Genomic DNA, 142,000 nt, shown 5'->3' on the forward strand with positions numbered 1-142,000 from the left:
TGTAGCCACCCTGACCGTGTCATCTTCCATAACAACAGTACTTCTTACCTCCTCTAGCTCTGCCCCGTCGACCATGAGCTTGGTCGCCACAAGATCGTGCTCCTCCACCGCGCCCACGCCCTCGAGAAGCTCGATCGCCGCTCGCGCTCAATCCCGACCATCGCGAGACATTGATCTCGACGGAGGATGTGAAAATCAGGGAGATGGGGGACTCCTCATAGGACCGCACGCGTGGTGGTGAGGAAGAGCGGGATGAGGCACGACTGTGTGAGAATGTGAGGGCGGAAGCAGATCTGCGGTGAGGCAGACATGAGTTCGATTTTGTTGGTGGGGGTAGGAAGCTCTCGGCCTGCCTGTCGTGTCCTCCACCGCCGCTTTTGCTAACTCGATGGGTACCAATCAGGTTTCGAGTTCCTGATAGGTTCGGACATGGGGGCAATTTTTAACCCGATTAGTAATTCGGGTGCGGGTCGGATTTTGATTTTTGGGTTTCATGACGGGGGTTTGGCTGAAACCGCACCTGACCCGACCCGTTGTCATTGCTAAGAAGGCGAGCATTGTAAGATTCCCCTACCGAATCAACCGGATCAAATGATTCATGCTCTTTTTCTCCCTTTCTTTTACTCGGACCGGTTCAGTTGACTCGGCCATGTGATTAATCATCGTTTCAGTTGTTTTTCTTGTTTGGATGATTTAAGCTTGAATAGTGGTAACTGGATGCATCTTGGTCTGTCTCATACTCTCATTTGTATATGCTATATTACACAGGTAAAAAATAACAAAGAATAATTCATTGGTTATTTATAGAATCTGCTCTTTGATAAATGGTTATTTGCGGGATTTGATGTCTATGTGGTTGTGTCCTCTATGCCATTCCAAAAATGAAACCCTGACTTGCTTTTCGACTCATGCTTGCAAGTTGCAACTTGAGAACAAATTGTCGCATATGAGGAGGTCACCTACCTGAATTAGCACCCTAATTTCATCAACCAAGAGAACAAGCAGGCTGTTAAGATAGGTTACAGGCTCATAGATGAAATTGAGATTGGCTAAGAGAACAAGCAGGTTCTAAGATACTCCGAAGCGATGTTACAAGTTCTATTTATAAAGTGAACACTAATGTTTCTATTTCTTTAAAGGGAAAATAAAGTTGCAAGTGAATCTGTGATGTGCTAACATCATGTTTTTTCTTCTTGGAAAACAAATCAGTCTCAGCTGTATAATTTGGTCTGAGCTATATAATTTGGCTGGTGGGTAAACGGGTATACCCACATGCGATAAATTTGGTGTCGCTCTTTGTCCGAGGGCGTTCGTGGGTATATCTATAGACGGGTAAAAATTGATAGGTACAAGTGAGCACTACCCGTACATGTCACATCGATTGCCATTCCTAGACCTACCCATCAACAATCTCATCGCAAAGGCATATATTGAATACTCTTTATACTTTAGGACTTTGTCACGATTATCTAACCCGCCTAACTAATTATACATACCATTACCACTACCACAAGTTTTACCACTGTCAACATGCATGTGTTATTAAGACCCCTTCTCTCCCTAATACTCCCAACACCTCTATATTAACTCATCGGCCCGTCCAAACCCTTCCCATCCTCACTCCCCTGTAGTCTCCTACTCCTCTCATGATCACCCCACCTCCCCTCCAGATGGCCCTTCTCCTCATTGCCTTGATGGCACATGCCCCTCTACCGCTACTGCAAACCTTGTCCCCACCGTCCTCCTCCCGCTCAATAGGCTGCCAGTAGATTTGTCATTGCCGACGCCACAATTCGATATGCGATCATCGTCGCTCATCATCACCTCTTCCACATCATATCTGTCACTCATCGAGCCAATCTCCACCATCGCCAACTGACCTCTTACAATCCTAGCGGTGGGCCACCTTCCCCCTTGTGTTTAGGTCCCATGGGCGAACGACAAATCATAAGCCACCGATATCCGAGGGTAGGGTGACAAGCAGCAAGAGGCCTATGGATACAAGATCAGTAATGCTTCCACTCGGGTGTCTGAATCCAATGGAGAAATCAGAGGCATCGCTCTCGCCGCTTGCTAGTACTTCCCTTTGGCCCATCGCTCATCCAAATGAATTGTTTATTTCAGTGTGGCAATGTGGCTCATCCTCCTCCATACACAACTAACACTACTCATCTTTATCCTGCCCAAGCTGCTACCGTCCAAACATCTCTGCCATTGCCTCCCAAGCTCCCAGATCCCCTTCCTCCGCCTAGCTCCTAACCTTGCCTAGCTCCCACATGCAAAACATTGTTCCCATGTACAGGCCAGCCGTGGGAGGTGCCACATGAAGCAGCTCGTCCAGATTAGACCACTTGCTGCCACATGTAGCACCGGTGACCTCACCTTGGGAGGCTACCCCAACGAAGAAGTAGCGGGTCGTGTCGCCCTTCTTCCCCTAGTGCACCACCTCTTTGGATCCTCTGCGACGTCCCCACACAAGTGCGTCACCTTGGACGTGTTTTTCACGCCCATCACCCCGACCAACAACCGAGGCATGAGCTAGAAGTCACCAGCTTGTGACTCATCTGTTCGTGTGTGTTCATCGCAGAGATTTATTGCAGGAGACGTTGATTTGAGTCCAAGCTCATCGGTTGGAGCACAATAGATCTGTCACTGCCATAAGTAAAGTTTATTGGCTGAAGAGGAAATGAGTGGTGAAAGTTGCATGTGATTTTGGAGATGTTGCATTTTTTGATGTTGCATCAACCTATTTAAGATGTTATGATTAATGTTTTTTATGTTGCAATATGTGATTTGGGATATTTTTTTTTGCGAGGGAGTGATTTGGGATGTTGCAATTGATTATTTCGGATGTTGCACCATGTGATTTAAGATGCTGCAATAGATAATTGGAGATGTTGCTACATATGATTTGGTTGGAATGATGTTGCATTATATGCTTCGTGACATTACAATATGTATTTTGAGATATTGTAATAGTAACTTTTAGATGTTACAATTGTTTAGAGTGACTTATGTTGTATTTAGAGGTGAGAAACTCGATTTTATAGATTTATGATCTTTTTTATGCTATTTTTATAGTGAGATTAGTCAAGAAGTGATTTTATTTAAGATCTGCACATGCTTAAGGTCGAGTGATCTTATAGGGCTTTACTGAAAATATTGTGTGCAATATGGTATGATGCTACGATAAAAATTTTCTCAAAAATCGAATACATATAACCTATTTTGGTGTATGTTTTTTTAATGTTGTAAACATTGACATTTGATATTATAGATATTATTTTTTAATGTGACACCAGACCGCTAGAGCGTCTGATAAATCAGAGCTCACATACAAGATCGGCTAAAAACTCGTTATTCCAGTTTATTGAAAACTATTAGCAATTCCGGAAAACAAAACATACCATCTCTAGCTCGTGAGACAAACTTACTAGCAAAACATACCGACAAGCTCTGGCTAAGCGAAGTCGCAGCTCGCAATCGATCCTGAATTCCTGACGGGGTCCGCTTTTTTTTTCCCGTGACCTCAAGGGGGCAGAGCAGAGAGGCGGGCTCATTTCCACCTCCATCACGAGCAAATCGTGGTGCCCACAGTAAAAAAAAGATCAAAAAGAAAAGGGGGCCGAAAACAAGCCCACCTATACCCTCTCACTCCTGCAGAACTGATTGCTTGCTCGCTCTCCCATCTCTCACACCAGCTCACTCCCCTCCTCCCTGATCTGCTCTCACTCCTCTCCCCAACCCCGCCTCTCATCACCGGAGCCTACTACCCTCTCGCATTCCCTCCCGGCCCCGTCCTCCCGAGGTACGCAGAGGCTTCTCCCCTCGCTGCTTCGATTTCTGCGGTTTGTCGCCGCCTCCTTGCGGTTCTTGTTCGATGGTTCCATTTTCGTTTTCTTGCGGGGGTAACGAGGGATCTATGGCTTCTAGGGGTGGCGGCGCTTCTCCCCTCGAGATTCCGTCGGAAATTTTAGCATTACGCGCGCTTGATCTGTGTGGTTAGAGCCGGTTTGGGGAGTGGGAAGGGGGATCTTGGAGGTTGTGGCATTTGAGCTGAAGCATTTTCCCCCTTACTAAATACTTGCATCTTTTTGTCCTCTTGAGTAGCATGGTTTTCCCAATAAATTATGTGCTAATTCCTGATTTTTAGCTGCTCTGTACATCTTTACTCTTCACTCTTGTCTTCTCTCTTTGGAGCTTACCCTTGCGGATTCTATTTAACCCTGCACTTTTTTTCTTGAGATCTTCTCCCGTTCCGTACTGCAATTTACTATTTGGATCCTGACGGTTCGTAGTGTCCTATCCAGGAACTCAGGTGGGATCCTAGGATCCGCGAGAGGAATCTTGCCCGGACTACGGGGTATGTGATCGTGACCAACCGTGGGTTCAGTCAGAAATGGCTTCAGCTGGGAGCAGCAGTGGCGGTGCAGGTGGCGGTGGCAGCACCAGGGCGGCGAATGGCGCAGCTGCCATCAGTGCTGCGGCGACGGCAGTAGGCTCGTCCGACGCCAGATTCCACTCCCACCCACCACCGCAGGACAGGGTATATACACTAAACGACTTCTTGTTCGACGGGTGCATGCAATCGTCCATGCTTTAGCTGCAGCTTTTCCCTTGCATGCTTTATATACTTGGATGGGTACGGGCAATTTCTAGTATGCCTTGACGACCTAGATTGGCACAACCTTTGCGTACTTAGTACGAATTGTACTGCCCAGTAGTGGTTGCAGCTTGCAACTGGGGCATCTGTACCCCCAATAATTAGTTTAGGCTTCAGTACTATCTACTTGCTTGCTTCTATCGAATAATTCGTTCAATTGACTTTTCTTTTTGCTGTTGATGTTGAATTGCACACATTTTGCACTCCTGTAATTTTTCCAGGATTCCAGAACACTGTCTTGCTCATGCAATAGCATTCCTCTAGAGATCCTATATACCATATTACTGGAGATTTGACCCTGGATACACTAGCACACATAGTTTAAGGTTGAAGTCGGGAGCAGTAGCTTTTACACTTGGGACAATCCTTGTTGTATGATAAATTCTTTTTTCCCATATGTTGTGACTGATGTCAACACATTTCTTGTGTTCTATTGCCCCACTGCCTTTTGTGCTTACTTATTGTTATATTAAGTTTGGTCTAATTTCCCTTTCTATAATTAATCAAGAATGATTCTTCCTATTTGTACGGTGTATAGTTTACTACTCCCAGGAAATTTCATCGTTGAGCAACTAGCCATACATTTTATTTCTCTTTCTACCAACAGCTCATCGTTGAGCAACTAGCCATACATGTTATTTCTCTTTCTACCAACAGCTAAGTTATGTACTTGGACTAACATGCGCTTCTCCACTCTAATCAGCAGAATAGATGGGCTGGCTGCTTTTCGGGCCTATCATGTTTCGGATCGCAGAAGGGTGGGAAGAGAATTGTTCCTGCAGCACGTACTCCTGATGAGAATGGATCAACTGCTCGTGGAAATGGTCAATCTGGTGCCAGTTCGAACCAAAATGTGCCTTTGAATTTATCTCTTCTGGCTCCACCATCATCACCAGCGTCCTTCTCGAACTCAGCACTTCCTTCGACCGCTCAATCACCAAATTGCTTTCTGTCAATATCTGCAAACTCTCCTGGTGGTCCAACGTCTAATATGTTTGCTGTTGGGCCATATGCTAATGAACCTCAGCTTGTCTCGCCTCCTGTCTTCTCAACTTACACAACTGAGCCTTCCACAGCACCATTGACCCCTCCACCTGAACTAGCTCATGCAACTACTCCCTCATCTCCAGATGTTCCATATGCTCGTTTTCTTTCTTCTTCTATGGATATCAAAACTGCCAGCAGGGAACATCACATGCGTTTCTTATCAACAACATATTCTGGTGGTTCAGGACTCCAGGCATCTTATCCTCTTTACCCTGAGAGCCCTTGTAGCAGCCTCATATCACCTGCTTCAGCAACACCAAGGACTGGTTTTTCCTCTCCTATACCTGAGCAAGAGGTTCCTACTGCCCATTGGAAGACTTCTAGATCTGCATGCGACACACCGTATTCCAGGGCTTCACCCATTCCTGAGCAACAATCCACTGCACAGTGGAAGACTAGATCTGCTTGTGATACACCGTATTCCAGGGCCTCTCCGTCCAACATTTTTGGCCTGGATTCATCTGCCCCTAGGAACTATATGTTGGATGGCAACTTCTTCCGGCCAGCTGCATCTGCTCAATTCTACCTGGACCAGGCTCAGCAGACATTTTCATATAATAGTGGGAGGCTTAGTGTCTCACGGGACAAGCAAGATGCCGATGAAGTTGAAGCTTACAGAGCTTCGTTTGGGTTCAGTGCAGATGAAATCCTTCAAACTCAATCTTATGTGGAGATACCAGATGCACTTGATGAGTCGTTCAGTATATCACCATTCGGAAATAGTGCTCCTGCTAATGATCAGCCTGGTGAGGTTCAGAAGGTGGAGAAATCATTCCTCAATGTAAAAGATGCCACAAGTCCAAAGAAATCAGTAGACCAGCTTTCAAATGACTCTCCGCATAAAGTGCTGCACTTGGACATATTCAAAGGTATATATCCTGACTTTTTGCCTCAACTGTTCAGTTGTATCTGGGCATAGTAGAATCAGTCCTTTGGTTTTCCTTGCTAGATACCACGCCAAACAATTCTTTGCAAACTTTCAATACTAATAACATGAACGCATATTTTGATCAGAACTATTTGTAATGCCCCTATTGGTGTTGTGTTCCTGCTTCTGCAAATGCTTATTATGTTTCTATCCTTGCATTGCAGGAACAAAAGGTGGTCATCAGTCGGCGGATGAGGGGATTGCGAAAGATGGTCATCCTTTCATAAAGGCAAGGGATGAAATATCTCTAAAACCCATAGAAGTAAGGAAGAAATCTCCACCTGGCCATTCCTGCTCAGATGCTGAAATCGAGTACAGAAGGGCAAGGAGCTTGAGGGAAGCCAACGTTGTCTTGTCACGGCGCAGCACATTGGCAAGACAACTACATTAATGATTCGCTAATATGCAGGATGATTCCAGAGTTCCTGTAGCCTAGTGTGCATCAATTCGAGATGTTGTTAGAAGTACTCCATAGGCTTTTCGTTCAAATAAAAAAGAATTTATCTGTAGGCGACGAGTAGCCTTTATAATATCTGGGGATTCTACTGTCAGATTGTGCTACGGGATATGTGATGAACAGCCTGTACTCTGTTTAAGCTCCAAGATCCTCTTTTGTAGACACTCTAATCATTAGCAGGAGCAATGAAATGAATGGGCATTGGCGTGTTACAAGAGGAGGGCACCCAGTATGCTCCATAACTGTCTGATGCAATATATTGTTTTGGTTTCCTGATGTGGCTTGTCTTTGAAATTTGGGACCTGCTCGTTGGAAATCTTTGTGCTGTTGCTGGAGCTTCTCGTGTTCTTCTATCACACTTGTTTTTTCATATTGTTGTTTGGGGATGCTGTCGCTGATAACAATGAGGTCGCGGCGCTGGGCGGTCACCTGGCAGCTGAGCATTGAGGTCGCCAACATGTGCTATCTGGTTGCGATATAGTTGGAAGGGGAACTTTTATTTTATCATAGTTTGTGTAATAACAGTTTGCTCAGATTTGATTGCTTCCGCAGTAATTTGTATTTGCTCCCGTTTCTTCTTGGAGCTAGTTCCCATTCGAATGTTTCTGCAGATAGTGTTGATCAGCAAGACAGCACTGGAGTTGCATTGTGCACGGCTCTGTAACATCGTGGAAGTTCGACGCTGAAATTACTGCTGATGATTGGCAGGCTGTAACTGTGCCATAATCATTCTAGACCATGTCAAGAACAGGTTGCGCCAAATGCCAATGCTTTATTAGATCATGTCAAGAATGGCTAATGACTTAAGCTAGACAAGCCATTCAAAGGGACAGAGTCCCATCCATCAGACCATCGCTTGAAACCGATCGAGATCGAGAGGGTTGCCATATACACAGACCAAGCTACAGATGTGCAGAGGCAGAAGAGATCACGATGAGGTGGCAGCAGTCGAACACTAGGAGCGCGCGCGGACGCGTCGCGCGTGCATGCGAGCGTACGCCGTCGGCGCGGCGGCTTCTGTCATCGCGTGCATGCGAGCGTACGCCGTCGGGCGCGTCTGGGCGGGCCTGGCCTGGATTAGGCAGGCGCCCTCCTCATTGCTGCGTGTTGCGCACCTCCACCGCGCACTGCGACTGGAAGAAGGGCACGAAGGACGCCGGCTCCGCCACCGGCGTCGGCAGCGCCGGGTGCCGCCACCCCGCGCCCGGCACGGGAGGCGCCTTGGGGGGCGCATCGTGCGCCTGGCGCTTCCCGTTCCCGCCGTGCCGGGTGGCGACACGCTGCTGCTGTTCCCCACCGCTCCCCCCCTCGGCCTGGTCCCCTCCTCCCTCCCTCCTTGCCCCCGCCTGGTCCACCTCCCCCACCGTCGTTGGCGACATGAAGAGCGGCGACAAGAGTGGTATCGGCGCCCTCCCATCGCCCCACGCGCTGGGCCCCGCCTCGGCGGCCTGCTCCAGCGGCAGCGACGCGGGCGCGTGCTTCTGGAGCCGGCTCGGCGTCCGCTTCTTGCATCCAGCGCCGGCGCCGAAGCACGCGCCTGAGCCCGGCAGCACGGCGCCGGAGTTGGACGGCTTCGTCTCCATCAATCGGCGAAGGGATTTGACTCACTGGTTCGCCGCGATCCTCTCCTCAACGGATCGTGGCGACTTCCTCTGGTCGGTTGCGGTCCGACTCGCTTATGCGGGAGACCTGCGTGCATGCGGGGTGTGTGGAGGGCTGTATAGAGCGACGCGTGGCGAGGGGGTGGTCGGGTTTGGAGGACACGTGGGCGGCGTGGACGGTGGGGAGGGATCGGTGCGGCGGTTTGTTTGGCGTAATTGTAACATTTGCTCGTTGCCTCGCTTTCCCGCAACCGCTGCAGAGCTCTGGGCCTGCGGTGCAACGGGCGGGCGCGGTTGGTTAGTCTCCACTCTCCAGGCTCTGAATCTGATCGGTTTGGGATTGGGTCCTCTTTGTTAGAAAAATTAGAGTTTTACGGTTAAACGTGGATCCATATCGATTTTTTAAAGAGTTGATTCTATCTCTTAAAGGTTTTAACACTATATATATATGGAGCAGAACTCCTTATTATAACACACAGACGAATAAAGAATAGACATTTTTTCTCATACTCTTGTGTTTCCTTTTACAACTGTTCTCTCAAAGGATCGCTGGACTACATCTAGCAGCAGCGGTTTCTCAACATGTTATCAGTACGAAGCTCTGCCGAAGACTAGGGAATCGGATTGTCTCGCTTGCAAGGATTGAAAGTATGATCGATTTGGTACATATATTCGCTGCTATTGTTTATTAATAGCGCTATATGTGATACATTGATGAAGTCAATGCATGTATGAAACTTGATCCTAGTTTACATGTAGTTTACATGTAGTTTTGTGCCTTTATAAAACCGGGTGCAACAAAGATGGTACCAGAGTCGTGTTGACCATAGGACGTGAGCCTAGTTAGAATGGTCGAGTTTAAGGATTAATTTGATAAAGAAAACTATTTTTGAAAACTTCGTCTTGCCTTTTTTATGTTTTCCTTGGCTTATTTTATTTGAACCTTGTTATTGACTTCTTCTTTCCATTTCAAAATGTTGTAGATGGTTTGTACTCGTCTGGCTGCACGCAAGAGCACATGTGGTCGTCTCCCTGCTCGACTGTTGACCCTGACTCGTGCTATGGCTTTTGCAATATCATAACCGCCCATGTTTTGCGATGGAGCTGTGTCTACCACTCCAATAGACACCGAGTAGGATGGTTCCCCACCAAGCTTTGGGAGATACTTCACAGTTTGGGATTCGAGAAGGCACCTTAATACGCATGAGTAAAGACTGAGCACGTTGATGCTCCTCCTGATTGGAAAGTCAGAGTGGTGATCTACGATTTGCTACCAGAGCGTGGAGCCTATGAAGTGACGAGCATCCACTACGCCATCTCACCAAGAGCTACCTTTGAGGCTGAAATCCACAATGCTGCATGCCAAGCCCTTCTGGTCCTCTTCCACTGCCACAATGACGACCTGATCTTCACTCAATTCATCCACTACCCTTAGCGCATCATTGGCTTCACCGACATCACCGCTCATCCCGTCATCGTAGAAGGCTCTACCCAGCTTGGAGAGTAGACTGCCGTGGGTTTGGAGCTGAGTCATGAGCTGGACCATACCGTCGAGGAGTTGCAGTATGTTAGAGGCAAGCTAGCTCAGGCACAGAGTGAGCTACGCAACAAGAAGTGCCACCACCTGGACTGTTGGGAATCTTCTTCTTCTGACGCCGAGTCTGAGGAAGAGACTCAATGTTCTCCGCCTCGCCTCCAGACCTGTCATTTCCCAGCTCCAGCACCTTGAGGCTTCTATAGAGTTAAGAGTTCGTTTAGGAGGTTTCCCCTTTAGATGTGATGAGTCGTTAGAATCGTGTGTTAGTTAGTGAGTTAGTTGAGTTAGTTGAGTTTGGTGGTGTGCTATGTAATGATTTAGATCTTTGGTTGAGTGTGTGATGTATTGTGAAGAGATTCTTCATGAATGCATCTTTATAATAATAGTAATATATTAGTTAGTTTGGGTATATATCTCTGTTCGTTCTTGCTGCTGTTATTCTGCCTTCTTCCCCTTCTCCTCATCTTCTCGTCTCTATGTCAGATGGTGGACCTAAGAAACCATGCCAACGCTAGTGACAATGCTTGTGATGGAAAAGGCAATGACAATCCGCCTCCACCACCGTAGCCTTCCCTTGAGCAGCTTCTGGCGGTGCAAACATAGATTCTACAAGGAGTTGCCCAGACAATGGCCCATATGGAGCATAATCTCCTCATCACCGCCCCTGCACCGCCATAGCAGCCTTGTGATAAGCTCGGAGAATTCCAAAGGACTAAGCTGCCTGCCTTCTCTTATGCTATTGAATCTATGGACGTCGATGACTGGCTCAAGGTCATCGAGAAGAAGGATCCCTTGGATGCTGCGAATACAAGAAGGATCCTAATGGCTTCTAGTCTAGCTACGGGTGCAAAGATTTCTCCAAAGCCTATCTCCTTAACCTAAGTGAAACCTTGAGCCACTAGTCTAGCCTTGTTTCTCACTACAAACCCATCCTCCCACTGTTTGTTTTTGAAAATCCATTTTGTGTCTATGGTGTAAAAATTAGGGGGTGGATCTACAAGGATCCAAACTGGTTTCTTTCAAAGTTTTCAAGGTCTTCATACATACCATTGATCCAACTCGAATCAGATAAAGCATTTCCAACATCAAGGGGCTCAAAAGAAGCAACGAATGTAGAATCAGTAAAATGAGCATGAGAAGCAGATTTGGATCTCGTTACCTTCTCATTGATATCACCGATCATTGTTGGTGCAGGCTCGAAAGCAACTAAAGTGGAAGTAGAGGCTAAAGGACCCTCTGCTAGAGTAGAAGAAGTAGGAGCCAACTCTGGAGCAGGTGTGGTAGAGGGAAGTAGTGGATCATCCTCGTCATTAATAAGAGCTGGAAGGTCGCTATCTACAAAGATGCTGTCGAGGGTAAATCCCTAACAGTGATTCCGGAGTATGCTAGACAGTGGACGCGTGGACGATGTTTCAGGAAACGGGTGTGTGTGTGTTCGGTGGACTAAGGGACACAAAGAGTTATACAGGTTTGGGCCTCTCAGCGGATAATAGCCCTACGTCCTGTGTATGTTATGAAGGATTTCAGTGGATTATAGATGATGTTTTTTCCTAGTCTCCTGCCTCTACTTTGGAACGAGGCCCTCGTCCCTTTATATAGTAGGGAGGAGGAGTATTTACATGTGGATCCGAACAGAAAGGTCTCTACTCATCCTAATATCTAATCCAGACCATCATTACGGAGGAACAGGCATGCCCACTTGCTCTGGTGGCACCATACATCTAGTTGTCGTGCGTCTAATGCCACAGGACGGGATAAGGTCCTTTTGTGCCTACTCCACCCACTTGCCTGGTCTGGCTCATCCACTTTCCTGGTCAGGTTGTCGATGACATCCCATCCGCTGTGCGCCACCGTGCCGGTCCTGCAAAGTTCTATCCAACAACATTTAATGCTACAGGATGGGACGGTGCCCTTTGGCGCCGACCCCGTCCACTTGCCTGGTCGGGCTGCTAAGAATGTCTCATCCGTCATGCGCCGTCGTGCCGGTCTGTAAAGTTTTATCCCGCAGCATTTAATGTTACGGGATAGGACAGGACCATTCGGCGCCGACCCCGTCCACTTGCCTGGTTGGACTGCTGACAACGTCCCGTCCACCGTGTGCCACCGCATTTAATGCCACGAGATGGGATAATGCCTAACTGCGCTGCCCATGACTTCATCCTCTGGTGCTGATGCCTGGGGAAAGAAAAATACTTGAGTGGATATTAGCGACTGCACTCTAAACAAGTTGCGTCAAATCTAGCCCTGCGATTAGTGGGGTTGGTCGCGGGTGTAAGCGATGGTATTGGGAGACTGGTCGGGTGGGCACTTAGACTGGTCTCTGTGGTCGCATGATCGACCAAATTTTGGGGAGTACGCGACTTTAGTTGTTAGGTCTTCTGTGGAGTCCGTTTAGTCAGGGTACCCCTTTACTCAATATACTGACAGTAGACCCCAAGCCTCCCTATGACCATGGTCTGACCTGGTTGTGCCACTCGGGTCCCGGGTAGACGTAGTCCGCCCCGGGAGTGGTCGTTTGATGTCGTCAGTTCCTAAAGCTTGACTTCGAATTTCGTGTCATGTGGGGAGGCTTAAGTGTCCTGAGAAAGAGAAAAAAACAAGGAGGGTGAGAGGAGAGACATTGGTCATAGCTGGACCTAACGGACTCTTGACTCCATCAGCGCGCCCCCTCGGGTTTCGAGCGTTTTGAATGCCATGCCAGTGTGGGTTTTAAAAGATGAGTGTTTAATGGCCTTCCGATCAACCTCCTTGCCTCACCTCCTCCCATCAGGTCTTTCAGTGTCTAGAGCCCATCCGTTTCTATCCTGTCTTGTACCCCGCTTCATAGTATAGGCAGACCCTCAGGCCATGGCGTGCTCCCTTCCTTCATCGCTGGAGGGGTCGATGATCTTAGATGACTTGGTGGAGGTGGAGTTACCTCCACCTTCAGATCTGCCTGCCAAGGCGTCTCCAGAGGCGGCTTTCATTGCAGATGCGCCCGCGAGGTTGGGGTTAACGCTTGTGAGACTGGAGCCGACGACCATCATGCTTCCGCTCCTCCAAAGGATGGTGCCTTCTACTGGTCCTTCTTGTTCTCCCGCTCGGGTGGATCCCTCGGCCGAGGTCATCGATATTTCTGGTGACGAGGAGTGGATCAATTGGGACCTTATGGAGAAGGAGATCGATGACGAGGAAGAGTTGGAGATGAAGAGTAAGAGAGGTCTTCAGGGCACATCGGGGTCGGTCCTTAGCTCCAGCAGGGCCTTTGCCTCGGCCTCCCTCCCTGGCCCATACACAGGTCATCGCTCGATCCCTGGAGCAGTGAGCTGCCGCCTAAGGGAGGAGTACAAGAGGTTTTTTGACTCGTTTAGAGGTAGGTAGAGATGAGAGTCTAGCGGATTCTTTCTGTCAACTTCGCTTTAGTTACTTGAGCTAGGGAGGATAGGGCAGGCCAGTGCCAGGATAGTTGGTCCAATTGGATGTAACAAATCGGCTTGTACTCCTTCCTTTTTATGAACGGAAAATGTTTGAGGCTTCATGTCACCCGTCCTTGTCCCCTTCCGCTTGCTAGCCAGGTTCTTAGGGTGTAGAACAGATCATAGCTCGATAAAAACCCGTCGGTGGCGACCAGTGCTCGGGCTGAGTGAGGGTGTGTGGCTTTGTTTATTTGGCAGATCCTGTAATGGCTGTTTAAGTGTGGTTGCATATTGTTGTCGGAAAATTAACCTGTTTGGAGCCCGTTGCTGGTCGGGGAGTCCTGCAAAATAGGGAATCCGGTTTTTTGAATTTTAGAACTTACAGGTCGTATTCCACGCTCGTCCGGAAGGCCCTGCAAAAATAGAGAAATAGGCTCGTCTTCAAGCGACCCTACACATAGAACTTGCACTACATGGCGATTTTTCAGGAGTTGTGTAATTCCCAAAAAATCGCCTTGTAGTGACATCGACCACCTTGTAGGGCTCTTCCCACTTAGGGGAGACCTTGTTCTAACCTGCCTTATTTTGAATTTGTCTAAGGACGAGGTCACTTATATCCAGTGTTCGTTCTTGTCCCTTCCGGTTGTGGTAGCGTCTGAGGCTCAGCTGATATCGAGCGGCTCGAATTAGAGCACGATCGCGGAACTCTTCGATCAGGTTTATGTCATCCTCTCATCACGCCACTTGGTCGTCATCCAAGTAATTGCTGACTCAAGGAGATTGGAGGGCGACTTCTGAGGGGAGCATAGCCTCCACGCCAAAGACCAAGAAGAAAGGGGTTTGATCGTAGCCCAGCTGGGGGTTGTCTGCAGGGACCAGAGTACTGTGGGGAGTTCATCTGCCCAACGCCTCGAATAACATTTAAGCCGATCAAAGGCTTGGGTTTTGATCCCTTGTAGTACCATCCCATTCACCCTTTCGACATGTCTGTTGCTTTGGGGGTGTGCCACAGACGCATAGCAAACCTTGGTCCCGATCTCATCGCAGTAGTCTCGAAAAGCACTACTGGTGAACTGAGTTCTGTTGTCTATAATTATGCGGTTTGGACTGTCAAACCGCACTATTAGTCATCGTATGAACTTAATTGTTGTTGTGGCGGTGATCTTCCTGATGGGTTTGGCCTCGATCCACTTAGTGAATTTGTCGATGGTCACGAACAGAAATTAAAAACTGCTCGGGGCTTTAGAGAATGGTCCCACGATATCGAGCCCCCCAGACAGCAAAAGGCCAAGAGAGTGGTATGGTTTACAGTGTCTGGGCTGGTAGGTTTGTATTTTGGCCATGATACTAACACGACTCTCACCGTTTCACCAGTCTCAGGCATCCTAGAGGGCAGTGGGCCAATAAAATCCTTGTCAGAATGCTTTTTTGACTAGGGTGCGGTACGAAGCGTGGCTACCACATATGTCTCAGTGGATATCAGAGAGTACTGTGCTCCCCTCTTCCTGAGTGATGCATTTCAGTAAAAGGCCATTGTTCCCTCGGCGGTAGAGGCGTCTCTCTACCAGGGAGTATCTACAGGCTTGCCATGGGATCCTTTCTGTTGACGCATCATCGTTAGGGGCAGCTCGATTCTGAAGGTAGTTCGAGATCTGATCCATCCAGGTCGTACCCGAATTGAGCAGGGCGACCATATGATGGCTGGCTGAGGCCGATGGCACCGAGGGAGGCGTTGCCTCTAAAGGTGTTGCCTCGAGTGCTCCATTTTTTAGCGCAGCATCCCCTTCACCTTGGCCTGAGACCGCGGTGGATGGTTGTGAGAGTCTTTCTTCAAAGACTTTGATCGGGACAGATTGATCAGAAGAAGTTAGATGAGTCAGCTCATCAACTAGGAAGTTGTCCTTGCGAGGGACGTGTTTGACCTCAAAGCCGATGAAGCGTTGTTCTAGTCTCCTCACTTCGGCGAGGTATGCCGCCATCGTCGGGTCAGATTACTGAAACTCCTTTTGTACCTTGTTCATGACTAGAAGCGAGTCCCCTATCACCAATAGTCGCTTAATCCCAAGTATGGAGGCTGCTCGCATTTCGTACAAGAGGCCCTCATATTCGGCAGTGTTATTAGTTGCTGGAAAATATAATTGAATTACATACCTGAGGATGTTGCCGGTGGGTGACGTCAGAATCACTCCTGTCTCGGCTCCCTTTAGTGTGAATGACCCGTCAAAATGCATGGTCTAGTGCTTGTCTGCCTCTAGTCGCGGTACCTGCTCGGACTCAACGAACGACCACTCGGCTACAAAATCGGCCAGCACCTGAGACTTGATAGAAGTTCGAGGGGTGAACTGGAGGTCGAATACCCCGAGCTCTACAACCCATTTTGCCATTATTCCTGTCACATCTTTGTTATTGAGGATTTCCCTAATTGGAAACGAGGAAATCACCTTGATTTTGTGAGCATGGAAGTAGTGTATGAGCTTGCGAGAGGCTATTAGGATGGCATATAGCAGTTTTTGAGCCTGTGGGTACCGAGCCTTCGCGTCGTGCAGGACCTTGTTGACGTAATATAATGGTCACTGGAGGTCATCCCGTTCGACGACCAGGACCGCGCTTGCAACCTGTGGTGTTGAGGCAACATAGAGCAAGAGCTCCTCGTCAGGCCGAGGCGCGGTTAGTATGAGAGGGGAGGAGAGGTACCTTTTGAGTTCTTGGAATGCCATTTCTGCCTCTGGTGTCCACATGAAGATGTCATTTTTCTTCAGGAGTTTGAAGAGTGGCAATCCCCTTCTCCTAGCCTTGAGATGAACCTCCTTAGAGCAGCAATGCATCATGTTAGCTTCTGAACCTCTTTAAACCTGGTCGGGGATCGCATCTGGTCGATTGCCTTGATCTTGTCGGGGTTTGGCTTTATCCCCCACTAGGATACGAGGAATCCGAGCAACTTTCCTGACGGAACTAAGAATGTGCACTTCTTTGGGTTCAGCTTTATGCGATATTTTCGGAGATTGTCAAATGTTTCTTAGAGATCTACGATTAGGTCTGTCTTGGTTTTGCTTTTGACAACCAGATCATCTACGTACGCCTTGACATTTCTTCTGAGCTGGGGTCGGAGGACGAGTTGAATACACCGTTGGTAAGTGGCACTGGTGCTTTTTAAACCTAAAGGCATTTTTACATAGCAAAAGACCCCAAAGGATGTAACAAAAACTATTTTTGTCCTCATCTTCCCTATACATATTAATTTGATGGTACCTCGATCGTGCATCTAAGAAACATAATAGATCACTGCCGGCAGTTGAGTCAACTAGCTGATCGATTCAAGGAAGTGGGAAAAGATCCTTCAGGCATGCCTTGTTGAGGTTGGTGAAGTCGACGCACATTCTCCACCCACCATTGTGCTTCCGGACCATGATTGGGTTAGCCATCCATTCTGGGTACTGCACCTCCCGTATGAAGTCTGCTTCGAGGAGCTTGTCGATCTCCTAACAAAGTGCTTCCTTTCGGTCGGCTGCGAACCAATGCGCTTTTTGCTTGTGCTTGATCACACCCCTGGGGACTCCATGCATATCAAATGGACTCCATGAAAACACGTCCGTGTTCGCCCGGAGGAAGGTGATGAGCACGGGTTCCTATTTGAGGTCCAGGGTGGCCCCTATCTGGACTGACCTGGTTGGGTTGGTGTCGTCCAGACTCACAACCTTGAGCCGATCGTCGGGGTAGGTGACTATATGGACCTTCTCCGGCCGCCCGCTGGGTTCCGTGGTCAAGGGATGCAACCCATGAGTTAGTTCAACCATGTCAAGGCTCCTCTTATTGCAATTGTCGGTGATATGGGAACCAGGGGTCCCCGAGTCTAGAGGCCAGGACAGCAGAATGCCACGTGGCGTCATCCCTCGGGGACTATCTCCCCGAGGTCCGAGAAGACCCAGTTTTGGGAGGGGTGCTCGAGGCCATGAACAGTGGTCCTCGAGTACCCGAGTTCCCCGAGGACCCGAGAAGGCAGTTCCGGGAGAGGGCGCTTGGGGCCATGAACAGTGGTCCCTAAGTACCCAAGTTTCCCGAGGACCCGAGGCGCCAGTTCCGGGAGAGGGCACTCGGGGTCATGAACAGTGGTCCCCGAGTACCCGAGTTCCCCGAGGGACCGAGAAGACACAGTTCTGGGAGAGGGCGCTCGAGGCCATGAACAGTGGTCCCCGAGTACCCGAGTTCCCCGAGGACCTGAGAAGCCCCTTGCTGGTGGACCCCACAAGGGCTCAGCGGCGAGGTGTCAACTGGTGAGAGGCCCGATGCTGCATTTAAGAGGGAGCATGGCCTGTCACTTCCAACCACTCCCCCACGCCTGCTGTCAGTCCCTGCCACCGCCTGGTAGGGAGGCGTGGGGACATTTAATGCGATGGGTCCCATCGCGCGTCATCCGGCACGGCTTGGAGATATCGTCATTAGGCTCGAGGCATATCACCTGCCGCCCTGCTGTGTCAGGCCTGCTCTGACCGGGCGGGCACGCGGGGTTGCTCGGTGGCTGCCCGGTGGGCCCCCCTGCTGCACCCGCCAAAAGGTGGCATGATAGGCGACATGACCGGTCGGGGACACATTTTCAACCCTCTGTAACATCAAACTGCAGCCCCATGATGGTTGCTTTCCATTTATGGCTCATGGGGACTCGTGTCCTCCTTTTTGGGCACGCCAAGCCTCCCCGACGGGATATAAAAGGGGGAGCGCACCCCAGAGAAGCCGAGACTCAAACAGGTTCGACAGTCAACAAGACGGGACTCAGACAAGTTCAACGGACGTCTTAGAAGACCGAAGCTGAAGTTCAAGCACAAGTCTGAGAAGCCGAGCAGAGGTTCACCCAGACCGAAGCTCTAGACTTAGACAGAAAACCTTGTAACACAAGAGATCCAGAGAAAGGCATTCCCAGAGCATTTATAGCATACACACAGGAGTAGGGTATTACGCTCCGTGCGGCCCGAACCTGTCTAAAACCCCTCGAGCATTTATTCCCACTAGCATCTGATCATCCGTCCCGCCTGCATCTCCCATATACTCGCATTAATTTCACGTATGAGGTAGATTCAGAATCATCCCCCCGGCTGAATCTCAAAGGGGGTCCCTCAAGATCCCCACTTGAGGAGTTCATCCTTCGACAGCAGTGCAGGGCTGTCTTGGCACTGCTAGTAATGGTGATGGCCCCTATTGGCCCAGGGATTTTGATCGCCTGGTATGCGTAGTGGGTAATGGCCATAAACTGGGCTATCACTGGTCGGCCTAGGATCACGTTATACGCAGTCCCGAAGTCAGCCACATCGAAAAGGGCTCTTTCGATCTTGAAGTTGTCTGGCGAGCCGAAGGTGACGGGCAACTCGATTTGCCCCAGTGGCTTGGCCGAGGAGACCGGAGTGATCCTGAAGAAAGGTGGCGACAGCCTCAACGAGCTTCTCAAAATCTGTAGGGTGTCTAGTGCGTCGGCGAAAAGGAGGTTCATTGAGCTTCCGCCGTTGATGAGCACGCGGCCTAGGCAGATGTTCTGCATCGTGGGTTCAACCACGATGGGGTAGCAACTAGGGCATCGGACGCACACGAGTTGCCTGGCTGAAAGTGAGCAGGACCTCTGACCACTTTAGGCGCGGGCTTGGGTCTAACGTGGTCGCCCACACCTCTCGGACCACCGACTTATATTCCCTATTAGATGAATACGTCGCGGTGCCTCTGAAGATGTGATGGACCATATGATCGGCCTGCTGGTACCCTAGTGCCGACTAGTCGGGGGTGGCCCCATCCTTATCTTCATCGTTGTGTTTGTATTTGCGCCCTCCGAGCTCCTTGTTGATGATGCCTCGCACGACCTTGCATTTGGTTAGGTCGTGGACACCCATACGGTGGATCAGGCAGTAGCCCTGACCCTTTTTCCTGTTTTTCTTTTTGAAGTGCCGGCGTGTTAGGCTAGTTTGCTTGACCACCAAGACCTCAGGAGGTCCGCCCTTGAGCTTGCTTTTTTTTGTCCTTCTGGTTGACCCCTTTGGCAGGGGCGGACCGTTCGGATGCTAGTCGCGACATGGTGCCGATCTGTCGCTCCTGGGCCTCGGCGGCCTGTGCGCACTTATCCGCGAGCTCGAAGAGCTCAGTTGTGCTTCGGATTACCCGGTGGCCAGCTTCTCAACCATTTTCTGGTCTTTGACCCACCGTTTAAACGCTAGATCACGGATTCTCCTGTGATTCTTGAAATGGTATTCCAGCGTTCAGTGAAATGCCAGATGAAGTCTCTAAACGACTCTCCTTGTCACTACCGGACCTGATATAGGTCGTCCTAGATCCCTGGTCAGGCGTATGTCCCCTGGAAGTTAACGACGAACTGGTCGCATAGACCCTCCCATGAGTGAACTGAACAGCGGGGGGGGAGGGGGGGGGTTCATCAACCAAGACCGGGTGGAACCGGTCATGGCAGTAGGGAAATAGTTGACCATGACCTTCCCATGGCCTCCCATAGCTTGCACCACGGTGGTGTAGATCTATAAGAATTCTTCCGGGTTGGTCGAGCTATCATACTTCTCGGCTAGGACCGACCGAAACTTGTTCGACCAGCGCACTTCACATAACCTGACAGACAGGGCGTTACACCCTGTCCCGTAACGGGGAGCCACTCGTTGTTGGGCGGCGGCACGCACCCGGGGAGAGAGAGACTGTGGTCTCGGGGTCCTAGTGAAGGGTGGAGCCGTCCGATGCCTCCCTGCAAGGGGAAGGCATGCGGTAGGGCTGCTTACCCTTTTCCTGCTCGCGCCGAGCCCTATGCTCCTGCTCTCTAGTGGCCACCTGACCCTGGATCATGCCCCAGAGGTCACATTGGCGCAGAGAGTTACGCAGATCGGAGGGTTGGCTGTCCTGACATGGAGGTCGATCGCGAGTACTCCCTGTGGTTGGGGGAGAACGGGACCTATTCTGTCGTGGGTTCTGTTGTGACCCTTGGCGACCGAGACCCTAACCGGCCCTTGCGATAAGCGCTGTGCAAATTGACGTGGTTTGGCGCCGGGCGGTCTCGACCAAGAGGGTATGATCACGTAGCCATGGTGCCACAGGCGAGCCCTCCGGTACAGGTACCAGTGGGTGGCTGAGGAGGATCCACAAGGTCTGCATGTTCTGCGCTGGCATCATGGTCTCGTAATCGAGACGATGGGCGCGGAGCGGCGATAAATCGCGAGGTGGGGAGCCCCCGGCGTTTAGGTGGTACGATGGCCTAGGTGATGACACCATCGTGGATTGTGCTCTGTGTAGGGGCTCCTCAGAACAATGCTGGGGATGTGGAGGTTGTCTTGAAGCACCCGCCTGACCAGCGCCAGGCTGGTTTCCCTTTGGGTGTAAAGCCAGGGGTTCGCCACCGGCGTTTGAGCCTTCAGGGCCTCCCACTGTATGGTCTGCCATGTAGACCTTGCATTGGGTCTCGGAGCTCTTGGACTCCGGCTCGGTGTCCTATTCCTGGAGCACTCTGGGTTCTTCCGGGTGATACCCTATGACGAACACCTCGCGGTAGCCGGAGTCCTCGAAAGGGACTCAGTAGTTGCCATGGATTCAGCCATGGGTTGTGTGCTCAAGTTTTTTTTTCAAACTTGCTAAAATGATGAAACGCGGCCCCTACCTGGCGTACCAAATGTCGTGGGTAAATCTCAGACAGTGACTCCGAGGTATGCTGGACAGTGGGCGCGTAGACGGTGTTTCAGCAAACGGGTGTGTGTGTGTTCGGTGGACTAAGGGACACAATGAGTTATACAGGTTCGGACCTCCTGAAGGATAATAGCCCTACATCCTGTGTATGTTATTAAGGATCTCAGTGGATTACAGATGATGTTTTTCCTAGTCTCCTGTCTTTACTTTGGAACGAGGCCCCTCATCCTTTTAAATAGTAGGGAGGATGAGTATTTACATGTGGGTCCAAATAGAAAGGCCTCTACTCATCCTAATATCTAATCCATACCACCATTACGGAGGACCAGGTGTGCCCACATGCTCTGGGGGCACCATGTGTCTAGTTGTCATGCGTCTAATGCCACAGGACGGGATAAGGTCCTTCTGTGCCGACTCCATCCACTTGCCTGGTCAGGCTGCTGATGACGTCCTATCTGCTGTGTGCCGCTATGTCGGTCCTATAAAGTTTTATCCCACAACATTTAATGCTACCGAACGGAACAATGCCCTTTGGCACCGACCCCGTTCACTTGTCTCGTCGGGCTGTTGACAACGTCTCATCCGTCATGCGCTGTCGTACCAGTCTGCAAAGTTCTATCCCGCAGTAACTCATAAGAAGTCAAATTCAAGATCGAGCGCAAGAAAATCCGATTTGAGATGTAGCATATTGTGCTAATGGCCCCAGCCCAAAACTTTCTAGGAGTCCTATGCTCATCGAACATCGTCCTAGCCATCTCAACCAAAGTCTTGTTCTTTCTTTCAACCACGTCATTCTATTGAGAAATACGTGGGATAGAAAACTAATGCTCAATGCCATGCTCAAGACAGAAAGCATCAAAGAGATAGTTCTTGAACTTGGTGCCATTATCACTGTGAATTGCTTTTAATGCACTAGGGAGTTCTTTAAACAATCTCAAGGCTAAGCTCTGAAAGTGTGAGAACACTTCATCCTTTCTCACAAGAAAGAAGAAACAAGAGTAGTGAGAGAAATCATCAATAATTACAAGAACATGCCACTTCCCACCCATTGAACGAATCCGAGAAGGACTAACAGTGTCCATATGGAGAACTTCTCCTGGCTGTTCAGTCATCACTAGATTGACTGATGGGTGGGAGGCAAAAATCATCTTGCCATGTCGACAAGGAGCACAAACAAGATTTTTCTCAAACTTGATCTTGGGAAATTCTCGGATCAAGCCTAGGGCACTCAAACGAGTAAGTAAATCAGAACTCATATGTCTTAGTATCCTATGCCACATCCAAAGCTCAGAAGAAGGTTGAACAATCAAACAATAAGAAGAACCAAGAGACTCAGAAAAATTAGCTCCAAAAACTCTCCTAACTCGAGAAATCTTGCAAATCAAAGCGCCAGAAGAATTGAGAACTCAAGAAGTATCACGTTTGAAATGCACTTCCATGTCGTCATCCAATAACTGAAATACAAAGAGAATGTTGTATCCCAGATGCTTCACCAAAACTACATCCTTGAGAGTGAAACTCTTATTCACTCTTACCATACCTTTAGCTTTCACCCTTCCTTTTCGATCATCATCGATTGTGATGTACTCGTGTCGCTTCACGGGAGTGAGGCTGGAGAACCATGATGAATCTCCGGTCATGTGGCGCGAACAACCGAAGTCAATAAGTCACTTGTTCTCTAGGCCTTCGCCTACTACCTACATATGAGAAGAATAATAGGTGGATGGCTCAGTAATGGGGTTAGTCAAAAACCTCTAGGGAATTCAGTACTGGGTCATTCGCCCTGAAGTGGTAAAAGCAGGTGCAGGTAAAACAGGTCTAGTATGTTGAGGGCGAGTAGCACGATGAAGAAAATGTGGTCCGCCAAAGTGCTGAGACTCAAAGCATCTTACACGTGAACCAAAATCATATGAATTATGTCAAAATCCACCCTAGGCAACACCTCTAGGAAGAGACTAAAAAGCGTTATGGACTCATGAGTGGAAACGAAAAAAGGCTCATGTACACTAACAGAGAGGTGATACATGTCCCGGGTGCTCCACTCCCACTCATGTCACTCATCTCTCCTACGGCGAAAGCAAAAACCAATCAAGTGACCCTCTCTCTGGTAGTAAGCGCAGTAGTAGCATCTCTCGGGAACTCGACTGCCGATCACTCGGGGCTCTCTCACAGGCTCTTTTATCTTAGACTGTAGAGCTCTCTTGGGTTGTGACACGGGTTTCTTCTTTGTGGGTTGAGGAATGAGTTTCTTGATGGGTTATGTTGTGGCATTGATTTTGTATTTCTCAACTTCTATGGTAGTAGGTGTGGTGAACACAGTCTTACTCTCCCCACTGTAAGCCACCCTCTTAAAACCCAATCCAAGAGCCAAACCTGTCTTGTCAGCACATATCTTGGTCTTGACCAAGATCAAATTCATTTTCCCTTTGCCCTCTTAGCACTTCTCCACCAGAGAAAAGAGGTACTTATTCTCAATCAAATTTTTTTGAACTTCTCTCTAACCTAGCCGAGTTTGTCCTGAAAGGTGGTACATGTGGAATAATTTGGTTGCACATTATTTTAACTCACAGCACTCTCCAATCGAGACTCTAGCTCCTTCAGACGCTTATCTTTCTGATCAACATCCTTTGCAAGCAAAAGATAATTCTTCCAAGCGCCTAAGAGAGTAGACCTAGACTCCTCCTCAAGGAGCTTTTTCTCGACACTCTTAAGCTGACTAGCGACTTGAGTATGCACATTACGAAGCTTGGCAACTTCAGCCATAACAATTAGGCAACTCTCACACTCCTCAACATCGGGTCTAGACATAAACAATACAAGTTCAGTAGAGAGAGACTCATACTTAGGCAACTCCCTCGTGGTTGGAATAGGGCAAAACACTAGTTGATCAAAGATTGCTAACAATCCTAGCAAAATGAGCAAGCATCACATTCAAAGACTCTCCAGGGCCTTGCACAAATATTTGGTATTCTTGGTTGTATATGCTTTAGTGTCTGGCCTTAATCTGATTAGTACCTTCATAAAAGACACTTAGAGTATTCTAGATCTCCCGGATAGTACAGAGGTGCTGAACCCTATCAAACTCATTCTGACTCAGACTAGTGAATAAAATATTTCTAGTCTTGTTGTTGGCATCATACTATTCGATTTGAAACTAAGTCGTGCGAGCAGTAGGAATCTCGTAGTTGGAATCAACTACTTCATATGTTGTATTTCTTTAGCTTAGAAGATAAGTCTCCATACGCACCTTCCAGTACGAAAAATCACAACCATAAAACAGTGGAATCTTCTTATTTCTCTCCATATCACCTACAGATCACAAAGCCGGTTAAGATCAACAAGTAATCAAACCGGCTCTGATACCAATTGTAGGAACAAGATTGACGACTAGACAGTGAGTGAATCGGCGCATCAACAAATTTCTTGCTAAATCCATGGCCTTCCCCTATTTGGATCATCCAACGCACCTCAAAACTCAAGAGGAAGCAAAAATTGAGAGAAGTTTTAACAAAAGAAAATTGAGGCAACACGACTCCACATATGGTATATAAACCATAGGTTCCATTTAAAATCAATCCGTGTGTCTTAGCACTCGAAAGATCATAACTAGTAAAGAAACAAGAAAAGATGAATACCGAGCAACAAAACTCTCCAAGTTGATTGTCTAGAGGCAAGAGAATTCAAGACCCCATCACGTAAGCATGTGTATGCGAATTTTATGCCTCTAGCAATAAGAAAAATAATCTCACAAGATGTAGAAATTTTAGCCTAAAAACAAAAACAAAAAATCAAAACCCGAAAGGAAAACTTGTACATAAGGTAAAGGAACCAAGAGAGGGAAATTAGAAGGAGAGGAATTCAAGCATATAAAACAAATAAACTTCATAACTCAAAGAGATCAACCTTATTTTAGGCGGATTACAAAGATTTTCTTCTCAAAACTCTCATATATTACATAGGCTAAGCACTCATCCTCATCTCCACCAAAACCATAGCACAATGCGCTCATATGAGTGGCACAAGAGGCTCAAATAGCTGGTTCATTCTCTCCCATAACCCTACCATCTATTTATAGGCCTAGAAAACTTGACCCCAAGTTTTCTAACTTTTTTCTAAAATAACTCTCTCTTGTAGTACACTTCTACCTACCACCGAGAGTATTTTAGTTAATTTTTTTCTCTATTCATCGGACGTCCGCAACGTCTTTATAACTTAGCATCACTATGATGCAAGCTTCGTGATGGTGCCACGTACTCCTCTAGTCCTCCCACAGTTTTGAGGCTAAACTGTGGAACTATAGCACGCTTCTCAAAGTATGACTAGCTGCCACTTGCTTCCACCTGAAGCAAGCGCTCCGATGATGACGTGTGTACTCCGTCTTATGATCTTGACCGCCGGTAAGTCTCTCCCACTCCCGATCCTTCAGGCCATCTTGTCACTTGCACCGGCATCCCTTTTGCTTGACTTTATCAACACGTCATCTCCATCCTCCGTTTCATGCTTTGTTTAACCTTTATGTGTACAGCTAGGATCATATTTGACTCCTCCTGGCCCTCTTTGATCATCCGGCACCAAGCATCCGCTTAGCCCCGATCATCCGTCGTCGACTGCCAAGTTGCATCCATCACTTGCACACCTTAAAACAAGCAAACACATTTCTCCACACTCCAAAAATCTCCAGTTTAGCACAAAATCAAAAACTTCAACTCAGAGCATATCCTACAGAAAACGTGAACATCGGATGTTCCGGTGTTTTCTGCTCCTGAACACCGGACCATCTGATGAGTGTAACACTATCTGTTCTAGAAAATTTTGCTCTCTGCAAGAAAAGGTATGGTGAAAGCTTTCGGTGCTTTTATATCTATCACCGGATAATCCGGTGTGTACCAATCCACTGAACCACCCTTCTACAATCTCTCTGCAACAAAAGGTCCGGTGTATTATCTGATGTTCAAATCTTAGCACCGGATTATCCGGCGTACATAATCAAACTTGACGCCAAAAATCTCCTCTATGTAGAAAATGCTCTGGCGCTTTCAAAGTCCATCACCGGACTATCCGGTGTTTACTTTCATTTCTGTTTCAACACTGAAAATGCTCCGGTGATACCCTCCGGTGTAGCCACCACACTCACCGAACCTTTTGGTGCATTGATCTTCAATTTCGTCTGAAAAATTACTCTCTGCAAGAAATAGTCTGACGAATATAAACCACCCACATCGAAACATCTGGTGAACACCGGAACATCCGATGTTCACACCGGAACTTCCAGTGTGTATAATTTTTCTATGTACAGAGAAAAATTCACTAATTCCAAACACCGCCAACTCAAGTTAGATATAAAACAAAACAAGCATCCACAAGCACATACTAATCATATTTAAGACATATCAACTGTTATCAATTCTTCATCACATACAAACCAAGATACTTCTCCACTTGGTTTCTTAGGCTATCTTCTCACAAAACTACCGTTTTGTTGCACTCCCCGTTCTTGATCTTGTGAAACCCACTTGTCAACATCATGAAGAAGAAATCCCAATTATTCCTATCGACATGTCATCGTAGACACGCACCACGCAAGAAAGCCAACATGGTTGTTTAGACTATTTGCAGTAGACCTTTAGAATCCATATTTTATCTATGTATCTAATCAGAAAATAAAGCACGAACTAGTTCAGTCCAGACAAACATGTTTGCTTGCTTGCGTGGTGCGCGCCCAAGATGATATGGTGACAAAAATAGTTAGAATTTCTTCTTCATGACAATAACAATTAAATCCCACTATGTTACCAACAGAGAGTGCTTTCACGAGAAAGAAACCTAAGTTATTAATAGGTTTATGATACAATACAAGATTATTGTGGTTTCTAACTATTAGGCTAAGAAAGTTGTGGGTTGTGGAATTAACTCAAAAATCCCTGTACTCGCGCTGCGACTACATGGTTGACAGGAGATCACGCCGGACACCAGCGCAGAGACGGCCGAGGAGGTGCTGCACCGGTGGTTCATGAAGAGGGACGTGGACAGGGCGCTGGACAGCCTGAGCCCGCGCGAGAAGCAGGTGATCCAGTACAGGTTCGGGATGGAGGGCGGCCGGCCGAGGACGCTGCATGACATTGGGCAGCTGATGGGGGTGAGCCGGGAGTGGATCCGGCAGATCGAGATGGGCGCGTTCCGGAAGCTGAGGAGAGAGAAGAAGGTGCAGTCGCTGCAGCACTACCTGCAGCCGGCGGAGAGCTGGTAGCCGCGTTGGGCGTTGCCACTTGCCACGATTTGCACGCGGCCTTTCTTGACAGCTAGTATACGTCTTTTTGAAGGATCTAACCTATACATTCGAATCGATCCAATTTGATGTTCATGTATAGTACGTGTACAAAGAATATGAAACATTTCTTTTACGGCAAAAATGCAAGAACTCTATTCCCAGAAGTAAAGAACACAGTATATATTCGGAAAAGCTTCTCTCTATGAAGAAGGGAAACGAGTCTTTATTTCTGAATTACATCAGATTAGCTCACAATATTCTGGTACAATTTCTGATAGGAGGGGATTTTAACTTAGTTAGATATCAAAAGATAAAAACAATGGTGTCGTGGATTTTAAGTGGCGTAATATGTTTAATGATTGGATTGATGGTGGAGATCTTTTAGAGATAAATTTGTTAGGAAGGAACTTCACGTGGGCTAACAATCAGGAAAATTTGGTTATGTCTAATATAGATAGAATTGTTTGTAGTACAGAGATAGATCATCAGTTCCCTCTAGCTACTGCTAGAGCTTTTCCGAGGATTGGTTGTAATACTGAATTGTTTGAAAAAAAAAAAGAGAGTTGACCAAATTTTGACTTTTTGATCCGAGGCTCGTACCGACGATCGGAGACCGTGGTTGCGTTCATCTCGTCGAGATGAACCCATTTTGCTATTCATATGTCCGTTCCGGGCACTTTGAGACCCGTAGCGAGCCCAATAAATTTAGACCGTTCGTTTTTTAAAAAAAAATAAAAAAAAAGAGATAAAGCCGGATGGATCGGTCATCACCCCGACCCATCCAGAGCTTTCGAGCGTGCCGTCGCTCTCTCTCTCTCTCGCGTCTCTCTCTCCTGCGTCTGCGCCGAGCCTGTCGTCGGTCTGCTCCTGCCGCTGCTGTGCGGTGCTGCGCCGCCGGCCGCCGTCTCCTCCACCGGGCCAGCACAACGCCGCCGCTGCGCCGCGCTCGCCGTGCTGCTGCTGCGCGCGCTGCTGCCGTGCGCAGTCGCCGCACCTGCCTGCGCCGTGCGCCTGCTCCGGCCACCGCGGGCTCTCCCTCTCTCTGTGGCCTGGCCGAAGAAGCAGCAGCAGCCGCCGGCCAGCCGGCCGAAGCAGCGCCGAGCGGAGAGCCAGGAAGAGAAGCCAGGAAGAAAAGGAAGAAAGAGAAGAAAAAAAAAGGAGAAAAAGAGAAGAAAAGAGAAGAAAAAAAGGGAAGAAGAAGAAAAAGGGAAAAAGAAGAAAAAGGGAAAAGTTGGAAATTTCGGAATTTCGTCAGATTCGTCGTCAATCTTTCGAAGGCAATTTTTCGGTAATTTCTGGACGATTGTGGTTTGATTAAATCAAATCAATCAATTCATGTCGTATTATTTCATGTGATTAATAGTCTGTTTCGTTTCGATAATCATTATTGATTCGAAGATACGACATCCGAGTCGAAGTATTCTTTTCGTTCATCGAAGCGAAGTCTAATTAGTGAGATTTTAGTTCGACTCTGGATTGAAAATAGTGTATCATTTCATGTGATACAATTGTTTGTTCAGTTTTTCGGAATGTAGGCGTATACGTGACGTTTTCAGACGTAGAATTGACGCTTCATATTTTATGTGTTTTAAATGTGTTTTAGTTGTGATAGTATGCCTGTACAGGTGGTACTATTTCCGGACGTTCTTGATCAAATTTTCTTCACCGTCGGTAAAGGCAAGTGAATGTATTGTATGACTATGCTTTAACCTAATATTGGGTTGCCTACATTCTTTAATTACAGTGCATTCATCTAATCTGAATGACTGATTCTGAGCTGGGTACTATGTTGTTTACGTTTCCAGAAGTTTACTCGATGATTGATTTATAAAGTGCAGTAGGCACGATATGCCATTCTGCAGTTGTTCTTTAGTGTTGTATGCAATGTTTTTTTGAAGTCTCAAGCATATTCCGGAAGTTATGTTGGTTATGCTTGAAGCACGTCATACATATACATCTCATGCATTGGAAGTTTATCGTCGTCTTCTGACCGCGACCGTACCGGTACAGTACCGTATGTCACCCGAGGAGGGGTACGGTGCACACCCTTACGTTACCCGAGGAGGGGTAAGGGTGAGGAGAGCATATCATGTGCATGGTTATGTCTTTTTATGAAATTCAATGAATCATTCGCATCAAATCTTATTTCCTTTAGTTAGCTTGTATATAGATATATATGCGGCTCTGAAGGCTTATACCAACCGAATGTTAAAATTTTAATGTTATCGTTGGACTTGCTTAGTCATAATTGTTTCTCCTAGTGTTGGCGGTCTGTTTCATTACTAGTTTCTATTTAGAATTGTTAGCACATTTAACTGTGGCTAAATAGCTTTTTGTTAAAGTACCTTTCACTTGCTGAGATTTTTGAATCTCACCCGTGTTTTCTTTACAGGTATGTTTAGATGTTGACGTGCATTTTGGGAATGGATCTCAGTAGCTGCACACACTAACTTATCACGATGTCGATAGCTCAACTGGTGTATACAAGTGGTGTGTCTGATGGTCCGTCGTTTGTTTTTGTTTATGTTGTGGTGCGACGTTGGTAGCGTCGCGGCGGACTCTATATATATACTGGTTATATCTGTCATATACTGTCTGCATGTGATCTCTTTTGGTCAGTTATACCGTCCTATAGAGGAAATGCTGTCAAAATTTTCTGTTTTCGTATAATTAGGCTTAGTGGTAAAGTAGGGTGTTACAGCTTGGTATCAGAGCCTAGGCTTTAGGTCCTAGGTAATTGAATGATGAACCTGACACACTTGCACAAATAGAATGGGTATGGGATGCATTGCATTGCATACGTCTTGCTTATCTTTGTTTGCTTATGTTCACTATCTCAAATAAGTATTGTTGAAGTTACTTGTTTGATAATCCACATATTCTTTAGTGTTTTATCATTGATCTATATTGTTAAGTTGTTGGAGTCAGTTTCGTTGGAACGGTGGAATTGTCAGGGCGTTAAAATGGTTACCTTGGTCATTAGAACCTGAGAAGCTTCAGAGTATCAATAGCATAACTATTGTATGGCACTGCAGATGGGTTAAGTGGAGGGCCCCCATGATGCCTTTTCTGCATTGTCCGGTGAGGTTGACCAAGAGTTAGGTTTGCGATCCAACTGTCCACATACAGAGCGAATATTTTGGGTACGAGATGGACTGGCCCTCATGTCGTTGACCCTAACTATTCGTTCTCGAAATGTCGGAGAAATGGATCGATGGGTGCCTTACCATATAAGATAAGGTGATAATGTTTTCAACCTAACCATTAGAATGGTGTAGGATTTCTTTTCCCCATGAAGTCGGTGCAATCTTTTTGCCGATTGTGTGAAAATATGTTGATAGTGAGATCCTAATAGGGTTCTGGGAGTTTTTCTAATCTTTTGCTAGACTTGTACCCTAGTTGTTGATGTTTTGAGGATTAGTTAACACCTCGTGTTTAAGTTGAAATGTTTACATAACTTATGTGTCAGTTTCTTTAATATCTGAGAATAATCTTTTATGGTTGAAATATCTATGCATGTTTTGAAATGATTATTTGAGGTAGTTATTTTGTTAAGTTAGCCTTTGTGGAAGAGTCCACTGGCTATGGGAGTTGGAGTCATCGATTGCGTTGCAGCGACTGATTCGCGTCATAGTGACGCTAGTGGAGTGATGCCTAGGGCGTTGGTGTTGTTTAGAGGTTGTCGGAAAAATTGTGGCCTATAACATCATTATGAGGTGCTATGTTGGCGTGTCGTTATGGGAGTTGGTAGTTGAGTCTGATAAATTCTACTCGCCGAGTAGATTCCGAAGATAAGGGTTATTTGAATCTTTCCTGGCTAAGTAATCGGAGGTATCACTAGAGCCTGTTGTAGCAATTCTTCGAGTGGTTCTTGGTATGTGGTTTGCCTTGAGATTTTCTTTCTTAGATTTCATGAATTTAGTGGATCTGAAGAAGTGGCTAGATCCTGGCTTAAGATTTTCCCGCAATGGAGCAGGTTTGTGTTTGTTGCTCCAGTTTATTCTCTAAGCTGAAGTTTTAGCCAGGAAGTGTCTGGGTAGGTTTGCATACTGAAAGTTTGTTCCTATTGGGAGTAAATATCTGCTGTTACATAAAGCGATACTCTACGTACTTGGTCGCTAAGATGTCAATACGTGTTTTGAGAATAGCTTAAGATCGGTTTTATCTAAACTCTGGTTTGAGGGAAGAGCATTGTAAATAGTGGAGTTTATTCTAGAATTTAAGTGCTGAGATTAAAGTTATGTTTGGAAGCTAAGGGTTGCTCTCCTGTTTAAAGGAGTGTTGTGAAAGAGGATGAACTATTGGGGTGTATCTCCGTAGTTTTGTTGCTGTTCAGGAGAGGGTATGCCTTCTAAGGACCCGGAGAGAAGCATTGTATACTAACGCTCAACCCGTTGACGGTAAACTGGTGTTGCAAATGGTGTTTTCTAAACTAAATTGGAGTTGGATTAACAAGGTTGAGTTTGTAGAAGTCATATTTTCAACCCTCTCCATGAGCATTCCGCAGTGATCATCTTGTCGGTTAGATTAACCGAGGTCTTTCCAACTTTTGAGGAGAATGTGTTTTTGCATGCAATTTTACTTTGAAGAAGTTGTGGTGTGGTTACCGATAATATGACTGTCCTGGGAATGTGAGCAAGATGTAAAGTTCTTTAGTATGCCAGTTGGGCATGTTTCTGAACGTACCGGTCAACACAATTTATCTTTTGGTCCAACTGCCCTTGGATGGAAGTGTTCTGGTATTCAAGTTGGAAAGTGCAAGTCTAAACTTGTACCATGAAGGACGAGTTGTTAGATGTTTGGAAGGATCGAATTAGTCAAGTGGTTGTAATCTCCTGATCACCCCTTCTAGACTTGGTAATACATCAGGATGAGAGTGACCAACTGGAGGTTTATATCTTAACGTTGTGACTGTCTCTTGCGTAGGTCTACCCGCACTTGTTTTTTTTTTTGGGAGTTAGTGATGTTGGTAGAAGAGGTGAAGTGTTGATGTTTCTTTAATCTGGAACCATAAAGGTTTTAAATTGATCCTTCCTGTGAAGGAGTTGAAGTTGAAGCGAAGAAGGTTTATATTCTTATTGGGGGTTTTGGCCTAAGTTTGTGGAGTTAGCCAAACAATATTTTTGGTGTGATTGCATCCACTAAGATGTTTCTAGACAACTAATGCCTTGGTTTTAGAACTAGTCGAAGAGAGTGTCTCATAATTGGCTGGTATAGTATTAACAGAAATGTTGTGTGTTCTTGAATTCATTTTCCCTTCTAAAAGTGAGAAGGCAATGAAATGATAAAGACCGTTCAATGTAACAGAGATTCAGGGTTTTCTTGGATTCGCTGGCCAGTATCGACATTTTATACAAGGTTTTCTTTTATTGCAAAGCCTATGATTAGACTTACCGAGAAGTGTGTTCCATTTGTATGGACTGATGAATGTGAGGTCAGTTTCCAAACATTAAAGAATAAGTTGGTGAACGCTCCTATTTTGGCTTTGCGGACTTGGCTGTATCCTTATGCAAGAAGGTCGGGTAATTGCATATGCTTCTAGACAATTGAAAACTCATGAACAGAATTATCCCACTCATGATTTAGAATTGGCTGTAGTGGTTTTTGCCTTGAAGAGTTGGAGGCATTACCTGTATGGTAAGTCATGTGATATTTTCACTGATCATAAGAGTCTCAAGTACATTTTCACTCAAAGAGATCTGAATTTGAGACAACGAAGATGGTTAGAATTAATCAAAGACTATGATCTGACGATTCAGTATCATCCCAGAAAGGCAAATGTGGTAGCTGACGCCCTTAGTAGAACAGGTGTACCTAAAGCAATAATGTCTTTATATTCAGACTTGGATCGAATGGGGATATCTTATGTTTTGCTGGCACTGTGCAGATAGAAACTCAAATGATCATCCAATCTGCTATACCTGAACGTGTACGTGAAGCTCAACAGCATGATCATCTTCTTTTAGAAGTTCGAAAGAAAATTTCAGCAGGAGGATCAAAAGAGTTTAGTGTGGATGAGCATGGTGCAATACGTTTTAGAGGACGTCTCTGTGCACCACAGAAGACAGATGTGAAAATGGATATATTGAGAAAAGCTCACCGGACTCCTTATACAATTCATCCGGGGGGAACCAAAATGTATCGAGATCTAAAGCAAAATTTTCGGTGGAAAAGGATGAAAGTGGATATTGCTAAGTATGTTGCGGCTTGTGGTTTCTGCCAACAGGTAAAGGTTGAGCATAAAAGACCTGCGGGATTAATGCAATCCTTAGAAATTCCAGAATGAAAATAGGAACATATCACTATGGACTTTGTTGTTGGGTTGCCTTGTTCACCTCGAGGCAGAGATGCTATTTGGGTTGTCGTGGATAGGCTTACAAAAATCTACACATTTCATTCCAATGAAGACAACCAGTTCGGCACATGATTTGGCTCCCTTGTATATCAGGGAAATAGTGAGGTTGCATGGTGTGCCAAATTCGATCATTTCAGATCGGGATTCCAAATTTGTATCCCAGTTTTAGCAGAGTTTGCTTATAATAATAGCTATTAAGCTAGTATTCGGATGGCTCCTTTTGAGGCCCTGTATGGCCGAAGGTGTGTTTCCCCTTTGTGTTGGGACTCTGTCGGAGAGAGATCACTACTTGGTCCAAATTTGGTCCAGCAAACCTCAGAGAAGGTATACCAAATACGTCAGAACCTGTTGGCTGCTCAAAGTCAACAGAAGAGTTATGCAGATATCCGGAGACGAGACCTAGAATTTACAGTTGGTGACTATGGTCTTCACAGAGTGTCGCCAACCAAAGGTGTTGTACGTTTTGGTATCTCTGGGAAGCTTAACCCGAGATACATTGGTCCTTTTCTAATCACAGACCGAGTAGGCAGTTTGGAATACCGTCTTGAGTTACCAGACTCAATGAGTGGAGTACATAATGTCTTCTATGTTTCTATGCTAAGAAAATATCTGAGAATCAATCATGATAGAGAAAGATCTGACCGTAAAGTACCACCCGATACGTATTCTGGATTCCTCAGAGCGAGTTATGAGGGGGAGGACTATCAAGTTTGTGAGAGTCCTTTGGACAAATCAAACAGAACGAGAAGCAACTTGGGAACTCGAAGAACAAATGCGCAAGGAGTATCCTGAGCTCTTTGAGACTGGTGAGTCATAAGTTTTGAAGTATTTTACCTCTGTTCCATAGTGCCATGGAAGCGGCAGAATTCGGGGACGAATTCCTTTAAGGGGGGAAGAATGTAATACTGAATTGATTGAAAAAAAAAGAGAGTTGACCAAATTTTGACTTTTTGATCCGAGGCTCGTACCGACGATCGGAGACCGTGGTTGCGTTCATCTCGTCGAGATGAACCCATTTTGCTATTCATATGTCCGTTCCGGGCACTTTGAGACCCGTAGCGAGCCTAATAAATTTAGACCGTTCGTTTTTTTAAAAAAAATAAAAAAAAGAGATAAAGCCGGATGGATCGGTCATCACCCCGACCCATCCAGAGCTTTCGAGCGTGCCGTCGCTCTCTCTCTCTCGCGTCTCTCTCTCCTGCGTCTGCGCCGAGCCTGTCGTCGGTCTGCTCCTGCCGCTGCTGTGCGGTGCTGCGCCGCCAGCCGCCGTCTCCTCCACCGGGCCAGCACAACGCCGCCGCTGCGCCGCGCTCGCCGTGCTGCTGCTGCGCGCGCTGCTGCCGTGCGCAGTCGCCGCACCGCTGCGCCGTTCCCGCCGCCGGCGCCGCCGCCTGCCTGCGCCGTGCGCCTGCTCCGGCCACCGCGGGCTCTCCCTCTCTCTGTGGCCTGGCCGAAGAAGCAGCAGTAGCCGCCGGCCAGCCGGCCGAAGCAGCGCCGAGCGGAGAGCCAGGAAGAGAAGCCAGGAAGAAAAGGAAGAAAGAGAAGAAAAAAAAAGGAGAAAAAGAGAAGAAAAGAGAAGAAAAAAAGGGAAGAAGAAGAAAAAGGGAAAAAGAAGAAAAAGGGAAAAGTTGGAAATTTCGGAATTTCGTCAGATTCGTCGTCAATCTTTCGAAGGCGATTTTTCGGTAATTTCTGGACGATTGTGGTTTGATTAAATCAAATCAATCAATTCATGTCGTATTATTTCATGTGATTAATAGTCTGTTTCGTTTCGATAATCATTATTGATTCGAAGATACGACATCCGAGTCGAAGTATTCTTTTTGTTCATCGAAACAAAGTCTAATTAGTGAGATTTTAGTTCGACTCTGGATTGAAAATAGTGTATCATTTCATGTGATACAATTGTCTGTTCAGTTTTTCGGAATGTAGGCGTATACGTGACGTTTTTAGACGTAGAATTGACGCTTCATATTTTATGTGTTTTAAATGTGTTTTAGTTCTGATAGTATGCCTGTACAGGTGGTACTATTTCCGGACGTTCTTGATCAAATTTTCTTCACCGTCGGTAAAGGCAAGTGAATGTATTGTATGACTATGCTTTAACCTAATATTGGGTTGCCTACATTCTTTAATTACAGTGCATTCATCTAATCTGAATGACTGATTCTGAGCTGGGTACTATGTTGTTTACGTTTCCAGAAGTTTACTCGATGATTGATTTATAAAGTGCAGTAGGCACGATATGCCATTCTGCAGTTGTTCTTTAGTGTTGTATGCAATGTTTTTTTTGAAGTCTCAAGCATATTCCGGAAGTTATGTTGGTTATGCTTGAAGCACGTCATACATATACATCTCATGCATTGGAAGTTTGTCGTCGTCTTCTGACCACGACCGTACCGGTACAGTACCGTATGTCACCCGAGGAGGGGTACGGTGCACACCCTTACGTTACCCGAGGAGGGGTAAGGGTGAGGAGAGCATATCATGTGCATGGTTATGTCTTTTTATGAAATTCAATGAATCATTCGCATCAAATCTTATTTCCTTTAGTTAGCTTGTATATAGATATATATGCGGCTCTGAAGGCTTATACCAACCGAATGTTAAAATTTTAATGTTATCGTTGGACTTGCTTAGTCATAATTGTTTCTCCTAGTGTTGGCGGTCTGTTTCATTACTAGTTTCTATTTAGAATTGTTAGCACATTCAACTGTGGCTAAATAGCTTTTTGTTAAAGTACCTTTCACTTGCTGAGATTTTTGAATCTCACCCATGTTTTCTTTACAGGTATGTTTAGATGTTGACGTGCATTTTGGGAATGGATCTCAGTAGCTGCACACACTAACTTATCACGATGTCGATAGCTCAACCGGTGTATACAAGTGGTGTGTCTGATGGTCCGTCGTTTGTTTTTGTTTATGTTGTGGTGCGACGTTGGTAGCGTCGCGGCGGACTCTATATATATACTGGTTATATCTGTCATATACTGTCTGCCTGTGATCTCTTTTGGTCAGTTATACCGTCCTATAGAGGAAATGCTGTCAAAATTTTCTGTTTTCGTATAATTAGGCTTAGTGGTAAAGTAGGGTGTTACATTGGTAGTGACCATGTCCCAATTCTGTGGGAATCTGGGACTGGCCATAAAATGAAAACATCTAAATTCAGATTTGAAAAATGGTGGTTACAGAGGGAAGACTTTAAGAATGTGGTTCTTAAAGTGTGGAACTCTGAGGTGTCTGGTGAGTGTGTTATTGAGAAGTGGCAAAACAAAGGGCTGGAATGCTAATGCAGAGGCTGAACTTAGGAGAGTAAAAAATAGGCTGGTTACTGAGTATGATATGCTTGATATTATGTCTGAAACACAAGAATTGACACCTCAGCAGAGGGCTAGAATGGAGGAAATTTTATTTGAGTTAAATAAAATTTGGATTATGGAAGAAACTAAAGCAAGACAGAGAGCTAGGGAGAGGAATGTAAAATAAGAGGATAGGAATACTAGTTACTTTGAAACAGTAGCAAATCAAAGGAGAAGGAAGACTATAATACAATGTCTGGCAGGCCCTGATGGGGTTGCTTCAGAAACTAATAAAATGCTTGATATTGCTACTCATTTTTATAAAGATTTGTTCAAGTTTGAATCTAGGCCTGATATTTCTTTAAAGACAGATTTCTTCTCTGATGTAGATAAAGTGACTAGGGGGAAAATAGCATTTTAGAAGCACCTTTTACTGAATATGAAGTTAGGAAAGCAGTTTCTGAATCTTATTCTGATGGGCCCCCGGGGCCTGATGGCATTTCTTTCATGTTCTATCATTGGGATGTGGTTAAGTTTGATTTACTAAAACTTTTCGAAGATACACACATATATATATATACATATATATATGTATGTATATATATATATATATATATATATATTTATGTATGTATATACATATATATATATATGTATATATATGTATATATATTTAGAGGGAGAGACATTCTTGAAAGTGTGGTTACTGCACATGAGGTGCTGCATAGTGTGCATAGTGGTAAACAGGAAGGGGTAGTCTTGAAGTTAGATTGTGAAAAAACATATGACAAAATTAATTAGGATTTTCTTAATGAAATCTTAGAAAAAAGAGGGTTTGGAAAAATATGGCAAACTTGGATTAACATAATTCTGTATCAAGGCTTTGTTGTAGTCAGAATCAATGATGTGGAGTGTGAGTTCTTTCTTACAGGAAAAGGCTTGAGGCAGGGTGATTCTCTGTCTCCCATTCTCTTTAATCTAGTTGTAGATTTCTTTACTAAAATGCTTCAAAAAGCTGCTGATGCAGAGCTCATTACTGGTTTATGCCCTGAGTTAATCCCACAAGGTGTCATCAGTTTGTATGCTGATGATACCATCCTTTTCCTTGAAAATTCTGTAGAATGTGCCAATAACATGAAGTGGATTCTCACCTGTTTTGAGCAGATCTCTGGTATGAGGATAATTATCATAAGAGTGAGATTATTGGTATTAATATATCTGATTATGAAACAAATGATATTGCTGAAATTTTTAATTGTAAAGTTGCTTCTTTTCCTATTAAGTATCTTGGTGCGAACGGGCATGGTGCCTGGTGGTAAGGCACCAAGGGGGTGTCGAACCGGCGAGGGCTCGAGGCCCCCGTCTCGCACACTCCCAAATTGGCCGTATTTGGTGAGTATGGTTATCTTGCACCTAAGTAAGGGTGTGATTACCTCCTCAGCCTATATAGCTGAGAAGCTTGGCACCTCCTTTTCAGTAACTGGACAACCACAATGCCGACAGATACAGTTTCTGCTTTTACAGCTGCCATAAATCCAGAAGAAGCGCAACTGAAGTGAATGGCACACTTTTTAGGTTTGGAGTTAAGATCTGATGATCCATCACCACCTCATTTCTCAAACCAAACACACCGTACGTTTGTTTAATTTCTTGCAGTTTGCACGTTCTAGTGCATATACTTTCTCATCCAGTAAGTGCTTCGAAACACACTTACGGTGCTAGAAAACCAGAGAAATCCGGACATCAACCTCTCAAGTCAATTTTAACGCTCAAAACGAGTCTATGAGAAGTTAATAGTGAAGGGGCAATCAACACATCACAGGTTGATGCAGAAAGTATGAAACCTTGTACTTGTTATCAATTAACCGAAACCCACATAGGGGTCTAGATGCACTTTCAATCTCCCCTTTTTGATGATTGATAACAACATGATTTACATCATGTCGTTTCTGTATCTTGGTATACCTTTACATCATGATAAGTTTAGAAGAGAGGATTCGCAACCACTAGTGGATAAAATTTTAAGGGTTAATTAGATTCATGCCATTATGATTTTGCCGATTTTAAATATGCCATTACTATTCGCGTATTTGGAAATATGCCACTACTCTTTTGTGGGAATTGTATCCATGCCATTATAAATAATTTTTGACCAAATTACCCCTCTCTTCTTCCTCCTCCCTTTCTCCCCTTTTCCTTCTTCCTTTCTTTTAGTTCACCTTGCCGGATCCCATGCCAAATCTGCCACCGTAGAGCCAAATCCATCGCCACCCCTGAGCTAACAAACTTCATGGAGAGCTCCTCCACTGGCTCCCCGTGCTTCCCCTCCACTTTCTCACCGATCGAGCTCAGACGCGAGCTTTTCTTCTCCGAGGCCAACCACCACATCACGCTCAAACTCTCGTGCTCCTCCCTCGACCAAACTGACCACCATAGCTTGGTCTGGTGAGGATTTCGAGCTGGCCATGGAGAGAAAAGCCTCCCAAGAGCTTCCTTCGTGCTCCTGGGTGCTTTGCTTGGGCGGGTCTGCACTTGGCTCATCGGATTTGGGGTGGAGGCAGTCATAGGAGGGGGTGAAAAGGGGAGATGAAAGGAAGAAGACAAGGGCAGGGTTGAAGGTGAGGGCAATTTTGTCAAATACATGCAAAATATGTATGCCAATGGTACCGTTACAATTACAAACAACGAGCAGTGACATGTTTCCAAATATGCGAATAGTAATGGTATATTTCAAAATTGGGCAAAATTATAATGGCATTAATCTAATTAACCCAAATTTTAAAGAGGATTGCTAGTTGGAGAGGCAAATTGCTGTCCTATGCTGGTAGGTTAGTGCTTATAAAGGCCTACTTAGCTAGCATTCCTATATATTTTATGTCTTTCTTTAAGTTTCCAAAGTGGGCTACAGATATGATTAATTGTCAAATGGCCAACTGTCTTTGGAATGACTATGAGGGTCATCATAAAGTGCATTTGGCTAATTGGGATATGTTTTGCATGAAAATAGATTTTGGTGGGCTGGGGGTCCCTAATATTAGAGATCTTAACCTGCCTGTTGGGTTCGTGGGTTAAGAGATATATACATGCAGAAAAAAACTGTGGAAACAGATAATTGATACAAAATACTGTCAGAGGGGTGTTAATATCTTCTGCCTTCCTGCTGACCATATTTCTGGTTTTTGGAAACGGGTGCTTTGGGCTGCAAAAGCGCTAAAATTTGGGTACAGATGTAAGGTAGGGAAAGGGGATAAGGTGAGATTTTGGGAGGACATGTGGTTTGGTAATTCTCCTTTGGCTGTCCAATTTTGGGATTTGTATTGCATTGTTCATGAGAAAGGTAAAAGCATTTCTCAAATCTGGGTTGACAATGAGATTAAATATACCTTTAGAAGGAACTTTTGCTGATAGTATGATACAAGGCTGGTATGAATTGCTGGGGGTGGTGTCTGACCTTAGTGTCAACAATGAGGTAGATGATCTGATTTGACAATATGAATCAAATAGAATATACTCTAGCCAGCTCTTATATGCAGTTATCAACTTTTGAGGGATCACACCTGTGTATGTTCCTGCTATTTGGAATCTGAACGTGCCTCCTCGGGTTCAGGTGTTTCTGTTGCTTTTATCCCATAATAAACTCAGGACTAAGGACAACTTGATTCGAAGAAACATGAACAAACCTCCAGAGTGTAGTTTTTTTCTAGAAAATGAAAGCATTGTTCATTCATTTTTTTGAATGCACAGTAGCAAAATGTATATGGAATGAGTTATCTGTTTTCTTTCAGTGCAAGCTTGGTGAAAACTATGAGTCTTTAGGTAAGTTTTGGCTTAGCAATAAAAAGCATGATGTGCTGAATTATGTGTGTGCTGCCGCTTTACGGAGTTTGCAGAAAAACCGTGAAGGTTTGATTTTTCAGAATTCACTTTGGAGGAGTATAAAGCAAGTCTGGAGGACTTTGTTGGACCTCTTAAAGAATTGGCTGCCAATATTCAAGGTCCCAAGGGTACTATGTTGCTCGAGATGGATCTCTGCATCAGATTCCTGGAGCATTTGGTGTCAAGTCCTCTGAAGATTACATGGTGCTGAGAGATGGTGCAACTTCCAGAACATTGAAGAGATGTGCAAGTGAAGCGGACTTTGGCGAGTGGGCCTAGAAGAGAAGACAACTATGATGATTATCTACGAACTTGTATGTGATGAGCAATCGATGTCGCCTGTGATAAACATATTGTGTAGGAGTTTAACGATTTCCCAGATTGGTCGCTGATCTGATGTAAAATCAGTAATGATGAGCTGACAAGAGCTGTAACGTTTTAACAGTCTCGTTAATAAAATGGGACAATGCTGAAGCCTTTTCATCTAAAAAAATCTGAAAAGCTAACTCTTGATCGAGCATATTGGCCTCGTTCAACACTCAATTTTGTAGCCACGGCATCAACGCCACGATTCCCAAGGGCGCTTTGTCTCCAACTCCGTCGAGTCTCTGGCGAGTTTAGGGTTATGGTTTTGAAATTCGGGTGGGGTTCATTTGGGAGAGTGACAGGCTTAGGGAAAGGGGTGGTGCGATGATGGTGGCAGGCATAGTGGCTAGACAGCAGTGACATCACTGGCTAGGCGGTTGGGGATGGTCAGTGGGTAGGGTCGGGGTGATGATAATAGTAAAGGTGGTGATGGACGAGAGCGGTGGAAAGTGACAGTAAGAAGATAACTACAGTAAAAATATGTGAGATGAAAGGAAGAAGAATATAAGAAGATTGATTAATAGCACGTAAACCGAGCGCCAGTATCTGAGAATTTTTCTTTAAGGTATGTATGCGTAAGCCACCAAATTTTGCTTTTCTCTTCGTGCTTATACGTGCACCATAATGTAGAGTTTAATCTGTGCACCGCACACTGAATATCTCTTCCAAGTCATGGATTCAGAAAAAGAGAGCAAGATTTGGAGATCAATCTAAAGCACCAAATTCGCTCCTCCTTTTTCTTTAAAAAAATCAAAAGCAGCTCTCAAAAAAGAAAAGAGAAAAAAAAAGACCCCTCAGATCTTAAGGCGTTTCACAAATCGCAACACGGGCCGCCGGGGGCGGAACGCGACGCAGCTAAGCCTTCAACAAAATACTCGAAACGAGAATTTTTTATTTTTTTATTTTTCAATATTTATAAAAATACATACCTATTTTAAAATACTACACATCTAAGTATTAAAGTGTCACCCTTTCAACAGAAAACACATTTGAAAAAAAAATAAAGGTATCACACTTTCAATTGGTGACAACTTAAAAAATAAAAAACATTATGTTTCATTGCTCTTAAAATTCAAAACACTATCAAAATAGTTATGAAATTTTTTGAAAAAAAATATTGTAAATATACTATAATCTATTCCTCCATAAAATTTCAACAAACCAATACTTTTACAAAGAGAAAAAAAGACAATTTTATTTTACACAGTCTGCAATGAATTTGTCTTTTCTTCTCATTGTACAATTTATATTTTTATTTGAAATATTTATGAGAGCTAGAACATAGTATTCTCTATAATATATGTATTTTAGATTTTTCTAATAACTATTTTGATAGTATTTTAAATTTTAAAAACAATAGAATGCAGTGTTTTTTGCTTTTTATTTGTTTAAAGGTGTCGTCCGTCCTTACTGTCGCAAAAAAGCTAATAATAATAGCTGAGATGAGTAATATTTTAAAATGAATATATACCTTTGTAAAGATTAAAAAGTAAAAATAAAAAAGATCCCTCGAAACGGGGGGCAAAAGATAAGGGAGGCCCAAACATACCCAGGCAGGCGAGGCGAGGAAGCCCCCATTCCTCCTCCCCCTCCTCGGCTCCTCCGCCTCACCACATCCGCGGCCGCAATGCCATTGACATCGCAGGGCATCTCCTTGCGCTCCCCGCCCAAGGCCACTCGCGGCCTGGGAGGTCAGCGCTCCTCCTCCTCCTCCAGGCCCGTCGCCACCGCGGCTTCACGCAGCTGGGGGCAGACCCACGGCCGGCGACCCTTATCCATCTCGTCCGCCAGGTACGAATCCGCTGCTCATCCACCACCTAGAGGCCTCAGCAGCGGGAGCTCCTCCTCGGCCATACGCGCCGCCGCATCGAGCGGCTCGCAGCCTGACAGCGCCCCCGTCCCTGCCGAGCCCAGAATCGAACTCCCCGCGATATTTACCCTCTTCTCAGAGGCCGCAGCGAAGACCGGCGCCGCCTTCTTCATTGCCTCATCTGGCGCGGTCTTCCTCCTCGGTTCGTTCGGGGGATTTGGAGGCGGCGCAGGGGGTCTCTTTGGCGGTGGTGGCGGAGGAGGTGGATGGGGCGCAGGAGGTGGGGGTGCCGGCGGCGGGGGCGGGGGCGGGGGCTTCTGGTCTCGGTTCTTCTCAGCCGGCGCGGCGCACGCGGACGACAAGTCGTCGGGGGATTGGGACGCGCACGGGCTCCCGGTCAACATGTCGGTGCCGCTCACGAAGCTCAGCGGGCTGAAGAGGTACAAGCTATCTGAGCTCAAGTTCTTTGACCGCGCTGCCGGTGGTGGTGGCTCCTACACAGGCCCGGAGGATTCCTTCTTCGAAATGGTGACACTGCAGCCCGGTGGTGTGTACACCAAGTCACAGCTGCTGAAGGAACTCGAGACACTCGTTTCCTGTGGCATGTTTGAGCGAGTTGATCTCGAGGTGAAGCCCAAGCCGGATAACACAATTGGTCTCACCGTCTCCTTTGTGGAAAGTGTCTGGAGTGCCGCAAAGCAGTTCAAGTGCATCAATGTGGGGCTTATGTCGCAGTCTGGGCAGGTTGATTTCGACCAGGACATGACAGAGAGGGAGAAGATGGACTACCTCCGTAAACAGGAACGTGATTACCAGCAGCGCGTCCGAGGTGCCAAGCCTTGTATCTTACCGGAAAACGTGCGGGGGGAGGTACTGGGAATGATGAAGAAGCAAGAGAAGGTGAGCGCCAGGATGCTGCAGAAGATCAGGGACCATGTTCAGAAGTGGTACCACATTGAGGGTTTCGTATGCGCCCAGGTGGTTAACTTTGGAAACCTTAACACTAGTGAGGTTGTGTGTGAGGTGGTTGAGGGCGACATCACCAAGGTGGAGTACCAGTTCCAGGATAAGCTTGGAAATATTGTTGAGGGGAATACCCAACTTCCAATCATAGACCGAGAGCTGCCCCAACAGGTATATCTAAATCAAGATAGGAGGATAATTTTCTTTGCATTACTACAGAGTTCTTTAAAGAACATGTCAAAATGATTAGCTTATGGTGATGCTTGCAATGTTCTATTTTTACTGATGTAACTCATTTACGGGCAGTCTTTTAGGAAGGTTTAAGTGGATTAATAATTCAAACATCATGTAGCATTCAAACATGCTTGCTGTCGCTTGTTAGTTATTAGGTGTTTGGTGCTGGTCTTCAAGAAAAAAGGTGTTTGATGCTGGTATTCAAGAAAAAAGGAAGATGCTCTTGTTCTGTGCTATGGTCCTAGGATCACTAGGGGGATAAACATCAACTGGGAGGATAGTCGGGCGGCGTCGGCTGCTAGGGGAGAGATTAGACTATAGATTGGGGAGACTTAGAATATCGGGAGAGACTTAGATTAATTCCTCTCTTGCTTACAAGGATGTGCCGGCCGGCCCTTTGTATAGAGAGGGGAAATTACAATCCTAATTCAATTCCAACTCCTAACTTATCTCCTATCAAACTTATCTCTAAACAAATTAATTCGAATCCTAACATACAAATAGATATACTAACTAATCTATCCTAATCCTGACAGTAATTCCATCTCTGGACATGACATGCTGACTATGATGTTGTTGTTTAATCTGCTACAAAATACTTGGTTCTACATATTTGATTATGTTTCACCAATGCTCATTGTGGTGACTTGAATGTTTTGCATAGGATTTTCTGATGGCGTTTTTGCGACTTCAGTATTTAACTTGTAACTCCACTAATCTTTTATAGCTTCGACCTGGACATATCTTCAACATTGGAGCAGGGAAACAAGCTCTGAAGAATATAAATTCACTTGCTTTGTTTTCCAATATAGAAGTGAATCCACGCCCTGATGAGACAAAAGAAGGGGGTATAGTAGTTGAAATTAAGCTTAAGGAACTGGAACCAAAGTCAGCTGAAGTAAGTACGGAATGGAGTATTGTGCCTGGGCGTGAGGGCCGACCAACTTTGGTAATGTACCTATTGATTTGCTATCATCAGTTCTTTCTAGAATCTGTATATATAATTGCTAGACAGCACTATGAATAAAGTACCTGATATTGTAATCCTGTCGTGAACCTCATAGCTTATGTACCTTCTTTTAGGCATCCATTCAACCTGGAGGAACTGTGTCATTTGAGCACCGGAACATCTATGGTCTGAACAGATCTATTGTTGGTTCTGTTACATCCAGCAACCTGCTAAACCCTCAGGTTAGTCTGTAACGAGTGTTCTTTGGTAGCTTTACTGTTTTATGCTTTTGGTTATTGTTACCTTGATCACTTGATTTTCTACACGTAAGAGGAATAATGTTTAATGATGATTCACTCTGTGAGTTCAGCGTGGCATTCCTGATCTTATATTACTCTGTCTATTTCATTACACTAGCATATTGAAAGTGTACATTTGTAACTGTTGACAGATTCATTTGTAAAATCTTTTTAAAAAAATTAGATTCATGGCCCTACTTTAATATCCTAAAAGAACTATGTTTATTTAATACTCTTGTTATGCACAAAAAATTGAACTTGATAATTTTTCTGTTGTTCTATCGAAACATATTAAAAAATTATGGGCATTAATTACCATTCTGCTATGAACAAAAATTAGCACATGATGAGTTTCTCAGACAAAAATGCAGTCATGCGATTTGTAAAATATTTGTGTTTTCCATTGTTGCTGATCTACTATGTGTATTTATTATAGGCTAACATTGGTCTAATATTTCCTTTTTAGGCATTTCTCTAACTTTACTTGGCAGCAATGCCACCTATGACTTTTTACATATCATATTGTGCACTTATCCATGTTTTTTTCCTGGGATCTTTAGGATGATCTTTCATTCAAGCTTGAGTATGTCCATCCTTATTTGGATGGTGTGGATGACCGTAGTAAAAACCGCACCTTCAAAACTAGCTGCTTCAACACCAGGAAATTGAGTCCTGTCTTTGTTGCTGGCCCCAACATGGATGAAGCTCCACCTGTCTGGATTGATAGAGTTGGATTTAAAGCCAACATAACAGAGGTTTGTACAAATGATATTCCTTTCTGCCTTTTCCATTTTCGTGAACAGTATTGTTCAAGAAATATCTGTAACATGATGAAAATACACTTCTGGATTCTCAGAGCTTCACACGGCAGAGCAAATTCACATATGGCCTCGTGGTGGAAGAGATTACAACACGTGATGAAACTAATAGTATCTGTACACATGGCTCTCGAGCAATGCCGAGCGGTGGCTTGAGCATGGATGGACCTCCTACAACCCTCAGTGGTACCGGAGTTGATCGAATGGCATTCCTACAGGCTAATATCACTCGAGACAATACAGAGTTTGTAAATGGTGCAATTATCGGAGACAGATATATTTTCCAGGTTAGCTATCTGTACCATTGTGGTCCAAGGACACATAGTAAAGTAGCCTTCAAGCATTTGCCAGGTAGCTTTAGATAAGACTCGATGTTAAGCTTCATTTTGTGAAAAGGGCCAAGGCGGATTCTTGTTAGGATTGATCTTTTGATTAAGTGTTGTTTTCAATTCAAGGTTTCAGGCAAGCCTAAAAGTAGACGTGCTTTAGTAAATGCATGCACTATATGTTTTATGTTACAGTAGTTATCTTTTGCTCAATGTTCTAATTGTTTGCAAACCTCTTTTCTGGACTGATCTTGTTCTTGTTTGATAGCACCATGCTTTTTTATAGACTTTCCAATGGTAAAATACATCCTCTGAAGAAAATTTCCTTGTTGGCTGCAGTTGGACCAAGGTCTTGGCATCGGAAGCAAAAACCCATTCTTCAACCGTCATCAGCTTAGCCTGACAAAGTTCATCAATTTAAATAAGCAAGAGAAAGGTGCTGGCAAGCCACTCCCAGCTGTTTTGGTTCTTCATGGTCATTATGCAGGTTGTGTAGGAGATCTGCCAAGCTATGATGCATTCACACTTGGAGGACCTTACTCCGTTAGGGGCTTTAGCAACGGTGAACTGGGTGCTTCTAGGAATATTCTTGAGGTATGCATTACTAGGGTATTTTGGAATGTCATTGATACTTCATTTTCATGATGACTAATCATATTATCGGCATAGATATGTTTTTTAGTCACTGCTTTCATTCTGGTTTATTTCATTGAAAAAGTACATAAAATTGACATCGCCCATCACACAATGTGGTGTAACATGGGGTGTTTGTTGGTAACTAATATTTATGTGCCTGTTAATCTATGCAGCTTGCTACTGAGTTGCGCATCCCTGTGAGAAACACACATGTGTATGGATTCGTTGAACATGGCACTGACCTTGGGAGTTCTAAGGATGTGAAAGGGAACCCTACAGAGTTCTTCAGACGTGTTGGTCATGGATCTTCGTATGGTGTTGGCGTCAAGCTTGGCTTGGTAAGGGGAGAGTACATTGTAGATCACAATGCTGGTACTGGGACCATTTTCTTTAGATTTGGTGAGAGATTTTGAGCGCACTTGATTCCACCACTGAGGAAGTCACAGATCTTCGAGGCATGCTGCTTAACACAGCTGAATCTTGAATGAGCTATGTTTGTGATTCTACCGGCATTGAATTTCTGCTGACATAATTGAATCTTGAATTAGCGTCAGGATGAGCTTTTCTTTTTCTGTAGGATGCAAGCTTTGTGTTTCAGAGCTTGTAGCTCACTAGGCGAATGTTAAGTAATATTTGCTCCGATTTACCTTGAATTGTGTTGACAACGCCTCTGTCAAATTGTCAACTTGTTTCACCATGAGCGGTTGGTTAGCTCAACTGTCCATACAGTTTTGTTCCATTCCCGGATTATGCATTCTAGAGTCGTACATGAACTATAAATTTCTTGTGATGATAATGCCTTGTGTTGGCTCATAGTGTCGGCCATTTAGCTGCCACTAGTATGTCTTTTGTTCTTTTGAAGCCGGGAATGGATCCTCCATGTTGCGCCGCTGACTTTCAAAATCCAGAGTCGACAAGGCTTGTGTTAGTAGTTTTACTATTACTTTATGATTTTGATAAGCTAGCTGTCAAGCTAATGGTATTAGTTCTGATCGTTTGGTTCTCTCGAGTCCGTGACAGGAGAATTTAGAAAAAATGAATTGCTTTTAATTGTTGTATTGGATTGCATTAATCGGGGAAATCAGTTTTTTAGTATGTGCAGGGTGGACCTAGGATTAAAAACGAGAATCGTGAGATTCTGCTTATGTCTTACTCGCATTTTGACAGTAAAAACCTACCCGCGACTGTAAAATCATATTGAATCACCCCGCAGTGACAAGGTCCGTGACCGTAAAAAGAGATAAATTTTTGCCTTTATGGGATAATGTTTATCTGTGACGGAGACATATCTCAGTTAAACGAGGAAATATATACCCTAAAAAAATATCATTGGGATCACCTGTAGTAGAAACTAGAGCTGTTACCTGTTTTCAAAATGTCGCTCGCTATCGATAGCCAGAATGTAGAAGTCACTAGCGAGTAGCGGCAGCGTTAGAGATAAATCATTTCGATCGGATTTAGCCTCACGCCTATTAAATTTCAGATATCTGAAGTTTAATAGATGAGATCAAACAATGAAGGATGGTGACCGTCAACAGAGTTAGGATTAGGGTTATTAGGATTCAAGTTTTTTTTTTTTGAAATAGTACTATTTTATTAAAAAAATTATAAAAATAATATTTAAAATTTGATATTTGCATAAATATGTACTTATTAGCAAGCGGAGTGCCGGCTACATGCTATGTGTCAGTGGGCCTAGGCTTTAGGGCCTATCAGTACTTCGGTCTTTTATCTCGTAGATGATATTAAAAAAATTCATAATTTTTCATATGATCTCAGATGCAGATGATTTTTATATAAAAATTATACCTATCGATACTATCTATAATTTCATAATTGATTATTTTTTCATTTGAATCTATTTAGATATCCAAAAAGTGGCTAGAAATTTCAACTCTAGTTTTTTAATCTAAAATGTATAAATATTTTTTGGCATCTAAACGGATTCAAATGGAAAAATATTTAATTACAAAGTTATAGATATAGACGATATGTATAATTTTCATATAAAAATAATCTACATCAGAGATCATATAAAAAAGTTATGAATTTTTTTTTCGAATATTAGACATACGACATGTCGATAGGTCCCTAATCGGTACTCTGCGTACCAACAGGTACCTATTTCTACAAATATTAGATTTTAAATATTATTTTTGTAATATTTTAATAAAATAATATTATTAAAAATATATAAGGATTTAGGGGTACTCTATGGCTATCAAACTTAGAAGAGACGCAGGGGAGAAAGATAGGTCAAACATAGGAGGTGGGCGTGAGGGTGGAGTGATGACGCTACGAGCGACGACGAATAACCAGTGGGTAGTACCAGCAGTGGGGAGACAAAGATGTGACCCGATGGAGCTATATTAGCATGATAATATTGATGGACACGGATGTGATACAGAAGAGCCGTTAGAAACAACCAAATATGGACAGGACAGAGGAGCGTTGCGAGAATTAGAGTTGTTGCGCCGCGGACCGAGATGGATAACCATCATATCTTTATCGAATGACTTACATTTATCGTTCGAAGAAAAAGAAAAATACAATCATCTGACAAATTGCATCACTCTTTTTAGTTAACATGGATTATGACTTATAGATCGAGTGGTGTTACGTCCCAGTCTAATGCAACCTTCGCTATCTTCCCTGCAAGCTCATGGATGACCCGACTTAGCTGCTCATGTGCGCAACAACGAGCTCATGGATGAAGCAGCTGACGAGCGCTTGTCGGGGACGCCGCCTCCGGCCGTGCCCTCCACCTCTTCTTCGCCCGCCTCCGCCTCCGACCAGGCGGCCGCGGCACGGTGGACCCTCACCCGGCGGCCGTCCCCTCGGCCCTCCGCGCCTGCGCGCGCCTCGGGGACGCCGCCTCCGGCCGCTTCATCTACGCGCTTGTCCTCACCCGCCTGGCGCTCGCCTCCGATGCCGTCGCCGCCGCCGCGCTCCTCGACATGTACGCCAAGTGTGGCCTCGTGGCCAGCGCCCGGGGGGTGTTCGACGAAATGCTGCGCAGGGACGACCTCGTCGCCTGGAACGCGCTGCTCGCGGGCTACGCGCGCCACGGCTTCCCGGAGCGCGCGCTTGCGCTGGCCGTCAAGCTGCGGGGGCAAGGGTTGCGTCCCGATCTTGTCACCTGGAACGCCGCCGTGTCGGGTTTCGCGCTGTCGGCGACGACCGGATGGCCGGGGACTTGGTCCGCGCCATGCAAGAGGACGGGTTCCAGCCGGACGTGGTCACCTGGACGTCGCTTGTCTCCGTGTCGGTGCTGGAACTTTCAGTACGACAAGGCGCGCACGCTGTTCCGGAGAATGGTGGCCAGCGGCACTTGCTAGCATCCTGCCTGCTTTCGCCAATGTCGCCGACATGAAGCGTGGCAAGGAAGTCCATGCCCACTCCGTCGTGACCGGTGTCGAGCAGGATCTCACTGTAAGCAGCGCTCTGGTAAGTGCGGTCTCGTGCTTGAGGCGTACCGGCTGTTCGACAAGATGGCGGAGAGAAGCACGGTGACATGGAACTCCATGATCTTCGGGCTGGTGAATTCCGGTCATTGCCAAGAAGCCATGACTCTCTTCGACCAGATGCTGTCCGACGGAGCAAAACCGGACCACCTGACTTTCACCGCCGTCCTGATGGCCTGCAGCTACGGTGGCATGGTGGAGCTCGGGAAGGGCCTGTGCCGAGCCATGCAGGAAGAGCACGGCATCGAGCCGAGGTTGGAGCACTACGCCTGCATGGTGCATTTGCTTGGCCGAGCCGGGAGGCTCGACGAGGCGTATGATTTCATCACAGCGATGCCCCTGGAGCCCGACTGCTTCGTCTGGGGGTCGTTGCTGGGAGCCTGCCGGGGCCATGGGAACGTCGAGCTCGCAGAGGTGGTGGCGTCTCGCCTGCTGAGCGTCGAACCGGCTAACGCGGCGAATTGCCTGTTGCTCTCGGGCGCGCTGGCGAGTGCAGTCAGGCAATGTCCTCAGGATCAAGAAGCTGGGGAAGAGACGGCGGATGAAGAAGCTCGACGGCTTCTGCTGGTTATAGACTAGTATCAGTGAAGGGCATTATCATCCATCTGCCATCAGAAACTAACGTAATGGATTGATCACGGGTAGCTCAGAATAGCATGAGCAAATGCTAGCGAGTTCAGGACTTCAGGTTACACCTGAAAAGCGATTCAACGTTACAAACTTGCGCTATTATCTCTCCATATATACACGCACTGATGTACAGGGTGCTACCATTAAACAAAAACATCTGTGCAGATACTGAGATTAGTAGATGAAACTTTTGGGTAATAGCTTTCACACTATTTACTCTCGAGGTTTAGATAACACGTTATAACTACATAATGAAGCATAGCGTGATCTGGGAGTTGCTACATAACCGTAAAGGTATTATAGTATGTACTTCTGAAACTGAATGTTATTTATTTACTAGTATCTAATTACACAACACTCGATTGAGCCAGCCTGTAATCTATGGTACAAGGCAGCAGCACGTTCCCAGCTTCCATTTTCACATATAGTCTCCCGTTCCAGAATGATCAGTTACTCTTAGCGTTGGATCGACCGCTTGGTGCTGGACCTAAAAGCAGTATCATTCCTCCCCCAGTTTCATCTCCTGGATCTGATCTCTCATTAGGGGGTGCCCTCCTAGCAGAAGCTCGACGCATTGGCTCGAAGAATCTACCAGTCACATCTGGAGGTTGTTCGAAAGATTCCTCCCCAGGCAGAACAAGGAGCCCTTCGTTGTGGAGTATGGATGGTTCGTGGTAGCATGCAATCCACAATGAATCGACGAGTTGTCTCTCTTCTCGTGCAGCATCCAAGTCTTCAGGAGCCATCGTCCTTATGCTTTCTATACGTCCCCAGAGAAGCCGTCGCAACCTGTCATGGTCTGTTAGTAAACTACTATTTCCCAATGTTGTGTCCCTTGCAAACTCAAGCAAGCCCCTTAATGCTGCTTCTCGAACACCTGAGTCATCGCTGGATACCAAACGCATCATAAGGTGGGGGAAAACCTAACTGTGCAAATACTGAGCAATCTGAATGGCTTTCACTGAGCAGATAGTGAGTCAGACTAAATGCTTTCCTGGCAAAAAGAACAAACATCTCAGTTAAAAACATGTTAGCAAGGCATTAGCCAAAAATCATCCCACAGAATCTCAGATCCATTATGTTACCTCTGAAACCTTGCACTCTCTGAATTCAATGCATCTCTTAGTCCTGCATAACCATTGGCTAAACGAAATGCAGCAACTCCTGGTTTGTTGTTTCGTATCAAGGCTGAAAATCAAATGAGGACATCATCAGACACGGCAATTTAAGATATATAGGATTGCTACCATCTAAAAAGGTGGACACAATACTTACAAGATAGTGCACCAAGAGCCTTTATGCGGGCAGTAAGGTCAGGGTCTGATCTAAAGTTTGATAAGAGGGGTTCAAAACCACTAGCTTCCATGACCAACTGCTGACTAGTCGGATTGTTCTGAACAACTGTTGTTACCACATCAGCTGCTTCGGCTCGGATATGAGCGTTAGAATTTCTGAGGTACTTGATAACTGGAACCAACCCACCTACAGAATGCAAATCTAGAGCAAAACAGAGAGGAAAAGAAATAAAATAAGTCACTCAATAACAAAATATTAGCATAACAGGAAAATTCACATTTTCACATAAAGAAGATTTCCAATTAGGTGGTGTCACATGTCCCTGATCCTAGAATTTTAAGCTTGGTTATTGCCTCATTAACTGGAAATAGTTACGTTAGAATTTCTGAGGTACTTGATAACTGGAACCAACCCACCTACAGAATGCAAATCTAGAGCAAAACAGAGAGGAAAAGAAATAAAATAAGTCACTCAATAACAAAATATTAGCATAACAGGAAAATTCACATTTTCACATAAAGAATATTTCCAATTAGGTGGTGTCACATGTCCCTGATCCCAGAATTTTAAGCTTGGTTATTGCCTCATTAACTGGAAATAGTTAGTTCATCATCCAGTCAATGGTTTTTATCCTAACATATCAGCTCCCCTTGGAAAGTTGTATGGTAGCACAGTGAAAGGGGAAGCTGAGAATTCACCTGAATAGCAATGTTTTATTGCCAAAAACCACTACAGTTGCCTCCATCCATTCATTTAGCCATGTCAACAGATACTACTAATGTCATTGAATCATCAAATGATGTGAATGCATTCAGTTTGACACTAGTAATGCATGCCTCCAAGTGCTACCATTGTCTCCTACATATGGAATTGTAGATTTAACTCAAAAGCAGATAAATTGAGTTCACGTACGTAAAAGTGCAACAATCATAAATCTTGATGCATGCAGCAAATATTAACTCACACTAGTGGAGTCTAATGGTAATGCAAAAATACAATCATAAATCTTGATGCATGCAGCAAATATTAACTCACACTAGTGGAGTCTAATGGTAATGCAAAAATTACACATGTCAGGGTAGTTCTAAAGGATTTTCGGCCATATGAGTGGTGGAATATTGTGTTGGAATGTGGCCCATTTAAAACCCATTCATGAGAATGCAAAGCAAGAAGTTTTAGTCCTGTATTGCCAGGCAAGGGGATGTAGATCAACTTAAATACTTGAGTTCTCTGATCTCTTTGAAATAGAGAAAATGAGAAAGAGAGAGTATACTTTGCTATATTCACACGCACGCACACGTGGCGTGGCGTGGCAGCAGAACACACAAGCCTTTTTGCTGCTCTCCCTTTTTAATTGTGATCAATGCCATAATCAGCCGTTTTAATCGCGATCAATGCCTTAATTCTGAGGGTTATTGGTCTGTTATGGAGGCTGCAATTGTGGAAATTTAATGAGAGAAAACGGCTCCAAGAGGGCAGCCATTTCCCTATAAATCCTGGAGACGTCCAGGTTTTTGGGGACACATCTCTCTGCTCCACATTTTCTTCACCACCCATCCAGATCACTGTCTTGTGTGCTGTGCTGCCGGATCTCGCCGGCCCTTCTCCTTGCTGTGCACAAGGTTGGAGGGTGAGCGGTATCTCCGAGCCTCTGCCGTTGTGAAGCCCGCACGAGGGACGGCAATAAGGTTTCTGGGCAGCGCACCTGCGCGACCGCTCTACACTGCTTCATCTACGATCTGCAGGGCAGCGAATCGATACATCGTTAACTTTATCCCTTCATCAACCCGACTATGAGTTCTTGATGAAACTGATGGATTTTTTGTACTGTTGTTTGCTGCTAGGGTTAGAAGTATGTTCATCTGTTATAGATTGTGAAATATGCCTTTGTTTAGAATCTGGAATTAGATTTTTGCACATATTACCAACATATTGTGCAAAGGTGTGGCCCCTATGAGAGCCATCCACATCAGGGACCCTCAAGGATCTCCAAAAGGAGGCACCATGGCATGCATCTCTGGTGGAGGTCAGTTGTATTATGCAATGATGCACCACAGTTGGAGCCATGTTTAGGTCAGGGTGGGGTTATGCAAATCATTATAACCATAAAACCATAAGCCAATTGCAAATAGACAAGAAACATGTGGCTTTCTGCAATTATAACCATTAAACATGCGGTTTTATGAAATTTACTCTAAATAATAACAAAACATGGAAACAAATTAAACATGCCCTGAGACATACAATTTGCCATGTCCATAGACTCGACATGTACCTGCAGCTCACTCAGCAAACCTGCAATGTTCAAAAGCACGTTGATTAGCATCAATCAGGTACAAAGAAGGCATGGTACATGTTATCAGGTACTAAATCAGTAATACTACTAAACATGCCTATAAACCTTAGACAGATATCAGTTCCTCAAACAATCAGAACCGCGCAGAACACATAGGATTGTAACCTTACCGACTTTTTTTAATAAAGAAAATCCTTACCGACTTATTTAAGTAATAAGATTTCACAAGCATCACGGAAAGGCGTGTAGTGATATCTCTGACCTAAAAAAAGGTAAAAATTAGGAATAGCAGTGGCACTGCAATAGAACCACAGAATATTAAAACCATCTAGAACAAATGGGAAGACACGTAGGAACATTCCTTAGTCCTAATTCTGCGCCTCCGTAAAGGAAGTTTGCCTATTCCATACTGTAATTCCAATTTAGGATTTGAAACGTTCATAAGTGAGAATAATCTCTATTACCCCTTACTATAAGTGAGCAAGCTCCCTAAACGAAATTTGCCTGCCCGATTCCACATTCATCACCCTTAATTCGCCATCAAAACTTAAATTTGATCGCTCAAATTAACTCGTGCTACAGCGAATTCTATGAGAAGACATAAGACAAGCCACGGAAAATGGGTTACCACTACATTTACCTTCGATATCTTCGTGGGTGATGCACTGCGCCTCCAAGATGGTGGGCGGCGTGCTCATGAGCAGCGCGATCTTCCTCATCCAACTCACCACGTCCACCATCATGTGCCGCTCCACCGCCTCCGCCAGCCACCTCCGCTCCTCCTCGCTGCACACCGGCACCACCAAAAACCACACGCACTTCAGCCACGACCTGAAAAAAGGGAACAACAGACGCACAACCTCCCCACCAGCAATCGAACTCCCCGAAAAATCGTGTTAACCGCAATAATCGTTCAAAATTCGATGAGAATTCACTTAAAATTTACTCGATCAAATTTAAAATTTAACGAAATTTAGATCGAATTGACCGAACGGTACCTAGTCAGTTTACACTGGTTAACGAGCGATTTTGCAGATTTATCAAGCGTATTTTCTGAATGTTTCATATTGCCGATAAACATTTGGTTTTATCGGTAACCGTTTGGTTTTGTTAATTTATCGAACTGTTTTCTCAAATTTAAGTGAATTTTAAAATAATAATTCAATCTTGTAAAATCAATAGCTAATTTATTTGAGCTTTAAATCAAGTGAAACAAATTTTATTGGTTTTCTCGTAACATGAGCTACATGATAAAAATATTTATACTCATAAAAAAGTTGAATATTTTTTTAGAAAATATATTTGCTAAATCAAGTTAAATGCATAGTTTACTCTTTGCTAATCCAAAAATCATGAAACCAATTTTTTAGTCTTCTTACATGATATTATGTCTTTTAAAATACATAATCTCATGAAATAGTTATTTTAACATACATGATTGTGTAAATGTGTTGCAACTAGATTAATTCATAACTAACTCATCACACCTTCAAAATTAGTAAAGTCACTTTATTAGTTTACTTATACTATGTTTTATGCAGAAAAAATAATAGTAGATATGAAAATTTTAATTACAGTGTTGTTTCTTAAAATATTCACTTTATGTTTTTGAACTTTGTAAAAATTATAGAAAAATTAATAAAACTCTAAATGAAGTGAAACGCCTTACGAAGAAAAATATGTATTTACATGTTAAGTTTTTTCTTAACATGAGTTAATAAATAAGTTGCGCACTTCAAGTTTTTTCTTTTCTTTTTCAAACTTCCTCCTTATAGAATATGATACAAACGATATTATTTTAAATTTTTTTTACAGAAATTCTTAGAATTGGCTCTAGTTTTTTTTTGGATTTTTTCTGATTTTTTTTTAAATTTTTAAATTTAAATTTGATAGCTAATCGATTTATATTATCAGAGCGGAACGCTAAAATCGGTTACCACGAATTTCAAATGGTAACAGATGAATTTGTTAACCCTGTCTTCCATTTGACGGCCCCGCCCCGTCGGTGTAGGAGAGGCTCCATTTGAGCAATCCCGCCCAGCTCAGCCGATCCCCCGCCATCCTGAGATCGTTTCCTCCTCCCTCTCTCATTCCTGAACCACTGCGCGACCGGTGCGGTTGCCCTCTTCGGTTCCTAAAGCCGGTTATGGGTGCGCGCGTTCGTTCGCAGCGACGCCAGATGTTTCTAGAAAGCCAGAATGCCAGATCACTCGCCAAATGCGAACGCGGTTACGTCACGATGACGGTGGTGGTAGGAAGGTTGGGGATAGGCGATAGGGACGGATCTCTCTCGAATTTACTCGGCCACTCGTGCCCACGCACGGCGGCTCCGTGGGCCGGACCGGCCCATGTAGCGCTGCGTCATGTTTGGCACAGCCTTTTTTCTTTTACTCTCTCGCGGTTCGTTTCGACCGTTCATTCGCTTCGGCGGGCGCGAGGGACGGGATAATGGCGGCAGCGAGCTCGCTCTCCTTCCTCCCCCTCGCGCCGCGGAGGCCTCTCCTACTGAGGCATGCTGCTCGCCACGGGCGTAGGAATGTTGGAGGAGCCATGGGACCCTTGCGGCTCGCGAGGTTGCGGTTGCCCCGCGGCCGTGCAGCCGCCACCGTCGCCGGCGAGGCGGAGTTGCCCATGGAGGAGGCGGAGGCTGCTCTGAGGGTGGCGGCCGACGACGACAGCATCACTGCCACAGTGGTATCCGTGCTGCTCACCCTCGCGTTCGTCGGCCTCTCCCTCCTCACAATCGGGGTGCGTGCGTAGGCCTCGGGGAGTGGCGAATTCGCGAATTGTGTAGCGAGGTGGTGTGATTTTGGATGGTCTGTGCTGATCTTGCCTGGCTGTGTTCTTGGCTCTCGGTGTTTTCGCAATGCAGGTGATCTACTTGTCCGTGCAGGACTTCTTGCAGAAGAGGGAGAGGGAGAAGTTTGAGAAGGAGGAGGCTGAGAGGCAGAAAGAGGAGGCGAGGAAAAAGAGGGCCAAGGCGAGAAAGAAGAGAAGAAATTATTGATTTCTGGTTCATATGGCACCCCAATGTGAGCATCTATTCCCTTTTCCACCTTAGCTTCTTGAAATGGCAGTTACATTGTATGCATAATTTACAATTTAGTATCACATGAGTTTTCGCTTCCTTTCCTACTTTAGGTTAGATGAAGTGTATGCGATTCAATTCAGCTGAGAGACATGCTAAACTATGCTACCCTGCAACTAATTTGTTTTAGGAATGCTCCATTAATGAAACTGGAATGTTTACAAACCAAATGTTTAGCCACCTCAACAGAAATGTCTAGCAGTACTTCATGATAGTGCTGGCCAAGTGGGCCTGATGGGCTGGCTTGGCATGGGCACGCCTAGGTACGGCCCGGTTAGGGGACCTGTCAGGCTTAGCTATATAATCGGGTTGTGTCGTGCCGGTCTATGGCACAACCCATGAGGTATCGTGTCGGGCCAGGTTAGCTCGGGCACGGCAGCAGGGCGGGGCGGCAGTATGGCGGCGCGGCTCGGGCACGGCAGCAGGGGGGGCAGTATGGCGGTGCGGCAAGGTGGGGCGGCGGCCGGGTGGGGCGGGGCCGTGCCAAGGCGTCGTCCCAGACACAACTCGACTTGTCGTGCCGTGACGTGCCTGGGCTGTTCCAAAATCGTCGTGCTTCGTGCCAGCCCATTTGGCTTGACCTAGTTGGGTAGCTTTACTTCGTGAACACTTCCTTTTTGACCTAGTTGGCCTTGCATGTTCGATATATTGAGTCAAGAATTCTCTCAGAACTTTCATATATATATAGTCTTTACTTAGTTGTTAGAATAGTTGTCACATCCCTTTGTTAGGGTGTGTTTGGTTGGAGAGATATCCCTAGAATGAGAGATAGCCATCTAGTTTTTTGAGGTATTTGGTTAGAGGGCAAGCTGGATAAGATAGCTATCTAAATGGAATATTCTTCTCAGATGTTGCATGAGCCAATCCGCCAAAATTGCTGGATGGAGCCATCCATGTTCTGATGAGCTTTATCCCTACTGATATGGCATTTGGTTGGTGAGATTAAACATACTTTTTTTTTGTTAGCATGTTTTAAATGATATTATCTCCGAAACGGTTTATCTGATTTATGATCCGACTGTATAATTGTATTCATTTCAATTAAATCAATAAAACAAGATCTCGTATTATTATGTTTTGATAAAAAAAAACTAAATATATGGCAAGTAGGTCCTACAGAATTTTGGCTAACCTCATCCAAATTCTATCCGTTCAACCAAATAATAAATTGGATCGCCCTATCCATACTACCAAATAAGAAATTGGATCGACCCATCCAACACAACGTGGATGATCATATCCTATTCAACCTTGTCCTCTAACCAAACGTATCCTTAGTGAACATACTTCCTCCATAAGAGTCGCAATTGTCCTGTTCTTGTTCATCTTATGAAGCCTGAGCATACAGCCCTCTGTTATATCAAACATTAATACCTGCCATATTTATATTATATGGCGTACTTGAGTAATTCTTGACTCCTCTATCCATTGTAATTACTTCCATACAGGTTATGTGTGCTGCGTTCGCTAACCGTGCTCTTCAGATGCAGATCAGTCCTCAGCATGCGCTTTTTGCAGGTTTTATGTCACTGTGAAGACTGATTAGCTCCTTGCTTGTGTTAGCTCTGTTCGAATTAGCCCCATTTGTCTTCACTTATTCAGGTTGTGATTAAAAGCTATTGTACCACAGTTAATTCATAAATTCTATATCTCACTTGAATTGCCTTGTCAACATGTTATGCTTCAATGTGAATCCATAAGTACTAACATGGTTTGATCAGTTTGAGTTTTACTGAGGTCTTCATATACGATTACTTTCGTGTGGAAAGGTGCTAGTGTTGTTACTGGTGTTGGGGACCTTGGGGTTAATCAACAGTTTGTAATGTTCTCGCTAAAAATCCCTCAAATTGTGTCTCACTTTGGTTGAAGTTAGGATCGAAGCATTAAGCATCAAATCCATCTGAATTGTTGAAATACACTAGTAAGCATCAAATCTGCCTGAATTGTTGAATTATAAACTACTACCTTTGAAACTGAATACTCTTTTTTCTTTGTTGCTTTCGTGTTGAGGTAGGTTGGATTTGGACTGGTTAGGCATTGACTTCTGTTGATGAACCTTGGAAACAGCTAGCCAGCTGCTACATCCACATCTATACTTTGTTGTTTGATGTCCATCTAGAAGAGCAAAAAAACTTGATCTTTCCTTCGCAAAATGTGCCATATGATTTACTTTAAAAAAAGTGCATATGAGCTGTGAGGTCTATATGGCAAAAGGTAGGAATGGACTGGCTACCCGGTGCTGGATTATGGACATTTGCAGCCTCGGCATAGCCTGGAAAGGGGTTGCAGTGTATGGTGATGGATATGTTGTGCGCAGCACAACTCTACATGTTTGATCTTTGATGTTGGATCTAGGCAATAATTTTTCTCTGGTGTGATGTCTGATAGCATTTCTTTTTTCGAAACGGAATTTGGTAGCATTCCTAAACACATTATTCTCAACTAAACATCAAAGTCATCTACATATATTTAGTGGCCAATGCAAAATACGTTAAATTTCTTTGTTGGTGTTGAATTGTTGTGTTAATGGACTGGCAGTGGCTGTGCCAAGACCACAAGGGATGGGGAGGAAGCTTCTCATCGGCTCTCTCTTCAGCAGCAGACGTGTAGTGTAGCACGTCTGACTGAACATTACAGCATATGGACTTTCTTGGCTGGTTCTGTGGATCTGATCTACATCTACTTTCCCTCCCTGACATGGACTTGGGCACATGTCAAACACTACTGACATTTGGCATCTGGCTATTTTGTGCCCGTAGATGTAGGCACGTGTGAAGGTCAATTTGGACTAATTGATACATACAAGGGGCCATCATTCCCTGATGTGAAACAGCTATTGTCTGTGGTTATTTCCTTGTCCAGGAAGCACTGCGAATCATACCGAGACCTTTGAGTTTGACCCCTGTATTCACCTGGGAGGCTGGGACTGGAAAGTGGATGAAAGATAAGTTGTTGCAGCAACGGCGACCATTCGTCCAGCCATAAGTTAACTGCACAAGTAAAAGTTGGTCTACGATCTCTTTTCTTACTAATCATCGTTTCACCGAGAGACAAAACCAAATAAAATAAGGCCTTACGGTTATAAGAAAAAATTTCACAAGTCAAAACAGAATCCTACGAAAGGTGAGTTGAGGAAAAAGAGGGAGAACATATATATGCCTCCTTTCCTATGGCTTTCCAAAAAATATTTATATATGTCCACTTCTGTTAGTGTCATATGGATATTAATATTTCATATTTTAAGAAAATTCAATGTGTGTATATTACAGATTTACAAATTTTATAGGAGACTAGAGTTAGAATATGTATTTTTGTTTGAAACTGGGGACCGCCGTCAAACCAAAACCGCACTAAATTTAAATTTATTCTTTTTTACCGCGCAAGTCAAAACCACCTCCCTTCTTCCACCCACGTGGCGGTTGTAAAACCCGCCCGGAGCCCCGGACACCGCTAATGCATCCATCCCCGCTTCCCCTTTGACTACCCCTGGCCGGCTACCGGTCAACGTCACCACGTCCGCTAACTGACGCCGTGAGGCGACCCAACCGCCGCGCTCCACGTGCCGGCGCCGTCACCGCCCCGGCGGACGGCGTCCAACATAAAACCGCCCACGCACTCACCCACTCCGCAATTCCCCTCCCCCTCCTCCTGCTCCCCGAAACCCCCCGATTCGAATCCGGCGAGTTCGATTTGGGGATTTCGGCTCCTCGCTCCCGGAAATTTCTTGGATCTGAGGTCGGCTGCCGTCTTCGATTTGCGGCTGGAGTTGGAGTTTGGGAGTTTTCCGGCTCGATTTGGTCGGGGGGTTGAGAGTTTCGCTTGCGGGGATGGCGTCGTCTCCGGTGTCGTACTGGTGCTACCGCTGCAGCCGCTCCGTGAGCGTGTCCCCAGCCACCGTTGTCTGCCCGGAGTGCGATGGCGGCTTCCTGGAGCAGTTCTCGCAGCAGCCGCCCCGGGGCGGCGGCGGTAGCGGCCGGCGCGGATCGATGAACCCGGTCATCGTGCTCCGGGGCGGATCGCTGTCCGGGTTCGACCTCTACTACGACGACGGCGCGGGCGACGGGCTGCGGCCGCTGCCCGGCGAAGTCTCGCACCTCCTTATGGGCTCCGGGTTCCACCGCCTGCTCGATCAGTTCTCGCGTCTGGAGGCGGCGGCGCCGCGACCGCCGGCGTCGAAGGCTGCGGTGGAGTCCATGCCGTCGGTGACGGTCGCTGGGGGCGGGGCCCACTGCGCGGTGTGCCAGGAGGCCTTTGAGCCCGGCGCCGCCGGGAGGGAGATGCCATGCAAGCACGTCTACCACCAAGACTGCATCCTGCCCTGGCTCTCCCTCCGCAACTCCTGCCCCGTCTGCCGCCGTGAGCTTCCGGCTGCAGCCACCCCAGATGCGGAAGCGGATGCAGGGCTCACCATCTGGCGACTTCCCCGCGGTGGATTTGCCGTTGGGAGGTTCGCCGGCGGGCCCAGGGAGCAGCTCCCAGTTGTCTACACTGAGCTGGATGGAGGCTTCAGTAACGGGGTCGGACCTAGGCGGGTGACATGGCCAGAGGGAGATGGGCAAGTGGACGGCGGTGAAGGCCGGATTCGCCGTGTATTTAGGAGTCTATTTGGCTGTTTCGGTCAGGGCAGCCGCCAAGGAAGTTCGTCGCAATCCCGTAGTGGTTGAGCACAGTTTTCCTTGGTAACTCATTTTCGATTCATAGTGGTGAAAAACTAGTGTTAGTATAAGAAGGGAACCCAGCTTATAATTTCTTGGGACTTTTGGTGTAAATGAAGGCCTTGCATTTTCCCCTCCTTTGTCTCATGTATCATTTAAGGATTATAAGATATGGCTATGAGCAAACAGTTTGGAATGAGCTTGGACAGCAAATTAGGTCCAACAGAAGGGGAAAAGCAGTCAATTTATTGAGGAAATCAATCGTTGCCAAGATTGTAGGTATAGCGAACAGTTGTTGTATTCACATCTCTACTATTTGTGTATATAGCAGATTGGTTCAAGATGAATTCCCATTTTTGCTATATCTTATATTGATATTTAAAATCCCCATTTCTCTGTCATTACTTTAATTCCTATGGCCAGACCCATTATTTTGTTTCAACAAGAGATTATGTGTGTCACAGATCAGTCATAACAATGTCCACCTTCGAACTTACTAAGATTTGATGGTCATACATTAGCCTAGCTTGTGGATATTGCTAATTAGTGGCTGGGCAGTTCTGCTCTCTTAAATCTTGTCGTTTCCCCCTGCGATTGTGATGTTTTTGTTTCCGATGCTAAATAAGGAAACCTCAAGTCCTATATTCTTTTTTTAATGCTCTTACCAACTCAAATATTGTCTGTGGCTCTAAAATATTGTGATATTAAATTGGTTTTTCAATGAGTTCAACTAGTGTTTGGTCTTGTTTTGGGTGGTGCGCAATGAGTAAAGGTGATTAAAGAAGATATTAGCAGTATCTGAATATAGCATTGTTATGTGTCTAAAAAGACATTTTAAATTACCACATGTCCAAGTATGGATGGTTAGATGGAGTTTCCTTGGATACAACACAATTCCATATGAATCCCACGAATCTCGGATGTAACTTTGTTCTAGTGGTACTAACTGTGCTATTTTTGTTGGATTCCTTACCATTTGTCTTCAATTATTATTTCTTGCTTTCACAGTTGTATACTTATTATGTATTATTCATATAGGAAATTAAGAATAAAATGTGAATTCAACACAGTTGCAGATGGCTCCTACGAATCCCGGCTGTAACTTTGTTCTAGTGGTACTGACTGTGCTATTTTTGTGGAACTTCCTACCAATTGTCTTCAAATATTATTTTTTGCTTTAACGATTTTATAGTTGTTAATTTGTTATGTGTTATTCATATATAATTAAAACAGCTGGTGATGTTGTGTTATGTTTCTATGTTCATTTTTGGCAGGGTTGATGAACAACACTACAACAGTGCTATCTTGCAATATACATGTTGATGCTTTGTATATGTTTATCCCTTGTAGCTCCTTTTATCTTGTTTGAGAGTCATACAGGTTAATGCATGGTGATTGGTGCAACTGTGAAACTGTTCCTTATCATTTTCTTCTGCATGTTCTTCAAAATAGCAGCAGACTAAATTTTCTAATGATGATATGAGTTATGCAAAGTGACAAATTGCCAGAACTATTGTCATTTTCATCTATTTGGGTTTCGGTAATCATGTGTGTCTAGTGTTTCTTTGATCCAGTTGTGATTCAACCCTACATGTTCATGGCATCATGTTGTACTTGTGAAGGAAAAAAAGGCTTTATTTGTTGTCTTCAGTGCTTCATCCCTGCCTTATTGTTTTGTACCCCTAATTTGGTATGAATGTGTGGCTACTTTTAGGAGTTACATGAAAGCAGAAGGATATCTAAACTGCATAAAATTCTCTATACTGTAGTAATTACTTTGTTCTTGACTACCTTGAGTACCATTTGGCCAAAGAAAACCTGCTTTGGCATGCAGTTGCATGTCTTTGTCATCTGCTTCTGCTTCTGCTTACATCTTTTGTAGTAACAACATGAATGCTGAAACAGCATCTGTGGACATCAATTGAATATCTTTACAGTGAGGGGAAGAAATCATTTTTATCTCTTAAGTTTGGGTTATAGTCCATGACTACTTGCAGTTAGTGAAGTTTGTTGATGTTTAGTTCAGTGCGTCATTATTCATCTACTTCTCTTTGTGGTTATCATGTATTATTCATGGATTGTAGCTGTAATCCGTTACTGCTCATGCACCAATTGTTTGGTCATTATATGTTACAAAAGGTTCCTATGTATTGGCTAATAACTGACGATGGATGCTAACTAGTTATTTAACTTTTCCTGTTTTAATTGCTGCCTGTAAATAGTCATCCAGCAACCAACATTTTTTTTTAACTTTTTAGTTAGTTGATTTTCCCTTTACATTATCGCTCTTTGTCTTACTGCTTTCTTCTAGCTAAATTGTTCCAGAAATCTTTTCCGTCTATATTCTGTACTTCTGTTGCTAATGGTATCTTTTTTGGCTTCCAGAGGCTAAAATGCAAAAATAGACAATATACGTCAGCTTATTTACGAAAATAGATAACATATCGGTGTATTTGTAAATCTAGCACCTGTATTCGACACCTTAAAATCCGAAAACTCAATTTCGGTACTTCAAACTTCGAAAATACGTCGGGCCCACTGATTTCAGCCATTGAGATGCCGAATACGACACTGTTCACTGTATTCGACACCTCAAATGCCAAAAATGCTCTGTATTCGATAACTGAGATGTCAAAAGCCGTATTCGGTACCTCAGTTGCCGAATACAGTTGCGGAATACGGCTCTACGGTGCGCGCGCTCCAGAGAAAGCTAGCAAGCTACAGTAGAAGAAAGAAAGTAGTCTAAAAATTCATATTTTTTATTTAACTCACGATTTTATTTGGGAGTAAAAAATAGTCTAAAAATTATAAACGTTTTCATGAGCAAAATAGAGGTCACTAGCAATCCGTTTTAATTGGTTTGATCCAAAAACATGAGCCAATATTTAATTAAAATTCTCTAAATAAGCCAACTTTTATAAATTCTAGCAATTTTTAATGCCTCAAATAAATTCTCAAAAATCTAGAAAAAATCACTAATATTCTTCTAATGTGATGTACTAATTTATAAAAATGTTTCCAATCCTATGTTATTTGGTGAAAAAATAAGTTCCTTTGTAATGATCCATTTATATGCATTTTTATCATTTCATGTGATATTCTCTTTTTAATTCAATTTGAATAAAAATAAACGCATACATTCTCTTTTAATTCATTTCATGTGACATTCTCTTTTTAATTTATTTCATGTACTAATATTTTATCATTTCAAGTTCACCTAGCACATTTGATGATGAGATGTGCTAATATCCCATCTGTTTCACATCCTTATTTATATGCATTCTTATCATTTCATGTGATATTCTCTTTTTAATTCAATTTTAATAAAAATAAATGCATACATTCTCTTTTAATTCATTTCATGTGATATTCTCTTTTATCATTTCAAGCTCACCCAGCACATTTGACGATGAGATGTGCTAATATTCTTCTCATGTGATGTAGTCAACATGAACATATTGAGATTATTTTTTCATGCACCTTTGTTGTTTGCACTAAGGAAACAAAATGTACCCAACCAAACCTTGTCACTCCTCGGTAGATCGAAACACCTTAGCAAGTGCACAACATACTCTTACCTTGTTATGCTTTTCATCTCTTCAGCCGTGTATCTTCACACCACTCCAACCATAACAACAAGGGCGGTCATCCTCCACAAAAGAGAATATCACATGAAATGAATTAAAAGAGAATGTATGCGTTTATTTTTATTCAAATTGAATTAAAAAAGAGAATATCATATGAAATAATAAGAATGCATATAAATAGATCATTATAAAGGAACTCATTTTTTTCACCAAATAACATAGGGTTGGAAACATTTTTATAAATTAGTACATCACATTAGAATAATATTAGTGATTTTTTCTAGATTTTTGAGAATTTATTTGAGGCATTAAAAATTTCTAGAATTTATAAAAGTTGGTTTATTTGGAGAATTTTAATTAAATATTGGCTCATACTTTTTGAATCAAACCAATTAAAATGGATTGCTAGTGAGCTCTATTTTGCTTATGAAAACGTTTAGAATTTTTAGACTATTTTTTACTCTAAATAAAATTGTGAGTTAAATAAAAAACATGAATTTTCAGACTACTTTCTTTCTTCTACTGTAGCTTTCTAGCTTTCTCTGGAGCGCGCACGGCAGAGCCGTATTCGGCAAGTGAGGTGCCGAAAATACGGCAAGTGAGGTGCGGAATACGGTTTTCGGTATTTCAGTTGTTAAATACAGAGCATTTTCGGTATTTGAGGTATCGAATATGGTGAATAGTATCGTATTTCGTATCTCAGTTGCTGAAATTAGTAGGCCCGATGTAGTTTCGGAGTTTGAAGTACCGAAATTAAGTTTTCAGATTTTAAGATCTCGAATACAAGTGCTAGATTTGTAAATACGCTGACATATATTATCTATTTTTGTATTTTTGCCCACTTCCAGATGGAAATGTGGCATACTTTTCATGATAATTCTATCTCATCCTTCTCATGGCTGCAGGTTGACATGAAGGATTTCAGTGGTCCATGTGACATGTGTACCTTCTACGAGGTTCTCCAGCTGACGGCGGCTGTGATGGTCATTTATTTGAGGTTCTCACAGTACAACAGTACAGTATATGAGCCGGCTTCTTGTTGTGTCATTACTGGCAATGTGGGGGCATGCGGCGGCAGGGATTTTACCTTATCAGATATTATATCATTATTAACCGTCCATCTATTAGCATCGTAGAGCAGACTCACAACCTTACCAAACAGTTTTATGATTTATATCTAGATGAAATATTTCTCTTATTTGTTGGGCAATCAGCATCATTGAATGTCGGTTGATTCAGCAAACTGAGCAATAGCTTAGTTGGTAGAGCCTCAACTTGAGAGGTCATCCACCCAGACTCGAACTCAGGTGCTCCACACAGGCTCGAACTCAGGTGCTCTCAGATTGTGTAAGTACCTCCTTAAAGGATTCATTACTCCTATCTCTTAAGATAAAATTAAGAGGATATCTTCTTTCCGTGGTGGAGGTTTTTTTTTATGATCATCAAACATTGGGTCTCTGGTTGTAGAATGAAAGCTTCTGACCAAGATTGGAAGACAGCTGTCTGGTCAAGCAGGACTTGACCCATCTCAGGCCATTTGTAATGAGCAAATCGTCTTAATAGCAATCAGGGAAATGTTTGGCAGGATGGTTCAATGCATTGGAATCTATTGGTGGTGGACCTGGAGGACTTTAAGCGTTCTGGCGCATCACTTAATGCATTTGAGTGTTTGGCGCAAAGGACTGCTGCCGAATGAACATCCTAACTGCTCACTGTGCAAAATCTGTATCGCAGGGAGTGCTGGAGCCGGACTATTCAAATGTTCTGCGTACCAGATGGGCCATCTTTTGGTCCCGGGAAAAAATTGCCATCTTTTGGTCTATGTGCCAAATCTGTATCGCAGGGAGTGCTGGAGCTGGACTATACAGATGTTCTGCGTACCTTCCCTGCAACAAGGAGAAGAATTTTGACAAGGGAAGAGATTATCTTTCTTCCAGCTCCATGTTCTGTGCAGTAGACTCGTTTTTGGCAGCAAGGCAGAAGTTGGCTGTGGAGCGGTGGGATCATCCAGTGCTTTCTGAGATGAATGGAATTCGATGGTTGTTAATTCGCATAATATAGTGCGTACCTTTTAGTGGTATTATAATGGTTGCTTCAGAAGCAATGGTCCTGTGGTGTCCTTGGAATGCTTTGGTGAGGCTCCATGTTTTATGAAAGGTTACTCCACTTTGTTGGTTCCTCGCTCTTCAATGTGCAGACATTGCGGTGCAGCATCCAAAATTGAGTACTTCATTGCGTAGTTGTCTCCGGACAACGCTGCAGGATCCAACAATTAGAATATAAATGATGAGTGCGAGTACGCAGTAAGTGTGCTTACTGTGCAAATCAATGCGTGCTTTGTGCAGCGGAAGGGGATTGAATGATTTGTTCAAGTGGTGGTACCTTATTTTCCCTGGCAGCCTGGCACCAGCCTTCAGTTGTGCACATGATTGATGTGTCGTGTGTGTGTGATATCAGTCTTATTGAAAAGAAGCGGAATTGTCATTTGTATCGGGTCAACACATGTCTCCAGCAACAGCAGCTAATCATTTGTGAAGGCAAACCTGGATACCACGAATTCCAGTTTACTCATTTTCTCATTTTTTTCGTTATTGGGATTGGTCTCGATGTCTCGTGCATAGATTCTAATGATAACGCAAGCGTTTTGACTGGATGCAATGTTATTGGCTGAAATGAGGAATGTGTGAGTTCGTCTTGCTACTTGGAACCTGCCCTATCATTTTGGTTTGGTTTGAGTCATGTGCGAGTTCATCTTGCCAAATTTCAGAAGTAGCGGCGATGAAAGCATTATGAAGTTGTGTAAATTTCTCTTTGCACGGCATTCTGCACTGATCATGATACCACTACTTTTTCGTGTTGTTACGTCAGAACTCTCAGCGCCCCGACATGCTGAGAACGTACCAGATGGCTCCGTGCCGTAATGCCTGTTGCTTTATTTTTTTCACGCACGGGAATATGTGCTTCTCAACCACTGGAGTTCGGAAATGTTAGTGTCAGGTTCGTATGTTACGGAACGGCCTGTCATTCTCGCATGATGCCGGTGGTGGGATCAGCGGCCGACCACCGGCCGAGCCAGGCAGAGCACGTCACATGCGGTGCAGATCATAGGAGTAGGACCGGCCATCACCGTCTGATCGCCGTGGCCTTTGGAATCATGCCGCTGCCTTCAGTGCCAGATGAGAGCTGTTCCCGCGTTTGGTTGGGCGTTAGATTCAGACCGTCCTGTGTGAACAGTACTTGATTTTTCTATTTAAAATATTAGTCTTTTGTTATTCCAAAAATTCTAATTTTTTAAGTGTTTCATAATTTATGTGTAAGCTATTTTAATTTGATTAACTCAAAAAGCACTTAAATTAAATATAAAAAAGCTATTTTTATATAACTTCTAACAATTGTTAGAGCCTCAAATAAATTCCTAAAATTTTGGAAAAATTTACTAATATTTTTCTTATGTGATGTACTAATTTAAAATTATTTTCAATCCTAAATTATATAGTAAAAAAGTGAGTTCTTTTATAGTACTCTATTTATATGTATTTTTATCATCCTATAGCTCATTCAAGATGAATCCATTCAAGTAAGCAAACATAATCTCATATTTTATACAACCAACTAAACACATTTATGTACTATTTTATATATATCTAATTAAACAATCTACTTGTATTATTTTACCCAGAATCATCCCGTCTAATTTCATCCCATCCAAAACAATAACATTATATTCAACTTCCTTCAATCAACAAAGCTACCTTAGCTACAAGATGAAGAGCGAAGGATCACAATAACAGCAGCACAGGAGGAGGGCCTGTGGACTGGTTGCATTGCAGGTCTCCAGCTGTCGACCACTGGGTTAAACCACAGGCATGATGAACTGGCGCTACACCGAATAAGAGGAGTCCTTTCGACAAATCTAACAGGAGATCGTGGCAAACTGGCAATGCCATGCCGGGAACAGCTGCACTGGAAGCTACTCTCCACCGAAAGTCCTCACTCGTGGACGCCAAATCTGCTACCCAGGTCCAGGAGCTTGTCTCTAGCTCCATCGGCGCCACCTGGCCGGACAACCGAAGTGTTACACGTATTAATGAGCTCGCCGACCACTTCACTTCACCCCTGCGTTCTCAAAGGAAACGAAGAGCCCACGGTGTAAAAGAAGAGTGATGCGATGCAACCTGACGCAGTGTAAAAAGGGCTAAAATAAATAAAAAAATTCCCCTGCACCTAAGGCTACGACCTAACACATGCTACGTACGAATGCCGGGTGAAAGAGACGCTGAACGCTGACATTAGTAGGGAGGAGGACGAGCGTGACGCAGCAGTCAGCGGGGAGCCATCGCGCGCGGAGTTACATGTGCGCCATGGAGCCGGTTCTTCTTCTCCTCTGCCTCTCTCTTCTTGCCAACGGGGCGGAGGCGAAGGTGCTGGGAAGAGAGGCGAGGTTCGGGGGGACAGTGCTCCCGCTGCGGGTGCAGGAGGTGCCGAAGGCGCCTACGCAAGCGCCGGCGAACAGGATACGGTTCCGCCACGATGTGAGCCTGACCGTGACGGTGGCCGTGGGCACGCCGCCGCAGAACGTGACGATGGTCCTCGACACCGGCAGCGAGCTCTCCTGGTTGCTCTGCAACGGGAGCTGTGTGCCGTCCCCGCCTCCGCCGGCCGCGGCGGTGTTCAACTCGTCGGCGTCGTCGACGTACGGCGCCGTCCTGTGCTCGTCGCCGGAATGCCAGTGGCGCGGGCGGGACCTCCCCGCCCCTCCGTACTGCGACGTGCCGCCGGCGCCATCGAACGCCTGCCGCGTGTCGCTCTCCTACGCGGACGCCTCCTCGGCCGACGGGCTCCTTGCTACCGACACCTTCCTCCTCGGCGGAGCACCGCCTGTGCACGTCCTCTTCGGCTGCATCACCTCTTACTCGTCCACCTCCGACAACGGCAACAACGCTACCAACTCCTCGGAGGCGGCGACGGGCCTCCTCGGCATGAACCGGGGCAGCCTGTCTTTCGTGACTCAGACGGACACCCGCCGCTTCGCCTACTGCATCGCCCCCGGGGACGGACCCGGCCTCCTCGTCCTCGGCGGCGACGGCGCTGCGGCGCCGCCGCTGAACTACACGCCGCTGGTCGAGATCTCGCAGCCGCTCCCGTACTTCGACCGAGTGGCCTACTCCGTGCAGCTGGATGGCATCCGCGTCGGCCGCGCCCTGCTTCCCATCCCCAAGTCTGTGCTCACACCGGACCACACGGGCGCCGGGCAGACAATGGTCGACTCCGGCACGCAGTTCACCTTCCTCCTCGCCGACGCCTACGTGGCGCTCAAGGGTGAGTTCCTGAACCAGACGCGCGCGCTCCTCGCCCCTCTCGGCGAGCCGGACTTCGTGTTCCAGGGCGCGTTCGACGCGTGCTTCCGCGCGCCAGAGGCCCGGATGGACGCGGCGAGCCGGCTGCTCCCGGAGGTGGGCCTCGTCCTCCGCGGCGCGGAGGTGGCGGTGGCCGGGGAGAAGCTCCTGTACAGGGTGCCCGGCGAGCGGCGCGGGGAGGCGGGCGCGGAGGCGGTGTGGTGCCTGACGTTCGGGAACTCGGACATGGCGGGGATGTCCGCGTATGTGATCGGGCACCACCACCAGCAGAACGTGTGGGTGGAGTACGACCTCCAGAACGGCCGCGTCGGCTTCGCGCCTGCCCGCTGCGACCGCGCCACCCAGCTCCTGGGCGCCGTAGCCTAAGCTTCGACGCGTGCATTCACTGCACCTGTCGTCTTTAGCTTTCGACATGGATAACAGCAGCACAGCAGCAGGGCGCGAAATCGTTGGCAGAGGTCAGGTATTAAAGATGGTCTCTCCGATCACCTGCTGCTGTGGTAACTGGGGTGATGGTCGTTATATTGTGCGATCAAGTATACATGTTTAATGACAAAGTGATATAAGTTTTGGATTCATTGTGCCTTTCTTAGAGAAGTTTGTCACTTTTCAGAGCCTCCCTTTTTCTTCCTGCCGCTACACAGAGATTGGTTCCGCGGCGGCACCCGCCACCCCTTCCTCCTTTCCCTGTCCCCCTCCTTTTTTTCTCTCTTTTTCCTCTGATCTGGTGCTCTTGTGCCGTGCATTTTCATGTTGTGGTTGTGGCTGGCCGGCATCGCCGTGCTCCTCTCCACTACTCGTAGATTCGCTGCTCCCTCCTCTCTATGCCCATGTTTTAGATCCGGATCTGGCGTTGGCTGCAGGAGATGGGGTGGAACGCATCCCGCGCGCGAGGACGAGGGGTTTAATCTCCCGTGGCCTCTCCGGTCGGCGGTCAACCGGGGGCTATCGGAATACGGTGGCGGGTCAACGTCTCAACTCCTGGTTGGTCAGACTTCGCCATTATGCAAGAACAGTACACATCGTGCTTTCGTTCATCGGCAGCGGTGGCGGCGACCAAGGGCTTATAGTTTTAAGGCATGTTTAGTTTTTATGCTAACTTTGTTATTATTTGATATAATTTTTTATCACACTCGTCTAAGCTTAATTGATTAAAATCTTTGCTACACTTTAATACAATTAAGAAAATTTTGCCATATTTTTTTAGTCACCAACTCACGAAACCATAGCAGTAGGAAGAGAATCTCACCATAATTATAGCTACGAAACAAATAGATACCCAAAATGGTTAAACCTGACTAACTTTGAACATAGCAAACCGTGGCAAGTTTTGCCTATAAACGAAACATGCCCTTATTCCGCCTTCTCTCCTCATTCTCTACCAGGTGCGTGCATCTGACGATGTGGCATTTGAGGTAATCGGCTAGGAGGTTGGGGCCTTGGTGATTGTTGACAAGGTTGGCGGCAGCAGCTGGAGGTGGCAATGTTGTGGTCGTGGGCTTTGTGATGGATTTGTCGTCTTGTCGTGTGCAGTTGAGGTGTGATGTGGAAGAATCAAGCTGCGATGGCATTTCTAATGTCGATTCCCTCCTTGGACGCGTAATTGCGGATTCGTGGATCTCTCGACCTCTTCATTGCAATATGGCTAAAGGAGTAGAGCTTTGGATTCTTGTGAGGTGTCTTAACCAGGGTTCAAAAATGCGATGATAACCGACGAAAAATCGTGGTTACCGACCTTCTCAGTGCGGATCGGTTTCAAAAGTCGAGCGGTTATCGAATTTGAATTCAAAAAATTCAAACCAATTTTGAAAAAAAATCCAAAAATCCAATAAAAAACTAGAGATAATTTCAAGAGTATCTGTGAAAACGAAACTTTAAACAAATATCGTTTGGACATCCAAATTGACGGGCAAACTTCGGATATATTTTAAATGGGTTGTTTTGTGTACTGGGCCGAATATACAGTAGAGGTCGGCCCGTTTTCAGCCCACGGCCAGTGGATAAGATTACGTCGGTTTGGAGCTATCTGTGCACTGCACACTTTCCCCACCTCACCTCCCGCAGCTCCACACGCGGCGCCGGCGACCGCCCGACCAAATCCGGTGAGCTCCGGCGCAAATCCGGCGAGTATGCTTTGGTTATCGAGCGCAGGTGGGCGGTTACCGACCGCATTGGAGCGGTAACCGAAGGTCTGCCCCAATGTGTTGCCAACAATCATCGCAGCTCGGTAACCGTCAGCCAAGTTTCGGTAACCGCTTCAACGACTTTGATTTTTAATGCTTATCGGTCGGTAATCGATGTTATATGGTCAGTAGTGACAGATTGCGTGGTATTTCGATGATGCACTGCGTGATGAGTTCGGTTGTGGACTGTTTAATAGCTTTTTTGTGTAAAATGCTCGCTAAGCGGTGTAGCGGTTGATTTGTTGGGTTATGAACCTTATTACATTGAATTGTCCATGTACATGCGAATGATGGTAATATTCGTGCTAGACAATCAGCCATTTACTATTGATTTTAGGTGCAAATGGTGCTAATATTCGTTCAAATAAGTTTATTAGTTGGGTAACCATTGATAATTTTTGTTTAGTTGAGTTGACTAGCGATTTGAACATGTGTGGAGATATGTATTAGTAGGCTAACCATCGAGATTTCTTCTTCCAACAAAGAAATTGCAAACTAAGTGATGACAGATAAAGATGTGGTGTGGTAGCATGGGGACAATTTGGCCCCAGGTTTTAGGTGCAATTATTGCAATAAGGAAAAGAAAGGCTGTGGTGCCACAAGGTTGAAAGAACATTTGGCAGGGCACGGATCGAATGTTGTACATTGTGATAGGGTGCCTCCAAATGTACGTGATTATTTCAGACGTGAGCTGGATAGGGCAAGAGATAAGAGGAAGGGAAAGGCTGACGAGAGGGTTCGGAGGCAAGAATCAGCTAGAGTTCAAGTAGATTTGACAAGCGACAATGAGGACACGGAAGAGGAATAGGTGCAGCGTGCCATGACTCAATCGAGGGACGAGGAAGAGTTCAGGAGGAGGGCAGGCGAGTCCTACGAGCATGGAGGTGATAGTGGTAGTGACAAAGGGGGCTATGTGTTAAAGAGGATACTTAGGAGAGCATCGTCAACAAGGGAGCCACCACCAAGTATCAGGGATTACAATGTTGCTTTAGCAAAAGCCCCTGTGTAGCCGAGGATTAACACCGGGTCGTGGAGTGCTAAGGGAAAGAAAGCGAAGGAAGCTATTGGTGTGGCATGGTCCAAATTTTTCCACACTTCAGGCATTCCTGGCAAAAGAGCGGATGATGCATTCTTTGTTGCTGCAGTGAAAGAAACACAGAAATGGGGTGAGTGATTAAGTTTGTAATGAATTTATTGTTGTTATATTCTTTCTTTTTGACGCCTGATCATTTATTCCATAACAGGCGAGGGTGTACCATCTCCAACAGGCCGGGATATAGATGGTAAGTATCTGGACGAGAACAAAAATGCCTTGAAGAAAATATTTGATAAGTGGAAGCTAGAATGGCCAGAGTATGATTTTACCATAATGTGCAATTTGTGGACGGGACCGATGCACATGAGTATTATTAATTTCCTCTTATATTGCAATGGTCATATGTTTTTTCACAAGTCTGTAGATGCGACCGGCTATAGTCAAGATGCAAAATATTTGAACAAGGTACATTATTTTCTTAAGTTGCTAACATAGTATTTCAATTGTTGCATATTTATTTGGTTCATTATTTTATGCAGGAGATAAGAGCAGTGGTAACTGATTTGGACCCACAAAATATTATACAAATTGTGACTGATAACGGGTCCAACTACAAGAAGGCATGTCAGGTTCTGAGAAGGGAATATCATGCTATCGCATGACAGCCTTGTGTGGCACACACGATAAATTTAATGTTAAAATCGGTTGGTAATTTTAGAGAACACGACATTGTCATCCAAAGTGCAAGGGCCATATCGCGATAGCTGTACAATCATTCAAAACTACATGAAATGACGAAGGCCACGATTGGTGGAGAGTTGGTGAGGTGGAATGCCACAAAACTTTTACATATCTATCTGATGCATCATTTTATCTACTTTTTCAAGCCTCATATCACTTTACCTACTTGCAGTGCAATGGTGGTCTATATTTGGTTCGTCTACACCTATACTATCAATGCTTGTCAGACGTCTAGTGTCACAGTACGCTTCATCTAGTGGGTGTGAGAGGAACTGGAGTACATTTACTTTCATCCACACCAAAGTTTGCAACCGATTAAGCTCATCATGACACACGCACCAGGAGTCTAGTCAAAAAGTGTCTTCGCATGTACATGAACATAGACACGGCTATTCGAATAGGTTTACACTCTATAGAGGTTGTACACTGTACCCACACGATATGCTCAGCTTCCAGCCATTGCAAAGCAGAGGAGCGAATCATACAGAAATACTTCAATCACCTTTTCTGCTGGGCTTTTCTATGAGACACCCCAAGTACTAGAGGCCTTTTACTAAATACCAGGTTCTATTTTTAAGCACTTACCAATCTATGCACATTCAAATAGAGGGACCGATAGTCACTTGACTTCTCGTTTCTTTCGGCCTCCTAGTATGATGCACAACCCAGTCCGATAATAGAAAAGTCAAATTCTACCCATACATGATACATAGCTGCACCAAGGTGGCTTAAGCATAGCGGCGAAATGACTCGATCCTTAAGCGGTCAGGGCAGACATTTTCTAGCAATGAATACCACAAATGTAACTCAAACCCCCAAGAACATCCTCGTCCAAAGTACTACTCTACTGCCCCCGCCAAAATAATTTTCACCTATTTTTACATACCACCTATCATATCCTACATGACATCAAGGATCTCACCACCATCATGAAATTCACAACCATCAAGGATTCATGGTATATGAGTTAACAGTGATAACGATCATGCGATATCTTCGAAATGACGTATTTTGAAAGCGACGTCTCCAGGGAGGCATATTCAATCATAAGCATTCTAGATATCAACACATTGTCCGATGTTAATATAGATAACGATAGGTAAATCCTATAGTGATATGTATTCTGGATGATAACATTTAAGGCATGCCAATTATTTGATAGGATTAACTACTTTAAGTAGTTGTAAGTATAATATGTAATATATGCGATAATAATTCCAGCTTTAAGTTGATCATGTAGATTATTTAAGGAGATAGGAATTTCCTTCATGAAGGTTAATTCTTGATTGGTCTTGTCATTTGAGTTTACAGGGTTCTTCATCATTGGGCATCACCCTCAATTCCTTCCTCATGTCCTGGCTTAGACTCTTGACTTCTTGACTTCAAGCCTACGCATATGAATGACGAAAAGCACAGCGACTAAGCAAATGAACACCAGAACAAAGCCAAAGAAAACGCTAAAGCGAGGAACAATGACTGGGAAAACGACGAAAGCTAACCTAGCGAGAAGACGATCAATAACTCTTAGCTAAGCGGAGCAATCATACAAAGTCTAGCGAAGTTATCTAGCAAGGCTAGGTCAAGTTGTTAACCTAGTTATTTTATTAACCTAAGAGAAAACCTAATCAAGTCATCAATAACTAGGTGCGCGTCTATTAACTTAATTGCCGGAAGGCGACAGTTAGGGTTTCTATGTGTAGGTGAGAGTGCACGTGTACAGATATTAACGTATGAGTGATATTTACGTTTATATGTATGTGAGCATGTATACATATATACGTAAGGATAATCCTAGGTGATTATATGTGCTTAAATGTCATATTAATTATTCTAATCTATAATACTAAACCAAGGTTATTTAGTAATTAAACTTAATTACTTAGTTACTTAATGGCCACTCTAATTAAGCTATACACTATTGCTATGGTAAAAGTGTGCATGCAATTAATTTAACTAGGTTAAATTACTACATAATCTAATTAATTAATTATTAAAAAGGATAAATAATTAATTACTAATGTTAAATTATTCTATTATATTCTAATAACTAATATTTATTTATTTATCAGCTATGCTTGATAACCTATTACATTAATAAAATTAAGATTAAATCTATAGGCTATAGCATGAAATAACAATCTATTTCTAAATATTTAATTAAAAGATTAATTCTTTAGTTTATTCTAAAAACTATTCTTTAATTAACATGATGATTAAATCTATACTTATGCTAGGTTATCATAGGTGACTAAGCTACGATTACAACCTAAACATGGTTATTGAATTATCTAAACTTAACTTTAATTAAAAGACAAAACTAATTCTAGTTAAACACCATGACAAAAAATAAATACTAGACAAGAAAATAAACGAACTCCAAAAATTACAAGACTTGGCAGGGAGATAGATTATGATTTTATAGGAATATCGATGAAAGAATAGCTGAAATAGAAGTTGAAACAAGGAGTTATGGCTGTCAAAAGATTTGCGTGAATAGAAATCCTGAAAAAAGAAAAGAGAGCACTATTCCATGGACTTGGTCTATGGGCTATGAATCTAAGGGAGCTGTGAGGGAGTCCATGGTGCACTAGATTTGGTGGACCTAGTCTGTGGCCTGGTAGACTGATGGGAGTTTGAGTGCGTGGACCACCGTGGACCATGCCCGGTGGATAGGGGTTGGTTTGGCCAGCTAGTGGGCCCACCTGTTGGTGTGGCCAGAGGATAAGGTCGGCCATGCCTTTTTGCCTGTGTGTGCAGTGTAGAGAGGAAGCAGGGGAGAGGGAGGGGCGACCAGAGAGAAGAGGGGTGCCAGAGAGAGAGAGGAGCCGGTCAGGGCAAGTCGGTGAGGCTTGCTAGCGGCGGGACGGTCAGCACGGGCTGACCACACAGGGTAGTGACAACGCAGAGGAGTTACGGGCTGGATGAAGCAAGAGGACGTGCCGAGAGAGAGAGGTGTGCCGAAGGGGAGATGGTCGAAGAGCGGTCAATGAAGAGAGCTCAGGAAGAACAGGAGGCTGGGGAGGATACTCAGTGGTGGGAAGAGAGAGATGGCCATCCAGGGCTTCTCGATCGAGCGACGGGCGGTACCAGACTGCACATGACCGAGTGGGAGATAGTACGATGGCGAGACTGAGCGGGCCTCGGCCCTGCGGCGTGTGCTAGTGATGTGAGCTGGTGGTGTGAGCCGACAGCACAACAGGAGGCGGCCCTAGCGGTGAGAGGAGGTGGGGGAGAGTGCGGCTGAGCACAGAGGAAGGAGAAAGGGGCTCACCATGAGGATTTGGGTGGCACGCGGATGGTGACAGCATGACGCGTGTGGCGTGGCGCACTGGAGTGCAGCAGAGCGGCTGGCGACACGGGCCGACGCGATGGAGTGCGCACGCGGCTGCTTGCGTAGCGTCGGTGTTGAGGAAGAGCAAGAGCTTAGCGGAGAGGGAGAGTTCTGGGAGTTCGTGGGCGATGGCTCAGAATCGGGAGGGCTCGGTGGCAACATGCCGGTGCGGGACGGGCCGAGCTCGCCGACGGCGGGAGCAAGACCGGGGTGGCCGAGCACGATGCGTGCGGGCAGGCTAGCCAAGCAGCGCAGTTGCACGCCCATTGGCGGGCACGGAGGCAGTAGGACGCATAGGTGGCTGCACGCAATGGCTGCGGGATGGGGAGAGGGCGGCGTGGTGCGCTAGCTTGAGATGGGAGCCTAGGCTCGTCAGCGAGAAAGCAGGGGCATGGAGAGGACCAAAAGATGGTGCCAGTGCCATTGTTGCTACTGCTGTGCTTGTGCTGCTACGGTGTATGGTGTGAAGGAAGTCTTATGCAGGTGGAGTAAGAGAGGAGAAGGATAAGTTAGTTTTGTCGACCGGTGAAAAGATCAGCGGGGGAGTGATGGCCAGTGTGAAAGGTTCCTCTGACGTAGCTCGTTTTACGTCAGAGGAGCACAGTAATTTGTGTCTGGTGCTACAGTTCTCTGACGTAGCAGACCATCTGATCCGTCGGTTCCAGATCGGACGTCCAAAATTGATTGGACTGCTCTCTGACGTTACGTCAGGGGATCCCATTCCGATCGGTTTAGGCTGCTCGGATGAGGAGATCAGGGAGAGAGGAGAGATGGACAGTGAGCTGAGTGAGGACTTTTGGGCTAGTGAATAGTGACCATCAATGAAAAGTAGTGTTAGATCCGTCCAAATTACACCCGGCTTTAAGTCGATTAAAACAGAAGTAATTCCGATAGTCCTGATATATGCTCAACAAAGCCCAAGACTACAGCATATACCGTTTACAATATAGTTTCATTACAAGATATGAATAGAGTACAAAAGTTTTAACTTTTATTACAGACTTTGCTCCATGTTCCAGTTTCTACTTAGATCAGAGGTTTCATAACGCAGCGGAAAGATATTAATAAAAGAAAAGACCAGTGACATCATTACCCATAAGGCACCACTGGGACTAACTCAGTCATTCGATCTCTACTCCTGGCCATCTCCAGTACCAGCGGAATAAAAGTAACTGTAAACCAATTCTTCATTACCTACATCAACTTAAGGGAAACACCCTGAGTACGAAGGTACTCGCAAGACTTACACAATATAGGTATATACTATACCGACTCCATGGATAATGCATTGAGTTGAATAGAAAGGAAATGACCACAAAGTTAAGTTGACTCAGAGGGAAAGCAATTTAACCAGTATACTAGTATGAACAACTAGCTTTTACTGATAATAAATATAACACTCAATAAAGTACCAGCACATGCTTCTCCCAGAAACCCACATATTTTCCATTTTTCAAACTGAACGAAACTCTATGATGTTGCCTAATGGACATAAGCATGCTCATAACCGAGAGCGCGGTAATTCAAATTTTTTTTACACCCTGTAGAGGTACATCTTTACCCACACAACTTGAGTCCATCCTCTTGGCCCCGAGACAACCTTTCCCATACCCGAAACTACCCACTTGCACTTGCTCCTATGGCACTGGGGTTACCGCGAGCGTGTCCTGGACACCTCCGGCTTCCCGCCACCTTGCATCTCCTCGTACTTTTTCTACACATCATAGGGATACAATAATCGGCTTAGCTTACCATTAGATCGACATGTGGAAGTACGAAAAGTGTTTAAGCCAAATGACACCAAGGACGGTACTTAAACAATGAAAATGGTCTATGACACCTGGGTCTCCTCTCTCGGACTGTCCCTAGCACTCGCTCACATCTCGTCTCAATTTTTCCAACTCATCAACCCAACATATCATTTCTTTGTAACTGTAGTTGAAATTCCTGCAACTCACGAACGACGGTGACATCCATCGCTTGACTTTTACCGATGACCTATGCAAGGCCAAGCAAGTACCACATCACTTTTAAGTTGAACCATGTCATGAAAATACTCAGGTTACAAGGATCAGGATTAACAACTTCATCAAGGTAGGTATGATGCAAAAAATAGATTTTACCCGATTCCCAACATCGACTCCTTATCACATGCATCTACGACATATAGCAAAATCTAACAGGTTGATCAACTATTCACTAAAACATATGAGATGTAAGATAGATGCTTGCCTGGTGCTTCCCTGATGCTTCCTGCGTAACATTCATAGAACTGCACTATCACGTCTCAAATCCTTAATTACGCAATTAAGCATAATCATGCTTTTTAAGCATTATATTTAATTTTACGTAATTGTAATTTAGAATACTAATGCACTTCGTTAAAAGTCAATTGGATGAGAGAAAAGAAATTCGGGAGAGAAAAGAATGAAATTCGCAGTCAAAACGGACCCTTTTCTCTAAAACATGGGCCCCACATATGGGCCAACCACCCCTCCCTCTCCCTCACGTGCAGCCACCTGCTCCCACCCCCTCTCTCCCGGGACCTCACTCCCACCGTGCAGCACAGCTGTTGCCGCCCCCTTTCTCCCTCTCAAGCTCTCTCTCTTCGTCCCTCAAATCTGAGCTCAAGAGAAGGAGTGGAGGTAAGCATGTGGTACCATTACGATCACGAGCTCATAAGCTATCCATTCCTCCAATTCATTTTCGTTTTCCCGAAGAATTCGAGCCGATTTTGTTATCTTTTGGTGTTCTTGGTTGAAGCTCAAGGAACACCAGAGTTCTTCGATTTCCCACCGTTTCCTGCTTCTCCCGACGCTCCCCAACCTCGTCAAAGCACCTTGGGTAAGTCCTCTAGGCTTCTCATGGCTTGGATACGCATTTGGTTGGTCAAAATCCGAATTTGGAGTTAGGTGGTGAAGTTTGGGTATTTTTTATGCTTTAGATCTAATTTGAGGATTTGGATGAATTTGAGTTAGGAATTGGGTTTCTAGATTGGGTAGTGAGTTATATGACCCTTGAATTAGCTCTAAGATGTTTCCTTTTGGTATAGAGAAGTTCGTAAATCATTTTGGCCAAGTTTCCCCCTCTCAAACGGGCTGTTCCGGAGCCACCTAGAGAATCCGGGTTAACCCAGAGGGTCCGGGCGACTCCCAGCCGAAAAATAGCAGGGGACCCCTCACGGAGGGTCATCCGGAGACTCCGGGTCAAAAAAATTTTCTTTTGTGCTGATAACTTGTAAAATTAATAGTAAATTCTTCGTAGCTCCAAAAATTATGAAACTATTTTTTTTGGTTTCATAATAATCTCCTCTAGACACTAAAAATATCCCTAGCCATGAAATAGTTAATTAAATTTATGAGATGAATTAATTAGGTTAAAGCTTCTTTAATTCACCACTAATTCTTTACAAGTCCAAAATGAATGAAACCAATTTTGCTAGTCTGCTTCGAATCATTGCTATTTGACTCGGACCTGTTCTGAAAAAGTCGAGGCTAATTTTGACTGATAGACTTCAAAAGAAAAATCCTTCGAATTTTTTTGATCTTTTCTTCTGCTCTTAAGTCTCTAAATTGCTTATGACTTGTTCTATCTAGAAAAATTGTTTATCTGCATTATGTGATATATTTTGGGGCATTTCATCATATGCGTCTTGTGGCATGCATTGTTGCATTTCATTCATACTTATCATTGCACACGTTATCTTTCATAGAGCACGCCGATCCATCAATCTCGGAGCTTGAGGTCGATCCCGATGCACCCCACCTATTTGAGCCAGTGCATCAAGGTAAGCATCTATCATATTGCACCTTTATCGAATTAAATGAAATCTAAATATTGATAAACTATGCTTATATATAGGTTTGCATATATAGGGAGTCGATGTCAGATTTTTATGGGTAAAACCTATGTTGATTGCATAATCCCTACCTTAAATTTTTTATCTATATCCTTGTAGCCTTGGTAACGTGGTAAATGTCTAAGAGTCGATCGAAATGCTTAGCAATGCATAGGTCATCGGTAGAAGACGAGCAATAGTTCGACCATCGTTTACGAGCTTAGAACTTACTACTTGTTCACGTATATGGTTATGTGGATGTTGATTAGATGAGTGGTGAGTATGGGATGAGATGTGGGCGGTGTTAGGGGTGACATCTGCCTCGAATAAAAGTCCTGGGGGCAGTTCGAGAGAGGAAACCGAGCACCATAGACCGCTTGCATAGTTTAAGGCCAATCATCGGGGTAGTTAGCTTTAACACTTACCTTACTCACCACATACCGATCTAATAGTAAGGTGAGCCGCATACCTTCGCAGCTGAGGTTTTGTGGGCCTGAACATCGACGGTGTGAACGGGCGGGCTTGTAAGTGGTACTAGTTTGCTCCGGGAGTAGTTCTAGTACCGCCGCACCGAGCGATGCACGATCCACACAGTTGGGGCTGGTTGGGAAAGGTTGTCAAGAGTACCCCTTGTGTGCACTTTAGCGGGTGGCACAAGCCGTATGGTCCTCGTGTCGTATGGGTCCAGGAATATCCCCCTGCAGGGTGTATAAACAGTTTGAACTATCGCGCTCTCGGTCATGAGCATGATATTGTTTCATTTACACCCGGTCGTAGAGTTCTCGTTTGTGGGTGATGGTTCGGATATATGGTTGATGGTTCGGTTATTATGATGATTGATGAGTTGGTTCAGTTTTCTTATATGTTCAAATACTTATGTTACATTTATGTTATAGTTTGATTTATATTCAGTTGGTTATTGCAAGGTAGAATGACATATTTGGTTAAGTATAGGTGCTCACACATATTTGTCTAGGTTGCTTACTGCATATGTTTTACTTAACCTTATGGCATGTCCTTGCTAATAGCTCAATGCATAATCATTGGAGTCGGAATATTATATATCCATAATGTGTAAGTCTTGTGAGTACCTTCGTACTCAGGGTGCTACCCTTAAGTTGATGCAGATATTGTTGCTACCAAGGAAGAGGCAATCTTTGGCTACTTCGTGCTTGCCGATCAGGGTGGTGGGCAAGAGTAGTTCATTCTACTCTAGGAGGTCGTGCTTTTGGGACGGTGCCTAAGGGCATGTGGCACCGCTCTCTCTTTTGTTGTATAGGTTTCTTCCGCTACGTAGTTGTTGTTTCCCTTTTGCTGTAAATTGTTGGAAACCGTTGCATGTTTAAAGAACTTGTAATATACTGCTAATTACTCGCTCTTTATTAAGCTATGTTGTGATGTATTATGTTGGAAGGCATGTGTTCCGATCTTGGGCACAAAACACGTGCCAGGACTACCGGAGCGGTATTCGGGTTAATTGTTGAAGTCGTGATTAAGTAAATGATCGACTTAATGATTAATTCAAATACTATTTGGACGGTTCCTCACATCCACTAGTTAACCTTCGTGTTCAAACTCGCGACTCTTCGAAACGTCGTTTGCTAATAAAATAACAATGATTCACATTGAGTATGGATGATATGCAATGAGAGATGCTCCATAGTGTATGACCAAAGTGGAGATGCAATGCATCATGGAACGAGTGTTAAAACATTAATAATTCCTTAAGTGAGATCAGTGTTAATCATTTACTAATTTCCTAAGTTAATTAAGCTTAAATAAAGCTTAAACCTAGTTAGAAAGTTAATTAAGCTTAGCATGAGGGTAAATATTTTTATTGAACAGGACATAAAACACGAAGATTAACAAAATTCATTTCATCAATTTTGAGTTACCAATAATTAATTATGAATTAATAAAGCTTAAGCACATTTCCTTAATTAAAGAAATCTCAGCACATATTTCATGGCTCCTAGTATTTTTAACAAGTAGAGCATGATAATACAAAGCTAAAAAAATTGGTCTCATAATTTTTGAAGGTATATTTGATTTTCTATGCATTTTACAAGTTTCAGCCATATTACTAGTGCGACAATAAATCAATTTTGCCATTTTCTAAATAACCGGATTATTAAATGACCCTAATCATTTTCGTACTGGCAGCCACCTAGCAAAAGAGGCTGACCACGGGCCCAACGGGTATGACCGGGTCAAAATTGACCCACGCTGGAGGCACACAGTACCGGGCGGCATTGGCGAGCCCACTGGCGGTGAATGGCGGCACAATCAACCCGGCCGAGGACACTTATAGCTACTACGTGGGCATATGAACTCAATGGTGTGACTCTTAGATGACGGGCTCGGTCGAAACTAAGCCAGCAGCGAGCGTGGCAGCACGATGGTGCATGTCGCACGAGGAGAGGCGCGCCGGCCACAGGCTAAGCCCAAATTGACACATGCAAAAGGTAGCGGATAGCACGGGGAGGCTCACCACGATGTGGATTTGGGAGGAGGAGCAGTGACATGGTGGCTCAACGGTGAGGGGCAGAAGCAAGCCGTTGGAAACAAGGAAAACGACGGTGCGAGCTCAATCTGGTGGGGGAAAGCGTCGAATCGGCTAGGGAGAGCTCGGTGAAGGTCCTAGCGCCACCCTTCAGTGCTCTGGGGAGCTTAGCGCAGGCGGATTTGAGCTCAACTAGATGGATTTTGGTCGGTAGCATGTGTGGCTCTGAGCTCCACTCTCTGTGCTTGTGCTCGGCTGGGAGAGAGAAGTGAGGGAGAGACTGAGCAGAGAGCGCGAGAGAGAGGGATAAGGAGAGAGAGTTGTGTGGTGATTGAGGACGATGGTCGATCCCACTCGAAGCAGTGTAGTGACCGGCGATGTGGCTTGGTGGTTGACCCACGAATTCAACAAAACCGGCGGCACAGGGTAGAGACAAAAGAGGGGATGACCAAAGGGGCTGAGATGAATAGTGGCCAACATTGGAAAAGATCTCCCTCCTCTCTAATTCCAAAAGCATATCTTATTGTGGCCCAAAAATTATGGGACAAATTTATGTGAAACTATAATTCATGTGCAACCTATTTTGATTAGTTTGACCCATAAAACCTGAGTCAATTTCAAATTAAAATTCTCAAAATTTGTAACCTTTTACAACTTGCATAGATTTTTAAGGCTCCAATTTAATTCCCAAAAATTGGGAAAATTCGCTAATATTCTTTAAATTGCTTGGAATAATTTCTAAAATTACTTTAAACCCTATGTTGCATAGTAAATTTGTGAGTTCCTTCACAATGCATCATTTAATATTAAATTTAACCATTCTTGTTTGAGTTAAATGCACTCAATTCCTTATTCAAAACATTAATTATGATGCAAATGATGCTCATGAATGCTTAATGATTGGTTTAAGTATTTTTGGTTGTCACAAGTTGCGGACAACAGAAAGATCTGAGAGGGAGGGAGAACAGAGTGTCACGTCCCAAAGCCATAATTACGTAATTAAGCTTAATCATACTTCTTAAGTAGTATGTTTAATTTTGTGTAATCTTATTTTGAAATGCTAGAGCACTTGGTTTTAAATCAATTAGATTAGAGAAAGAAATTCAGGAGAGAAAGAAATGAATTCACTGTTGAAACATGCTTCTTTCTCTAACATGTGGGGCCTACATAGGTGGCCAACCACCCCATTTCCTCTTGAGGCAGCAGCCCCCACCAACTCCCTTTCTCTCCCTCACTCTCCCAGCTCTCTCTCACCCCCACCGTGTAGCTCGAGCTCTCCCACGACAGCAAGAATGCGTGAATTGGTGGGTCAATTTCGAGTTTGGATCTAAGGTTGCGGAGTTCTTGAGCATTGGATAGTCTGGGTAGCACAGTGAAAATCCCGATGAATTGTGCTAAAAAATTGTTAGCGTTTAGGGTGCAAATTGAGTCTAGAATCCTTTGTATAGTGTGTATATATATATATATATGTTTATGTAGGATAGATTTAACATATGAGTGGAATCGATCGAGGAAGATTATCGAGAAGTGCAAGTCTTTCCAACTCAGATAGTCCGAGTTAAACCCGGAGGATCCGGGTTAATTCGATTTAAATTTAACCGAGCACCCTTGCTTAGAGCCTCACTCGGATAATCCACCCAACCCGGATAGTCCGGGTTAAACCCAGAGGGTCCGGGTTAATTCGATTTAGATTTAACCGAGCACCCTCACTCAGAGCCTCACCCGCATAATTCGCCCAACCCGGATAGTCTGGGTTAAACCTGGAGGGTCCGGGTTAATTCGATTTAGATTTAGCAGAGAACCTCTGTCTCGAGTACAACCCGGAGGTTCCGCATCCTGGAGGTTCTGAGTTCAACCCAGAGTCTCTGACCTCATGTTAGCTTTCTGAAGTCATTTAAATTGCAAAGTTTGCTATTATTTTGTATGTCCTGCACTTTTAGCTTGTTGTTATACATATTATAGCATATATTTTTGCACTGCATTCATGTTCATCATTACACACGAGGATCCGGAGCGTGACATGGGTATGGTTGAAGGTGATACTGAGCCACACGGGTTCTGCGAATTTTGTGTGGATAGCATCAGGCAGCCACATGAGCAACAAGGTAAGCATCTAAGCATATTTCTTACATTAATTTATATCATATGTGTCTAATATGATAACATATGCTTTATGTATGTTTGCATGTTATTGAATCGACGTCAATTTTTTATATGTGTAGAACCTATAATTGATGTATTACATCTCCTATCTTGAGATATTGATGATTTATACCCTTGTAACTGGCTCAACTTGATGCACCAATCATTGTTACAGTTGGCTCTAATACTTACCGTACTTACCACATATTGATCTAATGGTAAGATAAGCCAAATGCCTCTATAGCTGTGATCATTTGAACTTGCACATCGACGATGTGAGCGAGCGGGCTTGTAAGAGACACTTGAGGTTGCTATAGGAGTTAACCTAAGTGGGCTTTGCATTGAGCGATGCCTGATTCAAATGGTTAGGGCTTATTTGGAAAAGTTGACATGAGTACCCCATTGGGTGGACCTGTGTGGTCACTCAAGTCGTATGGTCCTCGAGCCATATAGGTAAAGTTGTACCCTCTATAGGGTGTAAAAATATTTTGAAATGTCGTGCTCTTGGTCATGAGCATACTTTTGTCCATTTGCAGTAGTCGTAGAGTTACGAGTTTGGTTTAAGGTGGTTGTTGGGTTGAGGTGGTTCTTTACAGATATTATTACTATAGTTTCTTTTACATATATGTTCAGTCGTGGGTTAGATAGTTATATTGGTTAAGTCTAGATGCGCACACATGTTTTTGTTAAATTTTGCTTTCGCATATAAATTTACTTAACCATGTGGTTGTATTCTTGCTAACATCTCAATTCATAATCCTTGGAGTCGGGTTATCTATAAGTATCAAATATGGATTAAATCTTGCAAGTACCTTCGTACTCATGCTGCTCTTTCAGGTGCAACCGACCAGGAGGAGATAGTCTTTGGCTACTTCACACCTGTCGAGGGTGGCGGCGGGCACGAGTAGTCAACTACTCAGATGTCGTGCTTTTGTGATAGAGCCTAAGGATGTATGGCTCTATCTTCCTTTTATTATTTATAGTTTTAGCTTTGCTGCATAGTTCTCTTCTGTCTAGGAGTTGGTTAGTTTAAGTCTTCTCCTAGCTCTCTTTTGTTGTAAATTGTAAGAAATTGTGGATGCTTAGGAACTTGTAATATAATTAAATTACTCGCTCTTTGTTAAGTTTTGTTGTGATGTGATATGCTGGAAACGCATATGTTTCGATCTTGGGCACAAAACACATACCGAGACTATGGAACGATATTCTAATTAATCATTGAAGTCATAATTAAGTAAATGAATGATTTAATGATTAATTAAAATATTATTTAGACGTTTTCTTACAGTATGGTATCAGAGCTTGCTTTAATGAAGTAGCCTAAAAATACTTAGGACGTAGATTAGCAAATGTGTTAAACCCACTAAGCAACCCACTAAAGTTTCTTTTTGTACCTCTTCAAGTTAATATGTACAAACTTTCTATAATATACCCTTAAGTATAACGTGTGCTTGATTGTTGCATTTCGAGTGTTTATTTATGCATTGATTGTTTTCTATAATGATGCATTCGTTAATCATGTTGCATTGACGCATCCCGATGGCGGCAAATATCGGGGGCTCAACCAGTGCGAGGTAGGAGGATGGTTTGTTCTGTACGGTGATGGTACGAAAAGTGAATACGTTAGTAATAACGTATAAACATCCACCATACGATAGTAGATATAGTCGTCTACCTATGCGAAGATTATATGGGGTGTCTCGTAAGGCGATGGTATGGGACGTGAATATGTTAGCAACAACGTATGAGATGTTGCTTGTGCGGTGAGTTGCACAAGCACCGTTCGCATGAATACTTATTCTTTTCGTGCGAAGGGTGATGAATATGATTGTGATAATTGTTTGGTAGAGATGCACTCGAGAAAAAAACGTATAGATAAGGATCGATCATATTATGATTGTGATAATTGTTTGGTAAATATATACTCGAGAAAGAAACATATAGATAAGGATCAATCATATTTTCATACTCTATTATTTATTTTGTACCATACCTTTGAGCATGCATTATCATCAACAAATAGTATATGGGTCTAAGCAAGCGATTTTTGATATAGTAAAAACAGTACTTGCTTGATATATGTCGGAGTTTGACTTTTACCTCTTTTTATCTTATCATCACAACAGAATGAGGACTCATGGTAGTGATCTTCTTGAGGGTTCTAATAAGAACAACCCCATACCGCCTCCATCGCCAAGCATGGTGGATGTCCTAATGCAGATAGAACAGAACCGCCAAGCTCAGACTGCTCTCCTTGAGGCCCTCGTGTGTAACACGGACCCTCATGAAGGAGGTGGGGCCGAGCACCAAGACAATTTCTCATATTTTCTCCAAACTCAGCCACCCACCTTCACGCGGGCTGAGCATCCTCTTGATGCCAACCATTGGCTTCGCAACATCGAGCAAAAGCTGACTTTCCTTTGGTGCGAGGACCATGAGAAGGCTCTATACGCCGCCCATCAACTCCAAGGCATGACCGGTGCATGGTGGATCAACTACTTTGCTATGCACGCCGCCGGTCATCATGTCTCGGGTGGAATTCCACCAAGCATTCTGTGATTTTCATATTCCCAAGGAGCTAATGGAGATCAAGAGGCGGGAGTTCCTAGACCTCCAGCAGAGGGGAAAGTCAGTAATAGAGTACGTGCAAGTTTTCAATCACTTGGCACAATATGCTCTGAAAGCGGTCAGCATCGATGAGAAGAAACAATATCACTTCATGAACAACCTCAGGTCAAAGATGCAAGACCATCTCTCGACACACGAGTTCGCCAACTTTAACAAGTTGGTGAGCACCTCCCTCATGGCGAAGTTCAATATGAAGAACCACCAATAAGAGAAGAAGTGCAAAAGGACTCAGTCATCTTCTGTGGGCGGGAGCTCTCAACGCCCACGTGCGGAGAGTCAACCTTCCCAATCCCACATGACGACTTTGGCTGCTCCGTGGCCAATGTGGATAGTGCGGCATCTAACTTCCTCCGCTCCGCAAGGACAACCTCCATGACCTATGGGATCTCAAGGGAGTGTTGCAGGTGGCCTCAGCGACCCATGTTACAACTGCGGGTGCGTCACTCACTTTGTGCGGGAATGCCCTTTCCCGAAGCTTGGAGCCACGATGAATGCTCTAAGGCCACCACCACTTGTGCAATCCTCTCATCAAGCCTCGAAGACTGTGCAAGTCCCTAAGTGCGGTCGTGTCAACTACACCACCACTGAAGAAGCTCATGAGGGTGCCAATGTGTTGATGGGTACGTTGTTTGTGAATTCTAATTCTGTCGTCATTCCTGCAATAGTTTTTTATTCGGGAGCTTCCCATTCTTTTATAATGAGGAGTTACACTCGGCGTCATGAGCTGAAGATTAGCACTCCTCATGCACCTTATATTATAGAAGCACCCATAACCAACATCCTTACCAATAAATATGTGTCTAATGCATCAATTATCATCAATGAGATGCCCTTTTTCGTAAATCTGTTAGTGATCGACTCTAAAGGAATAGACATCATTCTATGAATGAATTGGTTCACCAAGAATAAGGCTATCATTGATTGTGCTTAGAGGACTATAACTCTCAATTATTTATCTAGCACTCAAGTCCATCTAAAGCTTAAGGATGTTGATCCTTGTCTTTATGCCCTGAAGGTTGTGACCACCATGGATCTTCTAGATATTCCTGTGGAATGCAAGTTTTCGGATGTCTTCCCTGAAGAACTACCAGGAATGCCACCCGACCGAGCGGTGAAATTCTCTATTTGATCTTTTGTCTGGTACAGCCCCAATTTCAAAAGGTCTTATCGGATGCCGCCAAATGAATTGGCAGAGTTGAAGAAGCAAATTCAGGAGCTGCTTGCAAAGGGTTTCATTCACCCGAGCTCCTCATCTTGGGATGTCCGACACTCTTTGTGAAGAAGGACGACACTTTGCGAATGTGTATTGATTATCGTCTGCTCAATACTGTCACGATCAAGAACAAGTATCCACTCCCTCTGATTGATATTTTGTTTGATCAATTGATCAGTTCCCGGGTTTTCTCTAAGATTGACTTGAGGCTAGGCTATCACCAGATAAAAATCCGACCGAAAGATATTCCAAGGACGATATTCTCCACCCGTTATGGGCTTTATTAGTTTACTGTCATGTCTTTCGGTTTGACAAATACACTGGCATTCTTCATTTACTTGATGAACACGGTCTTCATGGAGGAGCTCAACATGTTTGTCCTGGTTTTCATCAATGACATTCTCATTTACTCCAAGACCAAAGAAAAACATTCTGAGCATCTTCGTGTTGTTATTGGCTGACTTTGAGATCATAAACTCTACGCCAAGTTCAGCAAATGTGAATTCTGTTTCAAAGAAGTCACCTTCCTGGGTCATGTCTTATTGGAGAACAGAGTCATTGTTGACCCGAGCAAGGTGCATGATGTGCTTAATTGGGCTCAACCCAAGAATGTCATCGACATTTGGAGTTTTCTTGAACTCGCGAGTTATTGCTGTCGATTCATCGATAGTTCTAAGATTGCCAAGCCCATGACTGATCTATTGAAACAGGGGGCTATATTCGAATGGTCAAGTGAATGTGAGTCAACCTTACAGACCTTGAAGAGACTACTCACGACTACTCCCGTTCTGGCTCAACCTGAGGTGGACAAGGGTTTCGACGTCTATTGCGATGCTTTCCGCATGGACCTCAGATATGTCCTCATGCAAGAAGGTACGGTTGTCGCGTATGCCTCACACCAATTGAAGCGGCATGAAGAGAATTGCCCAACTCATGATTTAGAACTTGTGGTAGTGGTACATGCCTTGAAGATTTGACGACATTATCTGCTGGGAAATCCTTGCCGTATTTATACGGATCATAAGAGCATCAAATACATTTTAGCTTGGGATGATCTGAACATGAGACAACGAAGATGGATCGAGCTAATCAAAGATTATGAGTTGGAAGTTCATTATCATCCCAGCAAAGCAAACTTTGTCGTTAATGCATTGAGTCGAAAGGCTCGATGCAATTGTCTCTCGCTCCAGCCTAGAGTCACCACGCTTTATGATGATTTCAGGAGGCTTGAACTCGAGGTGGTTGCAGAGGGATTTCTTACCAATTTGAAGATCAAATCCACCCTCTTAGACCAAATTAAGGGCACTTAAAGATAGATAAAGGCATGGAGAAGATCCGTGACAAGATTAGGGAGGGGCAAGCCAATTGCTTCACCCTAGACGATGAAGGTCTCTTGTGGTTCAAGAAAATGCTAGGTTTCAGAGTTATAAAGGAAGATTCTGGAGGAAGCTCATGATTCCTAGTTGTTTATCCATCCCGGGAGTACTAAGATGTACCAAAACCTCAAGCCAAGATTCTGGTGGACTCGCATGAAGTGAGAAATCGCTCGATATGTTGCTGAATGCGATGTTTGTCGGAGAGTGAAGGCCGAACACCTCAAGCTGGCCGGTACGCTTTAGCCTTTACCTATCCCCTCCTGGAAGTGGAAGGAGATCGGTATGGATTTCATTACCGGTCTACCAAAGACCTCTAAGGGGTATGACTCGATTTGGGTCATTGTAGACCGACTCACAAAGTTTGCATATTTCCTTTCGGTGAAGACTTGATACAATGCTAAGGACTATGCAGAGTTGTACCTCACCAGAATTATTTGCCTTCATGGAGTTCCAAAGAAGATAATCTCTAATTGAAGCACTCAATTCACCTTTCATTTCTGGAAGAGCCTGCATGAAGCTATGAGAACTGATCTCTTCCATAGCACCGCATACCATCCCCAAATCGATGGTCAAACCGAGAGGGTAAACCAAATCCTCGAAGACATGTTGCGGGCTTGTGTTCTCACATATGGAAAGAAGTGAGAGATTTGCTTGCGTTCACAGAATTCTCCTACAACAACAGTTATTAGATAAGCATTAAGATGTCATCTTTCGAAGTTCTCTATGACCGAAGGTGTCGAACGCCGTTGAATTGGTACGAATCCGGTGAAAGAGCTTTTATAGGCCCAGATTTGGTCAAAGAGGTAGAATAGCATGTCTTAACCATTCACCAACATCTACTCATAGCTCAGTCTCATCAAAAGATCTATGCCGGTCATCGTCGGCGTGAGCTAGAGTTCAAAATTGAAGATTTTGTCTATCTTAAAGTCTCTCCTCTCCGAGGAATACAACGCTTCCAGATGAAGGGAAAATCAGTGCCCCGTTATGTTGGCCCTTTTTTATTATTGGCCGACATGGTGAGATGGCTTATCAGCTAGAGCTACCCTCCATCCCTCTCTGTCGTTCACAATGTTTTTTATGTCTCAGAATTGAAGAAATTTCTTCGAGTCCCTACTGAAGTCATTGAAGTGGCAGTTCAATAATTACAACTGGATCTATCTTATTATGAGCATCCAATTTGCATCCTTGATGAAACCGAATGGAAGATGTGTCATCAATCAATTAAGTTCCTTAAGATTTAATGGATTAATCACTCCGAAGATGAAGTGACGTGGGATCGAGAAGACCGGCTTCGTGCCGATTATTCTGAGTTCTTCTCCAACTTGTGAGTGCTACTTTAGTATTATTTCTCACAACGTGGCATATTGATGTTCCTAGAATCTTTTCGCTACTGCGCAAATTAGGAGATCCCTCGAGTCACTATACTCTTCCCCGACTCGTACCGAATCTCATGACGAGATTCTTTTAAGGGGGAGGGGGGGTTGTCACGTCCCAAAGTCGTAATTACGTAATTAAGCATAATCATGCTTCTTAAGCATTATGTTTAGTTTTGTGTAATTTTGTTTTGGAATGCTAGAGCACTTGATATTAAGTCAATTAGATGAGAGAAAGAAATTCGAGAGAGAAAGAAATGAATTCATAGTTGAAACAAACTTCTTTCTCTAGCATGTGGGGCCTTCATGGGTGGCCAACCACCCCATCTCCTCTTGGGGCAGTAGCCCCCACCAACTGCCTCTCTCTCACTCACTCTCCCAGCCCTCTCTCACACCCACCATGCACCCGAGCTCTCCCTCTCTCAAGCTCTCTCTCTCTCTCTCTCTCTCTCTCTCTCTCTCTCTCTCTCTCTCTCTCTTTCTCCCTCGAATCCTCCCCTAGAAGCCGAATTGAGGTACGTATGTGGTGTTCACACGATCACTAGCTCATAAGCTTCCCATCCATCCAATTCATTTGCGTTTTCAGCCGCTCTTTGACGTTTCTTGGTGTTCTTGCTTGAAGCACAAGGAATCGCGGTTGAACTCCTCTTCCTGGGCGATTTCTTCATTTCCTTCATCACCCATGGTCACCAACTTCCACAAGCACCGTGGGTAAGTCCCTCAGGCCTCCCTCGGCAAAAACGCATGAATTGGTGGGTCGATTTCGAGTTTTGAGCTAAAGTTGCGGAGTTCTTGAGTTTTGGAGCAAAAAGAGAGGATTTGGATGAGTTTTGTGTTGGGAATCATGTTGCTAGGTTGGTGAGTGAGTTCTAGACTCTGACCTATCTCAAACATATTTCCCTTTGGTCTGGAGAGGCTCACAAATCAAATTGGTCAAGTTTTCCCCTCACAAAGCAACCTCTCTGGATAACCCGGATAGTCCAGGTAGAACCCGGGTAGTCCGGGTAGCCTCCATGTGGTCGTATTCTTGCTAACATCCCATTTTATAATCATTGGAGTCAGGTTATATATAAGTACACAATATGGATAAGTCTTGCGAGTACCTTCGTACCCATGCTACTCTTTCAGGTGCTACTGGCCAGGAGGAGCTGGTCTTTGGTTACTTCACGCCCACCGAGGATGGTGGCGGGCATGAGTAGGCAACTACTCGGAGGTTGTGCTTTTGTGATAGAGCCTAAGTGTATATGGCTTTATCCTCCTGTTGTTGTTTATAGTTTTAGCTTCTGCTTCATAGTTCTCTTTTATCTAGGATTGGTTAGTTTCAGTCTGCACCTAACTCTTTTTTGCTATAAATTGTAAGAAATTATGGATGCTTAAGAACTTATAATATAATTAAATTACTCACTCTTTGTTAATCTTTGTTGTGATGTAATATGTTGAAAATGCACGTGTTCCGATCTTGAGCACAAAATACATGACAGGACTATGGAGTGGTTTTTCTGATTAATCATTGAAGTCGTGATTAAGTAATTGATCAATTTAATGATTAATTAGAATATTGTTTGGACGGTTCCTTACACACACAGAAAGAGTGTGTGTGTGTGTGTGAGAGAGAGAGAGATTTGAATGCTAATTAAAAAGGAATGTATTTGAATTTCAAACTAGATTTGTAAAGATTCAATTTGAATAAATTGAACTGGATTGGATTGGGATAATTCAAATGGATAACTTGAATTCGAAATGTGATCAAACTAGAAAAGGAATATATCTCTAATGATTTGAATTTGCATTCGAATACGAAATTGGCGAGGATTTGAATGAATCTGGCTTTGAATATGATTTTGTATTAATTCAAATAGGTTTATTCAATATATGAAGTTGGATTTGAAATGGAGTTTGGCATTAATTCAAATAGGGGTATTTGAATTAGGAAAAAGATTTGAATGTGAAGCCTCGATTGAGTTTCGGATGAAAAGAATCTAAGAAAAATATATTTGAATTTGAGAGAGGTTCAATTTCAAATCTCCACTCAAAGAACCATAAAAGCAATTAAACCAAAAATGCATATGCTCAATTTATTGCAAGGATTAATTTAGAAATTAAGTTGATGCTCTTTGAAGTACTTAACTAAAATATATATTTGAATACACACATACAAGTATATACATATTAAAATATATATGTTTCCTTGATTTTATACTAGTTTAATTGATTAGAATTTTTTTAACATGAATGAATTTTGCTATATTTATAAATGCTAAGACTCAGTGTGTTACATTACCTCTCTTCTTTTTTCTACCCTCTCCTTGCCATGCTCTCTGCCTTTCTTAGAGAGCCTCCTTTTTTCTTCTTGCCGCTATTCAAAGTTTGGTTCCACAAATCATCTGGCAAACTTCAGAATCTAACACCCAATTTGTGTCTCTTCAACTTTGACACTAGTTCGTGTGTCTTTCATATATTTGACACCATGACACACTAATTTCTTCGGAACATGACACTTCGAGCCAAATTACCCATCTTCTTTTTTTCTACCCTCTTCTTGCAATGCTCGCTGCCTTTCTTCGAGATCCTCCCTTTTTCTTCATGTCGCTATTCAGAGTTTGGTTCCACAAATCATTTGGGAAACTTTAGAATCTGACACCTGGTGTCTCTCCAATTTTGATACTAATTCGTGTGCCTTTTGAGTTCTTGAGTTTAAAGTGCTTCTAATTGAGTTGAATTCTCTTGATTTTTTTAGTTCAACTTTTATTATTATTTTGAGTTAAGAGTTCTTGAATTTCATGTTGAAAGACTATGGATTCAAGTTGAATGTGTTTTGATTCTTTGGTAATTTAAAAGACATATTGAAAGTTGTTCTAGTCACAAAAGAGTGCTTTTTTGGATTGTGTGTAGCCAACATATTTAAACTTTGACCGTCAATATCTTTCTGAACATTTCGATTGAAAATTTGAAAATGGTGTGTGTGTGTGTTGAAAAGTAGATTAAAAATATTGCATATTTGTTATATTTTTCAATAGTAACCGGTGGTCAAAATGATATATTGGTGACCGTGTCAGTGCCCAATACAACACTCGAAAATATTGAGGTAAATTGAAACAAGTGCACAGCAGTTCATTTGAAACTTTGAATGCTGGAACTTCAAGCGATCACACGTTCCAAAGCATACGCCGTCCATAACCCAGCGACCGGTTCTAATAATGCCACGCACCCTCCGTCATTCCATGCCCACTTCCTACGAGAAAAAATATATCAATAATAGAATTCCGATATTTTCGATATTTCCATTTATCGGTCAGGTCTGATAAACTTTTTTATCGCTGAAATTTTTATTTATTTTTAAATTCCTGTCTAGTAACATATCATTACACACTATTATTATATCTTTAAATCAGTGATACTTTCTTATTTCTATATTATTATGTGTAGTTTTTATGTTAAATAGTTTGGAGATAATTGGTGTTATTTTCTAGAGAAATTTAGATTTTTTTAAAGTTTTGATAAAAAATTTGTCTACCACCGATAAAATTCTAATAAACCTGAAAATTCTATTTATCGATAACTTCCGATAAAATTTTGCTATCCGTAAATAAAATCCTGCTTCCCCGTACTGCTGTGCACGAACTGAAACCGTAAAAACCCACGGCTTCCAACTCTCTGCCCTGCTCAATTTCCCCATCTGCAGCCGCTGCTGCTCGCGTCCTCCGCTCCCGTCGGAGCGAGCAAATCGCCGGCTCGCCGCCGCGGCGGGAGCCATCTCACCTTCGATCAGGTGCGCGCCCTCCTCAGGATCCGCCTCCCCTCCCTCAACCCGGCAGCCGATTCGGTCCGGTCGGCGCGCCGGGCGAAGCCTCCGGAAGCTTCAGGGTTTATCCCGGCGTTTCGTTTTCCGCGTCCGGATCGCTTGGGGCTGCCGGGATTTCTAGCTAGGGGTTTGGTTGGGGCGTCGCTCTCCGGCGCTAGTTCCATTTATATTGTCGGTGCTCTCCTCTTCTTCAGGTTCTCGGGCAGTTTCGTTGCTGCGAGAGGCAGGAAGGGGGCAGCGGTTTGGAGCCTGGGTACCTTTACGCCTACTGGTGGTGGCTGGTAGGCGCCATGAGCTTCGTGTTCCGGGGGACCAGGGCGGACATCGAGGCCGGCGGCTTCCCGGGTTTTGCCCCGGAGCGCCGCTCCATGGTGAGTGTTTGTCAGTTTCACGTCTTCATGCATTCCTGCTAAAATGTAGCTGGTGGTAGTGTAGCGTGAGCCGAATTCCTTGTTCTGAGTGTCTGGTACCATTCGTATGTGCGCTTGTATGTAGCGAATTCATGCAGGGGGCAGGCCGGTGAATAGCAATTCCTTGGCTTTTCTTGTCACAGGTAATGTGGGCATGCTCTATTTATTACTGATATTGTTGAACTGTTAAATATTATGTTTCTTTTGGCTAATGTTGTGTTTGGGCAGTTCTTATTTTGTTCATGGTACTGAACTCACACCAGATGTCTCCCAATTTTTTGGTAAGTTATTCATGCAGCATGCACGTTGTCCGTGCGGGCCTGCGTGATTTATTATTGGGTTCTTATTTGTACGAAGTATGCATTTGTCGAACAATTTGATAACTATATATTTGTCGGATTGCACAATATTGTCTGTTCTTGTAGCTTTGGCTTGTCTTGGGAGTCTTCCTAATGGCCACCAGCCTTAGAATGTATGCCACATGCCAGCAGCTCCAAACTCAGGCACAAGCTCATGCTGCAGCTGCCAACGGTTTTCTTGGACACACTGAGTTGCGTGTGCATGTCCCACCAATCATAGCCCTTGCTACAAGAGGCCGGTTGCAGAGCCTTAGGCTTCAACTGGCTCTTCTTGATCGTGAATTTGATGATTTAGGTGTGCCAATACGTTTCATCCACTTTGGTTGATGTCTGTAGTGTTTCCTGTAAACTTAGTGCCATGGCTAAATCTTTTGCTTTCAGATTATGATGCTCTGAGGGCATTGGATGCTGACAATAGCCCGCATGCGCTTTCTATGAGTGAAGAAGAGATAAATGCTCTTCCCGTCTTCAAGTACAAAGTTCAGGCACAGCAGGGAAGTGCCTCTTCCCGAAAAAGGCAAGATGAACTATCCTTTGGGTTTCATTATTTATATAGCCCTATGAAACTGGTTCTAATGCCTTCCATCATCAGTGTGTGACCAACCATTTAATTCTGAAAATAATTGTCTACTCTATATAGTATGTATCTAACCCTTTTATTCCATTCAATAGTGATGGATCATCTCAGCTATTGGCTTCCTTGATTGGCTCTGGCGATGAGGTAATGAATAAATACTGGCATTCTCAAAGTGTGGTTGTTTTAGAAGTATCTTATTATCATTAATATCGTAGGACAATTGAAGTGTCATGTTGTTTGTGGTGTCACAGTTTTCAGCCATTGGTACGTGCAATGATTTTCTTATTTTATTCCTTTGTGAAGCTAACATATATCTATTTTACATTTTGGTATAACTTGGCGATGCATTATTGGCTTTGTCTTAAGCCTTATATTGATGGAAGTTATTGGTTGTTGTCCGGCTAGATTTGTGATTTATGTGATACTGTTGTGCTATGTAGTTTTCTAATTTAATCACTTTCTTATCTGATGTAAGAGCTATTTTCTAGAATCACTTAGCTAGGGCCCTTGCTTTTATTTTTTTAAGCTGTGTGTAATCACAATCAGCCATCATGCAGTAGCACATACATGGTTCGGACTTTGGACTGTGATGGTTATTATTTAACTTGCTTCTGCTTTGCAGAAAAAGCAGGATGGTTTCAAGGCAGATGGAACCAGCAAAACTCCAGAGGATGAGCTGACATGCAGTGTTTGCTTAGAGCAAGTCGTTGTGGGTGATCTATTGAGAAGCCTACCATGCTTGCATCAGGTAATCGTGCAGATCTTCTAACCTGGTTTTCCTTGTATGGCAACAACAGAAGACTTCGATTTTTTGTTTCCATTGTGAAATGATCCTGGATACCTGTTATATTGTAACTGTCTTGACATGTTGTTAACCAACTTCCTAAATGCGTGAAATACCGATGATAAAAGGTTTTACGTGATGTGTTAAACATATATCATATACAAGTATCTTACTTTACATCCTGTACTTGGTTGGCCACTTTCTTGATATGCAGTTCTGTACTAGTCTGAGTTGTTATGTTGTTGATGCTGCAGAACAGAAAGGACAGAACTTACCATTGTAATTAATCTACACTTGTCAGCTCGTGGACTATACATAGCTTGTCTTACGGAGGATTGTTATTGATACAAATGGATAGATGAAAATGCGCTGCTTATACCCAGCATATAGCTAATGTTGTGTCCTGAAGCAACGCTCCAAGATTTACTTACTTTGCTTTTTGTTTCACAGTTTCATGTAAACTGCATTGATCCATGGCTGCGCCAACAGGGGACGTGCCCTGTCTGCAAGCACCAGGTGAGTGATGGGTGGCATGGTGCCAGCAACGGTGAAGAGGATGCTTCGTACATGGTGTAAGTAGCTGCCTATGAGCAGGCCTTATCTAATACTAGCTACTAACGAAGACCCGTGGAATGCTGGTTTGGGAGGTGGCCGTGAGACCTGATCCCTTCAGATCGGTTGGGGGAATGGACTAGCTTCCCTGCCATTCTAGGGATGTGTTCTAATCCCTGCCTGTCCTAACAAGCCGAGTATGATATTAGCTGTTTAGTGTGCTGAGTTATTGTACAACTAATGTTCACTTCTCTGATGTTTATACATCAAAATGTTGATGATAATTTTTCATGGCCTTTATTTTAATGTGCCCTAATTCAACCGTGTTTTAATATGCCCAGTTTCCGACTCACCTGTGTGAGACGCTCACAAAAATTCCTGTTGGGAAAATGTTTCCCCCTTCCTAGGACTCTGGGAGTCGTAGGCTAAACGATTAGGTGTCTGTCTCCGCTGTAAGAATGTTCGCCCGAGCTATAGGCAAAAGGAAAAATATATATTAAGAAGAATGTTTGGCCGAGCAATGCTAAAAGTGCCGAAAAGCTTGTAGCGAAATCTGTGCGAAGGATGCCAAAATCTGAGTAGCAGGCGCTCTGCTACTGTTGTGAAATCGATCAGTACCGGCCAAATACCGTCATGGCAACTGTCGACGGTTGCACATGACTCTTCACGGGGAGTTGCCCGTTCGGAAGTGTCGAAGATTAGTACCGATAATATGTTCATAACAAAATTAGGGTATTTTTGAGATTAAGAATCGAGCAGGAAATAAGACACGTGATGTATATAGATTTAAGTTTTCGGTTGAAGTAATACTTTATGTTCTGTATGAATATTGCTATATATTGATTGTCTCAAGTAGAGCAATATGGCTAGATCTATTATAATATAGAAGATTAGATCTAGATTGATCTAGAGTTGAAGTCGTCGAGTATCTTCGATTGTTAGGGTCTTAATCTTGCTTACGTCAAGTTATCTATGTGTAGATTATTTCGTGATTCAGAAGTTGTTCCCTTTCAAGGGTCAGAGTCCCCGCTTTATAAAAGAGTTCTAGCACCATTTTAGTTCTAGCACCATCTTAGTCTCGATCATAATCGATAGTGAGTTCTTTATCTTATCGGTAAAACAGATAGATCTAATCTAGATACTAATCGTACTTGTGTCAGTTAATTTGGTCAAAACATTCATAGTATAAGTCTTCTAAATATCTGAGTGCATCGTATCTTGCATATTCGGATCACAATATTCAAAATTGTTAAGCATATGTACAGTGTATCCTGTCCCTGTGCTTTTTAGGTGGCACAATTAATAAGAAATGAGAGTTTGAAAAAATAAAGAAAAAACTGTTAGCATTTTTTAATCTGTCATACTTTGATGATCTATTGCGCGCATTGAAATGTGGAGTGCATGATGGTGAAGTAGGAATGCAAAGTCTGTTCGGGTGCAAGGGCTCACTATGTATTTATATAGTTGGTATGAGATGATGATTGGAAATTCTGCAAGAAGATTGTAAAAGTTCTCAAGTTATTTGTACGGAGGTTGTCCAAGAAGTTACTAGGAGGCTAATCATTAAGGGGAGTGGTGTACAGGGGATGTGGTGGTGTCTTGTGGCAATGGTGATCCAGGAAGAAATCCTTGTTGAACACTTGACTCATGATGGACTCATGATGGATTGTCGTGTCAGCCAGCGGGAGCAAATATTGAGTTGTTCCTGATTGCTTTGCATGGTGACTAAGTTATGGACCCCAATATTTCATGTAATTCGGTTCGTAAGGGGCCAGGCGTGAATTTAATTTCAACCTTGCTGTTGTAACTGATGACTTTGAAGACTCGATCTTAGAGTATGAGGAAGTGAAAGTGGATGTCGATACAATTTTTGCTTCCTCGGGAGATGATGAGGCAGACGATGGACAGGTGCAAGAAGGTATGGAGGCAAAGTATAGTGGTGGCATTGAAGAAGATGAGAATAGCGTTAATAGATCGTAAGTTGTCAATGATCGGAGGAAGTCATTTTTCATGAACTTAAGCGGTAAATATTGAATTACCATGTGTGCTCTTATTTGAAGACATTAGTTTGATCAGAAATGTTTTATACGATAATGGAATAATATCTAGAGTTGAGCAACCGGACAGTGAGAAGGAACATACACGAAAGGGTATGATTTTTTGACAGTTTGGAAGAAGTTGAACTTTGGCTGTAGGACTATTCCATACGACACCACGTACCGTACAACGTGGTTCTGAGAATGAGAGATACACGGTTCGTTGCCGGATGCAAGTCTGTGTAGATTCTTTCGGACCGGGTAAAGATATTCTTTTTTTTTATTTCACAATCAAGTGGACATTAATTAATTACAACTCCCATTAAAATGTCAATTAAAATATATGAGCCCATGTAGCCCAAAAAGCTGAATCTCGCCGTTCGGAATTTCGAGCATATAATAATAACGATTGGATGTCAGGAACCCTACACCAAGTAATCCTAACAAGGCAACAGCATTCATCAGAAGTGCCCACACACACACTCACTCCACAGAGAATCCGGGACCCGTAGAGCCGATAGGTTGCGATTGGGATGGGCCTCCGCCTCACGTTCATGTCTGCCCTTCTCCCTCCCCATTTCCCGCTGCTGTTCACCCGTGGAGGAAGCAATTCTAGGTAGCCACCAGCTGCTCCTCTCTCCCGGATCGAGGCGGGGGGTCGCAGCATGGCAGGAAAGGAGGAGGCGGCGGCGGCGGCTGATGCGGAGGAGGCAGCTTCCACCAACCAGCGCATTCACAGCCTCAAAGGCTGGTCAGTAAACCCCCTCCACTGCTCTGTCTGCTATTTAAGCTTACTTGGTATTCGTTTTCATAACTTGCCTGCCGTTAGTTGTTGTTGATCAGCTAGGGGATGTGGGGTTCCTCACTTCCTGTCTCCTGTTCCTTTCCCGTATGTAGTGATTAATCAAGGGCTTAAGGTAGAATGAGTAGTCAGGCGTGATTCCGGTGAGATCTCTGTACAGAAATGGGGAATTGACTTAATGGCCTTGCAATAGATATATGAATATAGACGTCGAGCTAGCTTTAAGAGTGAAGCAAAATGTTGGTACCTTTGAGTATATATTTTACCTTCGCATGAACTCACGTTTGGGAAGAACTAAGAGCTAGGAAATAAGGACACAATGTCAGAACAAGTTAATAGCCTAAAAAGAGTACTGCAACAGTCGTCAAGCAGAATTTTGTGCTAGTATGAAAATCCTTCGCAACTTGGAAGGAGAAAAAAAAAAAAAGACATCACAAACAGTAGTTAGGTGGGCGTTTCTGGATAATGGAGGTTCAAACACCCTTAGTTTCCATTAACAGAAAAACCGTCCACCCCACAGTCTGAGAAGTTAGGTGGAATTAGTCGATTAGATCAGGGTACATCGAAAGCTAACTTTTCAATTCTATTGAATCGCTAGCAAATAAGGCTTCCGGTGCTTGTTAGTTCTCTGTTCCTTTGATATTCTTTTTCTTGAAAGGGATGACGCCTGGTACACCAAAGCTTATAAGGAGACTTGCAATAAGGGCCTACTTTGCTATACTTTAAGGATGGTGCAAGATATTAAGTCTACTCTAGGTTTGTGGTACTCTAGGATATACCGCAGCAAGTCAAGCTGAGGATCTCATATGTGCCCATATGTGATCTGATATCTGCCCCCTATGGCCTATACGGTTCCAACTGCCAATCCAATTTGCTTATGTGATCACTGCAGCCTGCACTTGCGCTGGAATTGATATATGCACCGCCACAACTGAATTCAGTCGCGATCTGAATGTCATGTTGGTATGGTTTAGTGACCAGATGTGCCCACGTGTAAGAAATAACTGAGGTCGCTCTCACGTCTAAGAAATAACTGACGTCCCAAGAGAGTGCATTTGTGAGCTCCTTGATAAGTCTCCCAAGTCCTAGCTAAAATGCTGAATGACGCCAAATTAATGACAGATGTCTTTTCGTATGCTCTCCATGCTCATGAAATAATTCAGAGGAAGTGCATGAAAAGGGCAGTAAATAACCCCCACTATTTGGACTGGCTGACTGGGTCATCCTGCTTGGCTACCAGGGGTGGCTCGGCACCTAGGCCTTGACCCTTTACAAGGACATTCTGCTCTATTCTCTTCTCCTTCCCTGCTGCTACCTACCCAGATCTGATCATGCTTACTCTTGCAAAGATTAAATGATGATAAGAACATCATGTAACTTATTAACAAATGGTATAGAAATACTGATAGTTGATGTTAGATCAGATGGTGATAAGAACATTGTGTAATCTATTGACAAAAGCTTTAGAGATACTGAAATGCCAATATGCCTTTTGATACTTAAGACACGGAAGAATCTTTAAACTTTTAATAATACATGAATGTTAGGCCTTGTTTGTTTTTGGACCAGAGTCTTTCTTTTTTCTTAGATTCCATGCGTGGGAGAGGCTTTTCACCGCCATTAGAGATGTGGCGGTGGTAAAGTTGTTGCATAGTGACGCAACCGAAACGGACATGATGCGCCATTAGAGACGTCGTTGCAGGAGGCCGACCGCACGAAGTACCTGAAACCAGACCTGCTATAGGAACTAGGATGAGAGGTCGCCGGCGTCTAACGCTGGCTCCAGTGATCCGGCGTCAATACGCCGAAACCGTGATGGCGTCTGATGCCGGTGTGGTGGCTAATGCGGTGGTAGCGGAGGATAGCTAGAATGAGGGAGGATGGCGATGCGGAGCATGTTGGAGCACTTGTCGTTGGTGAGGCCACCAGAGGTGGATAAGTCTCGCGGGAAGTCGATGTCGGCGTTGTCAACAAGCTCGGCAAAGGAAGACGACGGCTAGATGCCGGTGGCATTACATCAGACGGCGGCCAAATCTAATCCCGATCCTTTGCATGACCACAGACATGCTGGGTCGGGCTCTAGGTTTTGGCCTATCGCGGATGGAGATGCTAAACAAGATGTTTCGACTGAAACTACCTCCATCTCGACGTCCGATGTTGTTCATTCGGCGGCTGCTGCTGGGTTCAATGTCGACGAGGTGTTTATGGCGGAGGTGGCTTTGGAGAGCTCGACGAATCGAGACAAGTCAAGTGCTGCGGAGTCGCCGGCAAGCTTTTCATCCAAGGAGGCGGTGGCCCGGAACATCGTCTCGGCTGTTGTCAAACACCGGTCACATGGTGGACGGCCATGGCGTGGACCGCTACCGTCGCCGCGGCGGTCACCGTCGGCCACGTTTGGAGTTGTAGTCATCAAAGACCTTCACTCCACTACGGCTATGGGGATCAGCGCCAGGCTTTGTGATCTGGCCGGTGTAGAGGCAATGGTAATGGCAAATCCGAAGGTAGACGAAGGTGTTCGATTTTCAAAATTTTGCGATCCGAAATCTTCGGTCATCCGCAGGGCTGGACCCACAACGTTGATTCAGATCAGAAGTGGGCCCAAACCTATGTTTTTCCAGAGTTCCACGGCTCTGGGGAAGTTTTTCTCTCGCACGGGCAATCTTCCTAGGGTTTATCGAGAGCGAGCTGCCGCCAGGAAGGTTTTGGATCTCAGCATCCCGGGTGCGTGCGCAGAATCGCGACCAACGTAAGCGGAGATTCTGCGGTTCGACATGGCGTCGGGGGCCAACCAAGGCGGAACTGCTGGTGGTCAGGCTGGTGGCAGGTCGGCCGGAGACCGAGGTGGCTTTGGGGATCGGTGTGGCAGCGACAATGGTGGATCTTTTGGAGACAGTGGTTTTGAGTACAATTAGGGTGGCTTTGGAGGTGCAGGTTACTTCAGAGGTGGATATGGTGGAGGACATGGCTTCAGCTATAGCGGTGGCTGGGGTCACTTTGGCGGACCAGGCTCCAACCTTGGCTTCGAAGGGTATGGCCCTGGTTATGGAGGTGGTCATCGTGGTGCTTCTCGGGGCCGTGGTTGCCGTGGCTTTGCGCCTCGCCGTGGACAATGCCGGTCGTGGGTGCCCCTTCGCTAGGTGCGCCACAAGTTCTGACTGCACCTGCGGCTCCACTGCAATAGATGAATCTTGTGAAGCTTGCTGATGCTCAGTTGCCGGTGACCACAGGGCAGAAACAGGAGGTTCTTTATTCTGGCCTCATTGCTTTTGGCGCTAACTACTGTTCCAGACTCTTTAGAGGTTCCTAAGGCTGTTGCTGGATGTGGCTTTACCTTTGTACCTTCCCATCTGGGAAATAAGTCGTCTGCTCCCGCTGCTGCTTTAGGAACGGGAGTAGTGCCAGCACTGGAGGTGGGTTCATCGACAGCAGTGGGTAAATCCAAGAAATTTTATTGTTTCAAATGCTGCACCAAGGGTCACCAGTCTGGAGAATGTAAGGCTATTTTGTTCTGTGAAATCTGTGAAGGCGATGATCATGTGACACAAAAGATGCCCAGTACTTAAAGAGCCACAGATGATTGCACACTTGGTGGGCTATGCGGCTGATGGCTTAGGGTTCTATTATATCCTGCACGTTCCTATTCCCGATGTCAAGAGTGATCACAAGACGGCGTTGGTAAATGTGCTAGGGGGTAAGATCTCTGCTGACCAGCTCATTTCCCATTTGCTTCTGTTGGTTCCTGGAAAGTGGGATTGGGATGTGCAACAACAGGATGACGACTCTTTTGTGGTTCTGTTTCCCTCTAAGATAGAGCTTCAACGCACTATGGTTTATGGAGGGGCGGATATCAAGGAGTTGGGGGTACATTTAAAGTTCGAAGAGTTTATCGTGGTTCAAGAGGGCAATGTTCTCCCAAAAGTTTGGATGCAGGTCCGGAGGTTGTCGAAGGAGCTACGCAATTGGCATGATGTTTGGAGCAACGCAAAAGGTAGACATGGTAACTACAAATAGAAATAACTTTGGGAGACTTTTTGTGGCAGTTCTGAATCCAGCACTCATTCCTAATCAAATGGATGTTGTCATTGGGGACCTTTATTTGAGCTATTATTTGAGGTAGAGAGGGAAAAAGAGAACATGGAAGTCTTCTTCATGGACATAGACAAAGATTACAATGATAAAGAGGATGATGCCAATGGGGATACCTCTTTTCAGGAAAAGGCTAATAGGGACTACAAGAGGGCAAAGAATGTTCAGAAGGATGGCACCCAGTCGGGACAATGTGAAGATGGTGCGGTTGGGGATGAAAATATGGTGGAACACCTTTCTATGTGTAAGTCTTCAACAGCTGAAGATATGAATGAGATGATACAAAAGAAAGTGGATGAAATTCTTGACTTGGCTACTGAGAAGGTGTTGGAAGAATGTGCGGATATCGTCTTGGTAGTGGATGATGGGTCGACAAATTTGGAGACCACGATGCTGAATGAGATGGAGGTTCAAATGGTGCAGGAAGCGGAGTTGTGCACTGATTTAGATGAGGTTTTGTAGGTACAATCTCTGTCTGCACAGTTGGTGCAGGCTGCAGGTTTGGACGTGACCTCAGGTGCCCAGCTCCCGTTGATGGTGGCGGAAACTCTGCCTGTGGAGTCGGCACCTCTCGAGGTGGGCTTCGTCGACGCTGTTGGACAGCTGGGAGGCAAGCAGGAGATTCGCTCCTGTGGGGGCGTGCAGGAGCTCGGTGGTTGGGCGTCAGCAGGCGGTTTTGGCTTGGCTACTCGTCGCACGGCTTCGGTTCGACCAGGACCGGATTTGAGCCTTGCCGGGAGCTGCGCCAAATCGGGTGCTAAGGCTGCCTCTGCTCCAACAACTCCGGTAGTTGCACCTTTGAAGAGAAGCAAGTGAAGGGCTACAACAACAGATGAAGACTCCATCACACGGGCTGCGCGTTTGATGGCTAAGAGAAATTTGGAGGACACTGTGGGTAAGAACCCACTTTCTTTCATTTCTTTCTCCGATAAGTGAATTACTGATAACATTCATAGTATTAGGGTGTTAATGGGACACAATATTGATGAATTAGTTGCGCTTATTAAGGAGACTGAGGTAGCTAGGTTAGTGACTACACCTCAACAGAGGGATAGTTTGAAAAATGTTTTAGAGGATAACGATTTGGATGACGATGATGTTGATCTCGATAATTTAACTCTTGGTCACCTTTGTGATGGCTTAACGGAGGAGGTTATGTATGATTGCATTGATCATTTAACCGCTGTTTCGGGTGACTTCCCTAGAAAGAAGACAAGTAAGTCTTTGAAGGGACATGCTTCCCGCAAGAAAAGCACAAAAAAAAAAAAACAGATTAGATTCTAAATGAAAGGAGTTTTTTGGAATAGCAGAGGTCTTAGAGACTTGGTTAAATACAAATTTCTTTCAGGCATAGCGAGAGAGGAACATTTAGATTTCATTGCAATTCTCAAAACCAATAGAAAACATTTTTCGGACGAATGTCTTGATGCTTTTTGGGGGGTAGGGAATTTTTTGGCATTGGACTGATCCTAAAGGCAGATCAGGGGGTATTCTTTTAGGGATAAATTTAGAATTTTTTGATATTGGCGAGATGTCTTTTGGGAACTTCTACATTAAGTTTTCACTACGAAATAAAGTTGATGGCTTTCGTTGGGTTCTGGTGGCTGTTTACGGTGTAGCTCAACCATAATACAAAGATAGCTTTTTAAGAGAACTGGTTCATTCTTGTAGCATTGAAAAGTTACCGATGTTAGTTGGTGGGGATTTTAATATCATTTGAAATCCTTCTGAAAAGAACAATGACATGTTTGATAACATATATCCTTCTGAAAGGAACTAGTTCCTATTCAATGCTATAATTGATAGCTTGGACTTAAGGGAGTTGGAGTTATCACGTCGGAAATTTACTTAGGCGAATGATAGGGAAGTCCCCACTTACGAAAAATTAGATCGAATCTTAACAAGTACAGAATGGGAACAGAAGTACCCTCTGACAACGGTTCAAGCTTTAACCAGAGAGATTTCAGATCATACACCTTTGCTTCTTAACACAGGAGAGGCTGCTTATAGTGGAAACCAGTCGCTGTTCAAGTTCGAATTAAGCTGGTTAGCGATAGATGGCTTCTGTGATATGGTTGCTGATGTGTGGAGGCAGGAAACTAAAGGCTCTCCTTTAGAGAGGTGACAATGTAAAAATAAAAGGCTCAGGCAATACTTGAGGGGTTGGGCTAAGAATTATTTGGGGGTGTTTAAGAAAGAGAAAAAAGAGCTACTAGAAAAGATAGATTCTGGCCGAGGTTACTTTGTTAAACGCACATGAGCTGGAACTTAAACATCAGTTAAAGGCCAGGCTAGCTCAGTTGTTGAGAGAGAGGAGGAGATTAAATGGCTACAACGCTTGAAAACAACTAAGTTGCTTCAGGGTGATGATAACACGAAATATTTCCAGCTAGTAGCAAATGGTCGACATAGAAAAACAAGAATTTTCAAACTTGAATAAGAGGATGGTATAATTGAAGTTATTGAGAACCTGAAAGCTTATACCACAAAATATTACAAGGGTTTGGTCCATCTGAGGAGAGCCAATTCTCTATGGACGAAACACGCCGGATTGATATTTCTCAAGTTTCAGATCTTGAAAATGAGATGTTAACAGCACGGTTTACCGAAAATGAGGTGAAAGATGCAATTTTTCAGATGGAGTTGAATAAAGCACCAGGTCCTGATGGATTCCCTGCGGAGTTTTATCAAACTTTTTGGAGTCTTTTTAAAGGTGACCATATGATGTTGTTCAATGAACTCCATTCCGGTGATCTGCACCTTTATAGCCTAAACTTCGGTATTATTACCCTGCTGCCCAAGCGTTGTGAAGGTACTCAGATTCAGCAATACATGTCGATTTGTCTTTTAAATGTTAGTTTTAAGGTTTTCACTAAGGTTCTAACTAATAGGATTACTCTTATAGCTCAAAAAGTAATTCGACCAACACAAACGACCTTTTTACTAGGGAGGTATATTACGGAAGGTCTGGTGACCTTCATGAAACTAAACATGAGTTGCATAGGAAGAAATTGGATGCAGTTATTCTTAAACTAGACTTTAAGAAAGCGTACGACAAGGTAAAATGGATCTTCTTACAACAGATCTTGCGGATGAAGGGTTTTTCACCTAAATGGTGTGCCTGGATTGACAAGGTAGTCACAGGAGGTAGTGTAGGGATAAAAGTAAATGATGACCTAGGGAATTACTTTCAAACTCAAAAAGGTCTTCGACAGGGTGATCCTTTATCTCCTATCTTGTTCAATGTGGTTGTTGATATGCTAGCCATTCTCATTGAATGAGCTAAGGAGGAGGGGCAAGTCACGGAGTTATACCAAACTTTGTCAAAAATGGACTCTCAATCCTGCAATATGTCGATGATACAATTCTCTTTATAGATCACAAATTGGATCAAGCCAAAAATATGAAGTTGTTATTATGTGCTTTCGTACAACTATCAGGTTTGAAAATAAATTTCCATAAAAGGGGGCTGTTTTGTTACGGTAAAGCTAAAGATTGTGAAGATTTATATTCACAAATTTTTGGATGTGATTCTGGTCTTTATCCTTTTAAATACTTAGGAATTCCTATGTATCACAAAAAGCTATTGAATAGAGATTGGAAGGAAATCGAGGAAAGATTCCAAAGGAAACTAAGTTGTTGGAAAGGAAACCATTTATCTTATGGGGGGCGACTTATTCTTATTAATTCAGTGTTAAATAGTCTTGTGATGTTTATGCTATCTTTTTCTGAAGTGCCTAGAGGAATTCTAAAGAAACTAGATTATTATCGCTCTTATTTCTTTTGGCAATGTGATAGGCACAAGAAGAAGTATAGACTTGAGAAGTGGAGTGTTCTTTGCACACCTAAGGATCAAGAGGGTATGGGAATCCTCAACTTAGAAGTGTAAAATAAATCTCTGCTTAGTAAGTGGCTGTTCAAGTTGATAAATGAAGAGGGTATGTGGCAAACCCTTTTGAAAAATAAATATCTAAGCAACAAAACGATGGGGCAAGTGAAGCATAAGCCGGGAGATTCTTAGTTTTGGACTGGCTTAATGTCGGTTAAAAGATTTCTTGAGGCTAGGTTCTTCAAATTGCAAAATAGTTCTCAGATAAGGTTTTGGGAGGATATTTGGCTAGGCCAATCTCCTTTAAAGCAACAATACCCAACCTTATATTATATTGCTTATAAGAAAAATATTACAGTACAAGAGGTTTTCAGAAATATACCTTTAAATAGTGCTTTCCGAAGAACGCTAATAGGAGATAGGTTACTTGCTTGGCATGATTTGTTTTTGCAGCTTTCTTTCATTAACCTTAATGATAATAATGACATGCTTCAATGGTCGCTACATCAGTACGGGTGTTTTTCAGTTCGTTCAATGTATAGATCATTGATTAGCGAGCATGTCATTCTGGTTAATGGGCACATTTGGAAATTAAAACTTCCTCTAAAAATTAAAGTGTTCTTATGGTTTCTTTTTAATGGGAAGGTTCTAACCAAAGACAACTTAGCTAAACGACAGTGGAAAGGTAGTACAAGGTATGTTTACTGTAGCAGTAATGAGAAAATTCAACATCTATTTTTTAATTGTCATTTGGCTAAGCTTATTTGGCGGGTGGTACAAGTTTCTTTCGGCATTAATCCTCCATCTAGTGTCTCAAATATGTTTGGCGGTTGGCTTATTGGATTAAGTTGAAAACTTAAGCACCACACTTTGGTTGGAGCGAGTGCGCTTTGTTGGGCGTTATGGTTGAGTCGTAATGATATGGTTTTTGGCAAGGCAAAAGCTCAAACTTCTATGCAGATTCTTTTTAGGGCACACACTGGATTCGCTTTTGATCCTTGCTACAGAAGGTGGAGGAGCGGCCTTTTACAATAGAGGCATGTCAAAGATTAGGCTATAGTGATGGAAGTCTATGCCAGACATGGGTGTTCATTTAGTCATCGACTTTGCGCTTGACAAGTCTTTTGAGTTGATGCATGTGTTGCTCTTTTATGTGTTACTCGGATTGCTTGGTTTTGTGCTGAACTTTGTAATAATGAATGACTGTGTGCATAACTTTATGCAGAGGTCGGAATAAGAACTATTTCTTTATCCAAAAAAAGGGCTTATTTGTTTCGGATTGTAAAAGCTGGATCATGATCGTAATCCAAAAGCTGAAACAAAAAGTTAGATTGTAATCACAATCCAAAAGCTGAAATAAGCAACTGGTTGTAAAAGCTAGATTGTTACAATCTAACACCTAGATTGTCACAATCCAACACCTAGATTGTCACAATCCAACACCTAAATTGTAACAATCCAGCAATCCATCTTTCACAAGATTGTAACAATCCACAATCCAGATTTTACAATTCAACTTCTTGCAATTCACAATTTATAAGCTGCTTTTTACAATCTCCAGTTGAAACAAATATGTGCTTAGAGTAAACCTTATGTTTCTTTGTCAATACTGTAGCAAACAGTGTGAGGCTACTGCAGTAGAGGACAGGCGTACATCACGTTTGCTACAGTGCAGCGGTTGATGTGGCAATCTACATACTGTAGCAACAGTGCCGGCTGCTTGTTCTATTTGAGGGCAACACCCTGTTAGTGAGGGTGTTGTGAGCTCTCAGCTGTGAAGCTGAGGTGAGCTCAGAGTGCCAAAATATGGTCTCCTGCCTGGTGCACCAGATGTGTAAACCAAGTAGTAGAGTGAAGTTACAAATAGAAATAGTGTGAAGCTACCAATAGGAGTAGTATGAAGTAGTGTAAAGCTACTAGATAAGAATAGTTCTGAGTTACTACTCGTGTGTTCTCTTATATGAACCTGTGCGATTCAAGTTTGAGAGAAAAAAAGAGAAATTGAGTGAATTAGTTCCAACAAAGAGAGGTATCAGAGCATGAAGATCCTAGAAGAAGTGATGCAACCCATCGACAAGGAGAGCAGCGATGGTATACCAATGACAGACTCTGAGAAGTGGAGGCCATAGGTGGCGGTTACTCCATGTGAGATAGAGGCCGACGTTTCCATTGTGTGTGGCAAGAGGTCATCGCTACATGCAACAAGATGACATAGTGATTGGCGCGCGATGCGAATGTGTCATCCCACAGTGTGAAGCTACCATGTGGAAGAGTCGATGTGAAGCTGATAGCGTGGTGTGATGGCGCCAGAAGATTAAAGCAGTGTGATGCTGCAAGGAGATGGTGGCTCTGTGAGGCCCGCTAGGTGGCAATGGTGGTATGTGATGCTTCCACGAGGCAACGGTGGTACGAAGCCACTAGGAGGAGATGACGGCATGAGGTCGTAATGAGAAGATAGCAATATGAGGCTGCTCAGAAGTGATGATATGAAGCTGTTACCAAGCAATGGTGGTGTGAATCTGCCAGGAGAAGACCATGGTGTGAAGCTAACAACCAGGTAAACGTGAAGCTGCTATGTTACTGTGTTGGTGTGAAGCTAACATGCAAGGTGTGAGGGAGATTCACATGTGCAAGTTGAAACACAAGGCTTAGGGGAGATTGTTAGAGTAAACCTCGTGTCTCTTTGGTGGCATTATAGTAAATAGTGTGTGGCTGCTGTAGCAGAGGATAGCACTTACATCCCTTCTGCTACAGTACAACTTTGCTACAGTACAATAACTGCTGTAGCAACCTATGTACTGTAGCAGCAGTGCTCAGTGCTGACCCACGGATCCGCGATGATTACGTGGCTTTAAAATTGAAAAGGACACTAATCTGTGCTCTCATTACCACGGCTCACTCCTCCCCGCCAGTAGCCATTGGCTGGCTCCGAACTGTCATGCTTCATGCTGCTACAGTACATAGGTTGCTACAGCAGTGCCAGCTGCTTGGCCAATATAAGGGCAGCACCCCCTTAGTGAGGGTGTCTTGAGCTCTCAGCTCAGTGTGAAACTGAGGTGGGCTCAGAGTGCTTGCAGTGCACCAGTTGTGTAGATCAAGTAGTAGAGTGAAGCTACAAATAGTAGTGTGAAGGTACAAAGAGAAGTAGTGAGTAGTAGTGTGAAACTACTCGATAAGAATAGTTCTGAGTAACCACTCGTGTTCTTTTATGTGAACTTGTGTGATTCAAGCTTGAGAGAGTAAAAAGGAGGAATCGAGTGAGTCAGTTCTAACAAAGAGAGGGATTGAGTGATTTGATCCCAACAATGAAGAAAATTATGATAACCTTTGATCCCAACAATGAAGAAAATTATGATAACCTCTTTCATTTTCTAGGTGATTGCTTGATGTTCCGTGTCTCTGAAAGTGAAGTTATATTTTGTAATGTGCCTTGCTACGGTTTGTGACAGTTCCAGCAGTACGGAAAAAGCTCTGTCTATCGGCCGTCCACTTAAGAAAAGGAAGTCACAGTATGAACTGATTGATCCAAGGCTGCTATCACTTAAACACAAGTTTTGGAACCGATTATCTCCCCAGGATGATGAGTCTGCAACCACAGAAAGCTTAGGATATGATGGCATTTTCATCAACAAGAACTGTGGCACGGACATGGTCAGCATATCTGAAGAAATAAACTCTTGTGAAAATACTCTAAGCCTGTTTGGTGGGTGCATTGAAGTGGACTCTCAAAATGGAATTCAGGGCCAATCTATGAAAATGTTTGAGGTCCGGACATCTGCATCCAGTAGCTCAAGCAACAATTTTCCATCTGAGGCTTTCAGTTCTTCCCGTAGCAGTGGCACCAGAGAGACTGACAGCTGGGTTATGCATAGCCTAGAGCACGATCATCCAAGTCTGACGCTGCAACCGCATGACTATAACTTGGAAAGGATATATGATGTACTTGAACAGTACGGTGATCTAATGAAGGACGAACCCACGAGTGGTGATGTTTATGGTTCTGATTCGCATATCATGGATGAGAAGCTTTACTCGAACGGCGTCGATGATTTCCAGATTTTGCCTACAGGCCAGACTGGCTATCACGGTAAGCATTCCCATGCACGTTTCCTTTGCATTTGTTTGCTAGATTTAGATACTAACAAGGTGGATCTGACCATGTCGATGGCAATCAAATCAGGTGAGAAGAAGCTAACCATCGATCAAGAATTTGAGCAGTATTTTTCGAACCTCATGCTTTAGCATGGAGTGGATAATTTTGCGACAAAAATGCCGTTGCATCGGGACCTGCAAAGACGGCTTGCTTCCTGCAGTTATGAGGTTTAAGCTACCCACCGTGAGCAAAGTGCGGACCTTCGCTACTATTGGAGTTATTGGTGTATTTGTACACCGAATCTTATCACGTAATGTATATATGTGTGATATGTGTCCACCCAGCAAATCCTGGCATCATGTTGTATCATGTCTAGGCTGAATAGTATGTTCCTTTTATGTCGTGCTGTTTCTGAATGGATCAATAAGGAAGCAGAAGCCATCCCGGAATTGGGAGGTGAGGCAACTTGTGATATCAGGTTAGCCATCGTCCGGCTGCCGGCACTGCTTGTGCCAGAAATCAGCCGCTTTTGATCGTGTTTGGAAAGTGAGATTTTCTGGATTCCTGTGAAATTGGATGGTTTGACATGAAATTCCTGTATTTCAAACGGGCCTAGATGAAGTGCGCCTGGTGGTTGAAATGTGTGAAGACCAGGGTTCAATTTATTGATGGTAACCGGTTGAAATTCGCGGTTACTGAGCTTACTGTTCTGGTCTGGTTTCAGAAATTGAACGGTAATCAAATTTAAATTAAAAAAATTCTAAAAAAACTAGAGACAATTCTAAGGTTTTCTGTGAATTTTTTTTCAAAAATAATGTTGTTTGCATCATATTCTATAGGGAGGAACTTTGAAAAAAGGAAAAAAGTGAAGCGTGCGAATCAGCTATTAACTCAGGTTAAGAAAAAGCTTAACATGTAAACACATATTTTTTTTAAGGACATATTGAGAATCTTTATTAGAGTTTTATTAATTTCTCTATAATTTTTATAAAGTTCACAAGCATAAAGTGAATATGTTAAGAAACAACACTGTAATTAATTTTTTTCATCTCTATCATTATTTTTTCTACATAAAGCATAGTACAAATAAATTAATAAAAGTGGTTTCACTAATTTTGGAGGTGCCATGGGTCTGTTATGAATTAATCTAGTCGCAATATATTTACATAATCCTGCATATTACAATAGCTAATTCATGAGTTTATGTATTTTTAAAAGACATATAATCATGTAAGAAGAATAACAAAATTAGTTTTATGATTTATGATTAGCAAAGAGGAAACTATGCATTTAACTTGGTTTAACCAATACATTTTCTCACAGAAAATTTTTAACTTTTTTATGAGTATAATTACTTTTATTATGTAGATCATGTTAAAAAAACTAATAAAATTTGTTCACTTGATTTGAAGTTCAGATGAATTAGTTATTGATTTTATAAGATTGAGCTATTTTTCGGTTTTTTTTAATTTCACTAAAAATCGATAAAACTGCTTAATAAATCGTGAAAACTTAACGGTTACCGAAACTACAAAAATTCGAGAAAATCACTCAATGGATCAAGAAAATCGCTCGGTAACCAATTACTGAACGGAGAATCTGGCATTTCTTGTTCAAATTTCAAATATTAGTAAATGAATTTTATGCAAATTTCAACCGAAATTTGAGATGTTATCGTGATAACCGTGCATTTTCGGTTATCGTCGGGGAGCGGTTACCGTTTCAAAAACGGTAAGTAAAACTCTGGTGAAGACTGATAATGCTAAAGCTTCCATGATTATTTTCAACCTAGCAACTGCGGCACAAAACGTAGTACTCAATGTGCATGCAGCAAATTAAATTTCAAAGGAAAAACGATATGTTGACCTGTGCTATTAGTCAATCATATAGAGCAGGTAACATGGATTACATAGGCATAGGCGTGGGAAATGCAAAATCTATAGTTGTAACGGAAGGCAAAATCTGTAGTCGAATGAGGATGTCACTAACAAATTTTCATGGAGCGTATATAAAGGGAAGAACTACGGTTATATCCTATATTTAATCTCTTAGATATTAGAAGTATTAATGATCTTTTTAGTAGCTCATCAAATAACGATAACACTCCGGTCCTACTTGGTGAACTTTTTTCTTAAAAAAGGAATAACAATAGCATTTTCTTTTCGCATCCACTCACCTTAGTGTACACCAGCCAAACCTAAACATCCAAGTGACCACACACTACTACAGAAATCGGCTATAAGTAGCGACTCATCACTGTCGGTTATACAAGAATCAATAGTAAAAAGTATATCACTATCGGTTCTTAACCTCCCGCACTTGAATCATGATAAAATTGCTAAAAACCGACACTGATATGGATTATTAGTGTCGGTTTGTATTAAAAATTGGCATTAATAATAGTATTAGTGCCGGTTTTTAATACAAACCGGCATTGATGCCTAGCCTGGATCCGAAATTTCAATGGAATATGATTTTGGCTCACTCCTCTCGTGTCCATTCAGCTCGGTCTCGACCTTATCCTCACGCGCGCGCGCTCAGTCTCTCCCCTCACGCGCTAAGTCTCTCCCCATCTCTCCCTCTTCTCTCCGACCACCCTCCCGATCCAAATCTCCTTGCGTTCGGAGGGATCCAAAGCTGGTGACGCCAAGGCCTCGGAGATCCTGTCATCGGACCACGTCTCCTACTCCCGCCTCTTGGTGCCGCATCCGGCGGGATCCAGATCCAGGACCTCGTCCACGCCGGCGTGCGTTGCGTTGCCGTCATCGGCATCCCACCGATCGGCTTCCTCCCCTCGCGGCGCATCTTGTCGAGTGGCCTCAAGCGCAGATGCTCTCGATCCGGCCCCTCGCTGACACAATCGACCGGATTGTTGCCCAGGTTAGTTGATCATCTCGATCTGCTCAAGTTCTGACTCTCCTCCATGCACAACTTGTGCTCTCGAGCGCTTCTCTCTCTCCGGTGTTGATGGTTGTGATTTCGTTGGGTGTGGGGTTTTGCAGGGATATTCGTGTCGCTGGCGACGCTCATGTTCAACTGCGTTGACAAGGATGACAGAGGGATCCAAGGCGGAGTTGTGTGATTGAATCGATTCATTGGGCTGATGTTGAATCATTTTTTGTGATGTTGAATTAGTTTTTGTGATTGAATCGATTCATTGTGTGATGTTGAATCAGGCAGCGACGACGGTGACAGGAGCGACATTCGAGCTGGCGCAATTCCGAGCCGGCTCAGATGCCGCTCCCGCCGCCGCCGCCGCCAATTCTCTCTCTTTTTTTATTCTCTAGAAATGGTAATAGTGCCAGGTGGGCAACCGGCACTGATAGTCTCCAACTATCAGTGTCACTTATGGAGTACCAGTTCTAAAACTGCCACTGATAAGGTTTTGGAATCAACACTGATGAGGTGTTCTGGTACAGTGACACCACGTTTAGTGATTGCAGTTGACTTGTGTCCTATCCTCCAACAATGTATAACCATCATCTCATCCTGATTGACAATATTAATATTGCTAATATAACCATAATCACCATCAGCTCATCTAATAAAAGTGTTGTTGCATTTTCCCCACAGATGACATACAATATCTGGATATCAGGTATCTCAGGACACTAATTTTTTTCTGCTCTATGCGATGCCATTACAAAAATCCGAATACAATCTCTTTGCATCTATAAAGATGTACGAGTCGTGCGCTCATGAGAACTATATCTCCCTTGAGTCTAGGGGAGGGGGAGAACTGTATCTCTCACGAGAAATATATAATTAAATAATATAGTAATTCGGATGTCAGGCAGATATATGGTATAATCCAAGATGGAATACCCATAGAACACATGTCAAACACCTATACAATATGGTTCTAGGAACCTCCATGATGAATAAGGCATTTATGGATTTTCTGACTAACTTATCTAGGTTCACATGGGAAGAGAATGATCTTCTGCATATTCAGAAGATACGTTAAGCACTACGAGTAATTCACTACCTTACTCCTAATTATATAAGACAGGGAGGGGTATGTCTCAAAGAACATCTCACATAATATGTGTATACACATGTTCAGATCATATCTTGATACAACAAGCCCTGTTTTAGGAACATGACAGAACTCGACAAGTAGCTTTAGAAATAGATCTAGATACTTTCATTGTAATCCTGTTGATAATAAAGGCGAAAGCAACACACATGATATATAGCTATTATCCTAAAAGTGATTGGAATCCGTATAAATTATATATTCATTTAACACATAGAACATAGAGCTATTATACTAAAGGTGGCTCAAACCTATATAAATCAACGTATTCATATTTTGGATACATAATAGACAATCAGATATGCCTATTGTCATATAGGTATTTACATTGTCGATTTACTAATTATTGATAATCTCCCTTAATGAAATTTACACACTTCCTAGATTTCAAGCGACTGAAATCTCGAAAACTCACAGTCGACGTCGAAGTTCATTGGTGCAAGTTAGGATTTTGGATTTTTTTTGTCTCCATCATGGATGCCGAGTTTAGAGAGAGGTTCAATGCAGGAGATAAGTGACAGGGGTACCGTAGGATGAGGAGGTGAAGGATATTGGAGGACGATATGTATCGACAGCGAGGAGGCAAAGAATGGTCGAGTTAGCATGACAAGAGCAACAATGGCGAGGTGAGTGATATAGTAAGATAAAGTTGGGAGGTAGATGAGATAAAGTCAAGAGGTTAAAGAAAATACACGAGTTGTCTTATTCGTAGTATAATGTTGAGGTCGGTCAATTAAGATTGGGTTTATTTCAGTAACCTGAACTAGCAACCGCCTAGAATATAAGCTTTTGTTTGATTAAAAAGATATAAATATCCAGCCCGCAGCAACCTGGGTAACTTTAGCTTGGCAGCAGTTTATTTTCCTGATAAAAAAAGTTAGGGTTCAACTAAACCCCGTTCCCACGTTTCGCCGCCACACCACCAGCACCGCCGCCGCCGCCGCCGCTCCCACTACTCTCTCGCTTCCACCTCCTCTCCCCCTCCGTTCCTTCCTTCTCCACTCTCTCTGTCAGATCCGGCGTGGCGCGTCCCCGCCGCTGAGCTCGGCTCCCCCCCGCCCCCCTGTGCCACTAGTTTGGTTGGATTTGGGGGCTGGGTTTTGAATTCGGAGACATGGCGGAAGTGGAGGACAATCTCAAGGACTATGAGATCAAGAGGGAAGGCGAGGCCGAGATTCTCATGCTCAAGAGCAACGCCGTGTTCTTCAATCCTGTGCAGGTCTCTTCGTGTTATAGTTTCGTGTTGATTTTCTTTTGTTTCTCTCGGGGCGTTGTTCTATCGGTTTCTTATACGCGTCAGCTTGGAGCTTACAAGCTGTGGGTTAGGTATTAAGTCTGCTCCCGTAAGTTAATTTGTATGGCGTCCGTAGCTTCGACTATACTTCTTCCATCAGTGTGTAGCGGTTTTAAAGCCATGAGGTAATCAGAACCTTCAGGATTCCAAATTGAGTGTTGGGCGGCGGCTAGTGTGTTATTGGGTCTGTAGGCTTCAATTTTATCTGGTTCTATCATTTGGATGGTTTCTGCCTAGCTAATAGTATCAGTGTTTCGCAATAGACTGAGAGCAGTTTAAGTTTGAAATTGCTCAGAGATGTGTCAAAACTCCAAACAGCATGATGAGTTATTTTATCTCGTATATCTTCTTCTTTTTTGTCGATTAAGTTTGGGTGGCAATCAGTGTTAATGTTACTTTTTGTTGATAATTGAAAATTGCTGTTGTTTAAAGTTGAAATTTTGAAGAGAAATTACATGATTCAAAAATTAGGGATTCTCTCACAGTTAACCATCGTATCTCTGTAAGCTAAACTTTACTGCTTTGATTAGGTTCACAACAGAGATATGTCCATTGCTGTTTTAAGGACCTTTGTTGCCAAGCACAAGGAAGAACATGAGGCGCTGATGAATAAGAAGAATAAGTCACATCAAAAAGCCAAACAGAGTGAAATATCTGATCAAAATGGAGAGGATGCTTCAACTAGCCAGCATGATGAAATAGAAGTTGTTTGTGAAAAGGAGCTAAAGCAAGCTGAAGATGAAATGGAAGATCTGTCAAAAGAAGCGACAAAGACACCTTCCTGGAAAGTAACCAGAGAGCTTAAGCCACCGCTTGTTCTAGAGGTGAGACATCTCTTAAGTATGGAAATGCAGTATAGATGTACAGAGGTTGGGGCACAAGAACATCTAGTCAATTATATACTTCCACATTAACTTTTACTGATATCTAGTTTGCACTGGTAAACAAAAAAAAAAATGTAGGCTTTGGCTGCTTCTGGGTTGAGGTCTCTCCGGTATGCCCGTGAAGTCGATGGCTTAGGAAAGGTAGTTTCCCTGGACAATGATAAAGGTAATGGCACAGTTTTCTAAACTTGCTTCTTGCATTCCAAGTTACTGATGCCTCTGTACATGCTTCCATTGTCGTTCTTCTTTCTTCAGCTTCTGTCGAAGCTTGCAAGAGAAATATAAAGTTCAATGGGGCTTCCGCTATTAGTAAGGTGGAAGCTCACTTGGCTGATGCTCGAGTTTACATGCTCACGCATCCAAAAGAATTTGATGTGGTAAGCCATTTGAATATGAATATGAATATTTCTAAATCTGACACTTTATTACCCTTACCCTTTCTAAGATGGGACCTTTTGCTATATTGCAATTTCAATGAAGACTGAAAGCATGATGAGTTCCACGTTGCATTGACTAGATTTTGATCAGAATGATGCACTTATCTGGGTCGGGGTGTGGGGTGTTACCATTCGCTTTGTTATATCTCTGGTAGATTTCTGGGCCTGATTGTTTTGATGTATTTATTTCCCTTTTCACCTGTTCTTTATTAAAATAATGTGCTTTACTTAGGCAGACTATTGACTATATCTGAGGCTCTAAATTTGAAGTTTCTGGTATTTGTTATGCAATGCTCTTAGGTGAACCTTGTTCTTGACACGAGTCAAAAGACTTAAAAGTCACCTGTAAACATGACATTAAAATAATTGCATAATATTGATTGTTTCTGTAAATATTACACATTTGATTTTATTTATTGTGGTTTACACCATGTTTTCTTCTATTTATTATTTTTCTCCATGTTTTTAGGTTGATCTTGACCCTTATGGATCACCATCTATATTCCTCGATTCAGCTGTACAGGCTGTAGCTGACGGTGGGATATTGATGTGCACTGCCACTGATATGGCAGTTCTTTGTGGGACCAATGGAGAAGTTTGTTACTCCAAGTATGTTGGTACTACCAGTTCCTAGAAAAGTTCCAGCTGAGGAGTTTATAGTGTAACCATGAATTGTGTTTTGTAGATACGGTTCGTACCCAACTAAGGGCAAGTATTGCCACGAAATGGCTTTGAGAATCCTCCTTGCCAGTATTGAGGTACATGATATGATTTACAAATTTCAATATTTATTGAGGAACTATATATTAGTTTTCATTTGCAGTTGTTTGCTAAATGACACATCAATTCAATTGTGCAGTTTCTATGCTTATTCTTTTGGGTATCTTAATTCTTCTTGCCCTTAACATTTTCTTTTTACACCAGAGCCATGCAAATCGGTACAAGCGATATATTGTGCCTGTTCTCTCTGTGTTTATGGATTTTTATGTCCGTGTTTTTGTTCGAGTATTCACGTGAGTTTCTTTTTCCCTGTCTCCTTGTTCCTTTCTTTTGTTCAATATTTGGTTGAAGTACTTTATATTTTTTCTAATTTGGCATTGTATATGGATTCCATGCGCAGTTCTGCAAGTGAAATAAAGAATACTCCTCTTAAACTTTCTTACGTATATCAATGTGTTGGCTGTGATTCTTTCCATCTTCAGTGTCTTGGGAGGACTATCTCTAAGGTGTCTTTTGCATACTATTCAACCCCTCAATATAACATTCCCTCAATTCTATCTCAGCACGGTCATGACTTTCCTTTTCTTTATTCTTTCTTTATGAACTGAAGAATAACAGTGTGAAGCATGCACCTGGTATTGGGCCAGTTGTTCCTCAAGAGTGCAACAATTGTGGAAAGAAATTTAATGTGGGTGGGCCAATATGGTCTGCTCCTATTCATGATCAAGACTGGGTAGTTTCTACTTTGACAGATGTTAAGTCCATGAAGGATAGATATCCTGCATACGATAAAATTACTTCAGTTCTAACTACTGTGTCAGAGGTATGGCTATAAATGTTGTCTCTGTTTTACCAAATTGTTATTGTCATGCATACCTGACTATGAAAGCAGGCCTGCCAATTCTTAATGTTAATGTTTTATTAGATAACTAGATCTCCCTAGCTTCCAGGCTCTGATAAAACTTTAATTAATTTCTGCTTGCCGATTACACCATAAGGCTCTCTTTATATAGAGGCCCAAACCTAAACCTATTCCAAATTCAAATCTAAACCTATTCTGAATTATGCTAACTTACAGATAGAATAGGACTCAAACAGTCCTGAAATCCAACTATTCCGAATCCTACGAGGAAACTAATTATGCCAAAACGTAAAGGAAACTAATTCTTTCTTCCCTTAATGCTTTTTTGCACCTTTGGGCCTTTGGTACCTGGAATCCATATCATGTTTTATCGGATTGATGGTACTTTTCAGGATATTTAAATTAAAAAATATCACTCAAAACAATTTTCAAGCAAGGCTAATGTCTTGATGACCAATTCACTGTATTTTTTATTGCTTAAATCAATAAACAATGAAGGGTTTTCATGATAACTTTTGATTACTATGATCTAGATGTGTTGTCTAGTCAATTGGTTACTCCAAGTGCAACTAATAAACCATATCTCAATTTTTTTTTCTACCCCTTCTCTATGATAAAAACCCAATGCTCAATGGTTGCAACCAAGGTTCAGGAGGATTTTGCAGAAAGTTAAAGACTACATAGCTAGCTTTTGTCTTTTGGCAACCCATTCTTTTATTATTGACGAATTATTTGCAATTAAGGAATCATTATGTTTAAACACTCAACTTCATTTGGGTTATTCTTGTGATGCAGGAGTTACATGACATTCCATTGTTTTTCAGTCTCCATAACATAGCTGGCACTGTTAAGTGCACATCTCCGTCTTTAGTTATGTTCCGGTCTGCAGTTCTAAATGCAGGATATCGGATCTCAAGCACCCATGTTAATCCGCTTGGGGTGAAGTCTGATGCCCCTTGGGATGTTATTTGGGACATCATGCGCTGCTGGGTAACTTTTTATTGCTCCTCTTTATCATAAGTTTCTTTCAGCATATAATCTCAAGTATGCATTGGTGGATGCCTTTCCTAGATGAACTTGTAATTATCATGCAAATTTATGGCTTATTTCAACACAGGTGAAGAATCATCCTATTAAGGAACAGCCACGTGACTCTCCTGGCACGGCGATCCTTTCAAAATCGCCAAAGCTAGAAGTATGCTGTCTATTAAACATTGAGCTTATAATGTTCCTTGTATATTTTTTTCTACAGCACTTGACAAAATAGTACCTTTCCCTTTTCCCTTTTTTGTTTTCATAGGCAAATTTCTCTAGGGCAGTTGCTGCCCTCAGCAAGGCTCAGGCGAAGAAGGTTAAGCGGTTCCTTCCGAACCCAGAGCGCCACTGGGGTCCGAAGGTCAGAGCAGGTCGGAAGATCACGAGTAAACATGTCTCTCTGTTGGGCCCTGAGGCTATCAATGGTGTTGTAAATGGAGCTATCAGCCACGAAGATGGAAATGGAGCAGTGACAGATGAGTCAGCTCCAGAACCGGAAGGGATCAAAGATGACGAGAATGAACCCTCAACCAAACGCCAAAAATTCAGTGATGATGAACCGGCATGCGAACCTTGATCAACCAGATCACCGTTAACTTTTTGTTTGTTTAACTTTCTGCCCCTCTCGTTCCTTTATGTTTGTGAGCTTTATGTTGTGTGTGGCCGTCAGTTTTTATATCACATGTTGCTGGGACAACAATGAATTTTGATCGAAACGAATTTCAATCAAGGTTTTGTTATTTTTCTGTATGTACTATGCGGGTGGTCAGGACGATTCATTCGTCGTGACAGATACAAGGGAAAGCTATGCATCTAACCCAACTACTAAACGAATGAAAATCTTCCATGGTCAAGATGTTACTACGCTTGCGTTGGGCAAGTCAAAAATGTGTGGCCACTTGGAATTTGAGTAGAAAATCATTGTAGATACAATGTACTATGCATACTTTTATCGAAGCTTGTTTGAATTGTCGTGGTGTTTGATGACACTAGCGGGGAAATCTGTGGTCAAATGAACCATAACTAGGACTTGCTTTTTAGAAACAAGGTCTAGGACTACTGCAAATGTGTTCATTTCCTGGCGCTCCGCAATGGTTAGTATGAAAACAGTACCCGAAATGGCAGTGAGGCTTGGAAGCTTGGACTTGCGAGCACATATGACTGCCAATGCCTTCTTTCTTCCTCTCATTTTCTGAAGAATCCGTGGTCGATACGGAACACTCGTGCAATTTAATTTTAACACAGACACAGTAGCAGTACATTACACGCGTATCCAAAGTTCCAAACTCGACTACAACACGAACAGATCCTGGTCCAAGAATGTACTCGTCGAGATATAGTCGCGGTCACCTGCAGCATCTGCGAGCAGAGCAGAGCAGAGCCGCTTGGGTGCGTGAGCGGTCAGTCATCCGTCACAAATAGTCAAAACCACCAACTATCTGCATCCGCTTGTCACTCGAATCATGAGTTCGTGGCCCCGCTGCAGTTGCGCACGGAGCTGGAAGCGGTTTGATTGTTCAAACTGTTAGAAAGACTAGCGTTTTATAACTAAATAGAGGTATTTCGATCTTTTAAAACATTCAATTCTATCTTTTAAATTTCTTTAAAGTATATATATAGAACATCATATTTTATTGTAAACAGAGATAAATAAAAAATAAACAAACTTTCTCTATATTAAGTCTCCTTTTGCAATCGTTCTCTCGAGTAATCGCTGGACTACACCCAGTAGCAACAATTTTTCAACACGTTATCAGCATGAAGCTCTGCCGAAGACCAATCTAGCAGAATAGATCTGCACTGTATTGAGTGGGTAGGTCATGACCTAGCCTATATGACCTACGCGGCACGAATCATTCGCAAGGATTGAAAAGTACGATCTATTCGTTACGTACACTCACTGCTACTATTTTTTTCGTCAAAATTGGTCTATATCGCATAAACAGTAGCGAATACGCATAAATAGTAGTGAGTATCTAGCATCATCGTTGTGAAGAATCGATCATATGAACAGTAGTGATCGCAATAGTAGCAAATAGATCGCATCGGTGGAGCTCGTAGCCACCACCGTATGCCATCGGTCGGCAAACCGGTGGCCACCCCCCATGCACAGATAAGAGAACAAAAGGGAAAAGGGGACGTGCAAGATAGATCACCAGCATGAAGCCGACGGCCTTCACACTCCGTCGTGCCATGTCACCCGCTCCGGCCACCATCGTTGTGCCACTACCTTAAAGTTGTCGTGCCGCTGCTTGTCTACCGAAGCAGCCACCACCGGCGCCGCCCGAAGCAGCCACCACAAGCGCTGCTCGAAGTCTCCAGGCGCCGCCATGAGCACGCGCCGCCGTCGCCTGAAGCACATCACGCCAGTGCCGTCCTGCACCAGCCAGCACGCCACCTTGCAGCCACTCTACACCTCACGCGCGTCGCATGCCGCCACCGGCACTGCAGCGCGCTACCACTATCGCTCGAAGATGCGCCCGACCGCCATCACTTGAAGCCAACCACCCGTAGCAACCTACGGTACCCCGATACCCTCACTTCGCCGCACCGAATCCCCACGGGCTGCCGACGCTGCTTTGCACTTGCAACCGCCTAGATGGAAGACGTCACCGATGTGCTCAACGCTCCCGCACGAGAGTCGCCGTACGCTGCAGCCTCTCCAGCCTTGCAGCTCGTTGCTCCCGCACGAGCACCAGCTGCCGCCCCGGTTTTTAGAAGAGGCGAGCAGGCCAAGCTAGGTTAGGTCGGCCCGAATATTAAGAAGGTCGGCCCATTGGTGAAAAACTAGAGGAAAATAAGAGGAAGGAAAAGAAAAAAAAAATCAAAAATTTGCATTTAGCCCTCCTGGGTTTTCCTGGTATTTGAGCGTGGTCCCTATCTTTTGCATTTAGGCCCTGGTTGTTCTAAAAATTATCCAGAGGCTTTGATTTTTTAAATTAGACCCTGTGGTTTCTGGAATATTACGCAAATCCTAGAATTTTTACGTATAAACCCTCAGACTTTATGGAGAATCCTGAAAATACTTTTTCTGCATGAAAGTACCTCTAGAATTTGAATTTTGCATTCATTATTGCAATTATACAATATTTATTTCTATGTTATGTTTACTTTATAAATTGCCTATTATGCATTTAAATTCAGTAAAATTCATAATAGCATAGAAAATATCAGAAAATTTGCATTAATCCAATTTAGCAATATGATGCAATTTTACTAGTAGTGGTGCTTGTATTATTAAATATGTAGATGGCTGGCATCACCAACAAGGAGTTCGCTGAGCTAAGTACTGATGGCCGCAACTATCTCACTTGGGCATTGGATGCCCGGATTGTACTGGGAGCGAAAAGACTTCGCGCTGGAATTGGCCTACGAACAAGTAGTGCAATGGTTCCTACGGAGGATGATAATGATCAGGCACTACATTTTCTCCGCCACTATCTCTCTCCTACTTTGAAGGATGAGTATATGGTAATGACCAGCGCTAAGGCACTATAGGACGTACTGCAGGAGCGTTTTGAGCACTTTAAGTACACCATCAAGCCTCTCATAGAGCAAGAATGGGTTTATCTCTGTTTTTGTGACTTCAAGCATGTCAAAGAGTACAACTCCATGATGCACCGTATTTGCACACTACTGTGTCTTTGTGGAAAAGAGATCATAGAAGAGGAGAAAATTGAGAAGACTCTCTCCACTTTCCACCCGAATGCGGTAGAATCTGCACGCAATCACTGTCAATCAAATTATAAGAAGTATTCTAAATTTATTGATGTATTGCAAATCCATGAAGTTCATGATAAAGTCATAAATAAGAACTTCTTATTCCAGCCGCAAGAGAAGAGCAATGGCCTAGAAGTCAATCGCAGCTCTTTCAAAGTGCGCAAGAACCGCAATAAGAAGCGGGGGAAGGGAGGAAAGAAAGTGGTGACAGATAAAGTCAAACCTGGTGATGATAATGGTAAGATAAAGAAAGAAATCAAGCCATATGGTGAGCAGAACCAGAAATACTATAAATGCGATGTTTGGGATCATTAGTCCTGAATCTGCAAAGCACCAAAGCATTGCAGTGGGGATGAAAGTGGACAAAGCAACACTAGTTGAAAGGGAAGCATCTCACATGAAAGTTGATAACGCTCCCGCACTGGCAGTGAAAGACCTCCCAATGAAAAATACAGATGCCTCTACTTTGCCCTCCTCCACTGCCATAGATGATGCCGTAATGGATGAAGCGAAAATGAAAGCCATTGAAGATGAAGTGACCAGATATTTCGCAGACTCTATCTAGAATTAGAGTAATTAACCATTTACTTAGTTACTAAATTTAGAAGGATTGAGTGAATAAATGTAAGCTTTAGAAGAGCAATCTTAGCTGCAAACAATTTTTTCGATAGTTAATAAAACATTTAGTCTTGTTTCTACTTTCTCGCATGTGAATGATTGAATGCTTTATTTATAGAATATATGTAGCGTCCGCATGGAGGAAGTGTGTATTGTGGATAGTGGAACCACAAGCACCATCTTAAAAGAAAAGGTGTATTTCCAGTCTATTAGAAATAGCTCTAAAAAAATAATAACTATCACTGGTAGTGATAAATGCATAGTAGGTTATGGAAGATCCACAATCATACTACCTATGGGAACTACTTTGCACATCGAAGAAGCATTACGGTATCTTGAATCTACAAGGAATCTCTTAAGTTTTAAAGACATTCGTGCTAACGGTTTCCATATAGAAACTGGTGAAGAAGATGGTAGAAAGTATCTATACATCACTAAGCATGATAGTGAAGTGAGAATACTAGAAAAACCTCTATCTATAAGTAGTGGCTTGTACTACACTCGTATTAGGGCACCTGAAGTATTCACTACCTTGAAGACTGTGTTTCGTAGTGCAGAATTATTCTCCCTATGGCATGATAGATTAGGTCACCCTGGTCTTAGAATGATGAGGAACATAATTACTAACTCACAAGATCATGGCATAAATGTGAAGAATTTCCCAAATCATGAAGATTTTGTATGCCATGCATGTGCTACCGGAAAATTAATAATGAGACCGCCTACCTTGAAGGTACCAGATGAATCTAGGGGGATATTTGTGGTCCTATTCACCCTCTTTCTGGCCCGTTTCGGTACTTTATAGTATTAATAGACGCATCCTTGAAGTGGTCGCATGCATATCTATTATCTACCCGCAATCACATCTTTGCAAAGTTGATCTCGCAGATCATACAAATCAGGAATAATTTTTTGGATCATCGAGTGAAGTCCATTAGAATGGATAACGTTTGAGAATTTACTTCGAAAACGTTCGATGATTATTGCATTGGTATGTGAATTAAAGTTGAACATTATGTACCGCATATCCACATTTAGAATAGACTAGTCGAAGTACTAATAAAGAGAATAAAATTAATTGCTAGACCGTTGTTGCACCACTGTAATTTATCTGCTACATGTTAGGAACATGCAGTATTACATGCGGCAACTCTCATTAATATAGACCATCCTCCTACAACATTCATTCACCTATGCAACTAGTGCAAAGGGTAATTTCAAAGATTTCTCATTTACGCAAATTTGGATGTATGGTTTATGTGCCAATACCGCCGCCGCAACGAACCGCAATGGGACCTTTGCGGAAAGTTGGAATATATGTCGGTTATGAGACTGCATCTATAATCCGATATTAAGAACCAACAACTAGAAATCTGCATACGTCCCGCTTTGCTGACTGTATTTTTGATGAAAATAAGTTTCCATCATAAGGGGAGGAAATATACCCTTGAATGAAAAATATCGGGAAATTATATGGCAGGCTAAAGGAATTGCAGCACATGATCCTCGCACTAGTGAAGCAAATGATGAAGTACATAAAATCATCGATTTGTAGAAATTAGCAAACAATCTGCCTGATCATTTTTGTGATTTGAAGAGCGTGACTAAGTCACATGTGCATGCACGCAATGCATCAGAGAGGGTGGAAGTACCAAAGGGAGGTACCCCTCATCTTGTCCTAGGAGCTCCGAAAAACAATAAAAGTACAAGAAATTCAATTTCTCAAGTCCCAAATAGCCAGAGACGTCTGACAAAAGTCGAAAAATGAGAGCTTACCATAGTCAATCATAAGAGTGCCCCAAAGAAAAAAGAAGGAGAGCCAGTTGAGACCTGGTGATGGTATGAAACCTCAGGAAGTAGGCATACTGGATTTGAATCTTCCCACGCAGGAAGAAACCAACGAAAATGCGTGCGCTGAAATTGACATTGGTAAACTAAAGTACCTCAGTAAGAAATTATGAAGAGCAAGATGAAGAAGCATTTGAAAGTGTAGCCAATGATGAAATAGCAATAAACTATGTGCATTCAGGGGAAGCCTGAAATAGAACAACCACAATAGTCGATCCATACTTCGCAAACAAAATTACCACAGTTATAGATCATGACCTTAAGCCTGCATCACCCATGGAATGTAGAATGATGTTAGATTGGGAAGACTGACAGAAGGCAATAACAGCTGGAATGTTGTTCCTGAACAAAAAAGAGGTTTTTGGGTCAGTATACCGCACACCTCCCCACATCAAGCCAGTAGGATACAAGTGGGTTTTTGTTCATAAGAGGAATGAAAGGAATGAAATTGTGAGATACAAAGCATGACTAGTGGCAAAAGTATTCACTCAACAACCAGGCGTTGATTATGAAGAAATCTATTCCCTAGTGATGGGTGGTATTACCTTTAGATATTTAATCTCAATAGCAGTCAACCTAGAGTTAAAAATGAAATTAATGGATGTTATGACCGTATATCTTTATGGGAGCCTAGATTCAGATATTTATACGAAGGTACCTGAAGGAATACCATTTCCGAATCAGGGTAGAGGACATAGACACCTTTATAGCGTATAGTTGAAGAAGTCGCTATATGGGTTGAAACAGTAAAGTAGAATGTGGTATAATCGTTTGATTGAATTCCTTGGAAAACAAGGCTACACAAATAGCATAGATTGTTACTGTGTATTTATAAGAAAGTCCCATAATAGATTTTGCATAATATCTGTATATGTAAATGATCTAAATATCATCGTTATAGAAGAAGAAACAGAAGAAGCAAGTTCATACTTGAAGTCTAAATTCAAAATGAAAGATTTAGGTAAAACCAAATTTTGCTTGGGCCTGCAGCTAGAGCATGTAGCAGATGGAATCTTTGTACATCAATCAAACTACACTCAGAAGGTATTAGAGTGGTTTGATTTTGAAAAATCATTTTCAGCTAAAACCCCCATGGTCGAAAGATCATTGCAAGTAGATAAAGATCCCTATAGACCTAGAGAAGAGGGGCAGAAAGTATTAGGACCAGAATTCCCATATATAAGTGCAATTGGTGCGCTGATGTATCTGGCTAATTGTACTAGACTAGACATAGCATTTGCAGTAAACCTACTTGCACGATACAGTGCAGAGCCCACTAAAAGGCATTGGAAGGGCTTGAAAGATATTCTGTGCTACTTGCAAGGTAGCAAAGATCTGAGATTGTTCTACGGAAAGAATCAGGACCTAAGTCTAGTTGGATACGCAGATGCTGGGTACCTGTCAGACCCGCATATAGCAAAATCACAGACTGGTTATGTTTTCCTATGTGGTGGAACTACAATTTCCTGAAAATCATCAAAACAAAGTCTTGTATCTACTTCAACGAACCACTAAAAAATAATAGCTTTATATGAAGTTGTAAGGGAATGCACATAGCTTAGAAGAGTGATCAATCATATCCAGCAGTCATGTGATTTGAACACTACTAACACCCCTACCATTATCTATAAAGATAATGTTGCATGTGTCGCACAGGTGCAATCGGGATATGTGTAAAGCAACTTAACGAAGCATATCAACCTCAAATTCTTTTATGCTCATGAATTGCATAAGATGAATGAAATAAAAGTAATGCATACCAAGTCATGTGAAAATCTTACAGATTTATTCATTAAGTCTCTCCCCGCATCTAGTTTTGACAGATGTGTTCGTGGCATTGGGATGATGAGGCTTAGAGAGTTACACATTTCAGGGGGGAGAATTTTCCCATAATAACGAAATGAAGAATTAAATCTTAGTCAAGAAGATTAAGTGCCCAAAGTTAATCATGAAGATTATATGAAACATTTTTGGGTGAATTGAAGTCTTTTTCCCTAATTTAATGAGGTTTTTAATGAGGCAATTCGTGTGACCATATCACGAGCTATGTACTCTTTCTCCTAATTTTTTCCACTGGATTTTTCGGGAGTTTTGATGAGACATATGCATTTCGCGAGAAGTGCCCAAGGGAGAGTGTTAGGAAACCTAGAGTTTCGCAATTGAATATGGGCCCGTCTCGATCTCTTGAAAGATTTGATTCTATCTCTTAGGGTTTTTTGGCACTATATATACGGTGCAGCACCCCTCATTGTAAATAGAGATGAATAAAGAATAAACAAACTTTTCCTATATTGTGTCCCCTTTTGCATTCACTCTCTTGAGGAATCGTTGTACTACATCTGGTAGCAACAGTTTCTCAACACAAACATGCACGTGGATCCAAGCGGTAGCTCTACGTGTGGCACATGAATCCTCTTGGAATCCACCGATAGATTTTGCAAGGGGCAGTAGATCAGGGCCCACGATGGTGACCAGCTACGGTGTGGCAGCAGCCGGTCAGGCCCCACGGGTTCTACGTGGGTTGGATTTGGCCTTCTTCGGTCCAGATCTATCCACGAAGGTACAGTTTAGAGCTAGTTGGCTCTCCGGGGCTCGGACGCGCTTTGGTGCCCTTGGTGGCTATGGTGGTGGCTGTGGTGCTGCTGCTGTTCAGTGTCCCTTGGTGGTCGTGGTGGTGGGCGTGGTGCTGCTGCTCGGTGTTCCTTGGTGGTCATAGTAGTGGTGCTCCCGCGGTTTCTCATGGCTTCGTGCGGTGCGTCATTCTAGGTGGCGAGCATGCAGTCCATCAGGCCCCAACGAGGTTGGCTCTCGTGTGTCGCGCATTGGCCTTCCTCTCATGGTGTCCCCGTTCTGATCTCTCCGGCGCTGTTTAGGTTTTTTTCCTTTATTAGATCTGTCTCTTCCCCTAGATTTGGCCCATGGGGAGCTCTATGGCTTGATAGTAGCTCTGTGGGCGGCTTGTGTGAGAGGGGTCGATGGTAGGATTGTAATGTGCGGGTGGGTGCAAAGCACCAGGCAAAATCCTTGGCTGACTATGCTGGTGCTGGTGTCGGTGACGCCCTTGGGTGATGCTCTCCTCATTGGAGGCGTCGTCGTGGTGCTTCCTGTCTACCTAGGGTGCTCTAGCTGAATACCCAATTCTGGCTTGTTGAATGGGCAACGTCGGTGCCTTCGACCTTGTGTCATCCTTGGAGGTCCCCTCATGCGTTTGGGTGCTGCCAGCTTGGATTCGATGTGGGTCAGATCGGCAGAGGCTTTGACCGCATCAGACCTAGTTTAGCTAGGTAGTTAGTTAGGTGTCGTGGTGCCCGAGCCTAGTTTAGCTAGGTAGTTTGCCCACTTTTTTGTGTTTTCAGCTTGATTTTCTCTAACTAGTTCAATGTAAGTGCATTGCAATGGTCCCCTTATTTTACATACAACGGTTTTGTATTATACACAAAATAATTATGTTTCAGACACACCATACACCGATCATACGAAATTGCAACAACAAAACATGTAAAGCATTCCAAAACCTTGACGTCGAGTAAAGACATGAGCTGGGAAACGAACTCCGGGTGTCTGGGCCAAGCGGCATCAATCAAAAGATTGCCATCAGTGAAGCAACAGTCGATGGGGTTAGGCTCCAGCCAGGTTACGCCTCCAAGCACCACGTTGAGCTTGACAGCTGGGTATGCCATGCATTTCTTCCCTTGCGCATCACCTAATAAGGAAGCATCAGTCCACACTTCGACCGAGTTTTTTTATGTCAAGCGGCTGTGAGACAATGGAATACACCCTTAAGCTAAGGAGAATAAGATGGTGAACTGGCGAACAACAAAAAAAAAAGATTTACATCATTCATCTGGTGTTTGGCTATCATCCTTTGATAAAGTCAAAAGCTTGCAAGATCCAAAATTGCAATCTTCTTTTGTTCGAATCAAGCAATAGAAAAAGAGATGCCTGGCAATATCCTAACAGAATAGGTCTTTTGTGCTTTTTGAATCATCTATAAATGCCTAGTTTCCTAAAGCAGCTCCTAACAATTTAAACAAGTACTCGTGGCTTACGATTTGCAACTATAGTCGTATAACTTACAATACAAATTCAGTCTTATACTTGAGCAGAAAACCTGTACAAATGAATATTTTTGCAACTGCTTCAAATAGATGTCTTGCAAGACATCAAAAGGTATAAAATTAAGAGAGCATTTGTCTCCAGACATGTAATCAATCAATTCAAATGACCAATTAAGCAGTAAATTTTCAACATTTTATAAACTTGTGTCGGCAGTTTAAAGAAACTAAGCAACCATAAGAAGAAAGAAATCTAAAAATTTTAAATCAATTATCGGGAGCACCATCTTCAGTCAAACTTAGTATCTGAAATTCCATGAAAATTGATGCAAACAAAAGCAACAATGCCTAACATTTTACTTGTAACAGTAGGTATCAATAATTTTATGAGAACACACACAAAAAAGACCAAAAGATTCAGAGTAGAGAATAATGATCAACAAGCAATTGTCAGCTCCTATCGCGTGAGCATTCCCTAAAAGAGAGTAATTGTGACAGCCCAAAATCCTTAATTAGGTAATTAAGCATTCATGAGCATACTTTTGTTCATCAGCATCAATTGTAGAGTTTCGTTTAGTTTGGAAAATGGAAAGTATGTGAGCTTCTGGGAGAAGCTTGTGTTGTTACTAAATTAAGTTGAGCAAGTTTACTTTATTGAAGAGTTTGTTTATTGTCGGTTTATGCTAGTGGTTCATGTCATTACATTGGTTAAAGTACTTTTTGCTGAGTCAACTTAACTTTATGATCATTCCTTGCTATTCAACTCAAAGCATTATCCTTAGAGTAGGGATAGTATATACCTATATTGTGTAAGTCTTGTGAGTAATTTCGTACTTAGAGTGCTGCCCTTAAGTTGATGCCGGTAATCAAGAATTGGTTTACGGGTATTTTTATCCCACTGATGCTGGAGATAGCCAGGAGTAGAGGTTGAATGTTTGAGTTAGTCCCGGTGGTGCCTTGTGGGCAATGATGCCACTGGTCTTTTCTTTTATTAATATCTTTCCACTATGTTATGAAACCTTTGATGTAAGTAGAAACTGAAGCTTGGAACAAGGTATGTAATAAAAGTTAAAACTTTTATACTATGTTTATATCTTGTGATGAAATTATGTTGTAAACGGTATATGCTATGATCTTAAACTTTGTTGAGCATATGTTGGAAATGCCAGAATTACTTCCATTTTAATTGAATTAATTGTCGATTAAGCCGGGTGTAATTTGGTCGGGTCTGACAGCGTGGTATCAGAGCAAGATTGATAGAGTTAACCATAGCTTAGTTAGTAAGTGGTTTAATTAAAATTTGACAACTTCACTAACTCGAGCTAAATTGAAATTTAGCATGGTTGCTCTATTTTATTCCTTCTCTATCATAGAGTTGTTCTCGTCTTATTGCTTCATCCTTAATATCAAAAAGTCTTGATCTCTGACTCACATTTTCTTTCATGGGCTAAGTATGGGTATATTCACAAGGAGTACGACTCCCTTATTCCGAAAATTAGGTCGATAAGGGAAACTAGTCGAATGCTTAAATCCATTATCTTATACCCCTAAGTGTAACATATTCGTAAACTTATCGATATGTGAGTGATGTGTAGTTTAGGGTCATGATCATCTTCATGTCTCATTGTGCATGCATGCATAACTGTCAAATTGGAATGATTCTTCCACTTGCTAGTTACTAGTTTTAAATCATACATTTGTTTGGAAGTCTTTAAAACTATCTAACCCTTAGCAGCCTTCTCGTTGCCACTAACTTGGGATTTGGTCACAGGATGAGAACCCCAACAATTTCGGGGACGGTGAACCGGAAAGCTCAGGTCAATGGAGCCCACCCCCACTGCCGACCATGACGAAGGTGTTGATGAGAATCGAACAGAACCGTCAAGACCAAACCCAACTTCTTAAAGCTCTGGTTCGGAATACGACTCCTCATGGTGGAGGTGGAGCCAATTGTCACGATGACTACTCTGACTTTCTTCGCACTCATCCACCCGTCTTCACTCGCGCCGAGGACCCCCTTGATGCTGATGACTAGCTTCACACCATCGAGCAAAAGCTTGCTCTTATTCGATGCGAGGACCATAAGAACACCCTTTATGCTACACACCAACTTCAGGGAGCAGTCGGGGCATGGTGGACGAACTTCCTCACCATGAAGCCGACCAACCATCGTGTATCTTGAGTAGAGTTCCACGAAGCTTTTCGCACCAACACATCCCTACTGGGGTGTTGGATATTAAGAGGCAGAAATTCAGGGACCTTAAACAAAAGGATGTCCATGATGGACTACGAACGAGAGTTCGACTACTTAGCTCAGTATGCCCCTGAGGAAGTCAACACCGACGCCAATAAACAAGGTCACTTCATAAATAGGCTATCAAGCAAGATGCAGGATATGCTTTTAGCTCGTGAGTTCACCAACTTCAACCAGCTGGTGAACATGGCTATCACGGTGGAGTACAAAATGAAGAACCATCGGGAGGAGAAGAAGCGCAAGAGAGCCCCGCTTCCTCCGGCATGCAATACCTCACAACATCCACACACGGGGTTTCCTCCTCCACCTGTGCAACGTCTCAGGCTCCTCCGCAGCCTATGTGGATTGTTCGATGCCCTGCTCCTCAACAAGGACAACTGCAAAGGCCCACCGAGAATCAAGTCAACCCGGACGGTGGCCCCAGGGGCCCATGCTACAATTGTGGTCGTACCGGACACATTGCTCGAGATTGTGGCTTCTCCAAACAAGGCAGTATGGTAAATGCCCCGAGGCGGCCACCACCACCTCTAGTGCAGCCACCACACGAGGCCTCGAAGAATATTCTGGTCCCACAACGCAGTTACGTTAACCACATCACCACAGAAGAGGCTCGAGAGTATGACAATGTTCTTTTGGGTACATTGCTCCTGAACTCTTATCCTGCAACCGTACCTTTTGATTCTGGTGCATCTCATTCTTTCAAGAAAAATTATGTCATGCATCATAATCATCCCAACCACACCACCCTTTTCTTTTTGGTAGGGATCTTCTATTCCTAAACTTCTTAGATATGCATGCAAGCACCATCAAATAACCAAGGAGACTGCCCTTGCCTTTTCTCTCCTAAATATGAATAGAAGTTATTCCTTTGTCATGTCAATGACAAAGATGAGAAAGGATGATGACACCATCATCGCTCATACAACGCCTGCTTGTTTTCTTATGGAATCCTTGCAGAAGGATTTACGTGTCTGGGTGAATATGGCCCTTAGAAATCTAGGAGTTTTCCCAAGGCCCGTGGTTATGTCTTTGTACAACCATCGTATCATCTGGTGATGCCACAATCAATCCATTTCTAGAGCTTCTAAGTTCCTCACACTCTTCCCGAACCTCACCGGAATCTCGGGACGAGATTCTTTGGGGGGGGGGAGGAGTTTTGTGACAGCCCAAAACCCTTAATTAGGTAATTAAGCATTCATGAGCATACTTTTGTTCATCAACATCAGTCGTAGAGTTTCATTCAGTTTGGAAAATGGAAAGTATGTGAGCTTCTAGGAGAAGCTTGTGCGGGTACTAAATTAAATTGAGCAAGTTTACTTTATTGAAGAGTTTGTTTCTTGTCAGTTTATGCTAGCGGTTCATGTCATTACATTAGTTAAATTACTTTTCGCCGAGTCAACTTAACTTTATGGCTATTCCTTGCTATTCAACTCAAAGCATTATCCTTTGAGTCAGGATAGTATATACCCATATTATGTAAGTCTTGCGTTGATGCTGCAGATGGTCAGGAGTAGAGATCGAATGTCTAAGTTAGTCCCGGTGGTGCCTTATGGGCAATGGTGCCACTGGTCTTTTCTTTTATTAATATCTTTCCATTGCGTTATGAAACCTCTGATATAAGTAGAAACTAGAGCTTGGAACAATATCTATAATAAAAGTTAAAACTTTTGTACTTTGTTTATATATTGTGATGAAACTATGTTGTAAACTGTATATGTTGTGATATTAGGCTTTGTTGAGCATATATCAGGACAACTGGAATTACTTCCATTTTAATTGATTTAATTGCCGATTAAGCCAGGTGTAATTTGGCCAAATATGACAGTAATAAAGCAAACATGACATTCCTTCACACAATCACACATGACATGAAAACATTGTAAGCTATAAACTCACTCCAAGCTGAGCCAGCCAAATATAACATCAAAACAATCGCTTCCCTTCACTAAGATGGTAACCTGTAAAACCTCGATGTGTTAATAATATTGATCCAATAGAATAAGAGAGCAAAACATAAATTTAGACACCCCATATCTGCTCCTCTTCGACATGCATTGAGCGGAACCAGAATACATACTGTCCTTCTACTCCTCCTCTGCCCCTGTCGCTGCAGGGTCCTTCCCCAATCATGTTCCTCCATCCCAGGGATGTGAGGCCTATCCGCGACGATGATGAGGTCCTCACTGTCCTTGTTGTCACTTTCATCCTCCCTGAGCCCCCAGCGATTGTCAGTCTCGGTGAGCACGATCTGGATGTCATCCTCGCTGTTGCTATCCTACTCATCGCTCACCACCGTGCCAGTGGTCATGGACAACGAGAGCCCTAGGATAGCTGGCCCGGAATTTCCCGCGCTGTCCCCCATGAATGGATTGGAATCCTCCACTGTGGGGGGGGGGGCTTGGAAGTATACGTAGCAACCTGAAGCTTCGCGGGCGCCACGGGCGCTCTGCCATTGTCGACCCAGTCACCGGACGGGTTGACCCTAGGGATGGGGTCGCTCCCACCCAGAAGCCAGTCATCGCCATCCTCTGCCGCCGCCACCGCGGTGGGGGTAGGGGTAGGGTTAGGGTTTGGAGAGGTGGAGGCAATGGTGGGGTTGATGATGCCGGTGTAGAGGTTGCTGAAGCCATCGTTGTCCTTCATCTCGGCGGTGGGATCCACGGAGGGGGTGTGGAAGGCAACAACGGGATGGGGCAGGAGCTGCAAGAAGAAGAGGGGGAGGACGAGTCGTGGAGTTTGCTTCCACGCTATCATGAGGTGAAGAGGGACCACATTGTCAGGAATAAAAGGGAGGAGAGGCAGGACATTCTGTTTGTTGAGGACAAACCACTACATATTTTTTAAACAAGGACTCATGGCTTATGATTTGCAACTATAGTCATGTAACTTACAATACAAATTTAGTCTTATACTTGCACAAATGAATATTCCTGCAACTGCTTCAAATTGATGTCTTAGAAGGCATCAAAAGCTATAAAGTTAAGAGAGCATTTATCTCCTGACAAGTAATCAATCAATTCAAGATGACCAATTAAGTAGTAATTTTTCAACATTCTAGAAACTTGTGTTGGCAGTTTAAAGAAACTAAGCAACCATAAGAAGAAAGAAATCTGAAAATTTTAAATCAATTATCGGAAGCACCATCTTAAGTCAATCCATCTAACATTCCATGAAAATTGATGCAAATGAAAGCAATGATGCCTAGCATTTTACTTGCAACAGTAGGTATCAATAATTTTCTGAGAACACACACACATGAAGACCAAAAGATTTAGAGTATAGAATAATGATCAACAAGCAATTGTCAGCTACTATCGCGTGAGCAATGCCCTAAAATAAAGTAATAAAGCAAACATGACATTTCGTCACGCAATCACACATGACATGAAAACCTTGTAAGGCTGACTCCAACGGAGACTTCTTTTTTGCCGTATCCATGTGCCTTTCGTACAATTGCTGCTCTCCAATGCCGGCAAACCACTCCAACAGAGACTATATTTTTCTTTTGCCGGTGCTACAGGGATACGACATCGGCATTTGGTCAGCAAATTTGCCGCTGAGTTGGGGGCTCCCGTATCACTGTTCCTGAGTATGCGCGTGGGTCCAGAGTAGGAGGAGAGGAATGAAAGGTAGGAAATAGGGTGTCTGTTGGAGATGAAAAAATAGAGGATACTGTAATAGTATTAGGGGATGCTGTAATAGTATTATAGAGGATGAATTTTTAGAGTTTCTGTTGGAGATGGCCTAAGCTATAAACTCACTCCAAGCTGAGCCAACCAAATATAACATCAAAACAATCGCTTCCCTTCACTATGATGGTAACCTGTAAAACCTGATGTGTTAATAATATTGATCAAATAGAATCAAAGAGTAATGCATAAATTTAGACACCTCAGATCCGCTCCTCTTCAACATGCATTGAGTGAAACCAGAATACATATCGTCCTTCCGCTCCTCTTCTGCCCCTACCGCTACAGGGTCCTCCCCCAATCATGTTTCTCCATCCCGGGGATGTGGGGCTCATCCACGATGATGATGAGGTCCTCGCCGTCCTTGTCGCCACCTTCATCCTCCCTAAGCCCTCAGCAACCGTCTATGTCGTTGAGCACGATCTGAATGTTGTCCTCGTTGCTGCTGTCCCACTCGTCCCACGGATGATGAGAGCCCTAGCATAGCCAGCCCGGAATTGCTTGCGCCATCCCCCATGAACGGATTGGAATCCTCCGCTGCAGGGGCGGCTTGGAAGCAGGCGCAGCAACCTGAAGCTTTGTGGGCGGCATGGGCATGCCGCCATCGTCGTCCTCGTCGGCCCAATCACTGGGCGGGTCGATCCCGGGGATGGGGTAGCTCCCACCTAGAAGCCAATCATTGTCATCCTCCACCATTACCACCGCGATGGCGGTAGGGGTAGGGTAGGGTTAGGGTTTGGGGCGACTAGGGTAGAGTTTTAGCGGGCACGGAGGTGGAGGCAAGGGTGGGGATGATGATGCCGGTGCAAAGGTCGCCGAAGTCGTCGTCTTCCTCCATCTCGACGGCGGGGTCCGGGGAGGTGGTGTGGAAAGTGGCGGCGGGATGGGGCAGCCGCCACAGGAGAAAAGGGGGATGACGAGTCGTGGAGTTTGCTCCCCAACTATTGTGAGGTGAAGAGGGACCACATTATTAGGAATAAAGGGGAGGAGGAGCAAGACATT

The 142,000-nt window shown here is 43.6% G+C and overlaps 10 protein-coding genes, 1 long non-coding RNA gene and 2 pseudogenes across 18 annotated transcripts; 11 read left to right on the forward strand and 2 right to left on the reverse strand.

Annotated features, from left to right (window-relative positions):
- Positions 1-3,618: 3,618 nt before the first annotated feature.
- LOC133912155 (uncharacterized protein At1g76660-like) lies at positions 3,619-7,371 on the forward strand. Of its 3 annotated transcripts, none has more exons than XM_062354754.1 (4): positions 3,619-3,808; positions 4,299-4,546; positions 5,367-6,579; positions 6,803-7,371. In XM_062354754.1, exons 2-4 carry the CDS (start codon positions 4,400-4,402, stop codon positions 7,027-7,029), a joined length of 1,587 nt encoding a protein of 528 aa, XP_062210738.1. In that variant the 5' UTR covers positions 3,619-3,808; positions 4,299-4,399; the 3' UTR covers positions 7,030-7,371. The 3 variants fall into 3 exon arrangements, with proteins under 3 accessions (XP_062210738.1, XP_062210739.1, XP_062210737.1); XM_062354755.1 differs by having other exon boundaries at positions 3,620-3,808; positions 4,311-4,546; positions 5,370-6,579; XM_062354753.1 differs by having other exon boundaries at positions 3,621-3,808; positions 4,311-4,546.
- Positions 7,372-8,125: 754 nt separating this feature from the next.
- On the reverse strand, positions 8,126-8,758 carry LOC133910980 (uncharacterized). Its single transcript, XM_062353217.1, has one exon. The coding sequence runs from the start codon at positions 8,676-8,678 to the stop codon at positions 8,190-8,192; it is 489 nt and encodes a 162-aa protein (XP_062209201.1). The 5' UTR covers positions 8,679-8,758; the 3' UTR covers positions 8,126-8,189.
- Positions 8,759-35,008: 26,250 nt separating this feature from the next.
- On the forward strand, positions 35,009-36,951 carry LOC133910981 (uncharacterized). The gene is made up of 2 exons (XM_062353218.1): positions 35,009-35,586; positions 35,924-36,951. The coding sequence occupies exons 1-2, from the start codon at positions 35,024-35,026 to the stop codon at positions 35,994-35,996; spliced, it is 636 nt and encodes a 211-aa protein (XP_062209202.1). The 5' UTR covers positions 35,009-35,023; the 3' UTR covers positions 35,997-36,951.
- A 6,030-nt stretch (positions 36,952-42,981) lies between these two features.
- On the forward strand, positions 42,982-48,266 carry LOC133912156 (protein TOC75, chloroplastic). The gene is made up of 7 exons (XM_062354757.1): positions 42,982-44,385; positions 45,176-45,397; positions 45,532-45,639; positions 46,257-46,451; positions 46,553-46,801; positions 47,180-47,434; positions 47,650-48,266. Exons 1-7 carry the CDS (start codon positions 43,069-43,071, stop codon positions 47,887-47,889), a joined length of 2,586 nt encoding a protein of 861 aa, XP_062210741.1. The 5' UTR covers positions 42,982-43,068; the 3' UTR covers positions 47,890-48,266.
- A 1,896-nt stretch (positions 48,267-50,162) lies between these two features.
- On the forward strand, positions 50,163-51,628 carry LOC133912157 (pentatricopeptide repeat-containing protein At5g59600-like; annotated as a pseudogene).
- A 74-nt stretch (positions 51,629-51,702) lies between these two features.
- On the reverse strand, positions 51,703-57,267 carry LOC133912158 (uncharacterized; annotated as a pseudogene).
- A 295-nt stretch (positions 57,268-57,562) lies between these two features.
- Positions 57,563-67,613, forward strand: LOC133912160 (uncharacterized). 5 transcript variants are annotated; one of them, XM_062354760.1, is made up of 3 exons: positions 57,563-57,910; positions 58,035-58,194; positions 67,398-67,613. In XM_062354760.1, the coding sequence occupies exons 1-2, from the start codon at positions 57,611-57,613 to the stop codon at positions 58,167-58,169; spliced, it is 435 nt and encodes a 144-aa protein (XP_062210744.1). In that variant the 5' UTR covers positions 57,563-57,610; the 3' UTR covers positions 58,170-58,194; positions 67,398-67,613. The 5 variants fall into 5 exon arrangements, with proteins under 5 accessions (XP_062210744.1, XP_062210743.1, XP_062210746.1 ...); XM_062354759.1 differs by lacking the exon at positions 67,398-67,613 and adding an exon at positions 59,735-59,922; XM_062354762.1 differs by lacking the exon at positions 67,398-67,613 and adding an exon at positions 59,699-59,922 and having other exon boundaries at positions 57,563-57,856.
- On the forward strand, positions 61,359-63,269 carry LOC133912159 (E3 ubiquitin-protein ligase RDUF2-like). Its single transcript, XM_062354758.1, has one exon. The coding sequence runs from the start codon at positions 62,078-62,080 to the stop codon at positions 62,912-62,914; it is 837 nt and encodes a 278-aa protein (XP_062210742.1). The 5' UTR covers positions 61,359-62,077; the 3' UTR covers positions 62,915-63,269.
- A 119-nt stretch (positions 67,614-67,732) lies between the features above and the next one.
- Positions 67,733-69,192, forward strand: LOC133910982 (uncharacterized). The gene is made up of 2 exons (XR_009908571.1): positions 67,733-67,839; positions 67,960-69,192. It is a non-coding gene; the product is annotated as an uncharacterized LOC133910982 (long non-coding RNA).
- A 1,007-nt stretch (positions 69,193-70,199) lies between these two features.
- Positions 70,200-72,969, forward strand: LOC133912162 (aspartic proteinase PCS1-like). Its single transcript, XM_062354765.1, has one exon. The coding sequence runs from the start codon at positions 70,845-70,847 to the stop codon at positions 72,213-72,215; it is 1,371 nt and encodes a 456-aa protein (XP_062210749.1). The 5' UTR covers positions 70,200-70,844; the 3' UTR covers positions 72,216-72,969.
- Positions 72,970-97,821: 24,852 nt separating this feature from the next.
- Positions 97,822-100,997, forward strand: LOC133912163 (E3 ubiquitin-protein ligase SDIR1-like). The gene is made up of 9 exons (XM_062354766.1): positions 97,822-97,982; positions 98,210-98,386; positions 98,511-98,568; positions 98,654-98,706; positions 98,851-99,079; positions 99,166-99,301; positions 99,457-99,505; positions 99,984-100,109; positions 100,596-100,997. The coding sequence occupies exons 2-9, from the start codon at positions 98,306-98,308 to the stop codon at positions 100,719-100,721; spliced, it is 858 nt and encodes a 285-aa protein (XP_062210750.1). The 5' UTR covers positions 97,822-97,982; positions 98,210-98,305; the 3' UTR covers positions 100,722-100,997.
- A 2,203-nt stretch (positions 100,998-103,200) lies between these two features.
- LOC133912164 (uncharacterized) lies at positions 103,201-116,015 on the forward strand. 2 transcript variants are annotated; one of them, XM_062354769.1, is made up of 3 exons: positions 103,201-103,484; positions 114,826-115,537; positions 115,631-116,015. In XM_062354769.1, exons 2-3 carry the CDS (start codon positions 114,874-114,876, stop codon positions 115,690-115,692), a joined length of 726 nt encoding a protein of 241 aa, XP_062210753.1. In that variant the 5' UTR covers positions 103,201-103,484; positions 114,826-114,873; the 3' UTR covers positions 115,693-116,015. The 2 variants fall into 2 exon arrangements, with proteins under 2 accessions (XP_062210753.1, XP_062210751.1); XM_062354767.1 differs by having other exon boundaries at positions 114,900-115,537.
- Positions 116,016-120,407: 4,392 nt separating this feature from the next.
- On the forward strand, positions 120,408-125,554 carry LOC133912165 (tRNA (guanine(26)-N(2))-dimethyltransferase 1-like). The gene is made up of 12 exons (XM_062354770.1): positions 120,408-120,801; positions 121,407-121,700; positions 121,839-121,926; positions 122,016-122,137; positions 122,667-122,806; positions 122,883-122,955; positions 123,122-123,210; positions 123,318-123,423; positions 123,528-123,740; positions 124,575-124,769; positions 124,897-124,974; positions 125,080-125,554. The coding sequence occupies exons 1-12, from the start codon at positions 120,697-120,699 to the stop codon at positions 125,389-125,391; spliced, it is 1,815 nt and encodes a 604-aa protein (XP_062210754.1). The 5' UTR covers positions 120,408-120,696; the 3' UTR covers positions 125,392-125,554.
- Positions 125,555-142,000: the final 16,446 nt, after the last annotated feature.

The sequence above is a fragment of the Phragmites australis genome, chromosome 3 (genome assembly GCF_958298935.1).
Source record: "Phragmites australis chromosome 3, lpPhrAust1.1, whole genome shotgun sequence".
Classification (NCBI taxonomy): domain Eukaryota; kingdom Viridiplantae; phylum Streptophyta; class Magnoliopsida; order Poales; family Poaceae; genus Phragmites; species Phragmites australis.

Bases quoted from the DNA above. Each gene is read 5' to 3' on its own strand.
- LOC133912155 (XM_062354754.1), top strand. From the start codon at position 4,400: ATGGCTTCAGCTGGGAGCAGCAGTGGCGGTGCAGGTGGCGGTGGCAGC. The intron at 4,547-5,366 runs GTATATACACTA...CACTCTAATCAG, and splicing joins ACCCACCACCGCAGGACAGG to CAGAATAGATGGGCTGGCTG. The intron at 6,580-6,802 runs GTATATATCCTG...CTTGCATTGCAG, and splicing joins GCACTTGGACATATTCAAAG to GAACAAAAGGTGGTCATCAG.
- LOC133910980 (XM_062353217.1), bottom strand. From the start codon at position 8,678: ATGGAGACGAAGCCGTCCAACTCCGGCGCCGTGCTGCCGGGCTCAGGC.
- LOC133910981 (XM_062353218.1), top strand. From the start codon at position 35,024: ATGGATCGGTCATCACCCCGACCCATCCAGAGCTTTCGAGCGTGCCGT. The intron at 35,587-35,923 runs GTAATTTCTGGA...ATGCCTGTACAG, and splicing joins CTTTCGAAGGCGATTTTTCG to GTGGTACTATTTCCGGACGT.
- LOC133912156 (XM_062354757.1), top strand. From the start codon at position 43,069: ATGCCATTGACATCGCAGGGCATCTCCTTGCGCTCCCCGCCCAAGGCC. The intron at 45,640-46,256 runs GTTAGTCTGTAA...TGGGATCTTTAG, and splicing joins GCAACCTGCTAAACCCTCAG to GATGATCTTTCATTCAAGCT. The intron at 46,452-46,552 runs GTTTGTACAAAT...CTGGATTCTCAG, and splicing joins TTAAAGCCAACATAACAGAG to AGCTTCACACGGCAGAGCAA.
- LOC133912160 (XM_062354760.1), top strand. From the start codon at position 57,611: ATGGCGGCAGCGAGCTCGCTCTCCTTCCTCCCCCTCGCGCCGCGGAGG. The intron at 57,911-58,034 runs GTGCGTGCGTAG...TTCGCAATGCAG, and splicing joins TCTCCCTCCTCACAATCGGG to GTGATCTACTTGTCCGTGCA.
- LOC133912159 (XM_062354758.1), top strand. From the start codon at position 62,078: ATGGCGTCGTCTCCGGTGTCGTACTGGTGCTACCGCTGCAGCCGCTCC.
- LOC133912162 (XM_062354765.1), top strand. From the start codon at position 70,845: ATGTGCGCCATGGAGCCGGTTCTTCTTCTCCTCTGCCTCTCTCTTCTT.
- LOC133912163 (XM_062354766.1), top strand. From the start codon at position 98,306: ATGAGCTTCGTGTTCCGGGGGACCAGGGCGGACATCGAGGCCGGCGGC. The intron at 98,387-98,510 runs GTGAGTGTTTGT...GCTTGTATGTAG, and splicing joins CCCCGGAGCGCCGCTCCATG to CGAATTCATGCAGGGGGCAG. The intron at 99,302-99,456 runs GCAAGATGAACT...TCCATTCAATAG, and splicing joins AGTGCCTCTTCCCGAAAAAG to TGATGGATCATCTCAGCTAT.
- LOC133912164 (XM_062354767.1), top strand. From the start codon at position 103,399: ATGGCAGGAAAGGAGGAGGCGGCGGCGGCGGCTGATGCGGAGGAGGCA. The intron at 103,485-114,899 runs GTCAGTAAACCC...GGTTTGTGACAG, and splicing joins ATTCACAGCCTCAAAGGCTG to TTCCAGCAGTACGGAAAAAG. The intron at 115,538-115,630 runs GTAAGCATTCCC...CAATCAAATCAG, and splicing joins AGGCCAGACTGGCTATCACG to GTGAGAAGAAGCTAACCATC.
- LOC133912165 (XM_062354770.1), top strand. From the start codon at position 120,697: ATGGCGGAAGTGGAGGACAATCTCAAGGACTATGAGATCAAGAGGGAA. The intron at 121,701-121,838 runs GTGAGACATCTC...AAAAAAATGTAG, and splicing joins AGCCACCGCTTGTTCTAGAG to GCTTTGGCTGCTTCTGGGTT. The intron at 124,975-125,079 runs GTATGCTGTCTA...TTGTTTTCATAG, and splicing joins CAAAATCGCCAAAGCTAGAA to GCAAATTTCTCTAGGGCAGT.